The sequence below is a fragment of the Grampus griseus genome (assembly GCF_964374135.1).
Source record: "Grampus griseus genome assembly, chromosome: 4".
Lineage (NCBI taxonomy): Eukaryota > Metazoa > Chordata > Mammalia > Artiodactyla > Delphinidae > Grampus > Grampus griseus.
Window position 1 is genome coordinate 136,976,426 of NC_138997.1, and position 144,179 is coordinate 137,120,604.

Genomic DNA, 144,179 nt, shown 5'->3' on the forward strand with positions numbered 1-144,179 from the left:
AAAGCTGCCAATCTAGAATTCAATAACCAGATAAAATAACTTTCCAAAGTAAAAGTAAAATCATTTTCAGACAACAAAAACTAAGAAAAGTATGTCACCAGTAAACCAACACTGAAGGACATACAAGACTATTCTTCAAGCCAAAAGTAACTGTCCAGTTGGACACAGAGTTAGGAACAATAAAAAGCATAAATATATGGATTATTCTAAGTAAATATATGCTATATAACTCCATATTTAAAATGTATTGTGATTTAAAATATATATAATTAACATACAAGAAAAATATAAATTTTAAAGAGAGGTAAAATGTTTTAAATATCCATGCTGCTTCTGGGAAGAGGTAAAGTACTAATTTATATTAAGGTCTACAGATCCAGTATGACTTTGTAAATTCCAGGATAATTGCTAACTGAACAGCAGAAAAGTGAATATTTAACAAGCTAGTTAATAGGGGAAAATGAGTAAAAATGTTGTACTGTTTCAAAATAAGATGCATTAAAAGAAAAGCGAAATAGTAGAACAAAAAAGAAGCAAATAAGATGATAGACTTAAACCCAAATAATTATATGATTACTTCACAATATGAGCTAATGATTCATTTAGAAGATGATTATCAGTCTTCAAAAAACTGAATGAATGTATTTTAAAAATACAAGGATACAGGAACAGTGAAAGTAAAAAGACAGAAAAAGATATAACATAGAAACTTTTTCCCAAAAAAAGCTGCTAGTGCTGAGCTAATAACATACAAAATAGATTCTAAGGCAAAAAAGAAGAATTCTCTATAATGATCAAGGTTAAAATTACTGGGAACATATAATTTTAAATTTCTATGCACCTGATAATATAACCTAGTATAATATGCATATAGTGGTATCAAAATACATAAAGCAAAAATTAATTGCAACAAAAAAAAGAAGAAAAATCATCTTTATGGGAGGACTTTTTAACTTCTTTTTCTCAGTATCTGACTGGACAAGCTGACAAAAAGAAGGACAAGAAGATTTGACCAATACAATAAACAAAACTGACTTTATTGGCATAAGTGGACACCTTAACAGAAAACCACAGAATGCACACTCTTCAAATATTCACAGGATATTTACTAAACTTCAGTGTATGCTGGGACATGAATAGAGTAAATTTCAAAAATGATAAAGGGTTAAAGTTATACAGAGTGTATTCTCATAACATAATGTAAATACAAGATAATAAAAAAGAAACTCCCGTGTGTTTGGAAATTCAGCAACATATTTTTCAAAAACCAGTAGATCAAAGAAAACATTACAATTAAAAATAGGAAATACGTTTAACTGAATGATAATGAAAGTGCAATATATCAAAACTTGTGTAATACAGCTAAACCCTGCTAAAGGGAATTTATAGATTTGAATGTAATTATTAAACAAGAAGAAAGGCTGGAAATCAAGGATCTAAACATCCATCTCAAGAAGTTTGAAAAGGAGCAGCAAGTTATACCCTAAAAAGATTGTAAATTTTAAAAATTAAGAGCAGAAGCTTGGGGTTTTGAGCATAAGCCACCCCTTTCTCCCTGTACAGCAGTTTACAATAAACACTGCACTTTCCTTCACCACAAAAAAAATAAAAATAAAATAATTAAGAGCATAAAATTATAGATAATTAGAGTACAACAGAGATCATCAATAGTCAGAGTAGGTTCTTAATTAATAACTATTATAACTAAAGACCAGTAAAATGTATTAGTTCATGGGATGATTGATACAGAAATATTTACAAATGTTACTAATGGAAGAAGGGATATTTTACGGACTCTACCAACTTTAAAAATTCATAAGGTAGAAAAACAAACAAATGAAACAAACTTTATGCCAACATAAAAAAAAAACCTAGATTAAATGAACAGAAAAACAAGAAAAAACTTAACAAAGCAGACATAAGCATAGACAGAAAAGCTGAAATGGCCTGTGTCGAGAAAATTATTTGGATCTGTAATTTAAAATTAATTCATTTCTCTATATCAACAACAGTTAAGTAGAACATAGATTCATAAAAAAATAAAACTATACAGAGAATCAAAACATCTAGGAATAAATCAAACGACTAGGAGTAAATAAACCAAAAATTGTATTAGATCTCTATAAAACTGTAAAATGTGAAAATTTACAAAGGGCCTAAGTAAATGTAGGGATGTTCATATGTTTGTGTTGTAAGACTCAGTATTGTAATTTCTAGTTCTCCTCAATGTATTCTACAGATTCAGTGCAACTCCAAATGCAAAATCTTTTTATATTTTGGTAAAAATATGTATGCAATGCAAACGGTCAAAAAAATAACAAGAGCACTCTTGTAAAGCAGAAGGACTTACAGTAACATTATGAAGACATATTATAAAGCTACAATGATTAAAACAGTATGCTACCGATGCAAGGATATAGAAATAAGCAACTGGTATTGAATAGATGATCCAATAACAGACCCATACTTATGGACACACTGGATTTATCATAAAGCTGGCACCACAAGGTGGTGTGGAAAGGAAGATCTTTCCCAAAATGTGCTGAGTCAACTGGATATCCATACAGGAATAAAATAAAAATTAAGACATACTTTATGTCACACACAAAAGTTTTGATGGATTGTGAAATGTAAGTAAATAATGCTTCTAAAAATAATATGGAATGTTTTCATGATATGAAGAAAGAAAAAAGTTTCAGCAGAACAAAAAAGTACTAACTATGGAAGGTAAAACTTGATAAATTTGAATACATCATACATAGTAATTCCTTTTCAACAAAATATACCATTAAGAGTGTGAAAATGGAAGTTACAGCATGGGAGATATTTAACTTTTACAAATGAAAAAGGGTTGACTCCATAATACATAAAGGTTGACTCCCTGAAAAAAATGAAAACATAAAACTATTCAATGTAATTTTTTTGAAATGCAAATGAATTAGTCATCAAATGACCAATAAATGCATAAAAAACTACTCAATTTCATTAGTAAACAGGGAAATGAAAATTAAAACTGAAATAGCACTACACAGACCCCAATTTTAAGTGTTTAAAACATATGGAACAGTAAGTATTCTAATGCACTACTGGAGGAAATACACAGTCTCCAATTTACGATGGTTGAATTAAAATTTTTCTACTTTACAACAGTGCCAAAACGATATGCATTCAGTAGAAACTGTACATCGAATTTCAATTTTAATCTTTTCCTGGGTTGGCTATATGCAATACAATGCTCTCCTGATGCTGGGCAGCAACAACTCCCAGGCAGTCAAGCAATTATGAGGGTACACAACCGAAACACTTGTAACCATTCCGTACCCTACGACCATTCCTTTTTTAACTTTCAGTACAGCATTCAATAAATTACACGGGACACTAAACATTTTGTTTAAAATAGGCTTTGTGTTAGATAATTTGCCCAACTGTAGGCTAATATAAATGTTCTGAGCACATTTAAGGTAGGTGAGGCTAAGCACTGATGTTCGGTAGGTCAGGTGCATTAAACGCATTTTTGACTTACAATATTTTCTACTTATGATGGGTATATCAGAACGTCACCCTATCACAAGGCAAGGAAGAGCTGTACATTTGTACAAACACTCTGGAAGTAATGTGTGGCATTATATACTGTTTGGCATTATATAAATTTGAATATACACATAACCTATCTCACAGCAATTCAACTCCTTGGTATATACCCAAATAAAATATATGCACATTGGCACAAGGAAAAATTCCCAGAGCTCACACACAGACACAAAGTTTTGATGGTACAATGGATAAATTGCGGTATATTCATTTAATGGACATAATCCTGAAAAATCTTTACAACTACATCTACACCTAACAATCCGTAACGATGTCACAAGTATTATGTTTAGGAAAAGAAGTCAGACACAAAGAATACATACTGCTTGATTTTAACTTACATATATTTCAAACACAGGTACAGATAAATTATATTATTCGATATAATATAACAGAGTTATAACAATAGTTACCGATGGGGAGTAGGGACTGTAGTTTGGGGAAGAAATGCGAGGGGAGCTTGTGCTATTTCTTTCCCTGCATCATACTGAGATGTATGTTCATTTTGTAATAATTGCTGTACACTTATGCCTGTACATTTGGGGGTATGTGCTATATTTCAATTTCTTTAAAATTATAATAAAAATAAAAGGAGACAAACTGTGAGAAAATATGTGACACAAAGATTAGCTGTGCCAGTCCAATATGTGATGAATAGTATCAAGGGAAAGAGGGAACAAAAAGACGAGAATTAGTAACTATCCTCGCTCAGGAGCAGAAGATCCTAAGAAGATCATAGAGCTGATCTGAGATTTTAATATAGATAGGATGGCTCTAAAACTTGAGCTTTTAATTACTCTGTTTTTATGTCTTCTGAAAAAATAGTATTCAGGCATTCTTGTTTTTAAATTAACCAACACTAATTGAAAACAACTGAGATAAGTGATTAAGATGAATGCTAAATTTAACAGATGAAGCACGTTAATCATGATTATTCAGGGGAGGCCCCATTTTTTTCTCTTATTGGGCTGGCTTTTACCTCTCCCTCTCATCCTCACCCATATAATCCACCCTCACCTCTTGCTATATTAGTAACTTAATAACCTGTTCATAACCTGGTGTATAATTATACATATTCCCCCATGCTCTTACAATCATATGCCAATGCATTAGGACATATGTTTTAAGCCACAGATACAAATAAATGCCTGGAACCAGCTGTGTTTCCAGTCTCCCATTACTCCCTGGATTTTGGTGAGCAATCCTTTGGTCTGAATACTCAGGTCTATTTTAATGTATTTATTCATTGCTTGTATTCTATGTTCATTTTCTTCCTTAAAGTTAATCTAACACACCATATGCTTCTCCCTCGTTTTATATTGTTAAGGGACACTTAAAGAAATTTCTTCCAACTTGTTTGCCAGGTCACTAATTTAGGCCTCAAAAGACAATCCGATCCTCTAACTATATAAGGGAAGTGTTTCGTTGTTATTCAGAATTCAGATTTGTTTTCCCTGCTTAACTATATGCATGTGTAAGTGTGTGGATGTGTGGTGAAGCATCGAATTTCCTTAGTTGTTGTAATTAATTTTTTTCTGTTCAAATTATCAGCCTCCTCCAGCATCTTTACTATGACTGTCACGTGTTCTCAGTGCTGAATCTTACTCAGTCTCTGGCGGCCTCAGCTATGTTGGCCCATCCTGTTAGTCTCAGAAAATACTAGTCGCAATCCCTTGAGTGAAAAGGAACGGCGTCTTTCCATCAGTGCACCAGTGACACAGAATCAGGCAGGCCACAGTCCCAGCTCCTAGCTAAGATATTTAGAAGATCAAGGACATCCACGGGGCTGACTTTAAACCTTCCCACCACAGACCCCAGAGCTCTGAGGGGGCACATTTTTCTCAGGACCTGCACCCTTGTGATCTTCCAAAGATTCTCTGACAATGGACTCCAGACAGTCTGCCTCTCCCATAGCTGAGAAACGCCACATCGGTTTTCTGGGGCCAAAGGATTAATTCGGACCATTATTTTCCAACAGATTTCAAATCTGGACACGCAGATAGATTAGTGTTGGTAACAGTGGAGAATGAGCTGCAGTGTGAGGAGTCTAGCTCTGGAACTAAAGCCCGTGTGGGATTTTTCCCCACCCAACCGTGGGCAATGACAAAGGCTTCCCTGGCAGGCCTGGTGGGGGGGGAGGGGAAGGGGGGACGGGCGCCCTCCCCACACCAGACTTGGAGCACAGCCAAGGCACTGCAGTCTCGGAGGGGAGCAGCAATCGAGGACCCAGTCCCCCCCCATCTTCTCACCCCCCAGGAGCTTTGTTCCGGTTTCCCTCAGCAGTGAGACAATCCCCAGGTCTTCACTGAGCTTCCTGACCTTCCTGACCCTCGCACCTCCTTGTCCCAGTGAAAGATTTCGGGGACCGATGCTTTCTCCTGGTTAGCCTCGTACTTACGTCACTGCAGTATGGCATTAAGGGCTTGACTACTTTCATTTTGGCTTTGACCACTGGGCAGCACCCAGCAGCTCAGCTCGCGACGCAGCAGGCAGCAGATGCTGGGACTTGCCGCGCAGACACCCCTTCAGGACCCTGGCACTGCCCTGACCTTTCAACAGCCTTGGCTTCTCAGAGTTTGCAGGTGAGTGGCTGCCAGAAACTTCCCACAGCCTCAGGAAGCTGCCAAGGCCCGAGGTTACACCCCGTCCACAACCAGCCTGGGCGCAATGACCAGTACAAGCGGGGATGGAAAGCCCCGCCTCCCCCCGCCCACCAAGTTGAACATCACCCAGCTCGAGCTCCGTGCAAGCCCAGCTGAGGCCTGTGCTTTCGTTCTAAGTGCTTGGCTGTTCGACCCCCCGTTCTGCCCAATTCCCCGACCTTCACTCCTCCGTTAAGAGACCCTGGGCCACTTCCCCCAAGACGACAGGCACTCAAAGTGAACCTCGTAGTCTGTTTCCAACCTGGACCTAAGACAACAGTTGGCTACAGGTCTTCATTTGCCCCAGTCCACTGTTTCTTTACCGTAATCTTGCTTTAACTTTTCTAGACAAACTACAGACAAAGCAGAAAAACCTAATTATGAGTTTAAGTATAAAGAGTAGATGGTAGGAGAGAGGAAGTTGGGAAGGAGGGGGAAGAAAGAAGGTTTGTTAATCTTCTTACCTTATATAATGGGCATAAAGAGCTACTGAAGGCAGCGGCTGAGCCGGGTCAGAGAGGCGCACCGGGCGGCACACGAGCGGGAACCTGGCTGGGCGGAGGCAGCGAGCACAGCTGCCGGACATGCGCAGCCGGGCTGCTGACTAGGCATGCGCAGCCGGGCTGCTGACGGAGCTGTGGAAGCACCGCCTTCCAGGGCGTCCTGGCCAAGGCGGTGCTGTTCCTCAACGCCACGCCTTTCGGCTGGGAGGGCACCCAGGCTGGCCATATTTAAAAAAAAAAAAAAAAAAAAAGAGAGAAATCTAAAATTGAACAATTTAAATATGAACTAGGTATTATATACAAAATCATTCACTTAAATATGAAAATAGTATTATGATTATGTAAGAAAATGTCTTGTTTTAAGAAAGACATACATAAGTATACAAAGGTGATATATAATGCCAACAACTTAAAATAATTCAGCCTAAAATATATAAATATAGCAGGTATAGAAAAATATATTAGCTAAGCCTATATGATGAGGAGTATGAATATATGCATAGTAATTTTGCTCTGGTTCTTGCTTTTTTGTATATGTGAAAGTTTTTATGATAACAGTAAACAAAAGCATGAATTCATGAAATATTAACTTTGCAGAATATTATTTGATTATAAAAACGACCAAAATTATTATATATAACCTGAAATTAAAGTGAAAGAGGCAACTTGAAGTGAACTCTATGTGTTCTCAATTTTATCTATCATAGAAAGTAGTAACACAAAAATGTTAACTAACACTCATATTTCAAGAAATGCTAGTATAAAAAAATGACTTAGTATTGTGGAGAAAAACAGAGAACCCCAAATGTAGACATTTAGAACTCATTGTGTCTACAGAGGGATAGAAACCAAACTGTGATTCAGAAAGGGATATATGGGATATATATCTCTGGGAGATATATATATATATATATAAAAGCTGCTGCTTTTTTTTGCACGTTTTCTGCATCATTTGACTTTGACCATCTGTAATTTTTACTTTGATAACAAATAATAAAATTGAATTGAATAAAAATCTGTGTTGACTATCATGAATTACATATTCTGCCTTTCTTTTTATCTAATAATTTTCATGAAATATATAAAGTGATTCTCTTGCTATGATTGGTTTTGAATTTTATTGATAGGTGACAATATATGCTTCAAAGATATCTATTCTCCAAAACTCATATGAAGAGAAATAATTCACAAGTTAGATGCAGCCCTCCACAGAGTATGGCCGATCCTTACTGCCTTCCATTGCCACTTAGATCAAGAATGTTCCCTATAGCTCTATAAAGCAAATAATATGTTAACAGGAAATCATCCCAAATATCAAAAACCCTGTTTTGATGACATATTTTTTTTCACATCGGACTTCAAATTTACCCAGGGATTTAGAGTACTCTGATTTATTTTATGATTTGATTTTTCTGTCTAAAACACAACTTTTTTACATAACCTTGCAGTTTCCAATCATGTTACAAGTATAAACAACAGAATGAGGATGTTTGCATGTGATTATTATAGTTCCCAGTTATTTCAAACTGCATTGAGCTTCTCCTGGACATAGGACATGGCAGTTGTGGATGGTGACTCCAGCAGTGTATTTTTCATGTTGCTTATATGGGATTTAAATGAGGGAGAGATACAACTAGTTAAAATATCTCCCAGCACTTACATAACAGTTGTTCTCCAGTTTAGCTGCACTGGTTAATTACTAGCTCTAGGTAGCTCTTTTGCTTTATTCATATGCAGGAAAGACAATGTCTTCTGTTATGTGTTAGAACTGATATAAAGGAATGTGGGAAGCGCTGAATCTTAAAAATCACATGTCCTCTACAGGACCTCATTTGTATAAAATAAATTCTAATTTAAAGGGTTCATAAATAAATTATATAATAAATGTATCTATGTAAATTATATATAATAGATATACTTATTTATAAATGATTTGTATATCCACTAATTCATTTATGTTCTAGCTATCTAAATGTGTAATATATATATCAGCAGTTATAGAGATTCAGAATTACATTGGAGGAATCATGTAAATGATGTTCATAGTACAAGAAAACTGATTGGATGTTCTGTTTAAAAATTCAATAACACATTTTACATAGTGACATTTTTTTAATCAACAAACACCATATCTATTTTCGAAGGAAAGGTGTTAAGCTGAGAGTGCTTATATTTTTAAAAGTGATCAAGCTTATATTTTTCCAATAATAAAATATTTACTTACAATGAAGAGCTGCAGTGGAATAATAGAAATTGACTAGATGTAGAATCTGAACTTAGTCTGAATCCAAGTTACTACTATATGACCTTGGACGACTCAGGTACTATCTGAAATTCACTTTTCCCATCTGTAAAACGGAGGTGAGACTAGTAATAGCAACCTCACAGGGCTTCTGCAACTATCATAGGAGATAAAGTATATGAAAGTTCTTTGTAAATTTGCTCAAAAATGTTAGCTAATTTAATTAGCTAGAGGTCATATGCTAATGTACCTAACATCTACATTCTTTTTCATTCCCATTTAGAGTTAGGAAAAGTCATTCACTAATCATAAGGTTATTATTAAAATTTGTTTATAATTCAAAGGAGGTAAATGTTAATCAGACAAATTAAAAATGCCACAAATTAGAAATAGCAACACTTTCCTTCTGGGGTAAGTATGCATGGCATATGGGAATTTAGTGTTAGATAGGTGATTGTAGCAATAATGATAGATAATTAAATTCATGTGTTCGTGGCCCCATTTTTATCTGAGTGTGTGTGTGCACACATGAATACAGAAAAATAAGCATTTTAAGATAATATTATTTTCCTGTTTATGTTATAATTTAGTAACATAAATTATGTCTGTCAAAGTCCAATAAAAATACATCATAAACCCAAGCTGTATTTCATTATTATTACATAGATTCAGAAAAGTAAAGAGAAGTAATATATCATCTCCTTCCTACTATAAAATCAAAGTATACACATAAAGTCTCTTGTGAGATATCTTTATAAGGAAATATGTTGCCTTAAAAATACATTGTAAAATCGATTACTCCATATATTTTTATTTAAATAAATTATCATACATAGGCCAATTTAAATAGAAATTACTTAAAAGTGCATTCTCCCACTGGAGCTAAAAAAGAAAAGACCATTTTTCCAAAAGCTTTTTTTTTGCCACTGATAGTTTGTTTAAAATAACACATCGGGCCACAATGAGGTAAATTTATTCAACGTTGTTTACACTGCTCTTTAACTTCTCATAATTGTTAAGATTGTTCTATAAATAGTTGTGTAATGGTTTTGCTTAAGACTGTTTAATTCACTTCAAATTATGTGTTAATACACTACTCTTCAACGCAAAGAATTTAAAGTTGTCTTTAATACAAGTTAATTTATAAATTTCACATTTTTGATTTTTAGCTTTTTTTTGAAGATTTAATAAAAAGAATAAATTAGAAAGCTTTCAAAAGATAAGAGAAAGCTCCTTTTATGCTCTGTAAATTTTGTAAATGTTACATATTGTTAAAGTGTACTGTAAAGAGAGGCAATATCTACCAGCTGTATCTATTAAAAGAATGTTTTAATTTCTTTTAAAATAAAGAACTGGGGTAAAAAAAAAAAAAGAGCCCACTAATTAGTAGCACCTGAAAACTCTTTATATGGAGAAAACACATGTATTCCTAAATTGACTAAAAAGGATGTATAAGGACCATCAAAGGGTCCCTTAACAGAGATCAGCAAATTTTAATAGTGACAAATCATTACAATTTAAGATTACAAAGTATGCATTAATTCTTTTTAACCACAGTCTTTATTTTTATGAGACAATTATATAAAACGGATTTTTAAATATTCATTAAGTTAAATAGAAGCATATATGGGAGTGATTGAAACAATTCTCTTCTGGAAGAGAGCTGAGGGAATCAGGTAACTACAAAAAATATGCTCTCAGGATGTGTCCTGTGCATGGGCTCCAGCGCCCTACTGTCTGAGTCTACCCCCTGGCCTCAGCCACTGACTCTAACCTGGTTAAGGCTTCCAACCTCGAATCTTTTTCATGTGTAAAATGGGAGTCATAACAGTACCTACCTTATAGAATTTCTCTGAGAATTAAAGTTAGAGGCTTTAAACCAATACATATAATAACTGCTGAATACGTTTAACTATTATTATTGACAGTTACTTCCTGGTTATTAAATTTAAATGATCAGCCATGCATAAGATTCTTGTTCAGTTTACAGAAAGAAGTAACCAAAAGCAATAATGAGTGAATTAATCAAATGCATTGATGAAGGAAACCATGTAGAAATACAGAAAGACCCATGTAGAAGGGATAAATAGAATATTTCAGAAAAGAAAAAAAAAGTGATAATTGCATTTTTCTCCAACTGTTTCCCAAATAACATTTATTTGGGGAGTGACCTTTGTTTTGGTAAAGGTACCCCACAATCATTGTCCAGGACATAGCCTGGCTCTAAAGGGCTAAGATCAGGGGTGGTGGTGGTAGTGGTGGGTGGGGGTGAGGGGGATAGGGAGGTAGTGGGGGTGGTAGTGGTGTAGGAGTGGTGGGTGTGTGTGGGGGGTGGGGATGATGGGGAGGTAGGGGTGGGGGGTGAGGGTGGTGGTGGTGGGGGCTATGGGGGTGGGGATGATGGGGAGGTAGGGGTGGGGGGGTGAGGGTGGTGGGGGGGCTATGGGGGTGGGGATGATGGGGAGGTAGGGGTGGGGGGGTGGTGAGGGTAGTGGTGGTAGGTTAGGCCTGGATTGAAGACCAACAGACTAGTACCTTGAGTTCCCCTTTTGCTTAGTTGATCTGAAATATCTATATAATACTATTACTTGGATATTTAACAGTTTTCTTGGAAATATTTTTTTTATAGCGCCCAAAGTATCCCATCTATTGCCATTGCCTCTGTTTTCTTTTGATGTAATCTTCTTTTTTTTTTTTTTCCATAGCCTCCTTGTTTTTTGGCACAATGAGATGTTTCAGCCAGTTGTCTATATTTCCTCCTGCCGCTTTTACTGCTCTTTTTATCGGTGAAAGGTATTTAGAGAAATCACAATCTGGATGCCACTCGGTGGTGGCCACCTCTTGGTCTTTTCAAGAGACAGAGCTAGTAAAAATTACTTTAGAAACAAAACAAATGTATGTGTTCATAACGTAACTCCAACTTAAATTTCTACCGCAGGATATTTATCTAAACTGCTTTCTTTTAAATCTATGTTCATTTTCTCTTTTACTGAAAATTTTGGTTCCAAAATAAAGTTAATGCTATTACTTCTTGACTTTATCCAATTATAAATAAATTAGTTTCAATGTAATAACATCAGCATTGTTAATAAAATAAAGCTGAATGAGTTTCAAGAATTCTTTGCAGCTCAATTTTTCCTTCAAACATACTGCTCTAATTTTTACAGATAAAACAAACACATTATGGATTAAACTGCCCAGAAAATACATTTTAAATCAATCGTGATATATAATTAGTTTTATTAGTTTTGATTTTTAGGAACTTTTTACTTTCTGATTCTGCTTTATTTTTTTTCTGATTATGTAAGATTGTTAAACGGTTGCAAATTAGAACGTATGTAACAGGGTGTTTGGGTAAAGGCTTGCCTTCACTCCTGTCTCCTCCATTTTGACTCTTTTCTCCCATACAGATAATTGGAAAAAAATTATACGCAATATTCAATAGTGTGCCTTTTTCATGTATAAGTACAAGCATATCTCAGAGATATTGCAGGTTTGGTTCCAGACCACCGGAATAAAGCAAATTTTGAAATAACGCAAATCACAGGAATTTCTTGCTTTCCCAGTACATATAAAAGTTATCTTTATACTATACTGCAGTCTATTAAGTATGCTGTAGTATTATGTGTAAAAAAATCAATGTACATACCTCAATAAAAAATTACTTTATTGCTAAAATATGTTAACCATTATCTGAGCCTTTGGCGAGTCATGGTAGAAACATCAGAAGTCACTGATCACAGATCACCTTAACAAATATAATAGTAAAATATTGCAAGAATTACCAAAATGTGACACAGAGACACAAAGTGAGCAAGGGCTGTTGGGAAAAAAATGGCACCAATAGACTTGCTCGATGGAAGGTTGCCACAAATCTTTGGTTTGTAAAAAAACAAACACACGGAATCTCTAAAGTTCAGTAAAAGAAGGGATGCCAGTATATCATAGAAATCACATTTTATCACTCTCTATAGATAATATTCATTCTTTCTTATGGCTACAGTGTATCCTACTGCATTATATACAGGATATAATCATTCGATTCCCTATTGAAAGACACTAAGTTTTTTTCAGTCATTTCCCTTTAAGAGTATCATCATGAGTATGTCATTTCATATCTTTGCCAGTGTATCTCGGTGATAGATGCCTAGAAGTGGAATCAAAGGGTACATTCACTGTGTAATTTTGCTGATGTTGCCAACTATTCCTCCATACATGTAATGCCTTTTTTTCCCAACCTCATCAGCAGTGTATAAGGCTACACGTTTCTCCTCAGCTTCATTAAATAACAAAATATTTTGTCATGCTTTTGAAATTTTACCAATGTGATGAGATAAAAATGTTTATTCATTTTTTCCTTATTATAAGTGAGAACGAGCAATTTTTCTTATGTATAAGGAGGGTTTTTTTCAGTGAATGTCTAGTTTATATCATTTATTCATTACGCTACAGGTTGTTCTTCATTCCTCGACGTTTAAGAACTCTTGGTAGATCAGAATGTAAACTCTAGGTCTTATAAATTGGAAATATTACACTCCAGTTTGCTGTTTGGTTTTGACTTAGCTTACTGTGTTTTTCCTACATTATTCTCCCATTAAAAACGTCACACCAATTTTCTTCTAGTTTATATATGGTTCCATTTTTCACATTTTATTCTCTAATCAATTTGAAATTTATCCTGGAGCAGGAAGAAAAAAATGCTAAACTTTATCTTTTATTAAATCACTCTCCAGTTGTCATGAGATTTAAGATCTTTTCTTTAAATATCTAAAATATGGAGTTCTTTTATTTCTGGCATATATCACAGAAATACGTTTTCCAACTATAGTTACCTTAAAGTAAAATGAGAGAACTTTAGTATAGACAGTAGAGGAACAATCGCTTTGCAGAATTCTTTTAGATATTAGCATGTTTGGAATTTTAAAGTCTTTAAAAACCTAGAGAACAATATTTTAGTGACCTACTTTTATCAAATCTTTACAAATACCTTTTTATAAAAATAATGAGCTAATGTATTCTTCTCATTGCATCAGTTTACATAATTTCTATTAAATTATTATAAAAGTAAGTAATTTTGGCATAAAGCATTTTGGGAGTAATCAACTGGTTCATGGCATTAGATATTAGGCCGTTTGTCACAAGGCATGAGCATTCTATAAGCATGAGTCAGCATTTTTTTATAGAGTCAATAGAGAGTTATCAGTTAAACCACATAGTTGTTTAAGTGGAAATTATTTAAAGTAACTTCTACTGTTTAGAGATTCCAGGGATCTCAAAAGTGGCAAATTCACGTGTTTTTTTTTTTAAGAAGCATATATATATATTTTTTTTAATAAATTTACTTTATTTATTTATTTTGGCCGCGTTGGGTCTTCGTTGCTGCACACGGGCTTTCACTAGTTGTGGTGAGCGGGGGCTACTCTTTGTTGCGTTGCGTGGGCTTCTAATTGTGGTGGCTCATTGTTGCTGAGCATGGGCCCCAGGCCCACGGGCTTCAGTAGTTGTGGCACGCGGACTCAGTAGTTGTGGCTCGCGAGCTCTAGAGCACAGGCTCGGTAGTTGTGGAGCACAGGCTTAGTTGCTCCACGGCATGTGGGATCTTCCTGGACCAGGGCTCAAACCTGTGTCCCTTGAACTGGCAGGCGGACTCCCAATCACTGTGCCACCAGGAAAGCCCCGCAAATTTACTTTTGAAATAAATAAACTCCTATGATTTCCAATACTAGAAGTTTTGCTCAACAAGTATTCAAAGCATTTTCCTTTGATTAATCAATTAATTAATTAATACATCAGGTAGAAGTCCATTTTCCCAGCAATATATTTTAGAAACAGTTTTAGAACAGTTATAAAACAAAACTTGCAATAAAAACAGGAAAAAATGAAAAGTTATAAGAATTGAGAAAGATTTTCTATAGGTTTTTACTAATACGGTCTTTAAGCTTTTTAGGAATTGGAAATCATTTAGACCACGTTCCTAAAATAAATTTAGCATCTTAAAAAAGTCAGATCTTAGTTAATCTTTCATATTTAAGTAGGCTTTGATCTTTTTGCTTATGTTGATAAATTTAATATTCAAATGTATCACTGTTCCAATCTATTATTTCAGGCCAAATTTAACATGGCTACGTCTTCCTGATTCTGCTTCATCTCAGTTTACTGCCCGGCAATGATATCATTTTTTTTACCCTGGATGGTCTTATTTTCCCACCCACAGCACAATACTACATTGGTCACTTTATCTCTGACCTTCTTAGATTACCTGCTGATGGATGACACACTTGACTCCAATTTTTACCACATTTACAGATCATTTTATGAAGCTGTCTTAGTTTCCCAGAGAAATGGTGAAGTTTTTTAGAGGAGGAATTAAAACAAAACTTTCTATTATAATCACATACTAGTTGTAAATATCTTATTTCTTTAGTTTTGGTTTTATAAGAACAAGTTTTCAAAATCAAACACAAAATCTATGGATTTATAACAAGTGTTAGTGCTCCTATTGGTATACCGAGGAAAATAAATGAAGATCAATCTTAGTCTTATACTTGGATGTATAGTCAGTGTAACAACTGTCTTTTTTTTAAAAAAAGGTGTAAAATTTGTGCTGTATACACAATTTGAATGAAGTGGGCAGTACATACTTCGGTTTACTTATTATTTTATTAATATAATCTAGCTTGAACTGCATTCTAATATATTGAGTATAGAACTGACTTCCGTTTTCTTTACTAATTTTTTTTTTTTTTTTTTTTTTTGTGGTACGCGGGCCTCTCACTGTTGTGGCCTCTCCCGTTGCAGAGCACAGACTCCGGACGTGCAGGCTCAGCGGCCATGGCTCACGGGCCCAGCCGCTCCGCGGCATGTGGGATCTTCCCGGACTGGGGCACGAACCCGTGTCCCCTGCATCGGCAGGCGGACTCTCAACCACTGCGCCACCAGGGAAGCCCTGTACACAATATTTGACTTTCTTCAGTAACTTAAAATGTATTTTAGGTAGAATGGGCATATGATATGCAAAAAAATGTATACATATTCATAAGGTTCAGGAAATAATATAGCAAATGTGTGTGGGCAACAGTGGGTGTTATTATGATGATTTTGCATTTTCACACTGTTTAAAATAGCCCTCAGTAATTTTATACACCCATGGAAACAATGTTTATCTTTCTAAGACCCTGATATGATCAAATTCATTGAGAGGTAACTTCTTACCTGTTCATATTCCATTAATTCTGATAAATTAACATTGCTTCCAAAGATGCAACTTACAAGCATGGAACACTAGGGAAAACAAAACAGTTACACCTAGGGATTAAAGATCACAGAGCATGAGTTCACTATGCTCTCCACAGTCTCCCTATCACTCCCTCCCTCAATTCCAACCAATAGCCACCATATCAAACTTTTGTTTTTGGAAAATCAACCTGTTTCTTTTTTTTAAAGCCACTTGACATTGAGTAGCCCACTTAAAATTAGACAAAAATATATAAAAATATTCATCCCCTTTTTGAAAAATTAAAGCAATAATTAAGTCTTCTGTCAAATGCAACTGACATATTGAGGCTTCCTCAGCACTGTGGTGGCATGTAAGTTGCCAACATACAAATACATCCAGTACAGTATAAATATAGGTAGCCTTTCTATGAGTATATTATTTTAGATGAGATGATATATTAAGCATGTGAAATATAGATTTTGCAGGTGAGGAATCTAATCACCCATGGCAGCTGTCATATTTAGAGCACCATATGAGAGGTGGGAGAAAAGTACAAGTGCCAGGGAAAGGAAGGTCCTTTTAAGTATCAAGATTTCTCCAACAGATGGCTTGATAGCTTATTTTTTATATTCTATTGGTTCTAATTTTCACCATAGTAAATATATTTTAATAATGCACCGTATGTCAAATTAATTTGTTGCAGAAATCAAATGATGGAAAGTAGGTTTACAAAATTATAAATATACAACTGAACAGTATTCTTCTTGGTTCTATGTCATACTGAAAGTCAATGGTTTGAGTTGAATTTCTATCCTATAAGATAGTGTAGATATGAGATTTGGGGAAAAGGCAGAATGAAGATCAAGGGGAATATAAAAAATGATTATCAAAGAAACTGGCCTGCTGAAGGAGCGCCCAATGGCCAAAGCTAGAACAATTGAAGCTACAAAATTAATAAGATAAGTCTGGATTATAACCCAAACTATAAAAGAAATATATACAAGTCCATACTTATATTAATAAATGATTAAATAAATAAAACAGTGGACAAATCTCCTATGCAGAAGAATTACAAACAACGTATGTAGATATTCTACCTTACAGGCGGTGGAGTTTAATTCCAGTCACCAACCCCTACGCCCCTTTATCCACCCTACCCTCCACTCTTCCACACACCAGGGTGTTCTACACTTAGTGACTTGCTTCTAAAAACAGGACAAGGAAGGAAAAAATAGTAATGTTACAATGAAGGAGCCTGGCAAACATCTCCTTAACCAAATGATGACTGTTAAAACCTCAGCAGTGAGATCATGTGGATATTAAGACCCCTGTGACAGATGCAGTGAGAAAGGCTCTTCACCTCTGGTATCCTTTTCAAAAACCCGTTGCCCTAGCTAATTGAAAAAAATAAAGGGTAAACTCAAATTGGGGACATTCTACAGAATACTTCAGTACTCAGTACTCCTCAAAACTGTCAAGACAATGGAAAACAATGGAAGAGTCAGAAACTGACCCAGACCAGAGGAGACCTGAGGGACAAGACAAATAATTGCAAGGTGGCACCTGGATCAGACCCAGGAACGGAAAGAGGACCTTAACTGGAAAACTGATGAAACTCAGACAAGGCTGGATTTTAGAGTATAGTAATGCGTCCATGTTGCTTTTTCAGTTTTGAAAAACACATCATGTATGTAAGATGTTAAAAATAGGCGGGGAGGAGAAATGTAAGCAAATTCTCTGGATGTATTTGTAACTTTTCAGTAAATCTAAAATTATCCCAAAATAAAGTTGTTGTTGTTGTTGTTTTTAAAGAAATGTGGCCTAGGCCTGAAAAAAGTTTTACTGCCATGATTAACCAAAAAAAATTTTTTAAAGACTGAGAAAAAAACATTTTAGGTTAAGGAGTCTGAAAAGTTGTCATTATAATTGACAACTAATTATAATGCATAATTATGTTTATCTTAGATTAACAAAACAGTCTAAGAGTTACAAAGGGTATTATTGTGAAAATATGGAAAATTTGAATAAGGATCTTACATAACATTATTATATTATATAACATTATTTTATCAAAGTTAAACTTACTGAGTTTGATAATATTATATTGGTTATAAAGAGAATTACCAGGGTTTTTTTAAAAAATGCATGCTGAATTATTTAGGAGTGAAATGTCATGATGTCTATAACTTACTCTCACTTTGATTGGCAAATAATATAAGGAGAGAGAGAGATGGATAGATCCATAGATAAATCATATTTGGATACAGATAGAAGGGTAAAGCAAATAAAGTTGAATGTTAAAACTTATTAAGTCTTTGATTTAGGTTTTGTCTTTAAGTCAATTTAAAAAATATATTGGCAGTAAGAGTGACATTATATTCTTACATCTTTATATCTTTATTGTGGAGGCAACTGAGTTATCAGCCAGAAAAACAAGAATAGTAAAAAGCAAAATTCTGAGAGGAATGAAGCATGGTGATGGGAGACTTTAGTGAAGATGGAGAAATAAATCAGGTATTAGAATACTAGATTTATCTATATTTTGTCTTTAATTAACTTCGCTAGCCTGGAAAGTTAAATACAGTGACAGTAATGAAAACCAACTGTACCTACTTAGCTTAGTTTCACTTCCTCAGTATAAACCCAAAAGTCCTTTATAGAGGTCATAGTGGCCATGAAGGCTGACACTCCAGTCAATATCTATGCAGCATAACTGAAAAGTCTAAGCTAAATATTATTTTCAAATTAACCCTGGTGGTGAATTATTTGGGAATGGGCTTTGTAGCGGACACTATTGGTGTCCTGCCCTATTTGGCTCACCCAAAATATCATAGTTGGGGGCTAGAGAATTGTTTCTAAGGTAGTTACTTAAGAATACAAACAATTGTTTAGATTAAAGAATGGAAGGGAGCTTGACAGTGACTGTTAGAAACACTGTATGTGCTTTCTCCACTACCTCCTTGGCACTGTTAGTTCATTTACTCAGCAAACGTCTATCGTATTTATCAGTAAATATGCCCAACTTTGTGCTTAATTCTAGAATTAAGTACACTGCCTTCCTTTAATTAATACACAGATAATAAATGCAGATTGTCTAAATCTAGGAGAGTTGTAATACAGTTAGGCCCATGGTGGGAGCTCTGGAAGCCCAGAGAAAGTGTTCATTCCCTCAAACTTTACAGTGGGGTGGGTCTTACTAATGAACTAAGTCTTAACACATGGGTGAGTGAACCAGAAATAAAAGGAAAATTAAGAAAGACACAGAGAGGGAAGAGCATTCCAGGCAAAGGAGATACTATGTCAAAAAGCACCAAGGCAAGCTTAGCATGATTCATTTTATGAAAGGTACATGTTTCCAGATAACTGAAGCATAGTGTACATGTCAGAGAATAAGAGAAGTTGGAGCTGGCTGAGTGTCTTATTTGCTATTGAGACTGGGACCTGGAACCTGGGGCTCTCTGCTGCAGAGCTGGCACCTGGACAAACGTTTTCTCCAGCAGCAGATACAAAGAAACTAGAAGGGACAAAAATAACTGTGTGCATGTGTAACTGGTGCAAACTGTGGGCACGAAGATGCAGAGAGACCAAGACCCAACTGCCATTTCTGAGGTGTTGGGAGCAAAAGCAGGGTATGGCACATGATCCCTGCCCACAGAACCACCAAGGGGCTGGTGGACAGACCACCTAAGCCACGCATCTGCCCTGACCCTCACCCCATTTAAGGAACAAGCTCACCCCCTCTCAGGGAGCGAGCAAGGGAAACTGTTACTTGTTTTCGCTCCCTCGTGCGGCAGCGTGAGTCCCAGTAAAGCCTTGCCTGAAATTCTTGTCTGGCCTCTTACCAATTTCTATTCATTAAAGAGTCCCAAGAACCCAGGTCAGTAGCACTATGATAAAAAAAAAAAAGGAAGGACGGAAGGAAGGACGGGAGGGAGGAAGGGAGGGAGGATGGGGAAGAGGGAGGGAGAAAGGAAAAGAAAGAAAAGGAGTTGACTTTGTCCTGAGCAATACAATAGAGTATTACGATTAGCTTTATATTGGGGAAAGGTCAAACTGGCAGTAGTGTAGAGAATAAATTAGGGAAGTTACGTTGAAGGCAAGTAAGGAAGTTAAGAGTTTGTGTGCTAATCTAAGCAAGCTTCCCTAACAGTAGTGGTGAAAGAAAAGAACAGAATTTAAGAGACATTAGAGAAGCAGAATTAACTGGAATTTCTTAGTTACTGGATTAGGAGCCCATGTTTTCTACTTGAGTGAGTGGGTGAACAGTGAGGACAGTCACCATGGTATAGGATACAGGAAGAGAAAAAAGTGAGAGAGAGAGTATGAGCAAAGCTTGGCCTTGATAATTTTTAGATGCCTATAGAACACATGAATAACTGTATCTTATATAAAATTCTAAATTGTAAGTTTTAGGGAAATGATTTAGAGATATTGTTGTTGTTGTTATTAATAGTGAACATATAAGTGTGTATTTAAATCATGGGACTAGATGAGTGTTAAAATTCAAGAGTTTAAGAGTCATTCTTTTGACCAGTGTTCTAACCAAGAGTTAATTGAAGGACCCAAACTGGAATAAAGGTACCCATTTTATAAATGGACCAAGGAGCTGCTCCAAAACCCAAGAAGTAGGGCTACTTAGTAAGGGTAGAATTGGGAATAAAAATGGGCCTGAATGAGAGTAGAAACTTCAAAGGACTTTATCCACTGATTAGTGCTTACCTACCAAGTCCTAGGCTGAAAAGCTGGAGTACTGCAAAAGGAGAGCTTGTTGGGTTATCCAGAGGCATCTAATCACCTTCAGCATGGAGACCAGAATTGCAAGGCCAGCCATTCCACCTCAGCAAAAGTGGTCGAAAGAGTAACAGAGAACTTCTCAGGAATGGGCCGCATGGCCTCAATATTTTAGCTTTGCCTTGTGGCAAACATAACCTAGTGAATATCAGGCTCTCGCTAATCTCCCATTACACTCTGTTTGCAAGTAGGTGGGTACAGAGGAGAGTTAAGCACCCTCCTCGGAAACTGCCTGATTAGGGAAAGAAAGGAGAAATCTTGATATGGCTTTCCCTTAAGGGAGAAGGTAGCCCAATCTCCACATTTACTGAATCATGAATGTAAGAGGATAATTGGCCTCCCCTACTGGTGAGTTCACTCAGGAGAGGATACGAATGCAGGAGAAGAGGAAGAAGGAGAAATATCTAGAAAACAGAAAAAAAAGGAGGGGGGCTGTGGAGGGAGATAGGGGATAGATAGAGGGAAAGGGGCATATACGGGAAATGGAGAGGAAATAACAAAAAAGGGAAGAAACGATGAAAAAACAAGTAAAGGAGGCCACAACTAGCACCAAGATTTGGTTTCTAATATCATTTTCCAGTATCAGGAACCAGGGCCCCTTGAACAAGGGCTGGCCCTAGGCCTGGGACAGGAAGGATAGAAGATGAATTTGGAGTATCTTTGTAGTGCCACGAGGTAAAGACGTACTCAAAACGACAAAACAAAAAAATGAAGGAAGAAACCCCACAATGATGGGGATAGGCCAAAGGGACACAGGAGTCAACTGGAAGAACTCTGAAGGACCAAAGCTGGAATAATTTAAGTAACAAAATAAAGGAAATTGGATTGGAATATACTCAAAGTATGTAAGTCCATACTGAGATCAAGAAATTATTAAATAAATAAATAATAGGGTCAAATAGACAACTTTCCTGTGCAGAAGAATTACAAATAATCTATGCAGATACTCTGTTATCAAGAGGCAGAACACAACTCCCCACCCTAAGTGTGGGCTGTGCATAGTAACTTCTTCCCAAAGACTACGGTATGAAAGTGGGTGGCGGGAGAGTGACTTCACAATGATGTTAAACCTTGATCAGCATTAATATCAACAGTGATAAATTATGTCATATGCACCCTTGATATAACGTGATGAGATGAGAATGGCACTTTACCTCTGTGGTCTTCCTTCAAAAACCTATAACCTTAATCTAGTTCAAAGAAAAACATCAGACCAATCCCAACTGAGGGATATTTTACAAGATACCAAAGCAGTACTACTCCTCAAGACTGCTCAGGTCTCAAAAACAAGGGAAGTCTGAGAGACTGACACAACCAAGAGAAGCCTAAAGAGCTACAGCAGCTAAACATGATGTGGTATACTGGATGGGATCCTGGCACGGAATGGACTTTATTTACAATAATATGTCAATATTGTTTCACTAATTGTGACAAATATACCCTACTAATGTAAGATATTAATAACAGGGGAAATTGAATGTGGGGCATATGAGAACCCGCTGTACTAAACTTTCAACTTTTCTGTAAATCTAAAATAAAATGTCTTTTAAAAAAGGCAAATGAAAACAGGGTTTTGGTTATAAGAGAGGTCAAATGAAAAAATAATGACCAAAGAGTATTTACTGGATTTGGTCAATAGAATTTCTGGGGAGATGCTAGAATAGCCAGATGAATGCAAGAGAATAGAGAGAACAAAGGTATGAACTGGGGAGTAAATGACAATTTAGACAGTGAAACAGCATGTATGAAACATCTCCTTGGCCTCCCCTGGTGCCAATGCAGGGGACACAGGTTTGAGCCCTGGTCTGAGAAGATCCCACATGCTGTGGAGCAGCTAAGCCCGCGAGCCACAACTACTGAGCCTGCAAGCCACAACTACTAGAGCCCGCACGCCTAGAGCCCGTGTTCCACAACAAGAGAAGCCACCGTGGGCTTCCCTGGTGGCGCAGTGGTTGAGAGTCCGCCTGCCGATGCAGGGGACACTGGTTCGTGCCCTGGTCCGGGAAGATCCCACATGCCGCAGAGCGGCTGGGCCCGTGAGCCATGGCTGCTGAGCCTGCGCGTCCGGAGCCTGTGCTCCGCAACAGGAGAGGCCACAACAGTGAGAGGCCCACGTACCGCAAAACAAACAAACAAACAAAAAACAAAAATAAGAGAAGCCACCGCAATGAGAAGCCTGTGCACTGCAACGAAGAGTAGCCCCTGCTCGCCACAGCTAGAGAAAGCCCACGCCCAGCAATAAAGACCCAATGCAGCCAAAAGTAAATAAACAAATATTATTTTAAAAAATATAAAAATAAAATAAAACACCTCCTTAAACTGACTTCTTTGTGAAATGGGGAGAGAAAAATTGAGAGCATGAGAGAGAAAGAGGTAAGCGTTTATAAACAGGAAAAGAAAGTGTACTAAGTAGAAGTTGAAACAAGAAGGGGTGAATAAATAAGTGTGGATGGGAAACTCCCAAGACAATGTGGTGACTGATGCCTGGGGCACAGGGAGCATCGTTAGGCCCAAACAGGGAGAAAAAAACTTCTCTTTCTGAGACGGGAAGGAAGACCACAGTGCTGAGGGCTATGCAGATAGTCGACGTCATACTAAGGCAGCTGGGAAGGACGAGGCACAATTTTCGTGCTCTGTGGATAGCATGATATTGCACAAATGTCCATTAATAAGAGGTATTCTTTTACTTTGCTGTCCGAAGAAAAGAGTTGTGCGTTTCTCATTTTATAGTTGTGAAGTCCTTCTTCCTTTGAAGTCACGGTGGTTGTTCCAGGTCTCCTTCCTGATATTGGTCTTAATATTGAAATTTCTGAATTATAGTTTATGTTATACAATTTTCTGTACATACTCAATGTTAAGTTTTTAAGATCCACCCTCATTGACACATTAACATTTAATTTAATGAAGTAAAAAAAGTTTTCTTTCAGTCTTCTACAGATGGACACTTAGTCATTTTAATTTTTTCGTATCAAAAACAATGCTGAAATAAATGTGTTCTGGTATACGGTATAAAATTTCCCTGCGATAAAACCAAAAATCACAATCTCTGTGCCCTAAAGTAGGATTACGTTTCAGCAAATGTTCTTTCCTTTCCCTTGGGCTAAGGTTTCAAAGTTCTGTTTTATTTTTCAATTTGCCCTGTTTCAGAACATACTTTCAACCAACAACTTCCTAAAGGTAGGTACATTGCTAAGTATAATTGAAACTACAATGAGAAAAAGGGCACAGTGCACAAAGCTTCATGTTACAAGAGAGACTATGACAGGTGCTAGAATGAAATTACCACCTGACATAGATACCCAACAGATGGAGAGATTTTAAATTCCAACCAGAGGAATAGGGTGACTTTATGAGTATTGTGGTCCTTGAGCTTAACTTTAGAAGATCATAGTGATTTCAATAGAAAAATAAGGGAAGAAAAATGCTACAAGTCAAATGAGGGAAAAAATGCTGAAGTATGTTCAAGAACAGTGAATTAATGGATTATTCTGGATGGAGCATAAAAGTTGTGAAGAGTAGTTTTAGAAGATAAAGCTGTAAAGGTATGCTGTAACCAGTTCATACAGGTCCTTAAATACAATGCCAAGGGTATTATAATTTATTCTGGAGGGAATAGAGAACAATTAAAGCAATAGAGTAAAGTGACTTGAGTTGTAACAAATATGCTTTTGGCTCTAAGTGAGGCCCACGTAAACCAACTTAATATTTAAGAAGACTAAATGGAAGTGATTCATTTTATGTTACTAGACTGTATGATTTCAGTCACATGTGGAAAATAAAATAAATGCACAAAGCAAACGAACATGTAGATACGAAGGACAGAGTAGTGGTTACCAGAGAGGAGAGGGTGTGGGAGGAGGGTGAAATGGGTACAGGGCGTCAACTGTATGATGATGGACAGCAACCAGATGTTTGGTGGTGAGCACACGGCAGTATAGACAGAAGTCAAAGTATTATATTGTACATATGAAACTTACATAACGTTAGACAAATATTACCTTGATTTAGAGTAAATAAATAAATAAGCCTATTGATGTGCAATTTACAAGGTTAGAGCAGAATAAATGATACACATGGGGAAACAAGAGTGACTAGAGACAGCATAGATAGAGGGTTAGCAAATCCAGCTCAGTCATTTCATTAAAGACCAGAGGCTTTCTGCCTTGCAAACAGGTTCGTCTGTACCGTTGTTCTAGATTCCACATACATGTGTTAATATACGATATTTGCTTTTCTCTTTCTGGCTTACTTCACTCTGTATGACAGAAATAGAGACACAGGGTAGAGAACGAACATATGGACACCAAGGGGGGAAATGGGGGGTGGTGGTGGGATGAACTGGGAGATTGGGATTGACATAGACACACTACTATGTATAAAACAGATAACTAATGAGAACCTGTTGTAAGGCACAGGGGACTCTACTCAATACTCTGTGATGACCTAAATGGGAAGGAAATCCCAAAAAAGAGGGGATATATGTATACATATAGCTGATTCACTTTGCTGTACAGCGGAAACTAACACAACATTGTAAAGCAATTATACCCCAATTTAAAAAAAAAACAAAAAACAGAGGCTTTTTATCAGTCTGTCCTGTCATTCGCATGTGCTGATGACGTTTTCCTTCATGACTGAAAATTAGCTGCACCAGTTCTAAGCTTCACATGCAGAAAGCTGACGTCCCATTAAAAACGGGCATTTTCAACACTGAATCTCTTTTAATCCATAAGTAAAAACCTTTCCCAGAAGCCTACAGATTTCCCATCAGGTACAATTTGCTAAGAATGAGTCACAGGCCATGACAAAAACAATCATGTCAAGGAAAGAAAACAAACTTGACCGTCTTGGACCAATTATGAAGGATGCAAAGGGACTACAGAAAGTTATCATTCCTACGGACAAGAGACAGTAAACACCAAAACAGCACCAGCGCTTTCCCAGTAGGGAGGAAGGTGATGGTTGTGTGTACACAACAAGCATATCTGACATAGACGTGTATGAGACTTAGGGGAGGGAGGGATATTGGCGATAAGCTGGTTGATAAAGGGTCTATTTTAAGAGTTGTCATGAAAGCCTAAATTAGGAGAGTAACAGTGAAGAATGAAAAGATGAGATTGCTTCAAGGGACATTGGGAAAGTAAAATAAAGAGAAAGTGTCAAATGGATGAATAGTTGGTAATTAAAGGATTGGAGAAAAGAAACGTGTATTGTAGAGATAAATTCATAAGAGAGAGAGGTGGGCATTGAAGATGCTGAGCAGTGTTCGGGTATATTAATTTTAAGGGGCTGCAAATGTAAGGTACCCAATAAAAATTTCCTATAAATACCTAGAAATATAGCTCAGAAGAATATATGGACTGTAAATACAAATTTGATAATCAAACACATATATGTAATTATTAAAGCTAGCAAACTCGAGATCTTCAAAGAAGAGAAATGATAAGAAACAGTAAAGAAATTGAAAAAGTTCTGTATTTAGGGAAAATCAAAGGAGAAGAAGCTAGAAGAGCGTATTTAGAAACAGTAGGTGTACAGTGAGGTAAAAATCTAGAATAAGCAAATCCATGTGTTAAGAAGGCTGAGAAACTTGTGATTAGTCATTTGTAACCTATTCACTATTTCAGTAGGGTGCATGGAGGACACACCTAGTTATAGCGGGGTTGAGACATGGGCGGGAAGCAGACACCTGGGACCAATGAGTGTAGGATACTTTTCACTCTTCAAGAAGTTTGGTAGTGAGAGAAAAGGTAGACATTGGATTTAAGCTAAGTGATTTTTCCAGTCTGATAAACATGGTATTCTTATTTATTTTTATAATGATAAATGACCCCGACCATCGTTATTTATTGTCCAAAACACCTAGGAGAGGAGGAAATGTTAAAAATAAAAGATAATGCAAGACTTTAAAAGTCTAATTGTTCTCAGAAACAGAGAACAAAGATGAGGTCAAGTGTAAAAGTACAGGGCTTTCCTGGTGGCGCAGTGGTTGAGAGTCCGTCTGCCGATGCAGGGGACACGGGTTCGTGCCCCGCTCCGGGAAGATCCCACGTGCCGCGGAGCGGCTGGGCCCGTGAGCCATGGCCGCTGAGCCCGTGCGTCCGGAGCCTGTGCTCCGCAACGGGAGAGGCCACCACAGTGAGAGGCCCACATACCGAAAAAAAAAAAAAGATTAAAAGTACAGCGACAAGCTTCAGAAGAGAATGGGTTTACTGATTGGAAAGAGAAGGCAAATAATAGCTGATCATTTTCTAATATAAGTTAAAAGGGAAAACAGACTTCTTTTCCCTTTTAATTTATACCAGAGAATATTAGTAGAGGATAGAGAAATAATTAAAGAGAATATCCACCACCACCATCACCCTGTTTTAAAAAAAAAAAAAAAAAGAATGTATTGCAGTTCCTTCTTTCACTGCATGGAGTTTTATCGTAAACATTTATAGTCATACTGTTTACCATTTTGGTAAATATCCATGAATGTGTACATGTTCATATGTGGAAAGGAGATACATGAAGAAACCTCAATCCATCTAGGAAAACAGAACATCATGTGCTTGAAGAAAGGAAGAAATACACAGAGGGAAACATATGAAAATAACTAAAGATTACTACTGATGAAGAGAGGGATTCTACAATCTACACAGGATAGCAGCTTATTATTAGTTACAGTCTCTGTGCCAGTCAAAGCAGTCCATCAATCCCTAAGCAGCAGCCCGTTGGCAGCTGTCAGGATGGCTTGCGGTACTTCGAGAGATTCGTCTGAAATGGCGACAAGGAGCCCAAATGGAGTTGGCAAATTTATTCCTTTCACAGACAGGAAAACCATGGTCAGTGATATCAGCTCCCCACATCCCTAGTTCAACAGCCCACAGCAAACACAAGGAGCCAGATGATAGAAAACATAAGAGTGGAGGCTCTGTCTTTAGGGAGCCCACTCTAAACCCCCGTCAAGCAGTTTACAGTCTGCAGCTGTACCCAAATGAGGGCGACATAGAACTCAGTCCTGATGGAACTAGGGAGGCAGATGAGACACTGCTTCCTAACAGACTCCTACAATAGGAGCCTTGTGACAGCCTCTATCTCACCATGTTCCTGGGAGAATCACGGCACATTCGACCCACCCTTGGTTCAGCCCATCGTTGAGTGAGTCTTCCCTACGTGGTCCCTGTGGAGACAGCAAGATTGCCGGGTGCTACGGTGGAGCCATACTGTGTGCCAGAGACTACCCATTTCACCCATCACTTTCTTCAAAAATCTTTTCTTCTAAATATTTCTTATACTATTATCTCCAAGAAAACCTATTTCTTCACAAAGATAAAAATTACATGACTTGTTGCTTTTACTTAACAAAGACACTGACATACCTTCATTTTCTCCTGTACGATTATTTATTAAATCCCTGTGGTATGACATTTCTTATTAAAGGAATAAATGAATGTATTTTCGTACCTTTGTCACTGTAAAATGATCAAATCTCTGCATTAATGACTCACATCAAAGACATTAGTCTAAATCTCAAGTCATAAAATGAAATGCCATATTAAAATAAAAAGTAAAACTGTAACAGTTGAAAATAAGAAAAAGATGTGTATGTAGAAAGAGCTACTAATCAAAATTACCCACTCAGAATTTCTTGCAGAGGGAAATGCAGAACAGTTTAAAATGAATGAACAGCTCAATGATCAGGCAAATGAGAATGATTAGAAAACACATTCTCTTACATAAAAATGGAAATATGTAAAATAAAGTATATGTGCATTTTATACACATTTGGTTGCTTTTCTGCAATAGATTCTGCCTTTTTAGCTATTTTTTAAAGTTACTACTTTAAAATTAAAATTCTTAGGTTGACTTACTGATCCCTCAATTGCCTTTTCTCATTTTCCTTCCCAAAAGAAAACAAAAATACAAAGCTTTTTGCTCAACTTTAGAGCCATCACTGAAGGAAATTACAAGGGAAACTGAGAGAATGTGTACACCTGCTTATATGCAGGTGTATTAGGGTTCCCACAAGAAACAGAACCAATACACACACTGCCTCTCCATAGATAGATAGATGATAGATAGATACAGATATAGATCTATATATAGTGAGAGATATAGATGGATTGGCCAAAAAGTTCGTTCGGGGTTTTCATAACACCCTACTAAAAACCCGAACGAACTTTTTGGCCAAACCTAAATATCTGTGTGTGTGTGTGTGTGTATACACATAGACATTTATTATAGGAAATGGTTTACATGATTATTGAGGACAAGAAGTCCCACAATCTGCATTCCGCAAACTGAAGAACCAGGAGAGCTGGTGGTATAATTCATTCTGAGTCCAAACGCCCAAGAACCAGGACTTCTGATGTCCAAGGGCGAGAAAAGATAGGCATCCCAGCTCAAGAAGAGACAGAATTCATTCTTCTTTCGCCTTTCTTTTCTATCCGGGCCCTCAAAGAACTGGATGAGGCTCACTCACACTCAGGAGGGCCGATCTCCTTACTCAGTCTACTGAATCCAATGCTAATTTCTTCCAAAAACACCCTCAAAGACATACCCAGAAATAACGTTTTACCAGCTATCTGGGCATCCCGTAGCCCAGCCAAGTTTACATATAGGATTAACCATCGCAGCAGGGAACTAATCTAAGTACTTTACGTATATGATCTCTATTTTTTTTTTTTTTTTTTTGCGGTACGCGGGCCTCTCACTGCTGTGGCCTCTCCCGTTGTGGAGCACAGGCTCCGGACGCGCAGGCTCAGCGGCCATGGCCCACGGGCCCAGCCACTCCGCAGCATGTGGGATCTTCCCGGAGCGGGGCACGAACCCGTGTCCCCTGCATCAGCAGGCGGACTCTCAACCACTGCGCCACCAGGGAAGCCCATATATGATCTCTTTTAACCGTTAATACAGTATAAATGTGTCTTTATAAAGGTAAACAGTGTTGTTAGTAACGTTAAGTATTTACCCCTCCCCCACCCGTCTGAAAGGTTTAAAAGCAGATCTTCAGAAATTCCCCTTCCCATTGAATAGATTGAAAGTTGGGGTCTATTCTGAGCTCTCTCTAAGTCGTCCACTGGCAGCTGCCTGTGTGCAGCCCATGTTCCTCCCAGTTACACCCACACCTCCGAGGACTCACCTCTTCTCTGTGCCATCTTGGGGAACATGAAGCTGATTCTGGAGAGCCGTGGATTCTGAGTCTGAATTTAATCACACAATTCAGGAGTGCAATAAAGGTAATTTTATATTTTCTATAACTCAACGGGCTTTCTAGTATGAGCCTCCATTCTACAGGGTGAAGGAAAATTAATCTCAGATGATTTAAGTTTCCCCCATTCCTGTAGGACTAGTGTTCCCCTGAAGGGATTAGGGGTTGCCATCTGATCTAAGCCATTAACAATACACCCTGATATCTGATGAGATCTTTTGCTTCTAGTGGTAATCTGCAATCTGCTAAGGAAGCCGGCAGTCATTAATTTTGCACAACAGTCATCATTTTTGCCTCTCTGTTTGACTCTCATTGAGCCAAACTGTATTGTCCTCTCTAGTGCATGTGATCATTCTGTCGCCTCTCCATCATGATGGCGACGTGAGAAATTCCTGGCGACACCTATGGTACTTCACCACTTCCAGGCTGTTCTAGGTGCCATCAGAATTGTCCTACTGCCCTTGATCATGCAGGGCATGGGGTAGTTCTCCAAGGGTCCTACAACCTGTCATCGCATCTTGCAAAATTTTCTGTTTGGAATCTGTTCTGGGCTTCCTTGAAATTTAAAAAGAAAAGGAGTTAAAGGTCTCTCTGAATTCAGACTCCGCCGAATCCATGTGGGATTTTTGTATCCATTCTCTTTCCCATGATGATGCATTTGAAGTCAGGGTTCAGGGCTCCAGCCAGCATCTTAGCTCTTTCTTCTTCCTCTCTGAGCCTCTAATCCCCCACATAGGGAGGGGTTAGAAGTGAGAAACTCTGCTCACACCTCACTTGAATTCTCCTGAATCTTTGTTTTCTGTGGAGATGAAAACTTTGTTTCTCACAGAGGCTCTATACCATCAAAGTCCAAAAGCGAAGAAAATACTTCTCATTTTCCCCCCATTCTCCTGGAATGTTCTACACTTGACACAAAGAGCGTGGAAGTCTCTATCTACTGACTGAAATGTGTTAAGAAACAAGAGAGGAATGTGGGAGCAACATGACAACTATTGGGCAAAAGAAAATATGATAATGTGAATCTGTTTGCATGCCAAAATATTATCATGTGGCACAGGGGCAAGTTGAGGGAATGAATGAGGGACAATAACTCTTATGTTAACCCCATCTCTGTAATTTTCAAACCATACAGACATATATGAGTTTACCTGATTGTGTAAAAAGGTTGAAGGTAATTAAAGAATAAATAAAATTGTGTATCTAATATGACATTTCCTTCTTCTTAAGAAGAAGCATCTAAAAAGTTAAACACTTCGATGAAGGGTCTCTTCCAATGTGTCTTCACTTTGTTCCTTTTGTCTTACAAATCATTATGTACATTTCTGGGGTCCCTAAACCTACCTACATGGGTATTTCTGCCAGGGTCCATTTGTTAACTAAACAATCACTAATTTGGGTTCATTAGTTCAGACTAATGTCAGGTGCAGGAGGTTTTAAGGTGATCCACCATAAATCAGCCTGGGGTAGCTTTTGTCCCTCTTTTTCTGCAACACCATCTAGGCCTCAGAGTCTAGGAGAGTTTCATGTATACCTGTTAACTCTATTGATGAGTATTGCTCAGAAAACTACAGGGATACTGGAGCTAAGATTCAAAGTTATTATTTTGTGGGTCTATATATGTTACCAATCAAGATGCAGTTACGGAGGTAAGTTGGGTGGGAGGGTGGGAAAGGAGAGAGAAGCTGTTGTTAGAAGTTGTTTTCTCCAATATGGGGACTGAGATTAGTTTGTATAATATTAAAAGGAGTGAGAAAGACTACAGTTGGAACGTTGTCAGCACTTTTTTGCAAAAATAACTTAGAAACATGAAAACTTTAATAAAGCATAACTCAAGCAGGCCTGTACAGCTTAGAATTAACAGAGAAATTAGGTAGAATAATGGATACTGCTCTTTCTAATCATCTACCTCCATTTAGTAATTCAACAAATATGAGTCAGTCATAGCCAATGTTTAGGAAGTCTTCTGGAACTCAGGGTTCAATACTGATCAAAACAGGCATTCTTTTCTCTCATTTTCAATCTTTATGTCCACTAAATCTGCTTAATCTTGTAATTCTGCCATTTGTTCAATAAGTTCCAATAATATCAAATGATGGCCTCTTACTTTCTAGTTGCCGTTTACTTCTACCTCCACTTAAAATGCCCTCTCCTAACACTCAGACACACAAGTCATATCCAATGTTTAATAAACTTTTTAAATAAACGAGTTCTTCATGCATGACATGAAAGGAGATATTTCTAATTACACAAAAGATTGTTTTCCAAATTTAATTGTTTGATGACTTCCCAAGCTTACACTTAAATAGTAAAGAATCTTTTTTAAGTTGGTACATAGTAAAGATTCAATTAAATAACTGAGTGAAGTCTAACATTATTATATTTTAATTAAGACAAGACCTAGAGTCAAATTATGTGGGAGTTTAAGTTTTATATAGACACAGTTAAATATAAGTGGACACTTGATAAAGGCTTGTGTTTGATCTTCTGCTTTAGCACTTTGGGAACACTGAGTGCCACTTAATGAACATGGAGACAGATATAATGGAAAGAAGCAAGGTAAGATAACATCATAAAAACTTCCCGGAATTGGAAAATGTCTTACAGAATATAGCAGAACACGTTCACTGGATTTAATACATTTTATGTCTGGGCTTTTTCAAAGTCACATGAAAAACCAAATACTAGTTCCAGTATTTTGTATTCTATTCTGTTACTTTCAGAGAAAATGAGCAAGGATGCTTGAAGGACATTTTTTGCATACTTAATAATGTAATTATAGCCTATTTAAAGAAAAATATCTCTGTAAATATACTATTATTGTATTGCAAACAGTTATTGTTATTAGCTAAATTAAAATGCCAACACGATATTCTTTCTGAAGCTACTCTGAATGGAAGCAGTGAATTTTAGGAAATATCATATGTAATGTACAGAGTTTGTTTATTCTCATGAGAATTTTATCTCTAGTTTTCAGTCTCTCAAGGCTTGAATAATTAGTATAAATAGATAGCTTTCACATTGAGGAGCTTTGGAACCAAACAGTTTTTGAAGTTTTTTGTTACTGGTGATAAGAGGAAAAGTACATTTCTTCTGCTGCTTTTTAATGAGACATTTAAATTTCTTTTTTTGAAAAGGAGAGTATAGTAATGTGTGCTCATACAGACAAAGGCATATTATTTTAGGGAACACATGAAGAAAGAAGATATTTATTGTATTTGTATTTGTTTTAGTTCAAAAACTTTAAAAGAATATTTATAAAAATGAAAAATTTGGGCTTCCCTGGTGGCGCAGTGGTTGACAGTCCGCCTGCCAATGCAAGGGACACGGGTTCGTGCCCCGGTCCAGGAAGATCCCACATGCCGCGGAGCGGCTGGGCCCGTGAGTCATGGCCGCTGAGCCTGTGCGTCCGGAGCCTGTGCTCCGCGGCGGGAAAGGCCACAGCAGTGAGAGGCCCACATACCACAAAAAAAAAAGGAACAATTTGAAAGTTGAAGTTATGGAATTTTCTATGTTGACTATTTTTCCAATTAAGCAGTGCATTGCTCTCCAAATCTTATGGGGATTAAAACGGCATGGGAAAATATGCTAAAATATTCCTACCTTGCTTCTTTATTTTCTCTTCTTCATCTTTCTTCTCTAATCTCCATAGTCTCTTTCCTGTTCCATTCTATTGTTTTCTCCTCATCTTTCCTTTTGTGTTACATTTCAACTCCATATGAAAAAGGCGTTTTAAAAACAGAGTAGTCACACGGAGGTCAGCCCTACTTCTCAGTGTAGAGGGAAAAACTTACAAAACAATGAATCCAAATGTACCTATCAAGGAAATGTTATGGACACATCTTCACCCCATGACTCCACCTAATGGCAAGAAACAGGTAGGCATTCTTCCCAACAGAGAACCTCCTTGTGCTTTGCGGACTCTGGTGGTGACCCCTGTGGCCACAACTCTTCCATTGTATTATCCTGCTTTTCTCAGTGCTTGACTGGGACATCGGAAAAATCTTCATGCCAGGGTCTCTCTGCTATGGCCCCGTTTTCTGTCTCCACTATATTATATCTTATTTACTTCCACAATAGTCCTCTCTTCCACTCAACCACCTCACTTCTCTGTCGGTGGCATTAAATTGGTACCACTGGGGAAAAGAAATTAATTCTGGTTGGCCATGATGTCTAAGACCTCTCATGTGAGTATGGTACAGAGCCAAACTGCTAACGTTCATCGTTAATGCTTTGCTTTTCTGTTGTACATTAAACTCCTTTAAAAGAAAATCTGACAATGACTAAAGCTCACTTAAATAGGGTTAAGTATTTAAAAGTGAACCAAATTATAGGGGAAAATAGAATTCGAAAAAGAAATATGTATCACGTCATATTTTGGTATTTCAAGAAGCTCTTGGAATCTTATTTAAAGTCTATCCATTTTAATGTGTCAGAGGGAAATAAAAGCATAATGGAAATTTTGTTTTTCCTTTGGCCTATAAGAAGCAAGGAGACTGAAAGAACAAAGATAAGAACAAAAGAAAATAATCTAGGCATAGCCACAGAGCAATGACAAATTCCTCCTAAATTACAGAAGACAAGAAAATTTAAAAGATTGATAACTCTCAATGTAGTATGAATCATATTTTCCATCTATCAGTGCTGGACCTATCTATCTATATTGTTACTAGAGGAAGTATCATTTTTTTGTCAAGCTGTTGCTCTTAGAAACAAGTCATCCTGATATTTTCTTTGATTATAACTAAAGAGCAATATCCATTCTTGTTACATGGGGTAAAGTATAATTTAAAGCTCATTAGAAGTGTAGCAGGTGTTCACGTATAAAGTGCAAAAAAAAAAAAAAATTGAGGAAAGAATTTCTCTATGGCTGAGCTGTCAGTGCTCTAAAAGCCTAATTTATTTTGCATAACCTTTTAGCAAACAGACATGATTATAATAGAGAAAAGAGAAATAGAAACAATATATGCAAGAAACTAAAGGGACTTAGCCTTTTGATTTGACCTTGATTCCCAGCCTTTGAAAATATTACAGTCTTTTAACAATTGCAGCTTTGACATATAACACATTTTTCTTCCCAGGAGAAAGGAGTTCTTCAGACATTTTCTTAGCATAAAAGCTGCTCTAAAGTAGAAAATGAGTAGGTGCATAAACTGAAACAGAGTCAGTTTATATTCATTGCAAAGCAGGGAAGGGAATGATGTTCAATCATCCAGTCTTTTGATGGGTTTGTTTTTCATGTGGAAGGCTTCTATTCTGCAGAGAGGAAATTTGAACTCAAAATTCAACAGTGAGTAGAAGTCTTCTAGCAAGTGGAACTATTTCTCAATACCTTCCATTGTTGGCTCATATTAGCCAAAGGGTTAAGAAAAAGACCCAAGTACATCAGATCTAAACACAGAACTGAAACTAAAAGTTATAATTGTTAACACACTGATACTATTTGGGTTGTGGATTTGCATCGCCATTTCAACCAGTCACTCTAATGAAAGCTCACGATGGCTGGAGTTAACAGGATTTTTGAATAATTCAAATTATTAATGTTTTTCTCCTTTAAGGAAAAGGAAAGAACTGTATTATTTGAAAAGGCAGGGACATAGAAAGGGAAAGTTGTGGTATTCAGGAAAGAATGGTAAGAAATATGACACAACTTTTTAATTGTAACAGGTTTTGATATTGCTAAGATTTAATGCTGTCGTTAAAATTAATTTTTGAAATATAAAAAGCCAATATTCAGAGCAATGAAAATAAAAATCTGAAAGTAAAATTCCATACACTTTTAACAAAAGCCAAAGTGGATTGAGGAAGGATGAATGTCAAAATGTGCTAAAGACCTCAGGGTGCCCAATATGTGGAGGCGAAGGGGACGGTCAGGGATACTGACCGTCTTATATTTTTGTTTCCTAGACAAGGAATTTACATTTAAATACAATTGTTTAAATTAATAATAATAGGCATTTGCTTCCTTTTTCCACTAATGTCATTGGGGAAACTGGTGTATCAAAGAATATGAAGTAGCTATCACATATGTGTCTAAGAGTTTAGTGCAGAGGTTCTAAAAAAGTATTTTGTTTGGCTAGAATAGAAGGTTTCTTAAGGGAGCCAATAATTTATCTAAAAATAGGGATTTCAATACCATTGAACAATTAGATCTTGTCATGCTGGGGCTGCAGGCCAAACTTGGTTGTAGTCAACAGTTCAACAGAGTGGACAAACAATTGCCCCTCTCCCTCCAACCCATTAGAAATGATCAATGCCTTCCTAGGTTGCCACAATGCCCCTTCTAAACAATCCCACCTCTTATCTTCAGAGAGCTTTGTGGCTTTCTTTCACTGGCTTATGCTTAGTGTATGTTTGAAATTTTCACTTGTAACAGAGCACAAGTGGTTTTATTTATTATTAATAAAATCACAATCTGTGTCATTCATGCTTTCCCATTTTTTTTGCACACAGAAGTTACTAAGTAGATATTTGCAGAACTGAATTGAACTTTTTAGTTATGGCATGGTGAAAACAATATTTCAAATACTGCTCCATCCTGGGGCATCTAGGTTTGAAATTTTTAAAGATGATATATTTAGGATCATTTGATTTTAGTCAATTTGCACTGCTGTGGCAATTCTTACATTTAATTCTAAGGGAACTTAAACCTTTTTTCCTGTTGTGGAATAAATATAACCTGTACTTAAAAATTGCAAACCATGAAATTAACTCTCTGCAGCAGATATTTATAGTCTGCATTTATCAGAAGGTAATCTAACATGGAGATTTCCTCTTTTTTGAAAACCAATGCCAAGAACGCTCACTTGTGTCAAGTTAGCATTTGTGTTGGAAACCATGCTTTACTTTCCGTAACATAATATAATCACGGTGTTACCCTTCCATGGGTCCTCGATAGTAGTTCCCTAGAAGAGGCTGTTAGAAGTCTGCACTGTGAGTATTCCAGTTAAGTAAAATATGCCCTCTAAAAATAATCTGCAAAATAGCAATTTGGGTTTGGAGGTTAGAGACAAAGCTCTCACAGAGGATTCATAATTCCAATTGCTCGATAATGATGTTATAGAGAGTCAGGCCTTAAAAACTGTCAAAAGTTTATTGAAAACCTTTATCATAATTGAAGCAGGGATGATAATATTTTATTATGCTATATTTTGGGCCATAGGAATTATAGTGTACTTCTCTTGAGGGCCATCTCTTTTATTTGTTTTAAGATAGCATAAAAAAACTTTCATCATAAGAGTGCTAGTAAGTAGGCTAACTTATATAAAATACATCAATGTGTCCCCAAACTATCATTATAAGTAAAGGGTCTCCTTGGATTTTATACGGGAGGCATATTTAATTATTTACCAGTAGTAGTTTGCACTAGATCTACTCTGTTTCTGTTACCCAGTTTCTAAAAATACTTTTTTTTCCCCTTAGTCTATTAGTAGTACATGCTCATTAAATAAATTTTCTAAATACAAATGATAATGTCTATACCCCTGAATACATGGTTTAGGGGACCAAGAAATTATAGCAATATACAAATTCAAGGTTTTGTAGTAGGCAAAATGGCCCCAGAATAGAAAAGTAAAAGCTATCTTTATGGACTCTAGCACTTAAATATAGTATCACAGGGAAATCAAAAATAAAAAGAAGAAAATAAAAGGAGTACAAACCTCCCAGGTAAAAGGAAATATAATATGTTTTTACTGTTATCAAAACTCTTATAATACAATGAAATAATGGATCTAGGTAATGGCCTTCAACAGCTAGTAAAATCATTAAGCAAAATTTTGATGATGGGGCTTCCCTGGTGGCACAGTGGTTGAGAGTCCACCTGCCAATGCAGGGGACACGGGTTCATGCCCCGGTCCAGGAGGATCCCACATGCCACGGAGTGGCTGGGCCCGTGAGCCATGGCCGCTGAGCCTGCGCGTCTGGAGCCTGTGCTCCGCAACAGGAGAGGCCCCAACAGTGAGAGGCCCGCGTACCGCAAAAAAAAAAAAAAATTTTTGATGATGGACTTTCTAATAATGAATAGACTGACATCATGACTGACCCTAATATCACAATAAAATGAAATGTTACCAGAGGAAGGCAAGTACAGAACAACATGATAAAATGAGAACTTGGATGCCATTGTCATGCGTGAGGAGAGGATGTCCAACCTGTACCCCTAAAGTCAATATAAGAACAAATATTTGGGGGTGGGGTGGAGGCATGGGTGATAAAAGCAAAGGTAGAGTTGCCTTCTTGCCAGGTGGTAGCTCAGGGCTCTGCAAGCCTCATTGGGAAGCCCTTTGTCTCGTATGGAACATGAAGCATAGACCACTTCATCTATTTGTTTAAATTAATCATCAATTTCTCAAACAAATAAACTACAGTCTAGCTTTGGCTAATGTTTGCTTAACTCATTTAGATGAAAAAAAGTTTGTGCAAGGGAGGAAACTTTACTCAAAATTGTTAAGTAATTCTAAGGATCTTAAAGGAAAAAATATCCACAAGTATATTAACTGAAACAACAGTACATCAAAGAAGTCAGTTCACAGGCTTCTGGTATGTGGTACCTTTTCAGGTCTCTTTGCTTCTTAAATATTTATCATCACCCCTGGCACTTTAATTTTCAATTTATCTTCTAAACTACAATTCACTTCATCTCCTTTATCTCCAAATCTGAACTTTACAGTCCATAATTCTCTTCTGATTCAAGTTCTTCCTCTAAATTAGTTTCCTTGGTGTTTGCTACAGCCTAAAGCAGTCCTCCAAACCATTCACCCTCAAGATAGAGAAGCTGAAGTGCAATTTGGGATTTTCTTTTATTTTTTTTCCCCCTATGAGCAAGCTTTCACCCTAACAGAAGACTCAAGGTGTCAAGAAATGTCCTTCTTTTTCTGACTTCTCCCAGAGTTGTACTTAATTCTTCGCTCTGTACTCTAGTTTCCTACTCTCAGCTTTACTCTTTCAAAACAGAAAGTTCCTACTCTGGAGATGACCCAAACTTTTTTCCGAATCTGGTAAGTGTATGGAGTCATTGCTTAGCACTCATGTCTTGCCCCATGGAGTTTTGGCTGTAACATTGCTACTAATAATGGTAATGGCAATAATATATTGCGTGTGGAACACTGTGCAGAAAAGTCCACACCTAATTCACCCTCCCAGCAATCTCATGAGCCAGGCTCTATGATTAACTCAATTTTATAGATGAGGAACTGGAATTTAGGGTAGTTGAGTAAATTCCTCAAGACGGCACAGATAATAAGTAGGGCACTCAGGATTTGATCCCACACCAACCTGGCTCAATTTCACGTTTGCAGGTTCCTCTGCTTCCCCCCCCCCCAACTCCTTATACAGGCCACCGAAGACACTAATTGTTTATTCTAAACACTGCAAATAGCGTTTTGTGTGCTGAAGGCTAATTATCCTGAAAAAGGCATATGCAAACCTAGATCTGGAAACTTACACCTAGAGTCCAAATTCCACTTATCCCTGAGCGTGCCATCTGGGCTTGGCTTGCCCGACATGCTCTTACGCATTCTTAGTTTATAGCCTGCTATCATACTCTCCATGGGAAGCTATCATACTGATACCCAAAGCAAATGGATTAGGGGCCCAGTGTATCCGTTGGAATACCCAGATTAATCAAATTAAAGCAATCAGAGTAGGTTTCTTCTGCTTTCTCTACAGCCAGCTGAGAAAAGTGCACTTCAGCACTGATGATCGAAGTTAAGTATCCTATTCATCCTGTTCTCAGGCAATCCCATTCTAACATAAATAACATCACTGCTCTCTGCTGATGGCCTCGACCATCTTTACTAAATGACCTTAAATGGTACAACCTTGGAAATTAACTATTTGGATACCACATAAGACAGAAAAAGCACATACTACTAATTTCAGGTCAGTTCCTGAGCACAATGAAATGAATAACTGTGCATTCTGATGCTATTATCACACCAGCTCAGTTCCTCAGATCTTTTCCGACTTCCCACAAAAATACTTGAAAAGGAAAAAAAAAAAAAATCACAAGAGTAAAAAAAGAGAGAGCAAGAAAAATCACTAAACATAATTTTAACATTACCATATGAAAGAGTTTATATCCAAATTTTATTCTGAATGTATCTCCCTAAGTATTTCCCATGTTATTGCCTATTCTTAGGAAATATTTTAATGAATGCATGATTTTCCACCAAGAATAAATATTGCAGTTTACTCAACTCTTTCTTTATTGCTTAGTATTTAGGTTGTTATTAATTTTTGCTGGTATGGCTATATAGTTATGCAATAAATAGATTTCATTTATAAAACCACTTCTGTGTTTACAATCAGATTTCCAATTCAAAAATAACTAGGTCAGTGGATACCAACATTTTAAAGACATCACCTATTTAAAAGATTCTTGATGCTAACTAAGGATGTTATTTTTCCCTAGTTACAAAAATAGACATTTTTAATGACTCAGGCCGTTCAAAATGAGACAGAAGTACAAAGTTATTACCCAAAGTCCTTGGCAATAAAACAGTGATTAAAATGTTATGTGCACACGTCTGTGGGACAGCACTTCCCACGTTTCAGATTCTGAGAAAAAACTGAGTTTACATTCTTCATCCACATTTATTTTCATGCTTACTTAGACAAGTTACTTACTGTCTTTAATTCTTTCTAATATTTGAAATGTGAATAATAATGGTTCTGTCTCACAGTTGTGTTTTCAGTAGTAAATGGTGTAACGATTTAAAGGGCACAGCAAAACGTCTGGTACATCAAGAGGCCTCATTAAATGTAAGCTATGTCTACCTTAGCAGAGCCCTGTGGCGTAGTCTCGAGGGAATGTGCTCTGGAGGCAAGTTGCCTTGAGTTTGATTCCTGATCTACCCTGTACCAGCTGTGCGATCTTCAGCCAGTTACTTGAGCTCTCTGTAACTCTGTTTCTTCAGATGGAAAAACTGGAATAACCATAGCATTTCCATCTAAGAGTTCTTGTCTGTATTACATGAGATTATAAGTCTCTAGGAGGAAGTCTGGCTTATAGTAAACACTGAATAAATATTATTACTTATTAGAAATTACCAGTAGCATAACATAATTTTCTACTCTGTTTTTGATTGGTAGCTTCCTCATTAACATAAAATAGATTGGTAAGCAGTAGTCACAAAGAAAACAACTGTTAATTAATTTTTAAAAGATTATTTCCTTTTCACTACAACCTACCCAGGCAAAATGCTGCTGTAAGTCCATACTGTTGTATATGGATAAAACAAAGCCACTATTATGAAACAGAGTGGCCTGTATCTGCAGGCAAGTAAGAATTGCTGAATATGATTTTGGGACTCCACTATTAAAATACAATTTTAAATGACAACATTGATTTCAGAGCCTTAAGGAAGACATATTTTAATGTAATAGAATGATTTAAGATAAATTAACAAGTAGTTCTATTTTTTCATGTTAAATTCAGCTTTTCCCCCCCAACTCCTTTCCCCCAATTAACTGTGCTCTCGAGGTTAAATGGCTCTGTGATTTTCAGGATTTTGTGGATTAAGTTAAATATCCTTTATACACACACACAGACACACACACATATATTTGTATATATATATTTAATGTATCTGTGTTTAATGTATGTATAATTTTATTTTTTTGGATGTAAAATAAAATGACATTTCTATTTCATTAAAAGCATTTCAGGGGCTTCCCTGGTGGCACTGTGGTTGGGAGTCCGCCTGCCAATGCAGGGGACATGGGTTCGAGACCTGGTCCGGGAGGATCCCACATGCTGCGGAGCAACTGGGCCCATGCGCCACAACTACTGAGCCTGCATGCCACAACTACTGAAGCCCAGGCGCCTAGAGCCTGTGCTCCGCAACGAGAAGACACCGCAATGAGAAGCCCTCTCACTGCAACAAAGAGTAGCCCCCACTCACCGCAACTAGAGAAAAGCCCATGTGCAGCAACGAAGGCCCAACGCAGCCAAAAATAATAAATAAATAAAATAAATTTAAAAAAAAGCATTTCAGGCATTAGTAAAAATTATTTATTTATTTATCATTTATTTTGGAGACCTGGACCTTCTCCAGCAAAACTAAAAACACCATGTGTTTGATTATTGCAAACGTTCTGGTTACAGAAGTCCAGAAATATTACTGATTTTTATGTAGCTGGAGTTCTTGTTATTACTTAACTCAAAAGAAAATCTCAAGTGTACCTCTTTAAAAATAAATTTGTTGTAAGAAATGATTAATCTCTGGAATATGAAAGGTAAATTAAGGGCAGGAAACCATGCTAAAATAAATTCTTTTTCCATTTAAATAAATAATTTAGATAAGCCATTCTTTCTCAGAACTTTAAGTTTGGATTTCAAATGCATCTTAATTCCAAAAATGCCTATATTTTTTACTAATTACACCTTTTCCCACATGCCTTTTCTGCAAAGATAAACTTCATATTCGTTTTCCTAATTCAGGTTCTCAGTTTGGTCCAACTCAACTTGCTACTAGTGAAAATTCAATTTCCTTTATGTATTAGGGTCTCCTCCCCATCTCAGGATCAGATGAAAATTTGGAGAGTTTATGTATTGCCAAAGCATAGTAGTAGACCCAAGCCCTCTTGCATTGTGGTTCACATCCATGTTGCTCCTTCTTCTACACGGTGGAGTCCACCTAGTGGAGTCCTTTTCTATCTGGGGCCCGCAGGCGCCCTGGATGAGCTGAGAGGCCCTCACAACAGGGCTCTTGACAGAGGGGAGACTCCCGCCACAGACTCTCTCAGTTAATTTCTCTGGTTCTTATATGCACAGACATGCTTCAGGCACATAAGCACAACCAGGTGAGCTGGACATCCATTTGCTACTCTCAAACAAATAAGGACACAAACAGAGAAAACAGTCCTAAAACCCACTTACCTCTCGGTCTCCGTAAATTCTATCATTTCGGATTAGCCCTCTGCAACCTCCTGCTCTTAACCACCCTCTCTGCCCTTTCTCTCTAGTGTCTTTATCTTCTAACCCAAGAGAGGCCTCAGGGGGATAGAGTGTCTCTGAAGTGCCTTTTGACATCTCATTTTCTGCCCTGAAACATGACAGATGTTAAAGGCTGCCTGAAGAAAGTGGACCCCAAATCAGAATCGTAGAGATGGCAGAAGTAAAAATAACTCTCCATTTTGCAAGTCTCCTACAACAGTAAGGACACAGTAAAAATAGTTAATAACTGAATAACTTGTCTTGCCATCTACCTTTTATTTGTCTTAAATCATGTTGTCCTTTAAAAAGAATAGTATAGTAAATAGTACAGATAACGGTAGAACTGTTTCAATATAATGGAGAGAAATAAAGAAAATATAGTCTCTGGATTGACTTGTATGGACAATTTTCTTAATCAATGTTGCTTTCAACAGAAAGATAAAGACAATTCAGAGATGAAGGAAAAAGCTTTCAGCTCAAAAGTGTTTTCTTATCCAGTGTCTGCTGCTTGAAATTGTTTCAACTCTTGAAATTGTTTAAACCTGGGATATAACCATTAACATCCATAGCACAATGACTACAGGTGACATAAGTGGAGTTTTTTGTCTGTTTGGCTAGTAAATAATAGATACAATCATTTCTCATCCACCTTTTTTGGAAAGTGAGCTCCAATATCCAATAGTGGGTTAAGGGGAACCATGAGTGAAAAAAAAATGCAGATACAGTTTGCCTGAAAGAGGAGATGTAAAGAGAAGAATAAAATCAAACCAACACCGAATAATCTCACTAAGACAAGCTTCTCCTCCCTCTGGAACCAAAGGCGGCAATTCTTCTCATGAAAACAAATTCTTGACATAAGTAGACAGTCTTCTTTCCAACCATTCTAATTCCAGTATATTATTAGTTACATGCTCGGAAAGCTTTGGGGTAACTACACTTTTGTCATCTCAGAATTTTCTTTCTTGTCTTTTAGAAAATGGAGATTGTAACACTCAAAAATCCCTTTGGGATTTGCAGATGAAAGCATTATATAGCTATTAAGTATTAATAGTATCTATTAGCATAGGACCATTTACAAAAGCTTCTGTAAACATCCCCCAATTTTTTAAAATTCTCTACTACTTAAAATGAAAATGAAAAACTAGAAACGTTCGGTACAAATGGTAGTTTGTGTAGTTTTGTACTTGAATGCTGGACAGGCTATCAAAAAAAGGAACCTGACAAGAAGGTTTCTTTTAAGATTTATAAAAGAACATGAGCTGCCTTAGAATTTATGAAAACTGTGGCTTACTTTCTGGAGATATTATGTATGATATGTGAGTGTTTTTCTATCAAAAGGTCACCACTCAAATTGGATCCAACACGTCTTTGACTTCAATGAACTCTTATTTTATCTATACTCTTGATTCAGTTGTCATGTTTTTGTTCTGAAAATGGTATACTTATTTCAAAATTAAAATAGCACTTTTAACTGCTAAGATTATCTCTTGATCAAAGAAGCCCACTGTATAAGTTTCTGGTGAAGGCATTGATGGGAAAATTAAATGCAGATTATTTTATGTTTTAGTCATCAGATTTCTAGGTTTATAATTCCTTAATTTTTTCACTGAAATCTTCCTTCAATTTTAAGTGACCAAGCTGTCATTTTACAGCAAGATCAGCAATGAGAAGCCCCAGAGCATCCCAGACTCTGACATCAAGGGAAGATATGAGAAAAAAAAAGATTCCTAAGGTGTGGTAATAACTTTCAGGCAAATGCACTCAGTGCACTTAAACAATAAGAGTAAGGTCAATTCTAAGAGCGAGGATAAGATTAAGATGATCATATATGAAATTATAAGGCTTATAAAATAGTGATCTTATTTTTCGCTCATCAAAAAATGTATCAAGATGTCTCCAGAATAAAATGCTAACAATCAATAACTGCTCTGTAGTTCAAACAAAGATCTATATTCCATTTGCTCTTCTCAGTATGATCTTGCCTTTAAAATTAAGCATAGGGCAGTTATATTTCTTAGTGATGAATCCAAGACAACAATCCGTTTCCTTCCCCTAAATATCATCGTCTTTGAAAAATGACCAGACTAAAAACATGGGTTAAAGCCTCAAGGCCACAGGGCTCTGCTACCCAGGCCCAAGCACATTATTCTTGTTTTAGAGACTCCCCCTTAGCCATGGATACACAGCTACCATCCAGTCATCAAGGCTGTCTTAGGAACCGCTTCTCCACAGATACACTCCTTTAAATGCATGCAGCCTCCTGGCCCTTGTTCGTAAACAGTGCGTGTGGAAGTGTCACCGTGGACGAAGACCTGAACTGGCAAAGATGAGGTCAGCCATAATTCAGCTCTACAGCACCGAGAAAATAGCCTCCTGGTCCTCAGTTCCTCAGGTATAAAACGATCAGGCTGTACAAAGATCAGTGGTTCCTCAAATCAGCTGTGCTTCTGTATTACTCGAAAAGCTTCACAAAAATACAGATTCCGGGATGTATCCCATATCACCATTACGGACCACAAGACCCACAAATGTTTTCTATGCACCCACATTTGATAACCAGGAGGCTAGATGATACCCGAAGTATCTTTCATTTCAAAAATACTGAGTCCAAATATACTAAAGAAATAAGAGAACAGCTATGCTCTCCTAAAAGTATACCTCTTGATACGTCATCTCACGGGTTTTTGCCAGATGCCGTTCCAGCATAATATCGGTTGGTTTATGTATAGTATTTTATTTAATTAATTCTACCACCCTATAGGACAGTGTTTTTTTTCATTTGACAATTACGAAACCATGGCCTACCTACCCAGATTCATATGGCTAAGGGTAGCACTGACAGTATTTAATCCCAAGGCTGTCTGACTGTACTCTTTGTTGTTATTACTGTTATTATTACTATTATATTGCACTCTCTGTTTAGTTTGCTATAACACATGATAAGTGAAATTATTGGGGTACAAAATATTGCTGTGTAGGTTACTGAAATGTCACTCTCAAAATGCCTACAACAGAAAAATAAATAAATGTCATAGGGAAGTAAAGGAAATGATGATGAATACAAGAAGGAAGGAAGGAAGGGAGGAAGGACGGAAGGAAGAAAGGAAAAAAGGGTCGAGTTGTTTGTTAATACCTATAAAAATGATATGATTTGCCTTCCTGAAAATTCAGTTTGACCCAACTTTGTCAATTCTCCCCAAAACATTATTTCATTGTCAATTCATAAAATGTTCCAGAATGTTAAGACAAAATCAAAGAAGGACATTTTAATAAGAAGGACATTTAATAAGGAGTACAACAAAATTCTTCTGCATTCACCATTTGCTGTTTTAGCAAAAGATCAATTAGCCAATTGCAATAAGCGTTAAAAGTATACTTAATGTCCCCTATTTTTTTCAGTAAGGTCAGATGTGGAGAACTGTGATAGGTCCAGGGTTTAAAATGGTGAACAAGGCAGAGCGCTTTCTATCAAGGGACCTAGAATATATAGAGAGTTCGGGGCAAATAAACAAGTAGGTAGTAACAGTATTGCATGGCAGATGCACTGTTAAAGAATAACGTAGAAACAGCCACAGGAAGGATGTAATAAGGAGTCTCACTTAATATTTTGATTCTTGCTGACAGCTTTGAAGGGACGTCCCTCTATCTTTGCTTTCTGCCTCACGTCTGGACAAGCTGAAAGAAAACTCAGGTGCTTCCTACCTTGGTGCCAATGGAAGATTCAAAGTATATAAGACCCTGCATGCACGCGCCCTTAAATTCATGAAGTTTGAGAGCTCTCATACCAGTTCCACACCTTATCCACAATAAAAACCCCAAGCCAGTCTCCCTTTCCTACTCTTTCAAGCCAATTTTAGCCCAGTTTAGAGGGCTTTCCTACCTGTCCCAGAGAAGGCCCTTTGTGTAAGTGATAACTTTTTTATGCCTTCTTAGCATGTGTGCTGTCATCAGTCTCAATATTCAAACAAATTTTGAATAGAGGTCCATTCGATCTTTGTAAGATATCCCTCACAAAGATATGGGAAGGGCTACTTGCCCAAAGCAGGGTATTTAATTTACCACAGGAAAAAAATAAGTGAAAATAATTTAGGGAAGACTAATATTCCAATATTTTCTTTTGTCTGGAAGTTTGTTTCAACAAAAAATAACTTAAGAACAGATATTTGAACACTCCATTTTTTACTAAATACATATACTTATATATTATATACCATATATAATATATGTGATATATAGTATATTATATATATAATTATATATATATTAGGAAAAAAGTCTGTAATAGCATTGGACACTAGAGAATGAGCCCAACCCACACATTTGGTACAGTGAAGACTTTTGGCTGTAAAGGTTGCAGGTACAAGTACAGTGAGACTACGCACGGGTCCATTGTGCAGTATTTGCATAGGGCAGCTTGAAAGAGAAAAAAAAAAAGTTTTCTCTCATGTACTCCCCTCCAATCAATTGCCCTGCAATCCTGTGAATGGAGAGAAATACAGTTTGTTCAACATTTTAATCTGACGGATCTGGGACGAGCATGAAGGAAAAGTAGTTACAGAGGATATGAAAATGCTCTAATATTCAGTCCAAAGCAAGTATCTGGTTTATCAAGATTCCAGGCAAATGAAACAAACATTTAAATAACCCATTTTGGAAAACTAAGTCAAAGAATTTTTGCCAAGCAAAGCAGACATTTAAAAGGGATAAATACTTATGAAAGGAAAGTTATGGAGATCAGAACACTTCCAGTGATTTGGTATATGTCATATGTTAAGAACTCCAGAAAGTGACAACAAAGTGGATGAAGGAGAAGCAATAATCCAAGAAGTAACACTAGAAATTTTCACTGAATTAAGGAAGGGACTAGAATATGCATATTAAATGGGACCACTGATTTTCAAAAAGAATTTATGAATGAAAACTCACAACGAAACAAAGTCAGTCAGAATGGCCATCATCAAAAATCTACAAACAATAAATGCTGGAGAGGGTGTGGAGAAAAGGGAACACTCTTACACTGTTGGTGGGAATGTAAATTGGTACAGCCACTATGGAGAACAGTATGGAGGTTCCTTAAAAAACTAAAAACAGAGCTACCATATGATCCAGCAATCCTACTCCTGGGCATATACCTGGAGAAAACCATAATTTGAAAAGATACATGCACCCCAGTGTTCACTGCAGCACTATTTACAATAGCCAGGACATGGAAGCAACCTTAATGTCCATCAACAGAGCAATGGATAAAGAAGATGTGGTACATATATAAAATGGAATATTACTCAGCCATAAAAAAGAACAAAATAATGCCAATTGCAGCAACATGGATGGACCTGGAGATTATCATACTAAGTGAGGTAAGTCAGACAGAGAAAGACAAATATCATATGATATGCAGAATCTTAAAAAATTATACAAATGAACTTATTTACAAGACAGAAACAGACTCACAGACTTAGAGAATGAACTTATGGTTACCAGGGAGAAGGGAGGGAGGGACAGTTAGGGAGTCTGGGACGGACATGTGCACTCTGCTATATTTAAAATATATAATCAGCAAGGATCTACTGTATAGCACAGGGAACTGGGTTCAAAATTCTGTAATAACCTAAATGGGAAAAGCATTTCAAAAAGAATAGATATAAGTATATGTATAACTGAACACTTTGCTGTACACCTGAAACTAACACAACATTGTTAATCAACTATACTCCAATATGAAATAAAAATTAAAAAAATAAAGACAGTAGAATAAAAAAAGAATTTATGAATCAAAATTCACAATGAAACAAATTCAGATGAAGAGTTTTATTTCAAAGTTAAATTTTAAATTCTGCAGGTTTCTGGACAGAATTTTTTTAACCACCAGAAAATGGAATAAAAATCACACTGATCGAAACTAAGTGCTGTTACCAAATGTAAAATAGATAGTTAGTGGGAAATAGCTGCATAGCACAGGGAGATCAGCTCGGTGCTTTGTGTCCACCTTGAGGGGTGGGATAGGGAGGGTAGGAGGGAGATGCAAGAGGGAGGAGATATGGGGATGTATGTATATGTATAGCTGATTCACTTTGTTATACAGCAGAAACTAGCACACCATTGTAAAGCAATTATACTCCAATAAAGATGTTAAAAAAAAAACAACTAAGTGCTAAAAGATGTATATGTTTGAAATAGAAAAGGACCATGGTTCTAGAAATCTCCATCAGCCAAACTACCATTCAATTACATGGTTATCTTCAGACTCAAAACTCTAAAAATATATGCTGAGCATATAACCCTCTGAAAACAATTACTTGTAGAAGTAGCTAAGACAGACAGGGAAAAATGATCGGAAGTAAAGATTTTAAGATTGGGGACCTCAAGGTACCAAAGAAATATTTAGAAGCTAGGAAGGTGCAAATTAATAGTAGGTCTAAATAATCATTAAAGTAATATTTTGCACAAAGATAAAGCCATAGCTATAATTTTACTCTACATGGTGTGTGTGTGTAACTAGTGATATATTAGAAATAGGATATAAGCTTTCCAAATCACAAGAGGAAGAAAGGAATCAACAGAAGTGTACTTTTTAATAAATATTTATAAACAAATGAAGCACTTTCTTTTTCAAAAAGCCAGAAAAAATAAAATAATCTCCAAAGCATTTGTTGAATTAATAAGGAAATATATAATAAATTCAACTGAATATTTGATAAAGTAGATGTCTAAAAATGTATGAGTTAACAAAGTAACTAAGGAAGAGTAGAAATTATGATTAGGACAATAGCCTTGGAGAAAATCCTGAAAGTGTTTTCAACTATATCTAAAGAATAATGGATACAAAGTCTTAAGGGCAAAAATCTATGAAATCTTTAAGGAATAGATTAAAATGTTACTAAGATCTATAAGAGTTCTCATTTCTTAAAAGCTAGAATAGCCTTAGCAGTTATAGGAATGAATTAGAGCTGCATGAATGAGGTGATAGTTTTTGTGTATGTGTATAGATTTGTTTTTGTTTTCCAGGTTTTTTTTAGAATAGGAAATGATATGCTAATGTTAACTGATCCAGTGTATTTGTCCCCAATGCCACACCCATTACCTGCCTTTTATATTAGCTCCCCAGAACCTGTACTTGTCAAGGCCACTAAAATTAACAAATATTTTATAGTTACTAATCTAAGGAAACAAAGCAGGCACCACTTTAAGAGGAGAAAATAATACTGGGAAATGCCAGCAGCTTCCAAAAGCAGAACATGAACAAGGTAGAAAGATCAAAAGAGGGCTTCCCTGGTGGCACAGTGGTTAAGAATTCGCCTGCCAATGCAGGGGACACAGGTTTGAGCCCTGGTCCAGGAAGAGCCCACATGCTACTGGGCCCGTGCACTACAACTACTGAGCCTGTGCTCTATAGCCCACGTGCTACAACTGCTGAAGCCCGCGTGCTACAACAGCTGAGCCTACGTGTGCTTAGAGCCCATACTCCGCAACAAGAGAGACCACCGTAATGAGAAGCGCGTGCACCGCAACAAGAGTAGCCCCTGCTCACCACAACTAGAGAAAGCCCACACGCAGCAACGAAGACCCAATGCAGCCAAAATTAAATAAATAAAACAAATAAATTTATTAAAAAGAAAAATCAAAAGAAACTACCACAAAGTTAACGAACAGAGTTACTTTGAAAAGTTGATAGTGAATGGTAGGTATGGAATTGCAGACACGGATGCTGAATTCCACACCCCAGTCCCCTCCACCTACCTGCTCCATCTTGCAAAACTTCCTAAACGTTTCTAGTTTTTGAAACTTTTCTGTTTCCTAAAGCTGTCAGGGAGCTATTTTTATTTGAATATTATTTTTAATCATATCAATATAATATTTTGGAAGGAGGAGATGTATACAAATGGATTCAGTTTGAGCAGAAAGCCAAAAAACAACTTTATGTGTGTCTATAACTTGAATAGCAGAAGAGAAAGTTTTAATAGTCTTTAAGAGACAGATATCTTAAATTTTAAGACAGAACCCATTTTTAAAAAACTGGAATTTTAATTTTAATAGATTTCTTAAGGTTTCCCCTTACTCATTATATGTCATTTTATTAATTTAATTAAAAAATTATTAACATTATGGGAATATTGCCACAATCTGTATGTTCAAGGAAATCCATACTATCTTCTTCCAGTTTTATCATGAACATTAACCTGAAAACAGCTGAACATAAAGCTTAGTATATTTCTTAAAATGTGTCTTTCATTTATGGGGATATCTTCAGAAGTTATTCCTATTAAAGCTATTAGTAAGTTTGCAGGTCTATAAAGAAGTCTATTGAGCTGATTTCACAGGTATCATTGAGTAAGAATAAGACACATTTATATACATAGTCACAAAAATAACAGCAAAACAAAACTTGGACTAATCTACTTCTTTTAAGTAAACTGATAACTTCGTAAGAGATTAGTCAGTCCTTATACTGATTTATTTATTACTGATAAGAGGAAACTGCCCAGGAGATAACTTTTGTTTGTACAATTTGCATTTTGCCACTTTTTGGAAAAAGAACAAGCATTTGCCAATACAGGCATACCTTGAAGATACTGCAGGTTTGGTTCCAGAGCAACACAATAAAGTCAAAATAAAGTGAGTCACACAAGTTTTTCAGTTTCTTAGTGAATATAAAAGTTATGTTCACACTATAATGTAGTTTATTAGCAGTAGCATTATGTCTAAAAAAATAATGTACATACGTTAATTTAAAAATACTTCATTGCTAAAAAATGCCAAAACAATTTCGATAGTAACATCAAGGATCACTGATTACAGATCACCATGACAAATACAATAATAATGAAAAAGCCTGAAATATTGTGAGAATTATCAAAATTTGACATAGTGTGAGCAAACGCTGTTAGAAAAAATGGTGCGGTAGACTTGCTTGATGAAGGGTTGTCACAAACCTTTAATTTGTAAAAAAACGCAATATTTGTGAAGCACCATAAAGCCAAGAGCAATAAAACAAAATATACCTGTATATTAAAATCTTCATTTTTCTCTCTTACGGGAATGAAGTGAAAGTGTCCTAAGAAGAGTAAAAAATGAAGATTTTAATACTGAAGCAAGCTCTTCTATGTCTGCATACCAAATAAGTAATTTTATAGGTTACAAAGTTCCCCAAATATAAAACTATAAAAGTACACAACTAAGAAGTAATAGTTCACAGAGAGGGTTTCAATATTTTTTTTCTTAAATCAGCTATTACTACCCTGAAGAGAACCAGTCTAAATCTATGAGAGGGTTTCTAATTGCTGTATTTTAGATATGTGAGTATATTCATTCATCATTAACCCTAGATAATACCATAATTGAATTTTTTCTCCCTTTACTATTTAAAATATTCGATAATGGTAACTAAAAATACCTTTGAACTTCTAACATTAGGGTACACAGTATTTCATTTGAATGTTATCAGATACCTTTTATTTCATACACCACTCATTCCTATGAAAGGCAGAGTGCCCACCTGTCACACAGAAGAAGAATTTTACATCTAGGTTTCTAGCTATATTTGATGTAGTGAAGTATGTAATTTTTAAGAGAACCACAGTACAAATGAGATTTTTAATAGTGTTGGACTATTTTGATTCTTCATATTTACATAAACAGTACCATCAGTTCATGTATTTCTCTTAAACTTTACACTTATTCACAAATACATGTGCTTCATAGATAGTTTATACTTAAAAGTCCAAAATTGATGTATTTATTATGTGAAACCTACTTATCATATTGCATTGCATTTCTGATCTCCATTATTCTTCCTGAGTACCCAAGTTAGAATCTCCTAATGCTTGACTCTTCTCCCCTTTCAGTCCCACACCCAATCTGTTATCAAATCCTTTCTCTCTCTCTCTCTATATATATATATAAACTATACATATATAAACTATATATATAGAGTTTTCAGATATTTTATCTCATTATAATTGGCAATATTTTTTATAACTGGATTATTACAATAGTATCTCAATGATCTCACCTTCCATCTCCTCATGCTAGTTCACCATTCTGTGTCTTTATTACTTGCCTGCTTAAAACAAATGTAACTCAGTTGCAAAATCCATCAGTATTTCCAAATTTTCACTAAAAGTTCGAATTAATAGTACTGGAGAATTTAAGGTAATGTAGCATAGCACACTGTGTCTGACCACTATACCTCTGCAAATTCCGTGTTTAGATTATTCTGTCTTCTCTCTTGTACCATCCCAGCGATGGACTACTCGAGTTTGTATTGCTTGAAAATGCAGGTCAGATGTTACATGCTCCAGAAAAATTTGCTTTTTTTGTTGTTGTTGTTTATTTGTTTGGCAGTGACTTGCAGTCATTTCCCTCTTTCATAGAAGTGCAATCTTTTTTTCTTTTTTAAAGCCAGGCACATGCCAGCCTGATACAGACCCTATATTTCCTACCAGATATATTCGAAGCTAGTAGTTTGTAGATAAAGTTTGGGGAATGAGCTATAAGCTAAAGTCATTTGGAAGCTTAGGGAGACTTTCTTAAAAGATGATTGATGTACTCTCATTGACCCTTCTGCCTTCTTGATAGCTAGAACATCAGTATGATGTTGGCAACAAGAATGGGATTACTGGTAACCCTAGCAAAGACCTGGGATGAAAGACAGTGTTGTGCCTTGCAATGAAGAGATGGAATGAGCCCAGGGCTCTGAGAGAGACAGAGCCAACATGCTAGCCCCAGGCTATCTACCTCCAGACCTTTATGAATGTGAGACCAAAAAAATATATCTGTCTCATGAAACACACTAATAATTTGGGGCTTCTGTTACTTGCAACTGAATTTAATGTTAGGATTCACTTCTCAATTGTTGCATTGATCTAATCAACATCCCTCCTTCCAGTTATGCATTGACTTATTACCTCCCTGGATGGCAGTTATTTGTTTATATGACTCTCTTCTAGTCTATATGCCAAAAATATGATGAGAAATTAGAGTACATTTTAATAATTAACATTTTATTTATTGTTTCATTTATTAAATTGTATTTTTTCATTTATGCATTTATTGAATGTTAGAGACTACAACAAATATGAGGAATAAAGAGATGACTATTATGCAGCCACCATTTTATCATTGTCTAGCACAATCCCTTATAAATAAGAGTTACTAAGGAATCTTCATTGCACGAATAAATCATATGCATTCCTCAAAGAATTGTGATATTGGGTAGTGTAACTTATTTATACTGTGTTTGAGGTTTTTTAACTTAGCTGGTAGAGCACCGTGAAAGGGCATCTTAGCCAAATTAAAATACTCTTGGTTTCCCACCAGTAAACCAGTCAAAACCAGAGAATGAAAACAATTCAGCCGTTTTTACTACTGTCCAAATCTGGTTTTAAAATATTGTGCAAATACTAGGCAAATTTAATTATAACTGCTATAATATGTTTGTAAAACAAACAATACCAAATGAAAAATAAGCATTTATATGAAGTTTAAGTTGATATATCACCATTCTACTTTCAATTTCAAGGAAAGCAGTAAAAAGACTCAAATGATAGTCTGATAAAAATGTTTAAGGTTCTTACCAAAATGTCAGTTAGTTAAGATAATTTAAAAAAATATTTTCCATGGAAGAGTTTTCACACAATTCTTACCTTAGAATATATCCTTTATAAACCACTTTGTTACACTTTTTCTTTCAAAATGATTATATATCCATTTAACAAAATTACATTTGTTCTCTATCAAAGATTGGACACTTGTGAGAAAGTCAGGTTTGATTAAAATGATGCCAAGCTGATGATTTTATGTATCTAGGCAAGGTGCTTTCTGAATGCATCTGACTTAAAGATTAGCTAACAAAATTCTCCTATAATCAAAATGTAAATTTTAAAAGATCACTATATAAAATCATGATTAGGTTTTTAGTTAGTGGAATGTAAATGATACAAAGTTACAATCTTGCAGTTAGGTTCAACTACCTTTCATTTATATGTTAAGTCCAGGTAAATTGCAAGAAAGCTGTAACTAGGTACTGAAGCAGGAATCATCTGTGCAGCTAGTAAGTAGCAAAATCATACTGGAGAATTGAACAAGAGTGTTCCTTGAGTCCATGACTGGAAAAGGAAGTCCTCAGAAGTTAAAAAAAAAAGGCTACTCAGAATAAACAAGCAAATTCACAGCTATGCTGAGACTGGTATTGGCTTTCTTCTTTGCATTCTTTACTATCTAGAGAGCTATTTTTCATTTAGAAAACCTGATTAAATACTTTAGATTATTATTAATACCATACATACAAAATTATACAAATAACCTTTATCTACATTATCTCATTTGATTCTCTTCACAACCTAAGCAAGTCCATTTACAATCCTGAAGTCAACACCAAGGTTAATGACTTAACCTGCATTTTACATAAGCAAATTACAAGACTCTAATAAACACTGATCACACTTTTTATAATTATTGACTCACTAAACATTGGTATTAAGACCATACTATCATATCCAATTTTAAAAAGAAGTTTAATATTAAGTGCAATTGAGGGTCACTCTGATACATCCTAATGTTTGGGACTAGTCCAAAACGTCATAATAATTCAGATATTTGAGGAGAGGTTTATGGAAAAAAGTAGTTACCAGGGCAGACATGTAAATGAAGTGTTCGTGAAGATAAGTTAATGAAGTGAGAATGCTCACTTTTTTTTTTTTTTGAATGCTCACTTTTAATCGTGGGAAAACACAGTGAAAAGAAATATACTTTCATAAAGCAGAGGGGGTGAGATAAGGAGTGGGCTGACATGTGAGAAGAGCTGTGGGAGGGAAAAAGTAGAGGATATTTTAAAAATAAAACTTGTTTGAACTTGATGTAAAGGCAGAGAGATGTATAATATGAGATGTGAAATTTTAGATGCTGAAAATCTCAGCTTTTTTAACAACCAGGTACCACTCTTCTACCAGTAGAACTGGAATTAGCTTTCTTTTCAGAAATTATTGTTTTTTCTTTTAATAATTGTGAATTAGAGCTGAGTGAGAACATTTATAACCTAATAGAATTGTTTCAGCCATTTCCCCATACTTTGTTTTGGATGAAACTGACTTTTCATGAACAACTTCCATAAATGTATTAATTCTTTTAAAACTAAGTGACTTTGTCATGGGAATAGAAACTCTGGTCATATCACATACATTGCTAATTTTGGAGCAGTTAACTGTCATTGAAATAGATATGCTCCAAAAATCATGACTTTAAACTTTGAGAAACAATTACTATCTAATGTAAAGGCCATTAAAAGAGCATAATTGCAGAGAGGGGTTCAAGATGGCAGCAAAGGGAGACCCTGAACTCACCTCCTCCCACGGACACAACAAAGTTACAGCTATATGTGGAATACTTTTCTTCTGAAAAGGACCTGAGAACTAGATGAACAGGACCTCTACACCAAAAAAACAGAAGAGATGCATTGAGAAAGGTGGGAGAGGCAGAGATATGGCCTCACCCAGGACCCCACCGAGACAAGGATGACCCCCACAACTGGGAGGGAGTCCAAAAATACAGAGCTCCCACTTGAGGAGTGAGTGGGTTGAGCCTCACATCAGGTACCACACCACTGGGAGCTGGAACCAGAAAGACAAGATCCCAAACCTTCTGATGTTGAAAATCAATGGGGATTAAGACCAGGAGAATCACAGAAACGGAGGAAATAGAGAAGCTGCTATTAAAGAGCTTGTAGGCAAAACTACCTGCCCTGAGATCTAGCACAAAAGCAACAGATTGAAAAATGCCACGACAATAAGTGACCTTTTAATTTTAAAGCAGCTGCTGGGGAGGCAGGAATCTTCAGGGACTTTATCTGGAGACGGAAGTGATGGCGATGATATTTTTGCAGTCTCTTCTTAAGCTGCTGGTGACAGAGCTGAGGGGGGTGCCATTTTTGGTGTCCTTTCTCTAGTTTGCTAGCACTGGCAGTCAGCCTCTGCCCACCCAATACTATTACTGGGCCACACCCACCCCAAGCATCACTGGAGCTGCAACTGGTCCAGGCAGTGCTCCAAGCCCTACCCTCCCTGCATCATGGACAAGCTGCAACTGAAATAGGCCAGTACCCTGAGTCTCGGCCTCCCTGTGCAGCAGCTGCAGCCCTATTACATCTGGCAGGTGCCCGCATCCCACATAAAGGACACCCATAGAGTGCCTGGCTCTGGTGGTCAGGGGAAATTGCACTTCTGGGCCACAAGGAACAGCACCTACACAAGAATGCTTATTCAAGAATGGGGGAAAGAGCCATTACCTAATACATGTAGACAGACACGCGGAGAGATAGATAAAATGAAGACGAGGGGCTTCCCTGGTGGTGCAGTGGTTGAGAGTTCGCCTGCCGATGCAGGGGACACGGGTTCGTGCCCCAGTCCGGGAAGATCCCACATGCCGCGGAGCGGCTGGGCCTGTGAGCCATGGCCGCTGAGCCTGCGCGTTCGGAGCCTGTGCTCCGCAAAGGGAGAGGCCACAACAGTGAGAGGTCCAGGCCAATGTACCGCAAAAAAAAAAAAAAAAAGAAGACAAATACATTCCAAACCAAAGAATGTGGCAAACCTTCAGAAAAAGACCTTAATGAAATGGAGATAAGTAACGTATCCAATAAAAAGTTCAAAGTAATGGTCATAAAGACGCTCACCAATCTGGGGAGGAGAACGGATGAACACACCAAGAACTTCAGCAAAGAGGTAGAAAATATAAGTAGCAAACAGAAGTTATAACTAAACTGAAAAATATACTAGAGGGGTTCAACAACAGAGTGAATGAAATGGAAGCATGAATCAGAGAGCAGGAAGACAAAGCGATGGAGAACGCCCAGGGAGAGAAGCTAAATAAAAAAGAATTAAAAGAAATGAAGATACCTTGAGGGACCTTTGTGACAACATCAAGTGCAATACCATTAGGATTGTAGGCGTCCCAGAAGGAGAAGAGAGAGAGAAAAGGGCCAGGAAAATTATTTGAAAAAATAATGGCTGAAATCTTCAATACTCTGGGGAAGAAATAGACACACAAGACCAGGAAGCCCAGAAAGTTCCAAATAAGATGAACCCAAAGAGAAAAACACTAAGACACATTATAATTAAAATGGTAAGCAATAAGGATAAAGAAAGAGTCTAAAAAGCAGCATTATTGATCCAAAGAAAACAAAAACACTAATTTTAAAAGATATATGGACTCCTATGTTCATTGCAGCAACATTATTAACTATAGGCAAGATATGGAAGCAACCTAAGGGTCCATTGATAGATGAATAGATAAAGAAATGACATATATATATATATGAATATGAAAAAGAATAAAATCTTGCCATTTGTGACAACATGGATGGATCTAGAGGATATTATGCTAAGTGAAATAACTCAGACAGAGAAAGATAAATACCATGTGTTTTCACTTATATGTGGAATCTGAAAGACAAAACAAATGAACAGATAAAACAGAAATAGACATATAGATACAGACAACAAACTAGCGGTTGCCAGAGTTGAGAGAAGTGTCGGGATGGACGGAATAGGTGAAGGAGATTAAGAGGCACAAACGTCCAGTTATAAAATAAATAAGTGGGGAGACCTTCAAGATGGCAGAGGAGCAAGACATGGAGATCAACCTCCTCCCCACAAATACATCAGAAATACATCTACATGTGGAACAACTCCTACAGAACACCTACTGAACACTGGCAGAAGACCGCAGACTTCCCAAAGCCACGTGGCTGACAGGGTCTTGGTGCTCTGGATGGTTGTCAGGCTTGTGCCTCTGAGGTGGGAGAGCCGAGTTCAGGACATTGGTCCACCAGAGAACTTCCCAGCTCCATGTAATATCAAACAGCAAAAGCTCTCCCAGAGATCTCTATCTCAAGGCTAAGACCCAGCTCCACTCAATGACCAGCAAGCTACAGTGCAGCACACCATATGCCAAACAGCTAGCAAGACAGGAACACAACCCCACGCATTAGCAGAGAGGCTGCCTAAAATCATAATAAGTCCACAGACACCCCCAAAACACACCACCAGATGCAGTCCTGCCCACCAGAAAGACAAGATCCAGCCTCATCCAACAGAAGAGATGCACCAGTCCCCTCCACCAGGAAGCCTACAAAACCCACTGAATCAACCTTAGCCACTGAGGCAGACACCAACAACAACAGGAACTATGAAACTGCAGCCCGCGAAAAGCAGCCCCCAACACAGTCAGTTAAGCAAAATGAGAAGAAAGAGAAAAATACAGCAGATGAAGGAGCAAGGTAAAAACTCACCAGACCAAACAAATGAAGAGGAAATAGGCAGTCTACCTGAAAAACAATTCAGAGTAATGATAGTAAACATGATGCAAAATCTTGGAACTAGAATGGAGAAAATACAAGAAACGTTTAACAACGACCTAGAAGAACTAAAGAGCAAACAAACAATGATGAACAACACAATAAATGAAATTTAAAAGTCTCTAGAAGGAATCAATAGCAGAATAACTGAGGCAGAAGAACGGATAAGTGAACTCGAAGATAAAACAGGGGAAATAACTACCACAGAGCAGAATAAAGAAAAAGGAATGAAAAGAACTGACGATGGTTTCAGAGACGAATGGGACATTAAACGCACCAACATTCGAATTATAGGGGTTGCAGAAGAAGAAGAGAAAAAGGGAATGAGAAAATATTTGAAGAGGTTATAGTTGAAAACTTCCCTAATATGGGAAAGGAAATAGTCAAGTCCAGGAAACACAGAGTCCCATAAAGGAGAAATCCAAGGAGAAACATGACAAAATACATATTAATAGAACTATCAAAAATTAAACACAAAGAAAAAAACTAAAAGCAGCAAGGGAGAAACAACAAATAACATACAAGGGAATGCCCATAAGGTAAACAGCTGAACTTTCAGCAGAAAATCTGCAAACCAGAAGGGAGTGGCAGGACATATTTAAAGTGATGAAATGGAAAAACCTACAACCAAGATTACTCTACTCAGCAAGGATCTTATTCAGCTTTGAGGGAGAAATTAAAACCTTTACAGACAAACAAAATCTAAGAGAATTCAGCGCCACCAAACCAGCTTTACAACAAATGTTAAAGGAACTTCTCTAGGGAGGAAACACAGGAGAAGGAAAAGACCTACCATAACAAACCAAAAACAATTAAGAAAATGGTAATAGGAACATACATACTGACAACTACCTTAAATGTAAATGGATTATATGCTCCAACCAAAAGACACAGACTGGCTGAATGGATAAAAAAACAACAGCCATATATATGCTGTCTAAAAGAGACCCACTTCAGACCTAGGGACACATACAGACTGAAAGTGAGGGGATGGAAAAAGATATTACATACAAATGGAAATCAAAAGAAAGCCGGAGGAGCAATTCTCATATCAGACAAAATAGAATTTAAAATAAAGACTATTACAAGTATCAAAAAAAGAAACTACATAATGATCAGGGGATCAATCCAAGAAGAATATATAACAACTGTAAATATATATGCACCCAACATAAGAGCAGCTCAATTCATAAGGCAAATGCTAACAGCCATAAAAGTGGAAGTTGACAGTAACAATCATAGTAGGGGATTTTAACACCCCACTTTCACCAATGGACAGATCATCCAAAATGAAAATAAATAAGGAAACACAAGCTTTAAATGATACATTAAGCAAGATGGACTTAATTAATATTTATAGGACATTCCATCCCAAAACAACAGAATACACTTTCTTCTCAAGTGCTCACGGAACATTCTCCAGGAAAGATCATATCTTGGATCACAAATCAAGCCTTGGTAAATTTAAGAAAACTGACATTGTATCAAGTATCTTTTCCAACCACAACACTATGAGACTAGATATAAATTACAGGAAAAAAATCTGTGAAAAATAAAAACACATGGAGGCTAAACAATACACTACTAAATAATCAAGAGATCACTGAAGAAATCAAAAAGGAAATCAAGAAATATCTAGAAACAAATGACAATGAAAACACAACCCAAAACCTATGGGATGCAGCAAAAGCAGGTTTAAGAGGGAAGTTTATAGCAATACAATCCTACCTCAAAAAACAAGAAACATCTCAAATAAACAACTTAAACTTACACCTAAAGCAACTAGAGAAAGAAGAAAAAAAAAACCCAAAGTTACAGAAGGAAAGAAATTAAAGGTCAGATCAGAAATAAATGAAAAAGAAATGAAGGAAACAATAGCAAAGATGAATAAAACTAAAAGCTGGTTCTTTGAGAACATACACAAAATTGATAACCATTAGCCAGACTCAGCAAGAAAAAAAGAGAGAAAACTAAAATCAATACAATTAGAAATGGAAAAGGAGAAGTCAAAACTGACACTGCAGAAATACAATGGATGATGAGACATTACTACAAGCAACTATATGCCAATAAAATGGACAACCTGGAAGAAATGGAAAAATTCTTAGAAAAGCACAACCTTCTGAGATTGAACAAGGAAGAAATAGAAAATATAAACAGACCAATCACAAGCACTGAAATTGAGACTGTGATTAAGAATTTTCCAACCAACAAAGCTCAGGACCAGATGGCTTCACAGGCGAATTCTATCAAACATTTAGAGAACAGCTAACACCTATCCTTCTCAAAATCTTCCAAAATATAGCAGAGGGAGGAACACTCCCAAACTCATTCTACAAGGCCACTATCACACTGATACCAAAACCAGACAAAGATGTCACAAAGAAAGAAAACTAGAGGCCAATATCACTGATGAACATAGGTGCAAAATCCACAGCAAAATACTAGCAAACAGAATCCAACAGCACATTAAAAGGATCATACACCATAATCAAGTGGGGTTTATCCCAGGAATGTAAGGATTATTCAATATATGCAAATCAATCCATGTGATAAACCATATTAACAAAATGAAGGAGAAAAACTATATGATCATCTCAATGGATGCAGAAAAAGCTTTCTACCAAATTCAACACCTATTTAAGATAAAAACTCTCCAGAATATAGGCATAGAGGGAACTTACCTCAACGTAATAAAGGCCATATATGACAAACCTACAGCCAACATCGTCCTCAATTGTGAAAAACTGAAACAATTTCCACTAAGTTCAGGAACAAGACAAGGTTGTCCACTCTCACCATGATTATTCAACATAGTTTTGGAATTTTAGCCACAGCAATCAGAGAAGAAAAAGAAATAAAAGGAATCCAAATCAGAAAAGAAGTAAAGCTGTCTTTGCAGATGACATGATACTATACGTAGAGAATCCTAAAGATGCTACCAGAAAACTACTAGAGCTAATCAATGAATTTGGTAAAGTAGTAGGATTTAAAATTAATGCCCAGAAATCTCTTGCATTCCTATACACTAATGATGAAAAATCTGAAAGAGAAATTAATGAAACACTCCCATTTACCACTGCAACAAAAAGAATAAAATACGTAGGAATAAACCTACCTAAGGAGACAAGAAACCTGTATCAGAAACTATAAGACACTGATAAAAGAAATTTAAGATGATACAGATGGAGAGATATATCATCTTCTTGGATTGGAAGAATCAACAATGTGAAAATGACTATACTACCCAAAGCAATCTACAGACTCAATGCAATTCCTATCAAACTACCAATGGCGTTTTTCACAGAACTACAACAAAAAATTTCACAATTTGTATGGAAACACGGAAGATCCCAAATAGCCAAAGTAATCTTGGGAAAGAAAAATGGAGCTGGAGGAATCTGGTTCCTGGACTTCAGACTATACTCCAAAGCTACAGTAATCAAGACAGTATGGTACTGGCACAAAAACAGAAATATAGATCAATGGAACAGGATAAAAAGTCCAGAGATAAACCCACGCACATATGGTCACGTTATATTTGATAAAGGGGGCAAGAATAGACAATGGAGAAAAGACAGCCTCTTCAATAAGTGGTGCTGGGAAAACTGGACAGCTACATGTAAAAGAAGGAAATTAGAACACTCCCTAACACCACACACAAAAATAAACTCAAAATGGATTACAGACCTAAATGTAAAGCCAGACACTATAAAACTCTTAGAGGAAAACATAGGCAGAACACACTATGACATAAATCACAGCAAGATCCTTTTTGACCCACCTCCTAGAGAAATGGAAATAAAAACAAAAATAAACAAATGGAACCTAATGAAGCTTAAAAGCTTTTTCACAGCAAAGGAAACCATAAACAAGACGAAAAGACAGCTCTCAGAATGGGAGAAAATATTTGCAAATTAAGCAACTGACAAAGGATTAACCTCCAAATTTTACAAGCAGCTCATGCAGCTCAATATCAAAAACACAAACAACCCAATCCAAAAATAGGCAGAAGACCTAAACAGACATTTCTCCAAATAAGATATACAGATTGCCAACAAACACATGAAAAGATGCTCGACATCATTATCATTAGAGAAATGCAAATCAAAACTACAATGAAGTATCACCTCACACCGGTCAGAACGGCCATCATTAAAAAATCTACAAACAATAAATGTTGGAGAGGGTGTGGAGAAAAGGAAACCCTCTTGCACTGTTGGTTGGAATGTAAAATGATTCAGCCACTATGGAGAACAGTATGGAGGTTTCTTAAAAAACTAAAAATGGAACTACCAGATGACCCAGCATCCCACTACTGGGCATATACCCTGAGAAAACCATAATTCAAAAATAGTCATGTACCACACTATTCATTGCAGCTGTATCTACAATAGCCAGGATATGGAAGCAACCTAAGTGTCCATCGACAGATGACTGGATAAAGAAGATGTGGTACATATATAAAATGGAATATTACTCAGCCATAAAAAGAAACGAAATTGAGTTACTTGTAGTGAGGTGGATGGACCTAGAGACTGTCATACAGAGTGAAGTAAGTCAGAAAGAGAAAAACAAACATAGTCTGCTAACTCATATATATGGAATCTGAAAAAAAAAAAAAAGGTTCTGAAGAACCTACAGGCAAGAGAGGAATAAAGATGCAGACGTAGAGAATGGACTTGAGGACACAGGGAGGGGGAAGGGTAAGCTGGGACGAAGTGAGAGTTTCATGGATTTATATATACTACCAAATGTATAATAGATAGCTAGTGGGAAGCAGCTGCATAGCACAGGGAAATCAGCTTGGTGCTTTGTGACCACCTAGAGGGATGGGATAGGGAGGGTAGGAGGGAGATGCAAGAGGGAGTAGATATGGGGATATGTGTATATGTATAGGTGATTCACTTTGTTATAAAGCAGAAACTAACACACCATTGTAAAGCAATTATACTCTAATAAAGATGTTAAAAAAATTTTTTTAAGTGAATAAGTCATGGGGGTGTAATGCATAGCATAGGGAATACAATCAATAATATTGTAATAACTTTGTGCAATGACAGATGGTAACTAGAATACCATGGTGATTATTTTATAATGCATATAAATATTGAATCATTATGTTATACACCTGAAACTAAAATTAAAATAAAAGCATAATCGGAATTTTCCCAGAGAAGAGTGTGGAATATTTTCTCCAATTCAGTTTTAGCATGACATAACATTAATGCCTAGTCATAATTAATCAATTATCCAATCAGAAATTATTTATGAGGCAAGATGCTATTGTAACAAATGAAAGGTAAGGTGTTGGAGTCTGGAAGATTTGGTTTTAAGATCCATCTTTGGCACTTTTCAATTATGCAAATTTCAGCAATCGGTTTAAACTCTTTATGCTTAAATTTTAATCAGCCATCAGATGATTTCAATCCAAAACAAATGATTTCATCTGAAACAAATTCTGGCCTGTGGAAGACAATTGTCAGCAATAGAGTCTAGATAGGAATAAAATGCTTTCTCTCATCATATTGTTCTTAGGGTCTTACTTTTTCCAAGAGGAAGAAGAAAAGAGAAAAGTGAAAATCACCAATATTAAGTGAATTAGATGGTCATCTAGGATCATGTCCACTTTTGTTAGCTAGGATTGGTCCAGTCATGAATGTTATCCTTGCTTTCCCCTTTTCCCGTTTACTGCTTGACACCCTTGAACTAACTGAGATGGTTTTCTCATAATATGAGTAGGAGGTCTCTTCTGGAAACTTCAAATCAAATGAAAATATCATTATCACACTAGGTAAAAAGATCTTGCATTTACTACTGAATTCCTACTGGATCACTTGAAACAAGCAATAACCATAAAATTTTGCAGCAGAATCATATTTAATATCATGTAGGTATGAAGGAAGTAAATTCCTACCATCTAAATCCCAGAATCACTGCACCTTCCTAGGCTGGATATATGATTAACCTGTTCACATTTATTTTAGAATGTCCAATGACTCACTGTATTTTCCTCTACAATGATGCTGGGTTTGTTTGTTTGTTGGGAATACCTGTATTAGAAATTGCAGCTGTGGAATAAAAGAGAGTTTTCTGATCCTCACTCTAAACACACACACACACACACACACACACACACACACACACACACACACACACACAACCATGGAATTCGAAAGCATACACCATCAAATACATCACAGACGTTTTTATTACAGAAAAAAAAATACAACAAAACACAGGAACTCTGCCATTTGAAAATGTTCCAGAATTGCATAAAAACTCCCTGCTAATATCACCTTCTAAAGTTTCTGACACCTTTCTGATTGTTGGGTCAAGCTACCAATCTCTTATCTGCTCTTCATATTATTAGGCTCCCCATTTTAATGAAGTCTTTTCTTTCTCCACAAACATTTCAAGACAGGCCTGGCCTCCACAATCATTCCCCCAATAGTCTTAATATAACCCGTGGACATGGAAAGGAGTATACGTTAATAAACAGCACAGTAGCATAGCAAGAAACATCCTGTAAACATGCCTAAATGTGTGTCAGTACATGTATACTAGTAGATCCTTGTTTCTTTTACATTTACTTTGCAGAGAAATACTGAAATTTTTGTAGATAACTAGAAAATATTGACTTGGTAAGTTCAAGGGCCCTAATTTTAGACCACTTGTTCAGGATAGGAATTATATCCAGGAAAATTACATACTTGGCAGAATTCCATTCATTAAGACCTATTAAAAATAAAGCATAGGGGGCTTCCCTGGTGGCGCAGTGGTTGAGAGTCCGCCTGCCAATGCAGGGGACACGGGTTCGTGCCCCGGTCTGGGAGGATCCCACGTGCCGCGCAGCGGCTGGGCCTGTGAGCCATGGCCACTGAGCCTGCGCGCCATGGCCACTGAGCCTGCGTGTCTGGAGCCTGTTGCTCCGCAATGGGAGAGGCCACAACAGTGAGAGGCCCGTGTACCGCAAAAAAAAAAAATAAATAAAGCATAAAGGACACAAGCTCCAACCCCCAAAATCTATACCATTGTAAAAAGTTCAAGGAAACTTGCTGTCAAAAGAGAACCCAAAACACAGTGGCTTTAATATGATGGCAATGTATTATTCTCTTAGGTAACAGGCTCAATGAGTGGTCCAGGTTGGCAGAGTGGCATGGCTGTCCTCTATATATAACTTCTGAGTATATCCCATCCATCACTGTTTCCAGGTAATAGAAGGGGCAAAGAAAGTAAATGAAGAATAAGCAATTTCCTTTCAAGTATGTGGCATGTTAACAACATACATCACTTCTGCTCATATTCCTTTTTCGACAAATTAGCCACATGGCTGCATCCAGCTGCATGGGAGGAAGGGAAATGTAAACCATATTTGTATGGCTGTGTGCTATGCTAACACATAGGGGTTCTGCTTCCAAAAGAAGGAAGGCATGAAATGATACAGAGGATATTTAGCTTTCTCTGAAATACTCACCATACTGAGACACACTACTTGCTCTCAGAGTTTAGAAAAAGTATATATATGTTTGTTTATGCATGTGTGGTACACATGTGCATCTCTATGTATGTGAGAGTTTCTATTATCTTTATTATAGACTTGACCCTAAATGTAATAAATTGAAAAAAATCATATCTTCATTTCTCTCTCTACATAATATGAGATGACTTAGTCTGTGTTCCCTGGAAACAAATTCTGAAAAAGGTGTTTGGGTAGAGGAGGTTATTGGGAAGTGCCCTCAGAAACAACCACTGTACAGGAGAGAGGAAGGATTGGGCAGAAATAAAATTGACCTGTGTCACCTTATCTTTGAAAAAGGAGGCAAGACTATACAATGGAGAAAAGCCAGCCTCTTCAATAAGTGGTGCTGGGGGGCCTCCCTGGTGACGTAGTGGTTGAGAGTCCGCCTGCCGATGCAGGGGACACGGGTTCGTGCCCCGGTCTGGGAAGATCCCACATGCTGTGGAGCGGCTGGGCCCGTGAGCCATGGCCGCTGAGCTTGCGCGTCCGGAGCCTGTGCTCTGCAATGGGAGAGGCCACAATGGTGAGAGGCCCGCGTACCGCAAAAACAATAAATAAATAAATAAATAAGTGGTGCTGGGAAAACTGGACAGCTACATGTAAAAGAATGAAATGAGAACACTCCCTAACACCATACACAAAAATAAACTCAAAATGGATTACAGACCTAAATGTAAGGCCAGACACTATAAAACTCTTAGAGGAAAATATAGGCAGAACACTCTATGACATAAATCACAGCAATATTCTTTTTGACCCACCTCCTAGAGAAATGGAAATAAAAACAAAAATAAACAAATGGGACCTAATGAAAATTAAAAGCTTTTGCACAGCAAAGGAAACCATAAACAAGACGAAAAGACAATGCTCAGAATGGGAGAAAATATTTGCAAATTAAGCAACTGACAAAGGATTAATCTCCAAAATATACAAGCAGCTCATGCAGCTCAATATCAAAAAAACAAACAACCCAATCCAAAAATGGGCAGAAGACCTAAATAGACATTTCTCCAAAGAAGATACACAGATTGCCAACAAACATATGAAAAGATGCTCAACATCACTATCATTAGAGAAATGCAAATCAAAACTACAATGAGGTATCATCTCACACTGGTCAGAATGGCCATCATTAAAAAATCTACAAACAATAAATGTTGGAGAGGGTGTGGAGAAAAGGGAACCCTCCTGCACTGTTGGTAGGATTATAAGTTGATATAGTCACTATGGAGAACAGTATGGAGGTTCCTTAAAAAACTAAAAATAGAACTACCATATGACTTAGCAATCCCACTACTGGGCATATACCCTGAGAAAACCATAATTCAGAAAGAGTCATGTACCACAGTGTTCATTGCAGCACTATTTACAATAGCCAGGACATGGAAGCAACCTAAGTGTCCGTCGACAGATGAATGGATAAAGAAGATGTGGCACATATATACAGTGGAATATTACTCAGCCATAAAAAGAAACGAAATTGAGTTATTTGTAGTGAGGTGGATGGACCTAGAGACTGTCATACAGAGTAAAATAAGTCAGAAAGAGAAAAACAAATACTGTATGCTAACACATATATATGGATCTAAAAAATAATAATAATAAGGTTCTGAAGAACCTAGCGGCAGGACAGGAATAAAGACACAGACGTAGAGAATGGATTTAAGCGCGTGGGGAGGGGGAAGGGTAAACTGGGACGAAGAGACAGAGTAACATTGACATACTACCAAATGTAAAAGAGATAGCTAGTGGGAAGCAGCTGCATAGCACAGGGAGATTTAGCTCGGTGCTTTGCGACCACCTAGAGGGGTGGGATAAGGAGGGTGGGAGGGAGATGCAAGAGGGAGGGGATATATGTATGCATATATCTGATTCACTTTGTTATACAGCAGAAACTAACATAACATTGTAAAGCAATTATACTCCAATAAAGATGCTAAAAAAAAAAAAAATTGACCTGTGATGTGGTGCCATAGGAAGCCAAGCCCATTGGAAGCTCTGAAACTAAGATGGTCCTACAGAGTTTTCTTACCTGAGACAGGGGGCTGCACTTTTGAACCCCATATCAACCAAACATTGCATGTGGGTAATCCCCCAGGGAGATGCATACCATGGCCAAGTCAGCTCCCTGTGGGGAAAATTAATTTCTATAAAGTGTGTCTTAGTCACTATGGGCAAATCTAACAAAGTACCATAGACTGGGTAGCTTATGAAGAGCAGAAATTTATTTCTTACAGTTCTAGAGGTTGGAAATATGACATCAGGGTGAGGGTCCTATTTGTGGTTGAGAGTGCCACCATCCTCCCATGGTGGACAGCAGAGAGGGAAAGCAAGCTCTCTCACGACTCTTAAAAGGGCACTAATCTCATGAGAGCCATCCTCATCTAATCCTAATTGCCTCTCAAAGGCCCCACCTCATAATACCATCACACTGGGGAGTTGGGTTTCAACGTGGGAATTTTGGAATGGGACACAAACATTCAGTCTATTGACTTTGAACCATCAGCCACCAACCTTCCTAAGAGCTGAAAAAATAAAAGTGGTTGTGGTGGAGGGGGTTGGTGAGTGCTAAATAGCCAGATGGCGAGAATTAGAGCAATATAAGAAAATGTTCCTAATTCTAATTATATCTGAACAATTTGGATATACTGTAATGTTCCTCTTAAGCACATTTCACTGCACCTCAGATAGGAAGAAGCAAGTATGATCTTTTTTTTTTTTTTTTTTTTTTTGTGGTACACGGGCCTCTCACTGTTGTGGCCTCTCCCGTTGTGGAGCACAGGCTCCACAGGGTCAACGGCCATGGCTCACGGGCCCAGTCGCTCCGTGGCATGTGGGATCTTCCCGGACCGGGGCACGAACCCGTGTTCCCTGCATCGGCAGGCGGACTCTCAACCACTCCACCACCAGGGAAGCCCAGCAAGTATGATCTTAACCCAAATAGGACAACTAACAAATCTTCAGACAGTTTTCAACACTTTCATCTTTCTTCCCCAGAAAGGATGCCATTTAAATAATGCTTTGTAGAAGATTGATGTTCATATTCTTTCCCTTCCCCATGCATCCCTTTCAGGAACTTGGAGGATGACATTAGCTTATACAAAGAGCAAAGGATAATGTGTTCATTGGAGTTATAGCTGAGCTTTCCTTTAAGAAATTTACATTTACTCAGGGAGAACAAAGGCAAATACTTTCCTTAAAACATTCTTTGTTTCACAAGGGAGCAATGACAACCAATTACACTTTAATTCCTATACATTCCTTTTGTAATGTTTTTTTATTATATATTTTAGTACCCACTTTGACTGTACCTAGTATATCTCAGAACTTGTAAATTCTGCTTTTTCTTGTATTTTCATGTGGAATTAATTTTAAAATGGAAAGAATCTGTGAATCTCTGTTTTATCTTTAAGACTATCTGTAGGAATAACAATAACTTTCCCATTTCTTCAGTTACTGGCATAACCCCTAGAAATACCTTTAATAACAGCTGGTGTGTTATTCTTTATACTCCCTCTTCCCATCTCTATTTAATTTTTGAGCAAAAGTCATGTGTAAATATCAAAAAAAAAAATATCAGAAGATGCATGTTCAAAGCAGATATATTAGGGAAACTTACAGGCAGAAGTTTGGTAAGGGCAAGTTGTCCCTAGTCTCCCATCTGTCATTATCCTATGGAGAGGTAGCTTGTCTTTATCTTCAGGAAGAGGAACTTAATTTTCTGCCACTTTGTAAATTTATAGGGGAAATGAATGTCAGCAGGGATCACCCGATCATGTTGGAAGCCCCAGAACTGGGCAGTAGAGGCTACAGCCTGTTTTCCGGCATCACTTACTGAGGGGACAGGTGCATTCATGTCATCATTGGTTTCATCTTAAGGCCTTTCAACACTCCCTGCCAAGTCAGCTCTTTTTTCCCCAGCCTATTGAAATACACTTGACATGTAATATTGTGTAAGTTTAAGGTATACTGTTAATATGATACACACACACACACACACACACACAAAGATAGAGAGCAATATGGTTACCACCAGAGCTGGCTGACACCTCTATCATGTCACATAATTACTATCTCTTTTTTATGGTAAGAACATGTATGATCTGCTCTCTCGGCAGCTTTCAAGTATATGATACATCAGGTCAGCTCTTTAAGAAAGTACTATCAGGGCCATCCATCAGAAACACAGGCTTGCTCTCCTCATAAACAGAAAGAAAACTGGTTGGACACGACTTTCCATGGTACACATCAAGATGCAATTGCACTAAAATCTCCATTCTGAAATTTGGATATAGGTGGAATATTAGATAATATGGAGAATCATTATTAATTTTGCTACTGTGCAAATGGCCTTGTTGTTATACCAGAAAATGTCCTTAATTTTAGTGATGCATACTGAAGTATTTAGGAATAAATTATCATGATGTCTGTAATTATGTTAAAATACTTCACCGAAAAATACCTAAAGCAAGTTGGCAAATGCAAACAGTTGTGTAGCTAGGTGGAAGGTATATGCATATTCACTATATGATTCTCTATGTTCTCTATGTTCAAAATAATTCACAACATAAATTTGAAATTAATCCCCATTCTAGTGCAATCACTGAGCGTCTCTGTAAAATTCAGTCACTGGAGAGAAAAATGTGTGTGTTGGCAAGAATATTCCTTATACCAGGAGCCTTTTTACCATTTGGTAGATCTGTTCCTTATTGGTAGCTACTTTCTAACCTTTAATTATAGCAAGATCAATTTTCCAGTCCAGATATTTGAACTGTATCCTCTAAATTGTCATTATACTCTTTCTTTTCTCTGTCACAATCATCTACTATTTATATACAGTTGTGAGAATAGTTGTCTAAGTGTTACTGCATTTTTGTGGTGGGTGTATTGAACTGTTCCTTGCCCTCTTATATAATGTGACACATTAGTATAGGAAATATTTAAATTTTTATTGCCGCAAGCACAGTGGAAGGAACAAAAAGAATTAAACTTTGACTTAAATCTTAAGAATCTTATAATCAATTTGGAAAAATAAAGAAACATGCACATAAAAACTTAGCTAATGATTCAGTGCAATGTGTAAATATATCAAATGGATAATGTTCCAATAACCTCTTAACTCTCACAAAACAGGTAGCATAGTGATTACAAAGAGACTTCATATTTGGCATATATTATTTGAATCATTTGCATTAGTATTCCCCAATTACATGGAGGAAGAAAAATTGGGGGAATTATTCAAGGAGTTTCCAAGTCATTCGATTTAGTCTAACATAAAAAAAAAATACCATCACTATAAGAAAAGGCATGCACAAAAATTCATAGATTACAGCTAACTCTTCCTTTGAAGACAAATAACAATGTCTTTTTATTAGCAAAAGTCATTTTCCTTTTAAAAAACTTTTACTTTCATTATAAGCCAAATTGAGGTAATTCATGCTCAGTAGCCAGAATCAAGAGGCAGGAAAAAACCCTCATTTAAAACATCAATTAGTATCCTGAACTCTTCACAAACAAATTCAACAAAATATATACTAATCCACTATAAAATAGAGATCCTACTTGGTCAACATCCTCTGATAATGACTCTAAATATATAGGTATCTTCACATCAATTTTTCTCTCTTTCAGCTCTTTTTGTTCTCAATACAAAGTGACTTCTTCTTTTTAAGGTTTAGTATGTCAACCACAGCCTGCTCCATTACACAAAGATGCCTGGTTACTTGAAAGACGTTGATACATCTGTGCTGTTCCCTGTGTGCTGACATATGTCTACTTGCAACAGAGAAAAGAAACTTCAAGGATGAGCTCCACTCATTTCGGTAATTGGTATTCCAGACTGCTAGTTCAGATGGATTATTGTTAGTGAGATAGGCAGCTAACATTAATGTCAAATTAACATAAACTGTAAGGATGATAGTATGCTGGAATTTGCATAATATTCATCAGAATCTAAAAGCTTTTGAAATTGATTCTCAAGGACTAATAAAGACATATTAGTTTACTTACTATAACACTTTTGGGACGTTATTTAAAATGTCACATTCTAATTTTAAGTCAGTGATCTGCAACTTAGGATAATGGACAATATATGAATTTTAGACAGAAATTAAATAATTTATGTGAAAATATGAACCCCAAAGTTATTAATCAGCCTGTGGACAAACGAGCACAATCTCTTTGATTTTTTAAAAATATATAATGCTACTTAAATTCAATCCTTTGTTAATATCATTCTAGAAATTTATTGTGTACATTCTCAGGTGCCTTTATGCAGTCTACTGATTCAAAGTCAAAATGTTAATAGCTCTATTCCAGAGTCTTCAAAAAAAATCTGCCATATGTGTGATTTCATTCCAAGAGGAAAACTTTTGAGAAAGTTAAAAGTGTTTATATTTAAATTTTTTTCCTATGTCAAAACATAGAAACGCATAGAGGAGACATATGGCACATAAGCATAGAATGTGCCCATCCCTGGCCTGTTTGGCTTTGGAGTTGTTCCTCCAAACAGATTATCACTTATCAACTGTGGAGATATGAGCTTCTCAAAGCAGAAACTTGTCTCTCTATAGGTGTTCTGCCTGCCTGAATTCTGCATTCCCCAAATGTCTTCCATGTGAGATCTGTTTTGCTAACCCCATCAGAAGGTTATCAGAACACCTGCACCACTATACCTAAGCACCAAACTATGCCACATTTTTGAGCATGCCTCTTTCATTTTTGGACCATCTTTTTCAGCAAAACCCTGGAAGATAATCATGGCTGCTCAAAATGGGGAAGAGGATTTCACATTCCATGTACAATGTGGTGTACAATTAACACATTATTATAAATAGGTGTTTAAGAGATCATCAATTGAATATATGTGCAACGTAACTAAGCAGAGCTTTGGTTTTCCCTAAACTAATGAAAAACAGGAAAAAATTATGGATGTACCCAAGTTTTAGACAAGTTAACTCAATCAAGAAAATCTTAGTATTAGAGAGTTACATCATAGACATGGTTAGACGTCATATTATTGGTAATTGTTTGTTGTTACAAATACTTATTTTGTTATGAATAAAAAAGAACATAAGCTTGTACAGGCACAGCTGCGAGATAATCTTATTTAATTGAAGCACCTTCCATAACAACTTCTTAGGAAAAAGAGAAAAAGCACTGGTTCCAGTTCTAGCTCTCTAGTGTGGTGGCCCTGAAAACCTGGCCAGCATATATTTTTATCTGATCCTTCACTGTAATAATAAGATAAAAAAACTTGACCTGTGTGCTTTCAAGAATTATTGGGGAATTCCGGCAAGAATCACTTTCCATTCCTCATTCTGAAATCACACAGGTATACTCCATTTTGCATGAGAGAAAGAAACATTTAATTCACTAAATGAAGAGAGGCAGGCAGTGCAGAGCCTGAGATGCCAGAAAAAAACAGGAAAGGATCAATGAAAACAGATCATATAGGAGAGAGTAAAGCATGTTAACAGAAAAATAACAAAATTAGGACAAAACTTCATAACAAAATGTAATATCAATAAAGGCTAATAGAGTTAACCCATCTTTAAAAAAATAGCTTGACTTGAGATCTAAGCAAACACAAACCTATGCTTTATAGAAAAGACATATGTATAAAGTGATTCATAAAGATGAAAAATGGGAATCATGTTAGTGCAAGCTAAAAAGAAGTAGGATTTTAACCTTAATATCAAGCCTATGTTTTATAGAAGAGACATGTGTAAAAAGTGATTCATAAAGCTGAAACACGGGCATAAGTGCAAGCAAAAACGAAGTAGGACTATAACCTTAATATCAAATAAGGTAGGAATCAGGCCAATGGCATGAGGTAAAAGAGTGCCTCATGGTGCTGAAGTCCGAAGTTCACACAGAAGACAAACAGTTATGCATATCTTTATACAAAACACTGACCCATCTATTGTTTGTTATTCAAATAAATTTTATTTAAAAAATCTTTTTTAACATCTTAGAGTACAATTGCTTTAAAATGGTGTGTTACTTTCTGCTTTATAACAAGTGAATCAGCTATACATATATATATATATATATATCCCCATATATCTTCCCTCTTGCGTCTCCCTCTCACCTTCCCTATCCCACCCTGCTTGGTGGTCACAAAGCACCAAGCTGATCTCCCTGTGCTATGTGGCTGATTCCCACTAGCTATCTATTTTACAAATGGTAGCATATGTAAGTCCACGCCACTCTCTCACTTCGTCCCAGCTTACCCTTCCCCCTCCCCGCATCCTCAAGACCATTCTCTACGTCTGTCTTTATTCCTGTCCTGCCACTAGGTTCTTCATAACCATTTTTTTTCTTTTTTTAGATTCCATATATATGTATTAGCATACAGTATTTGTTTTTCTTTCTGACTTACTTCACACTGTCCATACACTGCACTACAAATAACTCAATTCCGTTTCTTTTTATGGCTGAGTAATATTCCATTGTATATATGTGCCACATCTTCTTTATCCATTCATCTGTCGATGGACACTTAGGTTGCTTCCATGTCCTGGCTACTGTAAATAGAGCTGCAGTGAACATTGTGGTAAATGACTCCTTTTGAATTATGGTTTTCTCACAGTATATGACCAGTAGTAGGATTGCTGGGTTGTATGGTAGTTCTGTTTTTAGTTTTTTAAGGAACCTCCATACTGTTCTCCATAATGGCTGTATCAATTAACATTCCCACCAACAGTGCAGGAGGGTTCCCTTTTCTCCACACCCTCTCCAACATTTATTGTTTGTAGATTTTTTGATGATGGCCATTCTGACAGGTGCGAGCTGATACCTCATTGCAGTTTTGATTCGCATGTCTCTAATGATTAGTGATGTTGAACATCCTTTCATGTGTTTGTTGGCAGTCTGTATATATTCTTTGGAGAAATGTCTATTTAGGTCTTCTGCCCATTTTTGGATTGGGTTGTGTGTTTTTCTGATATTGAGCTGCATGAGCTGCTTGTAAAATTTGGAGATTAATCCTTTGTCAGTTACTTCATTTACAAATATTTTCTCCCATTCTGAGCATTGTCTTTTTGTCTTGTTTATGTTTTCCTTTGTTGTGCAAAAGCTTTTAAGTTTCTTTAGGTCCCATTTGTTTATTTTGTTTTTACTTCCATTTCACTAGGAGGTGGGTCAAAAAAGATCTTGCTGTGATTTATGTCATAGAGTGTTCTGCTTATATTGTCCTCTAAGAGTTTTATAGTGTCTGCTCTTACATTTAGGCCTTTAATCCATTTTGAGTTCATTTTTGTGTATGTATTAAGGAGTGTCCTAATTCATTCTTTTACATGTAGCTGTCCAGTTTTCCCAGCACCATTTATTGAATAGTCTGTCTTATCTCCAATGCATATTCTTGCTTCTTTATAAAAAATAAGGTGACCATATATGCGTGGGTTTATGTCTAGACTTTCTATCCTGTTCCATTGATCTATATTTCTGTTTTTGTACCAGTACCACACTGTCTTGATTACTGTAGCTTTGGAGTATAGTCTGAAGTCCAGGAGGCAGATTCTTCCAGCTCCATTTTTCTTTCTCAAGATTGCTTTGGCTATTCGGGGTCTTCTGTATTTCCATACAAATTGTGAAATTTTTTGTTGTAGTTCTGTGAAAAATGCCATTGTTACTTTGATAGGGATGACATTGAATCTGGAGATTGCTTTGGATAGGACAGTCATTTTCACAGTGTTGATGCTTCCAATCCAAGAAGATGGTATATTTCTCCATCTGTTCGTATCATCTTCAATTTCTTTCATCAGTGTCCCATAGTTTTCTGCATACAGATCTTTTGTCTCCTTAGGTAGGTTTATTCCTAGGTATTTTATTCTTTATGTTGCAATGGTAAACGGGAGTGTTTCATTAATTTCTCTTTCAGATTTTTCATCATTAGTGTATAGGAATGCAAGAGATTTCTGTGCCTTAATTTTGTATCCTACTACTTTACCAAATCCATTGATTAGCTCTAGTAGTTTTCTGGTAGCATCTTTAGGATACTCTATGTATAATATCATGTCATCGGCAAAGAGTGACAGCTTTACTTCTTTTCTGATTTGGATTCCTTTTATTTCTATTTCTTCTCTGACTGCTGTGGGTAAAACTTCCAAAACTATTTTGAATTATAGTGATGGGAGTGGGAAACCTTGTCTTGTTCCTGATCTTAGACAAAAAGGTTTCAGTTTTTCACCATTGAGAACGATGTTGGCTGTGGGTTTGTCATATATGGCCTTTATTATGTTGAGATAAGTTCCCTCTGTGCCTACTTTCTCGAGAGTTTTTATCATAAATGGGTGTTGAATTTTGTCAAAAGCTTTTCTGCATCTATTGAGAAGACCATATGGTTTTTCTCCTTCAATTTGTTAATATGGTGTATCACATGGATTGATTTGCATATATTGAAGAATCCTTGCATTCCTGGGATAAACCCCACTTGATCATGGTGTGTGATCCTTTTAACGTGCTGTTGGATTCTGTTTGCTAGTATTTTGTTGGGGATTTTTGCATCTATGTTCATCAGTGATATTGGCCTGTAGTTTTCTTTCTTTGTGACATCTTTGCCTGGTTTTGGTATCAGGGTGATGGTGGCCTTGCAGAATGAGTTTGGGAGTGTTCCTCCCTCTGCTAGGTTTTGGAAGAGTTTGAGAAGGATAGGTGTTAGCTCTTCTCTAAATGTTTGATAGAATTTGCCTGTGAAGTCATCTGGTCCTGGGCTTGTGTTTGTTGGAATATTTTTAATCAAAGTCTCATTTCAGTGCTTATGATTGGTCTGTTTATATTTTCTCTTTCCTCCTGATTCAGTCTCGGAAAGTTGTGCTTTCCAAGAATTTTTCCATTTCTTCCAGGTTGTCCATTTTATTGGCATATAGTTGCTTGTAGAAATATCTCATGATCCATTGTATTTCTGCAGGGACAGTGTGACTTCTCCTTTTTCATTTCTAATTGTATTGATTTGAGTCTTCTCTCTTTTTTTCTTCATGAGTCTGGCTAATGGTTTATCAATTTTGTGTATTTTCTCAAAGAACAAGCTTTTAGTTTTATTGATCTTTGCTCTTGTTTCCTTCATTTCTTTTTCATTTAGTTCTGATCTGATCTTTATGATTTCTTTCCTTCTGCTAACTTTGGGTTTTTTTTGTTTTGCTTTACTTAATTGCTTTAGGTGTAAGTTTAAGTTGTTTATTTGAGATGTTTCTTGTTTCTTGAGGTAGGATTCTATTGCTATAAAATTCCCTCTTAGAACTTCTTTACCTGCATCCCATAGGTTTTGGGTCATTGTGTTTTCATTGTCATTTGTTTCTAGGTATTTTTAAATTTCTTCTTTGATTTCTTCAGTGATCTCTTGGTTATTATGTAGCGTATTGTTTAGCCTCCATGTATTGTATTTTTTACAGATTTTTTCCTGTAATTGATATCTCGTCTCATAGCGTTGTGGTCAGAATAGATACTTGATATGATTTCAATTTTCTTAAATTTACCAAGGCTTGATTCGAGACACAAGATATGATCTATCCTGGAAATGTTCCATGAGCACTTGAGAAGAAACTGTATTCTGTTGTTTTTGGATGGAATGTCCTATAAATATTAAGTCCATCTTGTTTAATCATTTAAAACTTGTGCTTCCTTCTTTATTTTCACTTTGGATGAGCTGTCCATTGGTGAAAGTGGGGTGTTAAAGTCCCCTACTATGATTGTGTTACTGTCAATTTCCCCTCTTATGGCTGTTAGCATTTGCCTTATGTATTGAGATGCTCCTATGTTGGGTGCATAAATATTTACAATTGTTATATATTCTTCCTGGATTGATCCCCTGATCATTATGTAGTATCCTTCTTTGTCTCTTGTAATAGTCTTTATTTTAAAGTCTATTTTGTCTGATATGAGAATTGCTACTCCAGCTTTCTTTTGATTTCCATTTGCATGGAATATCTTTTTCCATCCCCTCACTTTCAGTCTGTATGTGTCCCTCGGTCTGAAGTCGGTCTCCTGTAGACAGCATATATACTGGTTTTGTTTTTGTATCCATTCAGCCAGTCTATGTCCTTTGGTTGGAGCATTTTATCCATTTATATTTAAGGTAATTATCGATATGTATGTCCCTTTTACCATTTTCTTAATTGTTTTGGGTTCGTTCTTGTAGGTCTTTCCTTTCTCTTGTGTTTCCTGCCTAGAGAAGTTCCTTTAGCATTTGTTGTAAAGCTGGTTTGGTGGTGCTGAATTCTCTTAGCTTTTGTTTGTCTGTAAAGGTTTTAATTTCTCCATCAAATCTGAATGAGATCCTTGCTGGGTAGAGTAGTCTTGGTTGTAGGTTCTTCAGTTTCATCACTTTAAATATGTCCTGCCACTCCCTTTTGGCTTGCAGAGTTTCTGCTGAAAGATCAGCTGTTAACCTTATGGGGATTCCCTTATATGTTATTTGTTGTTTTTCCCTTGCTGCTTTTAATGTTTTTCCTTTGAATTTAATTTTTGATAGTTGAATTAATATGTGTCTTGGCATATTTCTCCTTGGATTTATCCTGTATGGGATTCTGTACTTCCTGGACTTGATTGACTATTTCCTTTCCCATATTAGGGAAGTTTTCAATTATAATCTCTTCAAATATTTTCTCAGTCCCTTTCTTTTCTTCTTCTTCTTCTGGGACCCCTATAATTCGAATGTTGGTGCATTCAATGTGGTCCCAGAGGTCTCTGAGGCGGTCCTCAATTCTTTTCATACTTTTTTCTTTATTCTGCACTGTGGTATTTATTTCCACTATTTTATCTTCCAGGTCACTTATCCGTTCTCTGCCTCAGTTATTCTGCTATTGATTACTTCTAGAGAATTTTTCATTTCATTTATTGTGTTTTTCATCATTGTTTGTTTACTCTTTATTTCTTCTAGGTCCTTGTTAAACGTTTATTGTTTTTTCTCCATTCTATTTCCAAGATTTTGGATCATCTTTACTATGATTATTCTGAATTCTTTTTCAGGTAGGCTGCCTATTTCCTCTTCATTTGATTGGTCTAGTGGGTTTTTATCTTGCTCCTTCATCTGCTGTGTATTTCTCTGCCTTCTCATTTTGCTTAACTTACTGTGTTTGGGGTCTCCTTTTCGCAGGCTGCAGGTTCGTAGTTCCCATTGTTTTTGGTGTCTGCCCCCAGTGGCTAAGGTTGGTTCAGTGGGTTGTGTAGGCTGCCTGGTGGAGGGGACTGGTGGATGAGGCTGGATCTTGTCTTTCTGGTGGGCAGGACCATGTCCAGTGCTGTGTTTTGGGGGTGTCTGTGACCTTATTATGATTTTAGGCAGCCTCTCTTCTAATGCGTGGGATTGTGTTCCTGTCTTTCTAGTTGTTTGGCATGTGGTGTGCTGCACTGTAGCTTGCTGGTCATTGAGTGGAGCTGGGTCTTAGCATTGATGCGGAGATCTCTGTGAGAGCTTTTGCTGTTTGATATTACATGGAGCTGAGAGGTCTCCGGTGGACCAATGTCCTCAACTAGGCTCTCCCACCTCAGAGGCACAGGCCTGACACCCAGCTGGAGAATCAAGATCCTGTCAGCCACACGGCTCAGAAGAAAAGGGAGAAACAAAGAGAAAAAAAGAAATAAAATGAAGTAAAGTTGTTAAAATGAAAAAGAATAATTATTAAAAATTAAAAAGTAATAAAAAAAGAAATAAGAGAGCAACCAAAAATCAAATCCACCAATGATAACAAGCACTAAAAACTATACAAAAAAAAAGGACAGACAGAACCCTACTACAAATGGTAAAAGCAAAGCTATACAGACAAAATCACACACAGAAGCATACACATACACACTCACAAAAAGACAAAAAGTAAAAAATATATATATCTTTGCTCCCAAGCCCACTGCCTCAATTTTGGGATGATTCTTTGTCTATTCAGGTATTCCACAGATGCAGGGTACATCAAGTTGACTGTGGAGGTTTAATCTGCTGCTCCTGAGGCTGCTGGGAGAGATTTCCCTTTCTCTTCTTTGTTCACACAGCTCCTGGGGTTCAGCTTTGGATTTGGCCCCGCCACTGTGTGTAGGTCACCTGAGGGCGTCTGTTCTTCGCTCAGACAGGACGGGGTTAAAGGAGCAGCTGATTCGGGGGCTCTGGCTCTCTCAGGCCAGGGGGAGGGAGGGTTACGGATGTGGGGTGAGCCTGCAGCAGCAGAGGCCAACATGAGACTGCACCAGCCTGAGGTGCGCCGTATGTTCTCCCAGGGAAGTTATCCCTGGATCATGGGACCCTGGCAGTATTGGGCTGCACAGGCTACCAGGAGGGGAGGTGTGGATAGTGACCGGTGCTTGCACACAGGCTTCTTGTGGCTGCAGTAGCAGTCTTAGCATTTCATGCCCGTCTCTGGTGTCCACACCGATAGCCGCAGCTCGCGCCTGTCTCTAGAGCTCCTTTAAGCGGCACTGAATCCCCTCTCCTCGCGCACCACTTGCCTCTTCAGCAGCTCCAGACTTTTCCTGGACTCCCTTCCGGCTAGCTGTGGTGCACTAGCCCCCTTCAGGCTGTGTTCACGCAGCCAACCCCAGTCCTCTCCCTGGGATCCGACAGAAGCCGGAGCCTCAGCTCCCAGCCCCCACCCGCCCCAGCGGGTAAGCAGACAAGCCTCTCAGGCTGGTGAGTGCTGGTCGGCACCGATCCTCTCTCTGTGTGGGAATGTCTCCACTTTGCCCTCCGCACCCCTGTTGCTGTGCTCTCCTCTGTGGCTCCGAAGCTTCGTGCCCGCCCACCCCCACCCCGCCCCGTCTCCACCAGTGAAGGGGCTTCCTAGTGTGTGGAAACATTTCCTCCTTCACAGCTCCCTCCCACTGGTGCAGGTCCCGCCCCTATTCTTTTGTCTCTGTCTTTTCTTTTTTCTTTTGCTCTATCCAGGTACGTGGGGAGTTTCTTGCTTTTGGGAGGTCTGAGGCCTTCTGCCAGTGTTCAGTAGGTGTTCTGCAGGAGTTGTTCCACATGTAGATGTATTTCTGATGTATTTATGGGGAGGAAGATGATCTCCATGTCTTACTCTTCCGCCTTCTTGAAGGTCTCCATGCATATCTTTATACAGTGTAACACAGCAGCAATATTAGTAAAGCAGAAATCACAGATGAACATAGAAACATCCTAAACATACAGCAATGAGTTGAAACATGTAATATTTTAATTAATATATCAATGTCAAAAATTGTTCTTTGACAAACATCAATCAGCCAGAAAAACTCCTAACTCACCTAATCAAGAAAAAAGAAAAAATGGGAACTAAATATGAAATAATAGGGAAATGGTCACAGAAACAAGAAATTATAAGAATCAAATAAAACATTTGCCTTAAAATGTGCAAATAAAGTTGAAAACCTGTTTAAGATAGATAAATTCTAAGAAAATAAATTTTCTAAAACTCACCCAAGAAGAAAATAAAGTGTATACATAATGATTCCTATAGAGAATATTGACCCCAAACAATGAAATAATGCAAAAACTAAATGAAACAAACTGAATCAAACCTCAGGGGATCAGACAGTTTTCTGGGGTAATTTTAGTAAACCTCTAAAAAGCAGATAACTGAAATGTTATGAAAATATTTCCAGGGTACATAAAAAGAAGAGAGCTTCCAAATTCATATTATGAATTAAGTACATATTAATACTAATGTATGACAATAATTTTACATAAAATAAAATCACAAAGAATACCACTTATGAATATTGACCTAAAAATCAGAAATAAACAGATTTTAACAACACAAAGAAATAAATGCAACATGACCTAATGGGGTTTATTCCAGGAATTCAAGGATGTTTCAATATTGTTAAATTGATAGATATTTATTAAATCAATACTCCTAGAAAAATATCAGATAAATTTTTCATATGTAACAAAAATTATTTGACTAAATTAAACAGTCAGTTTTTGAAAATAAGAATTCAAGAAAATAAGAAATAATGAATATTTTCTTGGCATGGTAACAGAGATCTATCGCAACCTCAATTCCCCTCTTAAAAGGGTAAGATTTGTACTTGTGTTTCAATTGAAACAATTTAAAAAGGTAAATAAATTGCATGAAGTATAAAAAGTAGAAAAAACAAGGAAAATAGAATTATGTGTTTGTAAATATAACTGCATGTGTGTAAAATGTAACAGAATCAACTGAAATGAATCCCCAACACTAAGATAAATCAGTAATATTTTAAGCAATCAAATGTATGAACAGAAATAACCAGTGGTCCTTATACAGTCAATTACAATTTAGAATTTCTAACTATGTAAGGGAAGCCATTTAAAATAGCACGAAAATCAAATATACCTACGAGTTACATTAAATAGGAAATACCTAAAATCCATAGGAAGAAAAATTTAATAAGCTACTGAAGGAAACAAATTGATGCTCTTACAAATGAAAATTACATCACATTCTTGGATATTACAATGACTTTAATTTTCTGCCAGGTGAACTTATTATTATAATACCATTTTCAAAAAGTTTGCATGAAAAATGAGCAAACAAGTATAAAGAAGAAAACTCCAATTCAGAATAGACACTAGCACTGCTAGACACTAAACATATCATAAAGTGTCAACAATAAAGCAGTTTACTATATTAACTGCATAAAAAGACAGATGAATAGAATATAAGAGAAAGTCAGAAATAGACCGGGTATGAGTTTTTAGGTGTAAAGGAGCCACCTCAAATCAGGGAGAAAAAATGGACTATCCAGGAAATGCTGTTCTGACTACTGCAGTCATCTGGGAAAAAAAAGATAACTAAAAAATTGCCAAATTGATCAAATATTTTAATGCAGATAATAAGACCTTACCAATACTAGAAGAAGACATAGAAGCATTTCCTAATAAGCCAAGAGTGGGAAAGACCTATGTCAACATGATATAATTCAGAGGCAAAAAGAGAAATAATTGTTAAATTAGACCTTAAGTTATGAGATTTTTTCAGGCAGAATGATGAAAGTTTCAGCAGTTCTTATTTATTTTTGAATGAGTTACTACAAGAAAGATATGAGCTGAAAAAATACTTGGCCCAATGCTGATAAGCAGAATTGAAAGGAAATTTTAAAAGGGCCAAAAATATATGTTGACTGTTGTTTGCCACTAAGGTTTTGTGGTTGTTACCAGCATTATTATGTAACAAATAATTAATGCAAGATGTTTCTATTGAGGGTGTTCAGTGTGACAAAAACAGCTATTTCGGACCATGGTCACACAAAAGGTGTTTGAAGCTGTATTCTCCCAAATACTTCTTAAAATGTTGGACAAGTTACCAAACTTGTTTAAGCCCAAGACTTCTTGTCATGAGAATGAGGACAGTGGCTAGCAATAGTATCTATCTCATAAAGGTTGTTTTAAGACTTAAATGTGAAAATATATCAAACTGCAGAGCAGCAGTAGTTAGCACATGGTAAGTGCTAAATATATTCTAGTTATTATTCTTATTTTCCTATTCTTTTGAAACAATTTATAAAGTGTTTCTGTATAATTATAAAATAATTTTTTAATGAATTGAAATTTAACATTAAACTTGACATATGACATAAACAACATGACTGGTGTTATAATTGAATATTTTAAAAAATACTTAAGTAAATGAAAAAACAGCCTCCATAAAATACTGTAATTTCTGTAAGAGCAAAGATAAAGTTACATTCAATTATTTTATTTCCATCACTTAGCACATTTACAGCCAGATTGTGGGTGCTTAGTATTTGTTGGATCGAACCTGTACATAATAACCTGGCACAAAGACTTCCTTTTTTGCTGCCATCATATTGAAAATAAATGAATGTAAGCTAAAAATTAATTTTAATTAAATAACCACATTACCTTACATATAGTGGCCTCTCACAAAGAATTTGCTGAATTGACTATGAAATCGAATAGAAAAATACACAAAGGTCATGGAAATTAGGTAATTAGCTTTTGAGAGGTGAATAGGGCAAAATGAATCATTCAACACCATTCCTGTATTTCTGAATAATTGTTAATAAATGATTTATCAAATGTCAGCAAGACAACACCACTCAAATATGTAAGTAAACACTACTAACAGTGATCTCAGCCAATAATTTAAAGATTATGTAACAAACATAAAAATATATACTTATTTTCTTAATATGATTTTTTTCAGGGAAAAAACACAAAATTTTGTTGAGTGCCAGGCATTTTACTACACGATATAGAAAGAAAACAAGTTGAAAAGCAAAAATTTTATTTGGAGAAGTCACAACCTAATGAGAGAGACAAATCCTTAATCAAATAATTATAATTCTGAGAAAGAGATGCAACATGATATGCCCAAAGGAAATGGAAGCACACGGATTGCAATGACTGTGTCAAAGGGATGGGGGTGATAAACAAAGGACTTTCTTCACTTAACAGGCAATGCTTACCATGTAGAAGAGACAGGAGAAGAATACATACCAAAAAATACTATTATGAGTTAGTAAACGCACTTGGTGTTATTTAATTGCAATTTCATCTAGACTATAATAAGACTGAAAGATGTTATTATCTTTATGTGACTAAAATATTTAAAAGAAATTAAAATTTATATATGTTAAAGGATAGGGAATTAAATCCAGGGTCTTCAGGCTTTAAGGGCAATCCACATTCCACCACCCCAGGCAAGAGAATATATAGGAAGGCATAAAAGTGTGGAACAGCATGACTGAAGGCGGCTGGAATACAGATTGTGTATTGCAGGCAGGAGCTACGCAGAGATGGCAACCAGTGAGACTGTAAATAAAGGTAAGCACATATTTGGACACAAAGAACACCTATGCCATTCTAGCAGGATTGGACTTTCTTTCTAGATGTGACAGAGAATACTGAAGAAATGCAGAAAGGAATATATATAATCAACCTGTATGTCAGAAAGAGCTTCTGATGAGAGTTTGAAACATTTGAGGAAGGAAACTCAAAAAGACATGACTGAAAGTATCAGTTAGTTTCAAGCAACTGACAAAGGATTAATCTCTAAAACATACAAGCAGCTCATACAGCTCAATATCAAAAAAACAAACAACCCAATCCAAAAAATGGGAAGAAGACCTAAATAGACATTTCTCCAAGGAAGATACACAGATTGCCAACAAACATATGAAAGGTTGCTCAACATCACTAATCATTAGAGATATGCAAATCAAAACCACAATGAGGTATCACCTCACACAGGTCAGAATGGCCATCATCAAAAAAAATCTACAAACAATAAATGCTGGAGAGGGTGTGGAGAAAAGGGAACCCTCTTGTACTGTTGGTGGGAATTTCAACTGATACAGCCACTATGGAGAACAGTATGGAGGTTCCTTAAAAAACTAAAAATAGAACTACCATATGACACAGCAATCCCACTACTGGGCATATATCCTAAGAAAACCATAATTCAAAAAGAGACATGTACCACAGTGTTCATAGCAGCACTCTTCACAATGACCAGGACATGGATATGACCTAAGTGTCCATCAACAGATGAATGGATAAAGAATATTCGTACATATACACAATGGAATATTACTCAGCCATTACAAAGAATTAAATAATGCCATTTGCAGCAATACGGATGGACTTGGAGATGATCACACTAAGTGAAGCAAATCAGACAGAGAAAGACAAATATCATATGGTATCACTTACATGTGGAATCTAAAAAAAAAAATGATACAACTGAACTTATTTACAAAACAGAAACAGACTCACAGACTTAGAGAACAAACTTATGGTTACCAGGGGAAAGGGCTGGGGGGAGGGATAGACTGGGAGTTTGGGATTGACATGTACACATGGCTATATTTAAAATAAAATGCCTTTCCATGAAAAAAATTTAAAAATTTCAAAAGTGGGGAAAAAAAGTCCTTTATATTTTGATTGTGGATTTCTCCAACTCTAAATACTCATTGCTGATTTTGTACTAGATAGAGCATAAAAGAAACAGTTCACTGAAATGCTCTACCCAGATACTTAAGATACCTTATCAACTTCACAGTATATGGGAGGAAGCTACTTGAAAAACACAGAAATACATATGAAATACTATCTAGAATTGCAGAATTGTTTCCAGCATCAGACTGACCAAATTGGAATCCTGTATAGCTGTGTATGCACCCTTTATCTGCCTCTGAGGCGTTTCTTCACTTCACCTACAAATAATGGAGAGTACTATTGCCTATCTCATAGAGTTTGTGAGAATTAAAGAAGTTGAGGCATTGAAGTATTGTAGGAAGAAAGCAACATCATGGAAGAGAATACCAAAATAAGTTAGACCAACTCAGTTCGTTGGTAAGAGTGCTATTTTAGGGAGAAGTGTAACTTTTAAACAATTCCATGTAAACAAGAAAATATTCTTTATAAAGTCAAGACATTTATATTACATAGTGAAAAAATTACAACAGCAGCAGCAACCACATAAGAAGAAAAGATAAATAACCTAGAAATTACCTTTAGAAATACATGCAATCTACTTAGAGAAAATGTTAAATACCGTTGAGGAAGACACACACACACACACACACACACTCCAGATAACCTGAACCAATGGAAAGACCTCTAAACTCCGTAAAGTTATCATTGCTTCCTAGATTAATATATGTATTTCACAACATTTATATGAACCTAATAAAATAATCGCTATAACTTGTTCTTATTGTTACTGCTTGGAAGTAGACAAGGTGATTCTATAACTCATATGTTAAATAAGCAATGACATTAACCCAGACCCTTTGGAAAAGAAATGATAAGGGACTCCTCATATCACACATTCAATTATTAAATATCTTTGACAATTAAAACACTGTGGTTCTCCACATACACTGCTGGTGGGAATGTAAATTGGTACAACCATTATGGAGAACAGTATGGAGGTTCCTTAAAAAACTAAAAAGAGAGCTACCATATGATCCAGCAATCCCACTCCTGGGCATATATCTGGAGGAAACCATAATACGAAAAGATACATGCACCCCAATGATCATTGCAGCACTATTTACAATAGCCAGGACATGGAAGTAACCTAAATGTTCATAGACAGACGAATGAGCTGTGACAGGGCGAGAGAGAGTCATGGACATATACACACTAACAAACGTAAGGTAGATAGCTAGTGGGAAGCAGCCACATGGCACAGGGATATCGGCTTGGTGCTTTGTGATCGCCTGGATGGGTGGGATAGGGAGGGTGGGAGGGAGGGAGACACAAGAGGGAAGAGATATGGGAACATAGGTATATGTATAACTGATTCACTTTGTTATAAAGCAGAAACTAACACACCATTGTAAAGCAATTATACCCCAATAAAGATGTTAAAAAAAAAAAGATGTGGTACATATATACAATGGAATATTACTCAGCCATTAAAAAGAATTAAATAATACATTTGCAGCAACATGGATGGACCTGAGATTATCATACTACATGAACTAAGTCAAAAGAGAAAGACAAATATGATATGATATCACTTATATGTGGAATCTTAAAAAAATTGTACAAATGAACTTATTTACAAAACAGAGTCACAGATGTAGAAAACAAACTTATGGTTACCACAGGGAAAAGGGGGAGAGTGATAAATTGGGAGATTGGGATTGACACAGACTCATTACTATATATAAAATATATATATAAAATAGATAACTAGTAAGACCCTACTGTATAGCACTGGGAACTCTACTCAATCCTCTGTAATGATCTATATAGGAAAAGAATCTTAAAAAGAGTGGATATATGTATATGTGTAACTGATTCACTTTTCGGTACAGCAGAAACTAACACAACATTGTAAATCAATTACAGTTCAATACAAATTAATTTAAAAATAAAGCCAGATGGCACCTTTAAAAAACAAAAAAACACTGTGGTTGTAACAGGTTCTGGGGGTAGAGAAATACAGGCAGAGGAAACTAATTCAGACGTTCTATGATAGGAATAATCTTGATAGTTTCGGAGAGAATGAAGCCAGGGTAGCTGGGACATACACAGTGAGAGAGGGGGGGCACAGTAGTAGGGATGTGGCCAGAGGAGAAGGCAGGTGCCAGGTCTTTGAGGAACTTGTAGGCAATGGAAGGATTTTAACACTTTATAAGTGTTAATAAGGATAATAAGGATAATCTGTGTAAATACAGTGTATTTACACTGTGTAAATACAGAAAAGATACAATTAATTGTAGAAATAGAAGGAACTGGGCCCAGAACAGAAATTTGAATTGTATCTGCAGTGGAGACAGGCAAAAAAGACAGACAATAGTATAGAAAATGTAGTCTAAGTAAAATAAGGATAATTAGGAGATGCAATTGTCATTTAAGACAAATACAAAGAAAAAAGTATTGGAATAATAAAGGTATCATGAACATTTTAAATACTGCAGTGGGTTTAAGATATATTAGAAAAGAGTCCATTGGATTTGTAAATTATGATGTGCTTAGAAAGCTTTAATGGAAAAAGGAAACAGAGTTCCTAACAGATATGTATAATATCACAGAAGAATTTTGAAAGTTTTGTCTGATGTTAGTCCTTGAATGCTGAAAATCAGTAAGGTATGTTTACTTCCATAGATTCCCAAGACCTCTGGAATTTTTTATACTCTGTACTCTTGTAATAGACTACATGGATATTTGAATATGACATTATTTTGACTCATCACAAGAAGGTAAAATACTTCAGGTGACTTTTCTTGCAATAGTTACTCATTAACATCTATTAAGCTTAATTCTTTCTAGATCTACTTTGAATCAAATAAAACAATTTGTACACCTAGAACAGAGCAATATTACTTAGTGCATATTTGAATCTAGAGCTCTATAGTCTAGGTGGAGATTATGGCCCACAATCTTTTAAAATTGTAAAATAGGGTTTTAAAAAGTAGAAATTTGTAATGTTTATACTTAGTAATAACAATTTATACAATTTTATTGTTATTTTTATTTAGACAATTATAACAATGATTTAAATTTCATAAGACCATTCATGAATGAGAAATCTAGGAGAGACAGTCCTTCCTCAACTTGTCATACACCTTATACCCACCTTAACATCCTATAGCCCCCACAATAATGTTCTGATTAAATGAAATTTCTACTTCTGGTTCATTTTTATATTTTCTTTTTTTACTATACAAATGTTGAGGACATTGCACATTACACAGTACACACATATTTAACTAAGAATATGTTTATTTTAAAATGTAGTTTTGGGGACTTCCCTGGTGGCACACTCGTTGGAAATCTGCCTGCCAATGCAGGGGACACAGGTTCGTGCCCTGGTCCAGGAAGATCCCACATGCCGCGGAGCAACTAAGCCCATGCGCCACAACTACTGAGCCTGCATGCCACAACTACTGAAGCCCGTGTGCCTAGAGCCCGTGCTCTTCAACAAGAGAAGCCACTGCAATGAGAAGCCCGTGCACCACAGCGAAGAGTAGCCCCTGCTCACCGCAACTAAAGCCCGCACACAGCAACGAAGACCCAAAACAGCCAAATATAAACAAATAAATTTATAAAAAATAAAAATAAAAAAAATGTAGTTTTGAGAAAAGCTTCTTCTTCCCCACAGAGAATAGATATGTCTCCTTACTTCAGAAACTTTGAAATAGGGAAGAGATTATTAGTCTCTAAAGGCTTGCTGTTCATTTGAGAGCAATTTAAACCTCAAATATATCATGAGAGCCTTTCTCAGGAACATAAATGAGATTCACTTTTCTCTGGTCTTGATTTTCTATTCCTATTTTATCTCATATTTTCTTTTTAATAGTTAACATTTCCATTAATGAAACAAGAAAAGCATGAGTAAATAAAATTTTATTGTCAGGATATCTGATGGTGATCAAAATCTAATGAGAAAAAGGATAATTCATTACTTATACTTCTCCAATTTACTGAAGAATTAATTTAGTATAAACATTATTTCTCAGTTATTTCATTTTGTTGGAGTAATTTAGCCATTTCATCAATTTCAAATGTTGTGCTTTTTCACTAGTGAAATGGTACACTACTTAAGTTTATTAAAAATTTGTTTTTGTCAAAATTTTAAGTTAATATCAAAATACTGTGGATTGTCAGAGGAGCAATTGCCACCTTGACTTCCACCTTGATAAACTGACTTTAGAAGTAATGCTGTGGTTTTCTTTACCCAGTTATAAGGAAACACTTATTGATAAATTTTGCTTTTTAGTCAAATAGTAGTTGTCATAAGCCTCAACAATATTTTTTACATATAACTCAGTAATTTTCCAAGCTGGCCTGTGACTCACAATTGCATCATTTCTCTCATAAGGGAGACCTCAATTTACTTATAAAATCACGTCTCCCTTCAAATTCTAGTATTTTATGAAATCTAACTTATTTTTCTCCTAAACCAGATTCTTTCATCTTATAGGTCCATCCATCATACCTGGACTTTGCCTTTTGGCCTGACCCATTTGGATGGATACTTTTTGAAACTGTCTCTTGATTCTTGGTGGACTTTCAGCCCTAGATGTTGCCTTTTTGATTTCCCTTTGTTCAACTGTACAAAATCTGGAAACAACTCCTTCTCGATACTGAACTCACTCAAGACTCTGGGAATCCTAAAAAGGTTTCAATTCTAGTACCTTAATTGTCTTTAAGGGACGATCAACAGAAGGTGATTATGTAAGACAATTTCTTAGAACAGCCTGTGAGAGATAAAACAGCATAGTTTATCAAAGGCAATTTTATTATAATCTAAGCTAAAAATCTAATTTGGTAAAAACAGCTTAAGAGTAACAAAAACTGATGCATTATACAGTCTTCATATGTGTGAAAATACCACTTTATTAGTCAGTTTTGCAAATATTGAAGATATTAGTCTGGGTCTATTATGGGACCCAGACTTCAATACTCTGTGCTGCTCTGTTGTTTATTGTAAAAATCACAAGAAATCTAATCCCCCCAAGTCCATGATTAAACTAGGAAAGGAGCTGTTTCTATGAACACAACACTGATGCAGTTGATATTATTTATGTAATCCTCTCATTTATGTGTTTGATTATTTACTTTAAAAGATTTTTTTTTTTTTTAATGAGTAGACCATTCAAGATTGAGACGGCAGATACTGTGATTCCAACAATTAACTGTTGCTCTTGGTCACCATCAGAGCCACCACCTCAGATACTTCATGATTATTTGATACCCATGTCAAGCAATGCTTCTTCTCCAAGGACTCCTTGGGCACATGCCTGTCTTCTCAATCTATTCTCCCATTCTGTGTCAGGTTACCCCATGGGAGTAGAAGTGATCTATATCACACCTTAGTTAGCTTATTTTAGCTAGCTGTGGCTCCTCTATACTCTCTCTTTTTCTTTCTTTCTCTTTTTCTTTTTTCTTTTTCTGGCTAAATTCAGAGCACTCCAAGGCACTAGGTGATAAACGAGCTACAGAAATGGAAGGAACTTGAATCCCAAAATGACTGCAAAAGGGAACTTCTAGCAGGACATAACTTTGAACAATTATGTGTCATTTAGCCAAAATTTTGAAGTAAATTAATCCAGAAACAAAGAGAGGCCTTACCTTAAAAAAACAAAACTCAACTGAGTAAATTTAAAGACCTAATTGGCTTTATTCAATGATTCATGAATCAGGCAGTATTCCATCTAGCAAACAGAAAGGAGCTCCAAGGAGCCAAACAAAATGAAAGACTCTTTTAGGCAAAAGGAGGCAGATCAAGGAAGTTATTCTAGCAAAGAATGGATGGTTTCAGACTAGGTCACCTTCCTTTGGGGGACGGTGGGGGTCTATCAAGCAGATTTCCTTGCTAGTCTTGACCAGGAAATTCCAGACTGACTGGGCAAGATTACTTTCTTGAGAGAGGCTAAATGTAATTAGTTTAAGTATTAAGGCTTGGTTTCATGACATGGGCCTTAGGACAAGTGACTCTATTTGGGGCCTGTTGTCGCTTTTAAAAAATCTCCTATGTAGTACTCTACTTTCTTGGCCACATAGGAGATGACATGAGAAATATAGCAAAGGAAACAGAAAGATTATTGGCAAATATGTATCTGCTGTTTATGTAGAAAGAAATTTGTTTTCTTTCATCAATAAAATGTGCCCACAACCCCCAGGAGAGTAATGCTTACTCAAAAATAATGTGATATCAAAGCGGAAGATCCTTGAAGAGATTTTTGAAAACTTAGAGGTGCCTAATATAACTTTTGCTAATGATTCCAAAGACATAATTTACATTTTAACCATAGAGAGTGGCATGGGCATATATACACTAACAAATGTAAAATAGATAGCCAGTGGGAAGCAGCCGCATAGCACAGGGAGATCAGCTCGATGCTTTGTGTCCACCTAGAGGGGTTGGATAGGGAGGGTGAGAGGGAGATGCAAGAGGGAGGAGATATGGGGATACATGTATATGTAGAGCTGATTCACTTTGTTATAAAGCAGAAAATAACACACCATTGTAAAGCAATTATACTCCAATAAAGATGTTAAAAAATATTGGTTATGAATATGCAGTTTGGTTTTCATGTTTTTTATTTTAACTTTTGTTTTCATGGTTGTTCTAAGGAATGGTTACATAGTTTTGAGGCTGGCCTGTGTTAATTTCTTCTATTGGCACAGAAGGATGAACATTCACAAAATTGGAAAATTTGGATTCCCATTGTCAAAGTGTTAAAAAAAAGTTGAAGCATCTCCATGTCAGATATTACTCATTTAATTTTAGCACTGGCTTTATCATTTAATTTGAGTTTTGAGCATAATTTTCAGCAATAGATTTTTTTTTCTTCTTCAGTTTTTAAAATTATGTTTTGTTTCCTTTGTATTTTTGGTCTTTAATTTTAGACATATGTAAATTCCTTTATTGTATTAAATTAAAATGTTTTTTAGTCTGATGATAATGAAAATTTTAGGGAAGGTCTGCTTCTTGTGAGAGGCTGGTGGAAATTATATTGTGACGACTGTATATAGTTATTTTTACTTTCTGTAAAGAGTCATTCCATGATGAAAACCTACAAATATAGAGATTTACATTCTTTTTTTAATGTTGGTGTTTTGGTTTAAAAAAAAATCCAGGGTGAACATATTTACAGAAGTTTTATGTAAATTATGAGCCTATTTAATCTTAGAATAACTGAAACAAACAAAATGTATTGATTCTTGGCAGGGAGACATTTAAAGCACTTTAAGCAAAGTTATACATTTAAAAGAGCCAAATTACTAAAAAATGCTCCACTGTGGGCATTTTTGTCCTTCCTTCTTAGCAGAAACTAGATGCTGTTTCTGATGTCAATGTGCTCATTTAAGAAATTGTATTTCCCTGATTCTACTGCAGTTAGGAGTGGTCATCTGAACAAGTTTGGGCCGAGCAGATATAAACAGAATTTACCCATAAAGCTCTATAAACAAAGAAACTTGGATCTTCTTTACCTTATGTCTTCTTACCTAAAATTCGGATTTGATACCATAAGTGAAACAACCAACCAGTTACCATGAAGTGTTGAGCATGAGGTCAAAGCCATATGCTTCAATGGCTAAGTGGAAAGATAGGGACAGTCTGCATTCTCAATGATAATTTGGTGCTGTTATTCCAGACCCAGTCTGAATATCTTTAGCCTTCTTACAATGTGTAAATAATAAAATTAGTTATTGGTTTAAAACTATCATTTCTATTTACTCACAGCCAAATTTAGTCTTATGAAATAGAACCAGTTGCCATAGCAACAACAAAATAAGAAATTCTTTGCTTCTAATACTAGAAAGACTGGGTAGATGAAAACAGGAAAAAAAAAAGTGAAGGAGAAAAAAGGCTCAGACTGAAGGAAAATGGGACAGATGTTACCTGATGTGATACAAGGAAATTGAGATGATGGAAGAAAATAAAAAATCTTCACTTTGATATAGAAGTATAATATTTTTTTCTTTTTAACAACAGTATGAGCCACTTTACATGAGCCTCCCAAATGCCTACAAAAAAAAAATACAAAGGGAGGAAGAAAACTAATGCATAATCAAAAATAAAAATATAAAGAAGAACTACAATTCTGCAGCCTGTGGAAGGAAAACCACATTCACCAAAAGATAGACAGAATGAAAAAAGCAGAGGACTTTGTACCAGATGAAGGAACAAGATAAAACTCCACAAAAACAAGTAAATGAAGTGGAGATAGGCAACCTTCCAGAAAAAGAATTCAGAATTATGATAGTGAAGATGATCCAGGACCTTGGAAAAAGAATGGAGGCAAAGATTGAAAAGATGCAAGAAATGCTTAACAAAGACCTAGAAGAATTAAAGAACAAACAAACAGAGATGAACAATACAAAAACTGAAATGTAAACTACACTACAAGGAATCAATAGCAGAATAACTGAAGCAGAAGAACGGATAAGTAACCTGGAAGACAAAATGGTGAATTCACTGCCACAGAACAGAATAAAGAAAAAATAATGAAAGGAAATGAAAACAGCCTAAGAGACCTCTGGGACAACATTAAATGCAACAACATTCGCATTATAGGGGTCCCAGAAGGAGAAGAGAGAGAGAAAGGACCAGAGAAAATATTTGAAGAGATTATAGTTGAAAACTTCCCTAACATGGGAAAGGAAATAGTCACCCAAGTCCAGGAAGTGCAGAGAGTCCCATACAGGATAAACCCAAGGAGAAATATGTCAAGACACATAGTAATCAAATTGACAAAAATTAAAGACAAAGAAAAATTATTGAAAGCAACAAGGGAAAAACGACAAATAACATACAAGGGAACTCCCATGAGGTTAACAGCTGATTTCTCAGCAGAAACTCTACAAGCCAGAAGGGAGTGGCAGGACATATTTAAAGTGATGAAAGGGAAGAATATACAACCAAGATTACTTGAACTGGCAAGGATATCATTCAGATTTGACAGAGAAATCAAAAGCTTTACAGACAATCAAAAGCTAAGAGAATTCAGCACTAACAAACCAGCTCTACAACAAATGCTAAAGGAACTTCTGAAAGTGGGAAACACAAGAGAAAAAAAGGACCTACAGAAACAAACCGATAACAATTAAGAAAATGGTAATAGGAACATATATATCAATAATTACCTTAAACGTGAATTGATTAAAGGCTCCAACCAAAAGACACAGGCTCGCTGAATGGATCCAAAAACAAGACCCATATATATGCTGTCTACAAGAGACCAACTTCAGACCTAGGGACACATACAGACTGAAAGCAAGGGGATGGAAAAAGATACTCCATGAAAATGGAAACCAAAAGAAAGCTGGAGTAGCAATACTCATATCAGATAAAATAGACTTTAAAATAAAGAATGTTACAAGAGACAAGGAAGGACACTACATAATGATCAAGGGATCAATCCTAGAAGAAGATATAATAATTATAAATATATATGCACCCAACATAGGAGCACCTCAATACATAAGGCAACTCCTAACAGCTATAAAAGAGGAAACCAACAGTAACACAATAATAGTGGGGGACTTTAACACCTCACTTACACCAATGGACAGATCATCCAAACAGAAAATTAATAAGGAAATACAAGCTTTAAATGACACAATGGACCAGAGAGATTTAATTGATATTTATAGGACATTCCACCCCAAAACAGCAGGTTGCACTTTCTTCTCAAGTGCACATGGAACATTCTCCAGGATAGATCACATCTTGGGTCACAAATCAGGCCTCAGTGAATTTAAGGAAATTGAAATCATATCAAGCATCTTTCCTGACCACAACACTATTAGATTAGAAATGAATTACAGGGAAAATAAAGTAAAGAGCAAAAACATATGGAGGGAAAACAATACGTTACTAAATAACCAACAGATCAGTGAAGAAATCAAAAGGAAATCAAAAAATACATACAGAAAAATTACAATGAAAACACAATGATCCAAAACCTATGGGATGCAGCAAAAGCAGTTCTAAGAGGGAAGTTTAGAGCTATACAAGCCTACGTCAAGGAACAAGAAAAAACTCAAGTAAACAACCTAACCTTACACTTGAAGGAACTAGAGAAAGAAGAACAAACAAAAGCCAAAGTTAGGAAAAGGAAAGAAATCATAAAGATCAGAGCAGAAATAAATGAAATAGAAACAAAGAAAACAACAGCAAAGATCAATAAAACTAAAATCTGGTTCTTTGAAAAGATAAACAAAATTGATAAACCACTAGCCAGACTCATCAAGAAAAAGAGGGAGAGGACTCAACTCAATAAAATTAGAAATGAAAAAGGAGAAGTTACAAGACACCACAGAAATACAAAGCATCCTAAGAGAGTACTACAAGCAACTCTATGCCAATAAAATGGACAACCTGGAAGAAATGGACAAATTCTCTGAAAGGTATAATGTTCCAAGACTGGACCAGGAAGAAATAGAAAATATGAACAGACCAATCATAAGTAATGAAATTGAAACCGTGATTAAAAATCTTCCAACAAACAACTCCAGGACCAGATGGCTTCACAGGTGAATTCTATCAAACATTTAGAGAAGAGCTAACACCCATCCTTCTCAAACTCTTCCAAAAAATTGCAGAGGAAGGAACACTCCCAAACTCATTCTATGAGGCCACCATCACCCTGATACCAAAACCAGACAAAGATACTACAAAAAAAAAAATTACAGACCAATATCACTGATGAATAAAGATGCAAAAATCCTCAACATAATACTAGCAAACAGAATCCAACAACACATTAAAAGGATCATACACTATGATCAAGTGGGATTTATCCCACAGATGCAAGGATTCTTCAATATATGCAAATCAATCAATGTGACACCATATTGACAAATTAAAGAACAAAAACCATACGATCATCTCAATAGAGGCAAAAAAGCTTTTGACAAAATTCAACACCGAATTATGATAAAAATTCTCCAGAAAGTGGGTATAGAGGCAACCTACCTCAAAACAATAAAGACCATATACAAAAAACCCACAGCAAACATCATTCTCAATGGTGAAAAACTGAAAGCATTTCCTCTAAGATCAGGAACAAGACAAGGATGTTCACTCTCACGATTATTCAACATAGTTTTGGAAGTCCTAGCCACAATAATCAGAGAAGAAAAAGAAATAAAAGGAATGCAAACTGGAAACGAAGAAGTAAAACTGTCACTGTTTGCAGATGACATGATACTATACATAGAGAATCCTAAAGATGCCACCAGAAAACTAATAGAGCTTATCAGTGAATTTGGTAAAGTTGCAGGATACAAAATTAATGCACAGAAATCTCTTGCATTCCTATACACTAATGATGAAAAATCTGAAAGAGAAATTAAGGAAACACTCTCATTTACCATTGCAACAAAAAGAATAAAATACCTAGGAATAAACCGACCTAGGGAGACAAAAGACCTGTATGCAGAAAACTATAAGACACTGATGAAATAAATTAAAGATGATACACACAGATGGAGAGATGTACCATGTTCCTGGATTGGAAGAATCAATACTGTGAAAAAGACTATACCACCCAAAGCAATCTACACATTCAATGCAATCCCTATCAAATTACCAATGGCATTTTTTACAGAATTAGAACAAAATATCTTAAAATTTATTTGGATACACAAAAGACCCTGAATAGCCAAAGAAGTTTTGAGGGAAAAAAACGGAGCTGGAGTAATCAGACTCCCTGACTTCAGGCTCCACTACAAAGCTACAGTAATCAAGACAGTATGGTACTGGCACTAAAAAAAAATATAAATCAATGGAAGAGGATCGAAAGCCCAGAGATAAACCCACGCACCTATGGTCAACTAATCTATGACAAAGGAGGCAAGGATATACAATGGAGAAAAGACAGCCTCTTCAGTAAGTGGTGCTGGGAAAACTGGACAGTTACATGTAAAAGAATGAAATTAGAACACTCCCTAACACCATACACAAAAGTAAACTCAAAATGGATTAGAAACCTAAATGTAAAACTGGACACTATAAAACTCTTAGAGAAAAACATAGGAAGAACACCGTTTGACATAAATCACAGCAAGATCTTTTTTGATCCACCTCCTAGAGTAATGGAAATAAAAACAAAAATAAACAAATGGGACCTAATGAAAGTTAAAGCCTTTTGCAGAGCAAAGGAAACTACAAACAAGATGAAAAGACAACCCTCAGAATGGGAGAAAATATTTGCAAACCAATCAATGGACAAAGGATTAATCTCCAAAATATGTAAACAGTTCATGCAGTTCAATATTAAAAAAAACAGCCCAATCCAAAAATGGGCAGAAGACCTAAATAGACATTTTTCCAAAGAAGAGATACAGATGGCCGAGAAGCACATGAAAAGCTGCTCAACATCACTAATTAGTAGAGAAATGCAAATCAAAACCACAATGAGGTATCACCTCACATCAGTTACAATGGACATCATCAGAAAATCTACAAACAACAAATGCTGGAGAGGGTGTGGAGAAAAGGGAACCCTCTTGCACTGTTGGTGGCATGTACATTGATACAGCTACTATTGAGAACAGTATCAAAAAACTAAAAATAGAATTACCATATGACCCATTAATCCCACTACTGGGCATATACCCTGAGAAAACCATAATTCAAAAAGACACATGCACCCCAATGTTCATTGCAGCACTGTTTACAATAGCCAGGTCACAGAAGCAACCTAAGTGCCCATTGACAGACAAATGGATAAACAAGATGTGGTACATATATACAATGGAATATTACTCAGCCATAAAAAGGAACGAAATTGAGTCATTTGTAGAGACATGGATGGATCTAGAGACTGTCATACAGAGTGAAGTAAGTCAGAAAGAGAAAAACAAATATCGTATATTAATGTGCATATGTGGAACCGAGAAAAATGGTACAGATGAACCAGTTTGCAAGGCAGAAATAGAGACAAAGATGTAGGGAACAAACGTATGGACACCAAGTGTGGAAAGTGGTGGTGGGGTGGGTAGTGTGATGAATAGGGAGATTGGGATTGACATATATACACTAATATGTATAAAATAGATAACTAATAACAATGTGCTGTATAAAAAAATAAATAAAATATAATTCAAAAAATATATATATAAATGAAAATTAAAATTAAATTTTGTATGTATTACACAAAAAAGGCAAAAATAAAGTTTCATATTTATCTTTTTTTTTTTTTTTTTTTTGCGGTACGCAGGCCTCTCACTGCTGTGGCCTCTACCGTTGTGGAGCACAGGCTCCGGATGCGCAGGCTCAGCGGCCATGGCTCACAGGCCCAGCCACTCCACGGCATGTGGGATCTTCCCGGACCGGGGCACGAACCCGCGTCCCCTGCATCGGCAGGTGGACTCTCAACCACTGCGCCACCAGGGAAGCCCATATTTATCTTTTTAAATTGAAGTATAGATGACTTACAATAATATATTAGCAGCAAGTATACAACAGTGATTTGATATTTTTATAGATTATACTCCATATAAAGTTATTTTAAAATATTGGCTATATTCCCTGTGTTGTACATTATATCCTTGTAACATCTTTATTTTATACTCAGTCGTTTTTACCTCTTAATCCCTTTCCCCTATCTTGTTCCTCTCTCCATCCCTTTCCTCTCTAGTGGTCACTAGTTTGTTCTATGTATCTCTAAGTCTGTTTTGCTATATTTGTTCTTTGGGGGTTTTTTGGTTTTTTTTTTTTAAGATGTTGGGGGTAGGAGTTTATTAATTCATTTATTTTTGCTGTGTTGGGTCTTCATTTCTGTGTGAGGGCTTTCTCTAGTTGTGGCAAGTGTTTGACCCTCTTCATCATGGTGCGCGGGCCTCTCACTATCGCGGCCTCTCTTATTGAGGAACACAGGCTCCAGACGCGCAGGCTTAGTAGTTGTGGCTCATGGGCCTAGTTGCTCCGCAGCATGTGGGATCCTCCCAGACCAGGGCTCGAACCCGTGTCCCCCGCATTAGTAGGCAGATTCTCAACCACTCTGCCACCAGGGAAGCCCTGTTCTTTGGTTTTATTTTTTAGATTTCACATATAAGTGAACACATGCAGAATTTGTCTTTCTCTATCCAGATTATTTCACTAAGCATAATGGACTTCTAGGTCCATTTCAATGGCAAAATTTCGTTCTTTTTATGACTAATATTCCATTGTATTATGTATACCAATTCTTCTGAACCAATTTACCTGTTGATAGACAGTTAGGTTGCTTCCATATCTTGGCTATTATAAATAATGTTGCTATGAACAATAGGGTGCATATATTTTTTGAATTAATGTTTTCATTTATTTTGGATATATACCCAGGAGTGGAATTGCAGGATCATAGGAACCTCCATACTCTTTTCCATAACCTCTGTACCAATTTACATTCCCACCAACAGTGTATAAGGTTCCCTTTTCTCCACATCCTCACCAACATTTGTTATTTGTGTTTCTTTCGATGGTAGCCATTCTGATAGGTGTGAGGTGATATCTCATTGTGGTTTTGCTTTGCATTTCCCTGAGGATTAGTAATGTTGAGCATCTTTTCATGTGTGTGTTTTTTTTAATTTTTTCATTGACCCATTGGTCTTTTAGTAGTAAGTTGTTTAGTCTACACGTATTTGTGTCTTTTCCAGTTTTCTCCCAGTAATTGATTTCTAGTTTCATACTGTTGTGGTCTGAAAAGATGTTTTATGTAATTTCAATCTTCTTAATTTACTGAGACTTGTTTTATGGCCTAGCATGTGATTTCTTCTGGAGAAAGTTCCATGTGCACTTGAAAAGAACATATATTCTGCTGTTTTGGGAAGGAATATCCTGTGGCTATCTATTAAGTTCATCTGGTCTAATGTGACATTTAAGGCCACTGTTTCCTTACTGATTTTCTGTCTGGATGATCTATTCATTGAAGGAAATGGGGTGTTAAAGTCCTATACTATTATTGTATTACCGTCAATTTCTCACTTTATATCTGTTAGTACTTGCTTTGTATATTTAGGTGCTCTTACATTAGCTGCATGTTTTCAGTTTGTGTCTTTAGCTTTGAAGTAAGTCTCTTGTAGTCAGCATATATATGGGCCTTTGTATTTTAAATTTTTTTATCCAACAACAGAAAAAGACCCATATGTATGCTGACTACAAAAGACTTACTTTTGATTGGAGCAGTTAGTCCACTGACATTGTATGTAATTGTTACTTGTCTTCTGGCTGTTTTTGTAGTTCTTCTCTGTTGTTTTCTTCTTTTAGTCTCTTCCCTTGTGGTTTGATGATTTTTTTAGTGTTGTGTTTGGGTTCCTTTCCTTTTTTAAAAAAAATATATTGTAGGTTTTTGATTTGTGTTTACCATGAAGTTCATATATACTGACAAATAACTTATCAACTTGTTTTAAACTGATAGTCATTTAAGTTCAAACTCATCCTAAAAGATCTACACTTTTCACTCCCCCCATGTTCTGTTTTTATATCATATTTTACATCTTTATATCTATCCTTTTACTCTTTATTGTAATTACAGTTGATTTTACATTTTTTTGTCTTTAACCTTTGTACTAGCTTATTTAAGTGGCTGATTCACTGCCTTCACTAAATATTTGCCTTTATAAGAGTGATTTTTCTCCCTCCATATATTTTCTTGTTTCTTGAAATAGCTTTTCTTTTTCACTTAAAGAAGGCCCTTTAACATTTTTTGTAAGGTCAGTTCAGTGGTAAAGAACATCTAGTTCTTGCTTGTCTGGGAAATTCTCTCCTTCAATTCTGAATGATAACCTTGCTGGGTAGAGTATACTAGGTTGTAGGTTTTTTTTTTTTCTTTTAGCACTTTAAATACATTGTGCCACTCCCTTCTGGCCTGCAAAGTTTCTGCTGAAAAATCAGCTGATAGCCTTATGCAGTTTCCTTGTATGTGACTCATTGTTTTTCTCTTGCTGCCTTTCAAATTCTCTCTTTAAATTTTGCCATTTTAATTATATATCTTGGTGCGGCTATTTTGGGTTTATCTTGTTTGGAAATCTCTGTGCTTCCTGGACTTGGATATGTTTCCTTCTTCAGGTTAGGGAAGTTTTCAGCCACAACTTCATCTAATACATTTTTTGTCCCTTTCTCTCTCTCGTCTTCTTCTGTGACCCCTATGATGTGAATGTTAGTACACTTGATGTTGTACCAGAGGTCTCTTAAACTATCTTCATTTTAAAAAACTTGTTTTTCTTTTTGCTGTTCTGATTGGGTGATTTCCACTATTCTATCTTCCATGTCACTTATACATTTTTCTGTATCAATCTGCTGTTAATTCCTTCCAGTGTATTTTCCATTGCAGTTATTGTGTTCTTCAGCTCCAGTTGGTTCTTTTTTATATTTTCTAGTTCTTTTTTAAAGTTCTCACTTTGTTCCTCTATTCTTTTCCTGAGTTCTGTAAGCATTTTTATTACTGTTTCTTTGAACTTTTTATCAGGTAAATTATTTATCTTCATTTCATCAGTTGTTTCTTTTTTTTTTCTGGGGTTTTATCTTGCTCTTTCATTTGAAACATATTCCTCTGTCTTCACATTTTCTTTTACTTTCTCTGTCTCTGTGAAAGTAGGCAAAACGGTTACCTATCCCACTCTTGAAGGCATGTCATTGTGTGGGAGCATGCCTATGCAGTCTGTATGTGCCTGATGGCTTTTGTGGGAGAGCTGGATCCGATGTGAGCCCTGGCCAGCTGCCCCTTGGTGGAAGGTAGTGCTGGTGTCATAGGGATGAGACCCAGAGCCAGTGCAAGCTGGGGCTTCTCCCAGACTCTGGAAATCTCCACCTTGGTTTGGGCATAGCCAGGGTTCAAGGAGCTGGAGCAGCACTTCTGAGCTGGCTTTACTTTTCCCCAGTGCAGCACATGTGTAATGGCAATGTTGGTCTTTGCCTTGGTCAGAGGTGATGTTGTGGCCTGGGGGGTTGGATTCGCATTACTGAGCTGGCTCCACTTTTTCCCTGTTGCAACTATGTACATGCAACCGTGGCAGTCGTCTCCACATTGGTCAGAGGTAGGGTTGGTGTCCTGAGGGTTTGGAGCTGCACTTCTGAGCTGGCTCTGCTTTTCCCCAGTGCATGTACATGATGGCGATGGTGATCTCAGATTTGGTTGGAGGCAGGGCCAAGGCCCAAGGGCTTTGAACTGAACTTTTGAATTGGTCCCACTTTTCCCAGTGTGAGAGTGCACATGATTGCAATGGCAGTCCTTAGCAAAAAGCAATCCTGGAACAGAATGGGCTGGAACAGGAGCTTGGTAAGGGCTGGGAACTGTGCTAGGGCAGTCTTGGCAGGCTGACCAAAGCAGCAGGCAGTTTTCAATCTGCTGCCTCTATTCTAGAATTGGGATCAAGCAAGTCTGTGTGCATGCTCTTCAAGAGCAGAGTCTCAGTTTCTTACAGCCCTCTGGGAGCCTCCACTGGTTTTCAAACCATCAAAGGGGACTGATCTTCCTGGTGCTGGACCCCAGGACTGGGGTGCCTGATATAACGCTTGAACCCCTTGCTCCTTAGGGAGATCCCCAAGCCAGTGATATCCCACTCTTCTTCTGGGTCACCTGCTAAGGGTGCAGGTCTGGACTAGATCACTTTTCCTCCCCTCCTCCCAGACTCTGCGTGGTTCTTTTCTTTTTAAATTTTTTTACAGCTTTGGTTGTAGAAGAGCCATGCTGTCAGTTGTCAGGTCATTCTCAGCAAGAATTGCTTTATATGTAGCTGTAGTTTTGATGTGTTCATGGGAGGAGGTGAGCTCAGGGTCTTCCTATTCCACCATGTTGATCCCGCTTCTGTTACTCTAAAGTTTCTTTTTTTAAAGAGAACAATAATCAGCTGCTCTATTTATGTGTCTCAAAATTTCTAAAAGAATTGCAGCTGAAAAGTTTTGTCATTCAAATTGAAATAATTTTGTTGACTAGTTCTATGGTCAGGATCTGCCTAAATAAAGATAATGAGATCATATTACTTGTAAATTAATGACGTTCAACACAATAAACATGAGCCTTCTAGCCCAAAGCAAATGAGAAAGGTAAATGATTTTATGAACAAATAAAGCTTAATGAGCATTGTGTCTCACTGAATGGTGTCTTTCTCATTTCAAATTTTGATATGGAATTACATGTGAAGAAAAAACAATTATTTAATCAAGTTGCATTCTCAAATGTGGGTACTACTAAAGTCTGAATTACTAAGTATGAACAATGCTGTGAGTGATTTGGAAATGCTAATGAGTCTGATCTGTTTTGCCATGTTTACAAAATTGAAAGTAAGCTAAATTAATCTTACTTTTTAGTCAACTATAAACTCACATATCAAAAAAACAATGTTATCCATTAATTCAAAACATCACTGTAATACAGGATTTTCCGAGTGTTATTTATCTATCTCCTACAAAGCTAGGATAATTCAAGAATGAACAAAGACATCTTTTGGTTGATTCCATCTTGGTTTTACACTTGGTGTAAAAAGATCCCAAAGATTCCATAAGGATCCAAAATATACAAAAGTTTCAAAGTTGCTCACATGTTGGGCAATTATAGTGCTCAACCTCAATAAGCAGAATTGTGCCTAGAAATGCTTTTTCTACTTTTTGTACCTCATACTCATTTCATTTAATCAGTTGAAGGGAGCATATTAAGTTTAAGAAATATACTTAGAATAAAAATAGCTCAAGAAAGTTAATTCATCATGATAGTACTAGAGGTATACTATAAGTGCTTAAAAGAAGATATTTTAATATCATTTATAGCTGGAATTCAGTTAATGAAAATGGAAAACTATGTTCTCACATTGTAGTTACAGAACAATGTTTTCCAAAAGAAAAAATAATTTGAAAGCTTTAATTCTAAAGTTTCAAAAATGTGTTAGCATGTATCCCTGAAAAGTTGCCATATATAGTAGGTTGTAAATGACAAGAGAGTTGATGTGATGAATAGTGCTACAGATGCAGAAATAATTGTTTTGAATTGTTTTGAATGTTGAGAAGTAAAAAGACAAAGAGGATAATATATTAAAATAATTTTTTAAAAATCTAATGAAGAATGACAAATACTTTTGGAAAGCAGTTAGCGGAGAGTATCTATGTCACTTGACTATTAGAAATTCTGTTCAATATCTGAGATTAAGCACTAAGATACAAGAGCTGGATTTGACTGTGACATCTAAAATCTTGAATTCCACTTCATGTAAGAAACCTGATCATGATTCATTGAAGAATGTGCATCATTTATGGAGCAGATTACTTGATATTCAGATATTATTGTTCTCATATCTCAGCATCTGGAGGAAAACCAACTGGATATCATCTTTATATGAAAAATCCAAATACTAGTTTACAATTACAAATATAATTGTATGCAAAATATCTGTAAGTTTCTTAAGAATTGTTTGGCAAAGGGGAAAAAAAGATTCAAATTAATAAAGTAAAGCAGTGCTATTTAGAATATGTTAATTAACAATGCATGTGACCTGTACAAGCAAATGATCTGTTGAATGTTGTAAAAGATACTTTCCCAAGCTACATTAATATGGCTTAATGCCTTTTCCAGAGAATCACATTTTAGGTAATATGAATATGTCTTGAAGTAAAAGACATTAAGATATAGCCTCTATTTTAATGGGGATAAGAAACATATGTTGAAACAAACTCATATTGGGACTAAATGATCTAAAAATAATTTATATTAATTTGCTCAGTCTATACTTATAGTATCCATACTTTTACTTTGAGAATTGGCACACTGAGATAGACACCAGTGAACCCATGCCAGCCCCATTTTCCATGAGAAACCAAGTTAAACTCACACACAATATTATCTACTATCCTAACAATTATGTTGCCCAAAGGTAAGAGCTGGACATTAACTTCTAAAATTATAGGTTGGAGACTTTCCTCAATATTTTATTCCACAGCTTTCCAGCAAAGAAATTTGAGACCAAGTAGAAAGCACAGTCAGTTAATGTAGGATACTGTTAAAATCTGTCAGTGGAATATGGCTCTCAATGAACACCAGTTGGAATCAGTGAACAATCTAAGTGGACAAGTATTACAAGAATAAAGGAACCAGCCATTAGGTAGCATTTTGGCTGTTTTAGGCTATTTTAACAGAAATTCAGAGTTTCAGACCTTGTTTAAAGGACAAGACTCTCCCTTGACAAAGTGAGGAAACAGTTACAGGAGTCACAGAAAAAAAAATCAGAAGGTTAATGAAAGAATGAAACCATCCATGATAGTCTATTTGGCCCAGAAATGATGGAAACGGAGATCAACATCAGTTGATTAATGCAGGATAGATTTTGGGTTTTAAGGGGTCATACAGAAACAAACAGTGGTTGCTGCCCTTCTGGAAACATGACTAAGTGTTATTCATATCCTAGTTCTTTTATTAGTGGAGTAGGGAAATTAGAAATTAGAAAACATGCTTCAAGTGGATTAATCTACACACCATTCAAAAGTTATTGTTATGACTATAGAAGAGAAAACCTTAAATGGTACAGGATAGGTAACATTCTTGAGAGAACAGTTCTAATGTGAATCAAGTTTTGCTTTATTTCCAAGACAGTGACCTTAACTACTGTACTACACTGCCTTGCTAAAATGAGGCTTTCAAGATGGGAAGTTTGAGAATAGATGCTCATCCCCTGGAAGAGATAGGACCAACCAAATGGACAGGGGAAAAGGGAGCAATCAATCTCCCTTGTCTTGGGGCAGAGACAGGCTCTGCTCACTTCTCTCCCCACATGTTTTAGTGCTCTCTGCTTGTTTTATTAAGATAAACTAAAATAAAGATAAGAAAGAGAAAAGAAGATGATAAAAAATATAAAACTACAATGAAAAATAGATAACATAAAAAGGAAATAATTAAAACAAAGCCTAAAGGTGATAAGAAGAAACTAGGTAAATAAGTAGTATAAGAACAAAGTAAACATGAGATAAAAGTCTTAACAAAAGAGTGAGAAAAGATGAATCAACTAAGAACAATTAATTGTGAGATTATAAAAACAAAAGGACTAAAAGATTAAAAGGAAAAGATAAATATGCAAAAAAAATTTTAATGAATTCAAATAATAAGAGGAGAATAAACTAGGGCATAAAATGCTAACTGGAATAAAAGAAAGAAAATAGTACTACAAGTTCTAAAGTGCAATACATTTGTGTGGTTAGAGCTAAAATTACTGAACATGCTAAGCGGACACCATTCAAAACTGTGCTCTTGACACTGAGGGGCCTGGCAGTGTCCTCTTGGCTTGAAATCCTCTGTGAGATCTGCAAAGAGATCCTAACCATTCGTTTCTTCTCTGACCTTACTCTCCAGCCCAATATGTGTGCAGAGATGCTGACCATCCCTCAAACTGCTTCTGCAGAACTTCCTGCTGGGTACCCACAGGCACACAAACCCTTGTTTCCCTTGGGATCTTCTTTTTCGGCCGAGAGCTAGTCTTTTGCCACGAAAAGTTAGCAGAATGTCATTGAAAAGTTTATCAGAGAAACTGAAATGCTGCTCCCAATAGCTACAAAACGTTCAAAATGGGCTGGTCTTTTGGTAAGTTCTATTAATAATTCTAGTTGTTGCATCAATCATTTTCAGAAAACATGGCCTGTGAATTCATGCCCTTCCACATGTTGTATCTTACACAGAAGAAAAATAAATATAGTATGGTAGGATAATATGGTGATGTGTTAACTGAAGCATTCTTTACTCCAACACCACCCATCTGTCTATCACTTTTCATTTTTGTCAGGAAGCATGAGCCAATGGAAGCTGTTGGAGAGGGACCTGAGGACATAGGTGAGAAATAGTTAACTTTTGGGTAGAAAAAGCCGTGGATCTAGATTTAAGTCTGATATATTTAAGAAATAAACCAAATAGTGAAAATTCTTACTATAATTGCTGCTCTCTCTTTTCCTAAATGCATTAAGACCCACAGAACTACGAATAACAAAGACTTGGGAAATCAAAGAAAAAGGACCATTTCATATTACAGGGGACACTTCACCCTTCTCCCACTTCCTGGAAATAGGTTCTGGGGAGAAAGTTTATGCCACTTTTATTTTTAAGGAACTACAGTAGTCAGAGCCCATGCCTCAGACACTAGGTGAAGTTCAGGAAACAAGCAAGATGAATAAAGAAGACTCTTGCTGTCATTAGGTGGTAGTTGTAGAGTAGAACAGTGGTGTTTATGTGTAGACACAAGAGGACTGGAGACATTTTCCTACCTCTCAGGAATTGTGACCTGGTATGGCATCAGAATGGCCCAAAGAGCAGGTCAGCAAGCGTCCTCATGTCAAATTCCACATATTTTGTTTGAACAATACCTGTAGGATGTGAATAAAAACAGAGTTACATTTCAGAAAGGCACACCAGGGACCAGATTAAGAAACAAGTCAATGCCACAGATTGACTGTTGAGCCGTTCACTGCATCACCTAACGTCACTGGGCACAGGAGCAGATAGGCTGACTTTAGTGTGGAGTGAAGACAAGCCTCTGGCATGGGAAACATCTCCTCCTTCCCCCAAGTACCATGCTTTAAATTAAGTTCTACAAGATATTCCAGAGTTCTGTGGAACATCAAAGATAATTAGATTGTAATAGTACTGAATACTCCAGCTAAAGATACTCCTGGTGTTTTTTGCCTGCCTAGAAACAGAATGGATTTATCACATCCCTGTTTGGACTTGCTATCTTGCAACATGAATTTTGTTCTTCTGTCTTATCTATACGTCTGCTATCTTCTTCTTCATTTCTTTGCCTTTACTTCCCTTGGATAAGTATGTAGATTCTGAAGCAGGAAAGGAAGATAAGGAAGATGAGATATGGGAGAAAAATCATTAAAACACCATTTAGGGAAATCTGAATGAAAAATATCAACTATTACCTAACCAGACTAGTCTAAAAGACATGAAGTTGTATTTGTAATAATTCCATCTACAGTCCTACTACATAATTCCCCACTGAAACATCCACAATAGCATTGGATAATGAAAGCACTCTATTTCAAGCACAAAATGTACATTATGTGTCATGTCTTATAAATTCTGCATTCTGCTCCATAATAATATTTATATTCTATAAAATATATAAATATTTAAGTGCATAAAAGAAAAAAATCAAAGAAGATATTTCTACTTGTGATAAATGGCTGCTACGTTTTTATTTTATCTTCTAATTTTCAAAAATCCGATTAAAGAAGAGTGATTTCAGTAATTTATTTCTGGTTCTTGTGACAAATGTGGCATTCCATTAGGAAGTTGAATTGAGAAAGTGGGTCCCAGAAGGAACAAAAAGACACCATTTTATGGCTCACAACCATGTAGCAATGCTACAAGCAACAAAAACTTGGTCTTTGCTTTAAGAAATCACCTCAAGAGATGATATCTGAATTTATACTCTCTTGCTAGGGTTATTGCTTGAGAAACACAAGGGCATGATTCATAAACCAATTGTTGATAGAATGTTCTCATTAATCCTCTAGATTGTGAATAAGAAGAGGTGAGTATAAAAGAAGATCCCCCCCAAGGCTATTGTCATGAAATGGAGGAACCACATAATCAATGGTCATTCCAACATAATATATAACACAGAAGTGCCTCAAATCATTGAAAATATCCTACTGTGAGGTCATGGGGCTCCAACTTGCTTGCTCTGTGGTTCAAGGTACTACTGAACTCGCTTCACCTCCCAACAACAACTGATAACAAAATAATGGATTAACTACTTAGGCCAAAGAATTTGGGCTTTACTTACAGGATATAGCCGTACCCTGGGTACTGTTAGGCTCAAGAACATGCACATCCTTACCCAAGTGACTAATGGGACTTAATCCACATTACTGATTTCCTTTTTAACACCTGATGTAAGCAACATTGGGATAATCAATCATATACTCAATCCTTGTTTCAATACCATTTTTCACTTCGATGGTCTTTTTTTCTTTCACTTGTAAAATTTCTCTCACTGTAAAATCTGAAACCTTATTCCATGATTAAGAACCTAACCTGTATTCTCAAATATTTCTTCAAATATTCCCTCTTTCTCTCTAAAGTGGGGCATTTCCCACGAGGATATTTGCTCTCCCTTGCAGTTATATTAAAAGAAGTTTTCTTCTTTCAGAACCCAAGTATCTCAGGATCAGGAGAAGTAAATGACTAATGCTGTTGACCATGTTTTCATGTACCTACTAGCCTTTTGTACAGCTACACTGATGCTTAAGTGAATGTCTTATGATCCAAAATGTATCGTGTTATTTTAAGAGCAAAAACCACATATTATTTTCTTTTTTGTATTTCTCAGTAGCTTGTAAAATGCTTTGCTCTAATAAACAAAAAATCCACTATCAAGTTCTTTTAGATTTTCAATATTTCTTAAATCTGTCCACAACCCTCCTTCTCTACTTCCATTAGCTCTGTCAATACTACCTTCATCTTTGGCCTTGTCTACTGTATCAGCCTGCTAATTGTCTCCCTCTGTCAATGTAGCTGTCTTATAAATCATTCTTTAACATACAGCTAGTTGAATCTTGTCAATATTTAGTCTAATAATGGCATACTCTTCAAGAACTTCTCATTGCTTGTGGGATAAAACCTTTCACATGACCTGCAAGGCCTACTGGCCTGAAAAATGTCTTCTCCAGCCTCATAGGGAAGCTGGACCACTTGTCTCTGTATTTCATCACTCTCACTTTCCTTCCCTTCCTCTGGCTCACTACACTCTCTCCTTTTATATGTGTTCCCTCCGTCTCAAATGGTCTCTTTCTACAAACTTTTCTTAACAAATATACTGTACAGCTAACCTTTAGACCTCAAATTAATCACCACTTACTCAAGAATGTCTTCTAAAATCTTGATCAGATTCCTCTTTGTTATGCCCTTGAACAGCATCCTCTATCTCCACTTAGAGTACTTCTTCAATTTATCTCACCCTATTAGAACATAAGTCACCTGAGGGCAGGGGTTGCATCACTTTATCTCACTCTCCATTATACTCTAGCATATAGCATAGAAAGTTCAAAATGGAACTATGCAATATACATATTTGAAGAAATTAGTGAAGGAAAGGATAAATCTAAAATGTAGATATACAATAATTATTTTTAAGTGATAATATTATATGGTTTATCCTGAGCAGCTGATTCTTTAATAATATTTAAAGAGGTATTAATCAATGTTCCAAAATATTTACTCAAAAATAAATAACTTAGCTATAGTCATTGGTATATGTTTAGAAGTTAATACTTTTAAAGACTAGCAATCAAGACATTTCTATAAAAAAAAGACATTTCTATAACACTCTATTAATGAAATACGCTTGGTTAACAGAATTTTCTGCTAATGAGATAAAGCAACAGTAATTTGAGCAATACTACTAAACTAATAATAATTGTATGCATTTTCTCATCATTTTTAACAGAGAGATAAGCAATCCAATTATCAATAGCATCAAAAAGTTTGAAGTCTTGGTAATTATCATTTCTCAGACATGCTTTAATTTTTATCCTTCATTTAAATAACATCCATTTTATTTATTTGATTTTAATATCTATAGTATTTAAATAAAAATCAAAACCAGTGAATTATATTATGCATCAAATATTTCCTTGCAGGCTCTACTAGATGTCTAACAAACATACACATTAAGAAAATATGCTTGCAAAATTGGCACGGTTAGAAAAATGTAGACTGAAATTTACTTAACTTTCTTATCAAAGAGGCAAACTCATGCACTTTGCAATTAAAGAAATATTGGTTTGAGTTTTGAACATATTACTTATTAGTTGAGAGCTCTATAGTGAACAGTTTTAACTCTCCAAGCTCAGTGCGCTCACCCATTAAATACATGCATAGTGCCTAACTCACAGTTACTAGGAAGTTTAAAGGAAATAATCTTATGAAGTTTCTCTAATACTATGTGGCGTAAGAGCAAAACATAAAAAATATTTTTTTTCCAAACCACCACTTATTCTCTACTGTAGTTTATAACACTCTATATTTAGTTTGAAGCTTGATCCTGTACTGCTTATATTATCTATTTAGGGGTATAGCTGAGAATGGAGTAGACTGCTTCTAAACTGACAAGAAGCAAAATGCAAAATGTCTATGGAAAATTGTTCCTGCATCAATCATGCATCTGTTCTTAAATTATGTACCAAATTTTACATGAACTTCATAGTTAGAGAAAAGACAACAAACAATCCAATCTGTCAGTAAGATATTTTTTATTTGCCTGGAGTGTCAGAGCAATATAGCACTCAAAACAGGTCGAAAGAGAAGTGCTAAGGAAAGTATTTCTGAAACAATACAGAGCTTTAACAAGGACTGTCTAGTACTTCTAAAATTTATCTGAAAAACCTAACAGAGATAAACACCTAAATTCAAAGATCCCATAACTTGGTGTTGGCAGATATAGTTCTTATACAAGGATCTATGTTCTTTCAAGGAAAAAATAAAGGAAAAATAAAACTATAAGACCAATTATAAAGATCTGAAAATCTTGAACCCCAAACTACTAGATAAATATGCTATGAACATGCAAGTTTTGTGGTTTTGATTTTAAGAAAAAGGCAAAACAGAAATCTGTGTTCATTAGTTATGGCTTTGTTGTCCACAAATTCATTCTTTCTCTTTTTGAGAAACTTCCTCTCTTATATGCTCCCCCAAATGCTACAATCTTGAGTAAAGACTGTAATTGAGCAAAATTAATATCACTTGTTCTGAAGTCAATATCTCTTTGTGATCATCTTCCTCAAGTTGGTTCTCCAAAGTCCACAGGCTGAACTGAAGAACGGTCTCTCTCAAAGATGATTCAAAATTGGGAGTCCTTTTTCCTGTGGTCACCTAGGGGTCTTTCTTAAAATCTGTCCCCTACGCTATTATCCCCAAGCATGAATGGATTTCATTCTGACAATCTTATATAATCCAGTTCTCAAAGTCAACCATTATTCTATCATTTGTATACATTTGTTAATTAAAATTTCACATGATCTTAATCATTATTTCTAAAAATATATTTATTTAGCTCATATTGTATACAGGGTATGCTACTAGCTGCTGAGAATACACAAGTTAACCCAAAGATTTGGGTCTTTCCCTTGTCATGACTCATGGAGCATGTATATTGTAAATAAATATTGGTTAAAGTTATATTTGTTTTAAAGTAATCGGATTTTCAAATACATTTTCAAATACATTTTTGAACATTTAGGCCTACATTCCAAAATTAGGTACCATCTCCTTCCACGTTGGACTTAACAAGAAATGGAAGGAGAGGGCAAACTATGTGATTATTAAATCACTCATCCCCCTTGATTTCATAAAAAGCATGAGAAATTGGACGAAGATTTTGGAGGGGGATTTTTACAGAGGAAGCTATGTTTTGCATCAGACCTCCTCCCCCCAGCCACATACAACAAAGATGGGGTCTAGGACTATATGCCTGTTCCTTATACCAAGCTAAGCACAAGGAATTCGAAAGGAACTTAACAGAATATCATATGTTTCCAACATTTGGAGGACAGAGTGGACCAGCTCAGAAAGTTTAAAGAGGTAGGTATTGGATGATTGCCTGAGTTGACAGTGAAGCTACGGGCAGGTGACTTCTTTGGAATCAGTTTACACATTTGTCTAGGCAAAAGATGTCTGTATGTTTCCTATGAACAATACGTGAATAACATACAGAAGAAAGCTGCCTTGGACTCGTCCTAGGTCATGTTCAAAAGAGCTGCCTGGAAACAAATTTAGAAATCAGAAGAAGGAATATGAGGTATCACCACACATCTAGAGATGAATAAAGGATTGAGTGGCTTTATTATGGGAACTACTGATGAAAGATTCAAAGAGAGGAAAATCTCTAAATTACTCATAAGAGTTCATAGGACAGGCATCTTTAGGTATCTGCCAGTTCCAATTAGTATCACAGTTAGCCATGCTGGATTCATAAAAGTAACGTTTCTGCTCACAATTCTCTCCTTCCTTCCGGAATAGTCACAACTGTGGTTAACAGAAGGAGGAGGAAAAAAGATTTCAGGTGAAGAAAGAGAAAAGGTCCACTATAGTCCTCATTCCACTCCTCAACTGTGGGTTTCTGCCTAAAGCAAGACTCAGCTGTTGGAGAAGAAAGCCTCACATTCACGGTAACTGTGGATGTTTTACTGTTGTATGGGACTGGGTATTTTAATTAACCTAACTGAAAAGGAATTTTGTTACTTAAAGTAGTCATACGACTTTTTATTATCTATGAGTAACTGGAAGAGTGATGACAGTTGCTCTAGATTTCATCCAAATGCAGGGTAAAGACAAAGCTCCAAGAGCTGATTTAAAAGAACAGTGGATGCAAAACTATCTGTGTATTATAAAAAGTAATCCAGGATTTGATTTACTCAACATAATGGTTACTTAAGAAACAAAAAATCTTGAACACCTATGTAAACAGTGGAATTTGTTATAAGGGTAAAGTAGGTCTCACAGAACCCAAAAGCAATGAGGCAGCTGAGTCAGAAGAGAGATGAGAAACAGATAACAACATCATTCAAGTCCTTTCCTCACCCCTCTCTGTTTCTCTTTGTCTCTTTCCAGAGTTTTCAACCCACCTAACTTGGTTCATTAGGAAGAGAAAAACAGCCACCAAGGTCCCCACAGATTCAACTTCCCTAAGAAACTATATATTTCTGCTACTAAACCAATGTTTTCAGAAAAGTCTCTTCAGTCATGACCAGGAGACTGGTGTTACTGCATGAATAAAGCTGCTATTGAAACCACTTCTATAATCATAGGGATGAGAGGAAACATACTACAGATCGTCACTACAAAAGAGAATGAAATGCTGTTTATAATAAAGGCAACAGAAGACACCATGTAAAACTAAAGATGTTAAATATAAATCTAAATCAGACTTTGGTGGAAGTGGTAAGAAGGAACATGAAAGTTTTTCAGAGGAAGTGATTTTGCTGCGTGTAACAGGGTAAAGAGTTTTCCCATAGGGTTTATTTGCCAATTAAAATTGTCCAGATATGATAGGGATGGAGTAGGCAACTTGCAGGTCAGTTTTTAGTTGATTCACCACATCTATACTTCAAATTATTTTGTTTTACTTTTAAGTGTGTTACAAATTAATTTGCATTTGTTTATTTAGGATTTTAACACAATCTGGGAATCTGTACCTTTCAGTAAAGAAGTTAAAACATTTATATTCACTGTCATAACTGATATTTTTGGTTTTACGTTCATCATATTGTTTTATAATTTTTGCAACGCATCTTCCCTTTTTATGTATTAGTGCAATGTGATCTTGGCAAACAAGACCAGTTGCTGGGCATAAGTCTAGAGTCAAGAACTTTGTCGTTCAAAAGTCACACAGTTTTGTTTTTTTCTTCTCTCTATCGAGGTCAGGCTACTAAAATTGCATTGAAGAAGAAAGATGATAGTGGTTTTTTATTCCTTCCTATGTTATCTCTTCTTCCTGCCTAGATTTACATAGGTATTATTTTATTCCTTATCCTTAACATTAAAAGAAAAAAAATTACCCAATTGTTTCTGGATACAAGTCTATTTTCATTAATTTTTCCTAATATGATAAGTTCATTGGATTGTTGGTTTTTTTATTTAAGCTTAGTAGAGGTCTCTTTAGGCATGTATTTTATTATTGCTGCTGTTCTAATTATTTTTTCTTTCTCAGGAATATATAACATTCTTTAGGTAGACCTCTATCACCATTTTTCATGGTCTTCATTATCTTTATCTTTTTAAAAAATTATGTCCTTTCATCACAGTATATCACTCCTCCACGTCACTGAGGCTAATTCTACTCTTTGCTGTCTATAGTTAGTCTGATTGCCAAGGAATTGGGATGTACTAGGACAACTGCTCTTTCCTTTCAGTCAACATCTTTTAAGATTATTTGTCAGTGCCTCTAGCTTCTGGCAATCCACAGGGTCACATTCACCTCAGCCATAACTGATTGAATCAGAGAGACCATATGCCAAAAGGGAGATAAAATCATAAACCTGAAGGTGTCCATATAATTATTGATTCAGGATGTGATCTAAGGAACTAGAGATTTGAGTGGCTGAATCATATTTCTAGAACAGACCTAACCACAAGGTCCCAACTCCTGATGTTGTGATTTGTTCCTTTCTTGGGAATGTTTTTGTTTGTTTGTTCACTTACAGCTTCTCCTTGGACCCTTCAATTTCTGCAGCCTACTAGTTCTTTTCTTTTAGCTAGTTTCTGTACTTACAAGGTCTGTGGTCTTTTTATTTTTTATTGCACATTGTTCTTTCCTATTTCTCTGTGGTACTATTTCACAGAGCCTTCTTGAATCTTATTAAAATACCAAACAGATTTCTAAAGTATTACTACAATAAATCACTTTAAAAAGGTACACTTTTCCTTTCATTTTCAAGATAGGGTTTCCTCTTTATCAGACTGTAGTATACTTCCATGGGTCCAACTTTATTTTCTTCCTCATTAGTCATCCTCTAAGGAGCACATATATACCTAAAATTGAACTCTGCCAACTAATCTCTGTGTGTGCAGGTTCTGTTTTTTTTTTAATTTCTCTACTTTCATCCACTTCCCCTTCCCCCCACCTCCCACCTCTGGTAACCACAAACCTCGTCTCTTTTTCTGAGTTTGTTTGTTTTTGAAGGATGATGGACCTACAACACTATGTTAGATTGGATTACATACTGATATGCAAATGTCATTCTTGCAAGGCTGTCCTTCCCTAATTCAATAGATCTCTCTAGCTGGTTAGCACCACACTGTATGTTCCATGCCAACAGGCATCTTGCCATTGACTAGAATTTTCAGTTCAACTCCACAGGGCTTACAGGAACTAGAAATCCCTTCTTACATGGGACTGGACATCAATCTTAATTTTCTCTCATGTTTCCAATTGTCAACTTTTCCTGTCTTTCCCCTGGAGTTTTAAAGGAGAATTGGAAAGACTGCATCCATCCTGATAATCAGATTCTCTGTTTATATTGGTATTTCAAACTTAAATTTCTAAGCCTGAATTTGAGCTGTTTCTTTTTATTAAGTTTCAGTACATTAACATATCATTTAGTTTGCAGCAATTGTTTTCCAAAGGTGGTTATTTTCTTATTTCAACATAAATGAAAAAAGAAACTATTCGGATATTCAATGGAATAATAATACCACCGTTAGAAGCAATACGGAGAAGTTTATAAAGTAAATATTCAACAATTTCACATAAAATTTATATAAAGAAACCAGTGATAGAACTGTTTTAGATTTTTAGTTAGTTTGGAATTTTCCAAGACAAAACTCAAGTGGAATAATTTGAACTTAGAATCACAATTTGTTCATACATATTTCAAATAACTGCTAGTTCTATGACTAAAACAAGAAGATTTTTTTTTAATGCCCTGTATTCATTCTTTCAACAGAAAAATTATTGGGCATCTCTCATGTGTCTTAGAGTCTACTTGGTCCTTGTGAAATAGTTTTAATAAACAACAAATTATTCTGACTTCTAGAAGCTCATGGTTCAGTACACTAGTATAAATTTTAGAAGTTAATTATTGTGTACAAGTCTGCAAGATATTTTTCTAGACAAAGCAATATGGAAAAAATTCAGGTAAAACTTGATACCAGAACAAGAGCTAATTTAACACACTCTCTAATAAAGCATATATCTATGAACTTTTGTATCAGTTTTTTAAACATAAATATTGGCTTCTTCCCTAATGTGATTTAAAGTTACACTTGGAGGGAATTTGCTCATCTTTTATCTTGTATACCTCATGCCCAGGTAGAGTGTTGAGTGAGAAATCATTCACTGAGAATGTGAGTATGGAAGTAAAAACCCATGAGATACTAGTGTGCTTTGCAACATTTCAAAATGAATTCCAAACCTTCTGAATGCATAAGATGCAAAATAAACTCTTTAATGATTCAGGTCTCACATTCTAAAGAACCCCTCATAGTTTTCAAGGCAATCAGACACATAGAGAATCTCAAAAGTAGTTTTGCATTTTTAGATCAAGAAAAGGCTTTAGGCAGTTGGAAATGAATAGTATATAAGGCCTGAATGGCAATAATAATGAAAGCTGTTCATATGCATATCCAATTCAGAATAGCAAATAATTTATTTTTTAACCACGTAAGAGCCTTTTTACTTCTCAAAAATTAATATCTCTTTTTCTGTTACCCAGTTCACTTTATGCAAACATATGGGTTACAGTTACCAATAACACATCCATATACAGTACTAGAGATACAAGGGTTTAACCGTCGAATATGTTTCACCACCATCAGTGCAAAATTTTTATCACTGTAGCCTATGACAGAGTAAAAGTTAATCATATGTCTACTTCAATTGCCCATTTAAAAAGGCAATTTAATAAAATATGTCTTCTAAGTATAATAGGATAGTTTTAAAATAGTCTAATAAAATATACATAATAATAAAATGGTACTACTCATTCAAACTGGTATATTCTGAATAAGTTGTATTTCAGTAAATCTTGAGTGCAGGATATCATTCAGGAGCACTTTACTAGACTATTGTCTGGTATAATCAGATAACAAAACTAGTTTTTTTTTTATGACCTCTCCATTTCCTGCTCATTGAAAACAGAAAATAGATTTTTTAAAAATAATAAAATTAGAGAAACCTGTGGAAAAGATTATTAAAAGATTATCAATGAGTGAGAAATCCAAAGTAATTTTCTGAGTCTTGAGGAATAAGGATTCAGAAAAGTTTCACTCTGCCAAAAATATTCTTACCGTGGAAATGCTATTCACAACCACCAGAAGCTACTTGATAAAAGGCAATACAAATCTTGTGGATAGTCATTATCAAGTAAAATAAGACCTGATTAGTCCCTATTATGCAAATAGTGATGCTTATCTTGTCTGCTCAAAACTCTGGGCATCAAGCTTTTGACTTCTCAAATTGGTTAATTACACTGGGCTTAGATATTCATCTAAACCGCTACAATTAACTCAGATTTTTTAACATGACAATGGAATTACTCTCTGAAAAGACAACTTTATTTAAATATGTCTATATTTTTACATGTAGATCTATAGAATGACAGATATGTAAATAAACATATCCTGTATAAAAATCCATTAATGTGTATATATGCATATAAATGTTCAAATCTGAAAATTATATATAGAGAAAATTACAGTGTAGTCCCAACTTTTAGTGCCAAATGCCTCCCATTTTATTACTGGTGAGTCTCTTAGCCAAGAATAGCCAGATTCATATATTGTCTCTCTCTGTTTTTTGTTTTTTTTTTTTTTTGCAGTACGCGGGCCTCTCACTGTTGTGGTCTCTCCCGTTGCGGAGCACAGGCTCCGGACGCGCAGGCTCAGAGGCCATGGCTCACGGGCTCAGCCGCTCCGCGGCATGTGGGATCTTCCCGGACCGGGGCACGAACCCATGTTCCCTGCATCAGCAGGCGGACTCTCAACCACTGTGCCACCAGGGAAGCCCTTTCTCTGTTTTTTTTTCTTGTCTTAATCTTGCTTCTACACCATCTGCTGATTGGCTTCTCTTTTCACTGCAGGTTCATTTCCTACTTAGGTCCTCACCATACTTGCCCATTCTTCTTAAAAGTGCATAATTTGCTGAATGCCTTTCTCTGTGAATGACTCCAACACAATGCATGATGAATGTTCCTGGCAGTTGTGTTTTACTACACTCCTCCTAATCTAAGTGAATAGATACTTTTCTGAACTAAGGCTGATCATAGCTTCTCTCCTAATAATTTGCAATTAGGACCGAGAAGGGGCCAATCTTTGTAAGTGATGAAACTATGAAATAACAGAACACTATTGTTCCATGAAGGAGAAAGAGAAGAAAAAGCTGTCTACGGGGAGAAAAAGAGAAGAATGAAGTAAGTGCACTAAGAGAAGCTCTAGTGCCTCTTGGGATACAGCTCCCATCTTTCTCTGGCTTCATGAATCACTATGAATCTTCTTTATAAACTAGATGGTCTCTTCAGCTAGTCTGAGTTGGATTTTTTTTACACTTAAAAATGTCGGAGGCCTTACTAATATGGTTAAATAATTATAGTGTTGTATTCTCATATTCTGTATCTGCAGCTGTTCAAATCTTATCCTTTAAAATACTTATTTCTAGAACTCTAGCTATTTCAGCTTCAAGGCACGTCTCTGCAGAGTCATAATATTTTAGAAAACAAATTTTCTGAAAAACTAACTGGTAAAATATGCCTTTTCTATGCATCCGTTCTATGGAAGACATTTTATAGATTCTCTTGACTTTTAGCAAAGTTTTCTTGGCTGAATCCTGCCCATAAGAGTGGCATTTCTTTAATAAAAGACCTTTACACTCTGCTTACTTTGTTGCAGTGAATAAACATTTTTATTCCTTTAAGCAATCTCTGGATATGTCAAAAACGCTCCATTTATTAACTTAGTGAAATATTTAGAGTTTGGTTCTCCAGTCTTACACACCAGCTTGGCATTTATTTAACTACAGAATAAATGTTTTATAAAGATATATATACATACATAGGTGTATACATTTATACTTACACACATATTCTAATAGGTCTTTCAAAATAACAGGACAATAACCAAACTCCTTGTATTTTCACCAAAATGAGTTTCTCTTAAAATCCCCCATCCCAATAAATAAGTCTATTTTTGCTATCCTTCAATTCAAAACCACAGAATCCTTCATTGATTTCACGATTTTTTTATATCATATACCCAATTTATGATCAAATACCAAAGGCTGTATCTTCAAAATATATCCGGAATCTGAACTGTTCTCCCCACCTTTATTGCCAGCCCCAGGTCCAAACTACAATCTTCACTCACAAAGATTTTCTGAAATCACCTCTTACCCTAATGGTCTTCCTGCTTTTGTTCTTGGCTCCTTTGATCAATTTGCCCCCCAGAAGCCAGTCTTGTTATGGCATTCCTCTGCTTAAAATCCTCTAAGGGCTTCCCATCTCAACCAGAGTAAAAGTCAAACACCTAACAATGACCTACAAGGCGCTACATCATATGTAAAGTTCTTACTACACTGTGCCCACCACAAAATAAGCACATGATCAACACTGGTTGATGCTATTTTTAATCATTATTTTAAATTATATATAAGGAAATAAAGGTCCAGAAAGAATACTGAAGGAAAGAGCCCTAATTCAAATTCCTGCCTTTCCTTCTTCAAAGTTAATGGAGTCTCTTTTTATGTACAGAATAAAAAAAATAAATAAATTGACAAAATAAAAATCTAGTGAAATAAACAAGGTGCAAGAAAATTTGGTAAGGTATCAATGTAAATTCCACAAAGAGTAAAGCATTTTTGTAATGTCTCAATTGAAAATTGGGGGAAAAAAAGCATGTGTAGGTGTTACCAAGCCAGGGCTGGCTGCCTGATGTGCATAGAAGCCAATACTATAGCACTGGCTTTTGAGGAAAGAAAAAGATTTATTATGAGGTAGACTGGCTAGGAGACTAGAGGCAAGGCTCAGATTTGTCTCCAACCTGCAGTTGAGTCAAACTCTTATGAGTTAGGGGAGGAGGGATTGTATGCAGAAGAAGTGCTGGCGGGGCAGGTTTCAATTTCACTGAAGGGGCTGTGGAACTTGGCCTTTTATGGTAAAGTATGGTAAAGGGGGCTTCAGCACCTGGTATTCCTGGACAGTGGACCCTTCACTTCTGAAAGGGTTTCCAGTGTTCAGGTTGCAGTCATGCCCTGGTCCTTTGGTCATGCAGGGGTAGGAACTTTTGTTCCAGGTGTTATCTGAGGTCAAAATTTTCTCCTTTGGGCATGTTTCAGATGCATAACTTGGGGGTTTTGTTCTGTTGTTTCTGAAAAACCACTCAGTATCTCGTTATTGATACCAGTTGGAGCAGATCCTGAAATGGAGCAGGACCCTGTGGTCTTTGCCTCTCCATGTCCTCAGCTTGCTTTTTGTCTGTGGAAAAACTTTAGCCAAAAAATAAGTTTAACCAGAGAAGTAAGAAGACGCAGAAGCAAAGAAAAGCAGTCAAGCAGGACAAAACAATAATAGTTTAGTCAGTAAGCAAAGTCAAGGACCTTTAGTTCCTTTTCAAGGGCTATAGACATTCTGAGCCATGTCCTGTGAGCCGTCTTATAGATACTGAAATGCGCAACAGTTGGAAGAAGTTAACTACGTGATGACCAGACTGTAGCCATGGCATAAGCTGCCACGATTCCGACAACTGGCCTCAAGGAAATGGGAAAAAACTGACCCTGGAAGCGAAGGTTAACTGTACTTAAAACAATCAAGATGACGTTGATCAGACCACCGCATGACCAATTTCAAGATGACTCAGAGCTGATTGTGCTGTTTTTGCATGTAGCCCTAGCCCCTTCCCTTTACCTATAAAAGCTCTTGCTCACTGATTGTCAGTGGGGAGGAATCAGCCTTTGGACAGAAGTCTGCCTCTCTGGGTTTGGTAGTATATTATTCCCCAGATTATAATAATAACAGAAAAGAATATTAAAATTCATCAGTGAAGGCAGGTTATTGTTTGTGACCAGATTTTTCCTGTCTGTTGATCTGAATATGGTCAAACACAGAAACTTGAATCAGAGAAGTTTTAATACTGAAAACAGAAATTTGTAAGAGCTAGTTATTTTCTGGGGAAGAAGGTGAGGTAGGAGAGACTCTGCTATTTTTTGAACTGTTTACTGATCAATTAACATATATTTCTTTGTCTTCTCTAGGTTCATATTCGTGGTTTAGGAATTTCCAAATTGTGGGTAGTAGACAGTCCCAGAAATGAAGAATAATAGAGGTCGCTTTTGAGTTATTAGGTGCCAGGTATTTTGACGTGTGTGCGTGTGTGTGTGTGTGTGCGTGTGTTTCATCATAATACATAAAATACATTTTTGGTTTAGACATATAAACCAAGGTTCAGTAATACTGACAAATTTTTATAGCTAGGAGGTAGACTCAGGTCTATCTGAATCCAACATAAAAGCCTCCCTTTTGAGACATATGGATTAATGAGTAGGAGAATATCAGTGTTCAATGTCTTAGCAGTATTTTTAATTACAGACATTGGAACATTATACACCTAAAACTTTAATATACATCTTCAAAAAAATCGTTTTCATAGATAGCCAAAATACCATTACTACATCTAAAATAATTAGAATTTCATGTATCATGTATTATTTTCTCACCTTATCTTAGCTTTTTTACTAGTTCATGTTTCATCTTTTGGGCCTCTAATTATAGGTATGCTAATCTGTTCTTTACCTGTCCTCTATATTCCTTTCTAATACTTTTCATTTCTTTCTCTATATCTGTTAAATTCTCATTTCTTTTTTACTTTTATCCTCTATGTCTCTTACTTTCTTTGTTTCCTCTAGTCTCTTTTCTCCCTTTTGCTATTTGTAAGTTAGTCTAAGTTTCTGAAATGATTTTTTCTTCCATTTATTTCCTGATTTCTGTCAGTTTGTACTTCATATCCTTTTCTCCTGCCCTTTGGTTTCTTGTGTTTGTGCTAGTGTGTGCTTCAATTATAATCTCATTTTATTGGCATGGCCATTTTCCTTTCTTATTATTTATATTGAATGGATGGAATTTTCCTGGTCCAACTAATAGTAGAATGATCTGATGGAGAAAGTGGGGAAGTGTAAGGATAGTTTTTCTGGTTTCTCCACTCAGTCTCTCTCTTCTCTTGCTACGAAGTTGAGTAGTTTCTTTAAAATACAGTGCTGCCACCTCAGTTTCCTTGCACTCCCCATGCTTTATTTCCTTTACCCCCAACACAGTGCCCTGCACTATTTATTACCAGAAATCACAACAGTTTCCACATGAGGTACAGCCTCCTGCCTTCTGGGGTAAATACCTGTTAGTACTTTATTGTTGTTATTTTCCCTGGGATCAACTACAGGCCTGACTCCTTGGCCTTCCCTATTCTTTTTCAGCAACTGGCATGATTCTGCAAACATTTTGTTTCTATTCTGTGCATTTTTCCCCTATTATGTACAAGTCATTTTGAGCTTGGCAGTTTTTGTCTGTCTTCAGGTTTTTCTAAAGATGTAAAATATGGCAGGTTTTGATTATCCTTCTAATTGCTCTGTATGGTTATTATAAGAAAAACTGAAAAGATTTTTTTTTCTATGTTACTGCCATACTCCTATTGTTGGTAATTTACTTTTTGTAGGCAAAATGGGTGAAATGTGAAAAAATGTCCAGACTTTATAAACTGATAATACAGGAAAGGTCTTTGAGAATTTTATTTTGTTTAATCCATGTATTGTTTTATTCATAATGTTGTCTGACATTTATTGAGGGCTTGTTTTATGGGATATCATTTTTTTCTATTATCTTTACTTGTACTACTCATCTGATCCTCAAAACAATTCATGATGTAAATACTACTATTTATTCCCACTTTACAGATGGGAAAACTTGGTCACAACCAGATCAATTAAGTTGCCCATATCACCTAGCTTTTAGATAGAAGAATCTGTACCTAAGTGACTGACTACAGACTGGGTAGTATGTAGACAGCCAAGATAATATAAGAAAAAAAATATGGGTTTTCTGGTAAATAACATTTATTTTTATATAAACTAGATAATAAATTCTAAAATCTTCATGATTAGTAGGCTTTTTAAAGTGTAATGTTCAATAGACTTGGAATAATCTCTAGGGACCTTATATAAAAATCTCCTTAGATCATGTATTTTTTTCCCTCAAAAAAGAAAAACAATTCCCTTTTATAGAATTTTGTAATCATACTAAGAAGTAATACCAGTTTATGAGTTAAAGGAGAAGATTTTCTAATATTGAATTCAATGTTCTGGATTTCTTAGTAACAATTCCTGTTTCTCCCATTATATGGGAAATCATCAGTGCTATTTACACATATAACTTAAAGTAAGGTGTAGAAAAATGTTGTCTTACATCATTCCAATAGAAAAGAATATCTACTGCGAATTTCAACATGTCAGAGTATACTGAATCTTTGAGCTATCCAAGTCTAGATAACAGTTTCTATTTTTTATAGGCTTATTTATTTATTTATTTATTTTTATTATTATTATTTTTTTGCGTTACCCGGGCCTCTCATTGTTGTGGCCTCTCCCGTTGCGGAGCACAGGCTCCGGGCGCGCAGGCTCAGTGGCCATGGCTCATGGGCCCAGCCGCTCCGCGGCATGTGGGATCTTCCCGGACCGGGGCACGAACCCGTATGTCCCCTGCATCGGCAGGCGGACTCTCAACTACTGCGCCACCAGGGAAGCCCGGCTTACATATTTATTATTCCTGTAGTTTTTCTGGGAAACTTTCATATTTGAAATGGATATTTTTATGGGAAATAAAACTATACTTACTGTATAGACACATTTGATTTTAGTTCCAATGTAACAAAAATGAGAAATTTTTTGAAATGAATATACTCTCATGCAGGTTTTACTCTTTTCATTGCATTAGAGATTTTGCACCAAGAAAGTAGCTGAGTGTGAGAAAGTTCTTCTAAATATAATTAGTAAGCCATCATTAATTAATAGCAATATCATTTGCAAATATTTCAAATTATGAAAATAATTTTATTTAGTGTTACATTAAATGTATTTTCATACTCTTACTATTTTTTATTAGTCTGTTTCGTCTTAGAGCATTGTATTGATATTTTAGCACAGAAACTTTTTCAAGTATATAAATCTATATATTCTTCTGCCACCGAAACTCAGTTTTGCTAAAAATTTTAATATGATAGTCAATAATTCAAAACTAATTGTTTAACATGTATTATTACAGGAGTAGAATTAAATAGAAGTTGAATGCTGCTCTAAATATTAAACGATGTTATATTTTACACCATTTCTTTTATTAAGAAAAGGTGGTGAACAATGGTAGCATTAACATTATATCACAGTAAAACAGTTTTGTTGAACTATATCATTCTGCTTATAATAATCTCCTTACATGGAAAACCAAATGTCACCTTAAAACAACATTTATAATTGGCACTTTTTCTTCTGTCATTTGGTTTAACGACCCCCAAGTATTTGATAATAAAGATAGGATTGGAGCTGATTTCTTTGATTTGCTTTGGTGTTTTCAAGGCCGGAAATGCTTTCAGATCATTTTCTGTGTGTAATCTGAATGCAGGTAAAGAATTCCTCAACTTGTCAGAATGCTAATTAAATGTAATAATAATTTGTGTAACCTGCTGTGATACTAAAGTGGCTAATGACAATCACTTGGGTTTCCAACCAGGAAGGGTTTGTTTTAATGCACATGTCTAATTTAAGAAGTTCACTACTTTATTATCACGTAATATTGTCGTTTGCTTGAAATAGTGCAAAGCTAATAGTTGACTGATCACTCCTTAAGGATTTATGGTTTCTTGTAAAATCAACAGAGGATCTATTTCCAAAGAAAGAAATATCAAAATTAAGTAATAATTTAAAAATTTATGGGGAAAGTATCTCAGGTGACTCATAACAACTCCTAGATGTTTTTTATTAGTCCATGATGTTTTCACAGTAAGAAAGGCTCTAAATTTATAGATAAATGCTGGGCCTGCTACCTTAATATGTGAGTGTGGTTGCCCTGGATGCACTGCAGAGGATACACAGAGGTGACAATTTCGTGCTCCAAGAGAATTAATGGTGGAAAGTTACATGATGCTCAAATAGCTCCTTCCTTAGGAAAAAGGAAACTATCCTGAAAGTCACATGCCTAGCAGAATCTATTGGAACCTTGGGACTTAGATATTTTTATAATCCTATTTCTTTTTTTATAGAGCTTCAAAAAATCATCTTTGTTCAAAAAGAGGAAGTATTTTCTTTACTATAAACAGAATTTTTCTCATATTTTCACAAATATCAGTGTTCTTCTATTTCAGGAATTAATTTAAAATGTTGTCATCAAATAAAAAATTCCCATATTACTTTAAAATATTTCTTTTGGGCTTCCCTGGTGGCGCAGTGGTTGAGAATCTGCCTGCCGATGTAGGGGACGCGGGTTCGTGCCCCGGTCCGGGAAGATCCCACATGCCGCGGAGCGGCTGGGCCCGTGAGCCATGGCCTCTGAGCCTGCACGTCCGGAGCCTGTGCTCCGCAACAGGAGAGGTCACAACAGTGAGAGGCCCACGTACCGCAAAAAAAATAATAAATAAAATAAAAAAAAACATTTCTTTTATTATTATCAAGTGTCAAAGGTAATCAAGGCTATTACTCTTGAGGCACAAAGCAGATGTTGACATAAGAATGCTCTTTGTCACTACCCCTTATTGTGGTGTGTGGTGCCAGGCAGAACCGCTGAAATCCACCCCCCCACCCCTGTGATGTCTCACCCTAATCCCTGGAAACTATGACTATAATGAGATGTCACTTCTTTAATTATGTTATATTATATGACACAATTGACAGTAAGATAGGGAGATTAACTACATGAGCCTGATCTAATCATACGAGCCCTTCAAAGCAAAGACTTTTCTCTGGTAACAGAAGGGGAAGAGATTCAAAGTTCGAGAAGGGTTTGATACGCCATACTGATAGCCTGAATATGGAAAGAACCATGTGTCAAGGAAAGGGGACACCTCCACCTGAATGATGGCAAGAAAATAAGCACCTACAATGACAAGGAAATGAATTCAGCCAACAACGAATGAGGCTGGTAGTAGATTATTCCCCGGAGTCCAACCTAGGAAACACCCAGGCCTGTGAGCCAACTGACTGCCTCCAACTTCTCACTTACAGAATTGTGATATAATAAATGAATCTGGTTTTAAGCCGCTAAGTTTGTGATTGTCATGTAACAATAAAACACTGCTCAACGCAGGGTAAAGAAACAAGGGTAAAAAAAAGTTAGCTTCACCCAGGGTTAAATGTGCATTGTAAATGCTAAATTTGTGTTAATTTGTTATAGGAGCAATAGAAAACTAAAAGTAGAATGTGTGTTCTTTGTTATGCTGGAGGGAGTCTCTTTATCTAGCCTGGTAAGCAACCTGAGAAAAAGAATGCCTCTTTCTTATCTTTTCCCAAATATTAGGTAAGTAACTTAAATACAACTGTTACGAATTAAAATTTGTTTTCCATTTAGAACCCATGACGTATTTTGGACACGAATGCATGGGCATGTTTTGCCAGTCATTTCCCTGTTTGCTCTCAGATCCACCCCTACTCCTCGGGGGGTCGACACCTGCAAATGATATTCCTCATGCTCTGTACCCACTGGTTTGTTAGGTGCAGTCAGTGGGGGCGACTAGTGAACAGGTAGAAGAGAAAAGCCAGGGCAACTCCTCTCCCGCCTCTAGTGATCACCTCCAGCACAGACTCATAGTTCAACTTTTATCTTGCGCACCCCCTGCCTCCACGACCCAGCTCCTACAGGCCGGCCTGGGAGAGTCTCCGCCTTGTGGGTTCATATCCTGCCTGGTGTTCATGGCTCCTGGACCCTGGTAACATCATCATTTTCTCCAGTCTCTCCTGCACTAAGGGGCTTTCTAGTTGCCTCATATTCCCCTTTTCTAAGCTCTTTGTTTGGCTCTGTAACTAGTTCCCTATACTACACTCACTATATTGAACTATCTAGTACAGATTCTATTTTCCTAACATGAACCTGGCTAAATACAGTTCTTATCAGTAGAGGTGGTCTCAAGAAACAGACCTTACATTGGGATTCTGGAATTGTATTACACACCTATTTGAGATAAAACATAGTGATGATTTCACTGCCAGTGGGAAAAGGGATACTAAATACCCATGGCATAAACTTACATCATTATTACTTAAACTATCACCAGTGGTGGTTATTTGTAATCAAGGCTTTTGGAGATAAAATTGCCCTTGATCATCCTGGTAGAAATGATGACTCCGAAGTTCATAGTATGAAATGGCCACTTCTGGATATACCGGAAAAGAAAATGATACAACCTTGCACGAAAACTTTTAGTTCAAGACAGAGTACCAGAGAGAAATCTTCTATTGCAGCTCTGAAATAATATCTTATTTCTTACAGCTACAGGGTCCACACGGCTAAGAACCAAACTCTAATCATACCAGTTGGGAAATAATCATGCAAACTGAATGAAAGGCCTTACTGAGTTTTTAAAAAATAAAGGCTAGAACACTGAAGAGTGAGTTCCTAAGATTTGGAATGGAGAGTTTTAATTGGAGTCAGAAGAATGTGAGAAACTTGAGCCATTATGTTCCCCGGAGCCTCCCTCAGCTACCAGTGGAAGAAGCGTCTTCCTTTTTCCTGAGGAGACATCTCTCCCTTCTTCAAGCCCCTGTAATAATCTCACTTTGCGAGGGGATATCTATTCTTCTCAAGACCCACCCTCATCACTCCTCTTTGCCCCCAGGCCCGGAACAGGACACACCTCAGCATGCCTCTGGGAAATAAGGCCAAGTCTGATCCCAGATCATACGTCATATACACAAAAAGAATTGCAAGATTTGATCATTTATTGTGGCAGGAACCTGAAGGACATAAGTAGAAATAGATCTTAAGTGTGTCAGGCACTCTGTAACACGGATTGAGTCGAATTTATCCATATGTGTGTATTTTCTTAAGATTTACTTCAATGTGCTAGTTTTCAGAAGTTGGAAGTGGCTCTGACACTGTTTGATTAATTCACTAAAAGCTATACACAGAAGTGGACCGCATTCAACCACATTCAATTTTCTGGTACAGACTGAGGTGCCAGAAGGTCCTGGGCAGGAGGAGGAAGAAGAAATCCAAAGATTTAAGAGATATAAATGTTAGAGTAGATTTATGATGATAACACTAGCTACACTGGGAAGACCCAAATTACAGTTCCTTTACCAAAGCATCATTAACTATCTTAAAGAGGGGGACACCAGCATCCGTGAAATCTCTGGGGTGGTTAATGTTGGAAAATGCCTCCACTGAAATGAACTCATTGATTTCCATGGGACTGATCGGATCCTGAGGTGACCCAGCCCAGGTACTAAAATTTAATCATCAAAATAAAAGTGCTTGTCAATTCAGCAGCTGGGGTGGATTGACAAATAGGATGTTTTGACATTCAAGCATCTTTAATGGTGGTTAATTGATTACTGGATATTTAGATATAAAATAATCTTTAGGCTAGTAAAATATTATTTGATCTATATAACTGGGAAAACTCTACAGCTATTGAGAAGAAATTTAGCTTAAATCTCCATAATGTGAAAGTGCAAACTCAATTCCAAGACACACTTGACAGTCAGAGCCTCTTGCCCAAGGAGATTGGATTCCCTTGAATAAATACCCTTCAACAATGCCACAAGTATATATTATAAGGCACCTTATAAGCCTTCTTCTCAAGTGGAACTTGAGGCCACTTACCAGGGTGACTGTGCTCTAGGGAAAGGAAAATATTATGATATTCCAGTGACTATTAGATAGTATTAATGTTTTGAAGATAATCTCTGGAGATCCAATTCAGCACTGTGGCCCTTGGGTAGGGAATGAGGATTATGTCAGGTGCTAAATAAAGATTATTCCGAAGTCTGTCATATACTGAGATCAGTGTATCTGTGGTTTCACCTTGAGTATATTTCCCCAATTTCAAAATACATAATTGTAATACATATTTGGCAACTGGCAGAATTCCTGAATTGGCTCCTGAGCTCTATAGTAAAGGCTGTTATGATGAGAATGGCCAAATGAAAGCTTTATGACTGTTCTGACATCCAAATTTTACAAAGCAGAAGCATATATATACAAAAATAATTAATTAATTAAAAAAAAAAGCAGAAGCAATACCCAATCTCTGATCCCTGTGGGAATTAGAGAGATTACTATCACTCTCAAATACTTAAATAAGGTAGGCAGTGGTGATTCCTATCACATGGTTATTTACCTGGAATGTTTTCTTTGTGCAAAAACCAGAAGCTCTTGAAGAATGATTGTGAATTTTCATAATTGCCATGAGATGATAAGTGAACAGCATTTCCCAAACCAGACATTCTGGAGCAAACCTCTGTACACTGTGTTGTCTGCTATGTAGCTATTGATCTGGATACTGCTAAACCTTTCTACTAATGAGTAAGAAAAATAAGAAGGAATTTACCTTTACCTGGCAGTGTAGCAGTACAGATCACTGTCTTAACTAAGCTCTATGGCAACTTTCAGTTGTCTATTATAATACAGTGCCCAGGGACATGGATAGCCTTGAATTCCACAGAGCATCATTCTGGTTCATCTTGATGATATCAAGCTTAATAACTTAGAGAGGAAAAAAGTAGCAGGTACTTTAGACGGCTCAATAAGTACATATATATACATGACAGAACGTTGGTGAAAAACTCTGAAAAAATCAGGGCCTGCTACAGTGAAAGTGTCCAGCGGTCTGGGGCAGGCAAAAGTAAATGACTAGCCCTTGCACAGCCTACCAATCAGAATGAAGCCCAAAGTGTGATGCGTCTCTTTGTATTGGTGATAAGAGTTGCCTCTAAAATCCACTGACTGAGAAAATGTGAGGCTGCTAGCTTTTATCAGGATTCACAAATAAAAGGCTATGTTGCAGATCTGGCTGAAGTTTAAGCCACTCTGACACTTAGGTCTTGGGTATCAACTGAAGATGGACATGTGTGTTGCAGGTAAAGGTGCCTTACGGAGCCTCTGGCAAAATAGGGAAATTACAATGCCTTGCTCCAGGGTTCTGGAGCGAAAGTGTGAAAATCCTCACCCTGGGCTGAGCTTCTACTTGTCTATCTGATATTGACTTTTCCTGCAAGAGATGATGGCCTGTGGTACAGATGTACTCTGATTTATGGCATCAAATAAGAGTTTAGAAAGAGAATATTCAAATACTGATGACAACAATGCTGAGGGAGACCCACACGGACAGACTTCTTAATATGTGCATGGATCATGAGAATTTTTCTGTTCCATATAAATACTCACGAAAGTTCTCCCACTTGAGAGGGGTCTCGATAATCATATGGGTAAGATGGCCCATCTGTGGATATCCATGGAATACACCACTCTCCTATATATGAATTTGTTTTCCTTGCTTATAGAACTCCTACCAGCCTTACCATTCTTAGGTTCTTATCCACCTAAGAATGGTTACTTTGCACCAAGAAGCTTGTTTCACTGCAAAAGAATGCAAAAAAGTGGCTTTGTACCTACGGGTTTTCATGATTTTGCTGTATACTCCATTATCCAGAAGCAGTTCCCCAGTAAAACAGTGGAATGATTTACCAATGACTCACTTATGGAGACAGTTGGGAGAAAATACCAAGTAGCATTAGTTTATTCTGCTCTAGTTGGGTAGGCAGAGATCTCTGGTAGAAATCAGAAGCAGCCTCAGTTGATACAGTAAACATGCTCAAATTGGAAAACATGCTCAAGCTGAGGTTGTTTGCATAAAGTCCTGGAGAAATCTGAGAGTACCAGAGTGAAGCCAGAGGCTAAGATTCAGAAAGTCAGAGATCTGATATCCCCAGGGACAAAAGAGGGCTGGTACAAAGCTGAGAGCATTCTAATGCTGTTACTTCCACATATTAAAAAATAAGCTCAACTCCAATACTAGTACAAAGAAGTCCAACCAAGTTCTTTTCTGGAGTAAATACTTCCCGCTTAATTTTTAAATTATGTTTTTCTTCAAAATTAAGATTTTTGCTTGGTGTGCATGTGTTTTGGTCCCTGTAATGAGCTCAATGAAGCACTGGTAAGACCCTGTGTTGCAAGATAACCAGAGCTATCAAAGTTTCTCCCCTTCATGAATAATCCCAGAATTTGCCATATTAAGTTCACAGAGGTAGTCTGTTTCATACAGCAATGAATTTACTGCCCAATTCTAGTGAACAGAGATCCCACAGAACCTCTCCCATAATTTCTGCACAAACTGTGAGATTCTGCCACTAGGTCCTATGTCTTCACGCTGAAGACTCTACTGTGCTATATATAAAAGGGATTTTAAATAATATCTTTATGATCTAAAAGTTTAACATTTTCCTTCCATCAAGAAATCTACTTATTTCCTCCTGAAATGCTCTTAAAAAGATCAAAGAGAATGGACTTTATTTTTCTTTTCAGAGTGAAGCATATGCTCATTGGAATGTCCTTCTGCTTCCATTTAACAAAAAGTGTGGAATGTCAATGGTCTCACACTGAGTAACATGTTCCTCAGTTCTTCGAAGAGGATGAGAAAATATCCCTAGAGGTAAGATACCATTAACAGTCAGGGCTGCCCTAACTGTTTTCAATTTACTGCTAAAGTTCTTGGAAATATGATATACAGATTAATAGAAACATTTAAAAAAAAGAGTTACTTAATAGTACTCTAATGCTAATGTTTGCCAGGCAAAAAGCTAAGCACTTCTTTCATTTAATACGGAGAACAAATGTAAGTGGTTGATATTAAAGAATCCTTTTGTAGGGGAGGAAATAAAGAATAAGAAAAGTAAATTAAATTACCTGTGGTTACAAAACTAGGAACTGGTGGATACAGGATTCTCTCTGATGTCTATTTCTAGGTTACAGTATTATGAATTAAATTTTATATTATTTCATTTTTGTTGATACATCTTTTTCTAAATTTTTTTATGAGAAAGAAACAGTTTTTATGAAAACTCTTTGGGTATTTTTCTTTATGATGTCAAAAACCTAAACCAAAAAAATTTCAATTAAGCTATTAAAATATATCTCTCTCTGGCATTAAGTGTGCACAGAGCCAGACCATTAACACTGCTGTGTAAAGTAGGTGGTTTCTTGTTGTTATGAGACAACAGCTAGTGGAGGGACCATGACAAACTGGCAAGTGCATGCCTCATTTAACTGAACTAGTGACAGTTTGACTCTAGCTAATTTTTGTCATGTTAAAATCTAGTCACTGTTGCCATATATTCTGATTTTTTTCATTAAAAAAATTGCCCATTTCTGGATTTTATTTGTCAGCTAATTAAAAAAACATATGAGTCCCCCTGGGACTCTCCCCAGCTTGCAACCACTCCAGCCTCCAGCTGACATGCCAAGGTTGTCTCGGGCACAGCCTGCTCCAGGACTCCACCTTGCCTGAGTCAGCTCCAGCTCCAGCCATCTGACCAAGGCAGCCCTGGTGAGTAGCACCATAGAGATCCCCCTGGTCATGCCTGTTCCTGCTCCAGCTGGCCTGCCAAAGCCACCCACCCAGTGCACGAAGTCTATACAGGGAACGTTTACACACAACATCACTCCTTCAAGACCAGGAGAGAGAGCTGTTTTGCCTAATTTATAGAAACAAACACAAAGTCAAACAAAATGAAGAAACAGAGGAATATGTTCTAAATGAAGAACAAGATAAAACACCAGGAAAAAATCCTAATGAAATGGAGATAAGTAATTTACCTGATAAAGAATTCAAAACAATGGTAATAAACGTGCTCACTGAACTTGGGAGAAGAATGGATGAACTCAGTAAGAACTTCAACAGACAGAAAATGTAAGAAAGAGCCAATTAGAGCTGAAGAATACAATAAATGAAATGAAAATTACACTAAAGGAAATCAACAGCAGATTAAATTATGCAGAAAAACAGATAAGTGATCTGGAAACTACAATAGTGAAAAATCACACAATCAGAACAACAAAAAGAAAAAGAGAATTTAAAAAAATGAGGATAGTTTCAGGGATTTCTGATGCAACATCAAACAAACCAACATTCTCATTACAGGGGTCCCAGAAGGAGAAGAGAGAGAAAAAGACAGAAAACTTATGTGAAGAAATAATTGTTGAAAATTTCCCTAGCCTGGGAAAGGAAACAGACATCTAGGTCCAGGAAGCACAGAGAAAACCAAACAAGATGAATCCAAAGAGATGTATACCACAACATATTATAATTCAAATGACATGAATTAAAGATAAAGAGAGAATCTCAAAGCCAGCAAGAAAAAAACAACTAATCACATGCAATAAAAACCCTATAAGTCTATCAGCTGACTCTTCAGAGGACACTTGACAGGCCAGAAGGGAGTGGAAGAATATACTTAAAGTGCTGAAAGAAAGAAATGACAACATAGAATACTCTGTCTGGCAAGGTTATTATTCAGAATTGAAGGAAAGATAGTTTCCCAGACAAGCAAAAGCAAAGGAATTCATCACCACTAAACAGCCTTACAAGAAATGTTAAAGGGTCTTCTTTTGGCAAAAAAGAAAAGGCCACAGATAAAAATAAGAATATATATGAATGAGAAATTCTCCCTGATAAAGGCAAATATAGAGTAAAAGCAGTGGATCAGCCATATATGACTAACCCCCAGCTAACATCATACTCAGCAGTGAAAAGTTGAAAGCTGTCCCTCCAAGATCAGGAATAAAACAAGAATACCCACTCTCACTATGTTTATTCAGCATAGTATTAAAATTTCTAGCCACAGCAAATAGGCATGAAAAAATTAAATAATTGAAAGGGATCCAACTTGGAATGGAAGAAGTAAAGCTGTCACCATTTGCAGATGACATAATACTATTTAGACTCCACCCCAAAGACTCTACAATAAAACTATTTAGAACTAAAACATGAATTCAGTAAAGTTACAGGATACAAAATATATATACAGAAATCTGTTCCGTTTCTATACAATAATAACGAACTATCAGGAAGATAAATTAAGAAAACAACTCCATTTACAGTTGCATCAAAAATAACAAAATGTACAGAATAAATTTAACCAAGGAGGTGAGAGACTTATCCTTGAAAAACTAAAAGGCATTGAGGAAAGAAATGGAAGATGACACAATAAATGAAAACATATATGGTGCTCATATATGTTTAGCAGAATCAATATCATTAAAATTTACATTCTACCCAAAGCAATCTACAGATTCAATGTAATCCCTCTCAGAATACCCATAGCATTTTCCTCAGAACTAGAACAAATAATACTAAAATTTGTATGGACACATAAAAGACCCCAAATAGCCACAGCAACCTTGAGAAATAATAACAAAGATGGAGAAATCATGCTCCCAAGCTGAAACAATACTACAAAGGTACAGTAATCAAAATAGCAGGGTACTGGCACAAAAACAGACACATAGATCAATGGAACAGAATAGAAAGCCCAGAAATAAACCCATGCTCATATGGTCAATTAATCTACAACAAAGGAGGCAAGAATATACAATGGGAAAAAAGTCTCTTCAATAAATAATGTTGGGAAAATGGGACAACTATATGAAAAAGAATTAAACTGGACCATTTTCTTACACCATATACAAAAATAAACTCAAATGGAATAAAGACTTAAAGGTAAATCCTGAAACAATAAAACTAGAAGAACACATAGGCAGTACCCTCTTTGATGTCAGTCTTAGCAGTATTCTTTTGGACATGTCTCTTCAGGCAAAGGCAACAAAAGCAAAAATAAATAAATGGGACTACGTCAAACTTAAAAGCTTTTGCACAGTGAAGGAAACAACTAACAAAATGAAAAGGCAACCTACAGAATGGGAGAAGATATTTGCAAGTGATATATCCAATAAGGGATTGATATCCAAAATATATAAAGAACTCATGCAACTCAATATCAAAAAAAGAAACTATTTGATTAATGGGCAGAGGAAATGAATAGACATTTTTCCAAAGAAGACATACAGATGGCCAACAGCACATGAAGAGATGTTCATCATCACTAAATCATTAGGGAAATGCAAATCAAAATTTCAATGAGATACCACCTCACAACTGTCAGAATGGCTACTATCAAAAAGACAAGAAACACAAGTGTTGGGAGAAAAGGGAACCCTAGTGCACTGTTGTTGGGAATGTAAATTGGTGCAGCTACTACAGAAAACAGCATGGAGGTTCCTCAAAAACCAAAACTAGAACTACCATATAATCCAGAAATTGCACTTCTGGGTATTTATCTGAGGATAACAAAAACACTAATCTGAAGAAGATATATGCACCCCAATATTCATAGCAGCATTATTTACAATTGCCAAGGTATGGAAGTTACCTATCCATCAATAGATGAATAGATAAAGAAGATGTGGTATTTATGCACAACTGATTATTACTCAGCCATAAAAAAAAAGGAATCAAATCTTGCCATCTGTGGCAACACAGATGGACCTGGAGGGTATTATGCTATGTGAAGTAAGTCAGACAGAGAAAAAGAAATACTGAATGATTTCACTTCATGTGGAATCTAAAAAACAAATGAACAAATAGAACAGGAGCAGACTCATAAACAGAGAACAAACTGGTGGTTGACAGAAGTGAGGGGGTGGGGAGACAGACAAAGTAAGTGAAGGAGAGTAAGAAGTACAAACTTCCAGCTAAAAAATAAATAAGTTATGGGGATATAATATACACCATAGGGAATATAGTCAATAATATTGTAACAACTTGGGTGACAGATGTTGAGTAGACTTACAGCTAAGGTTATTTCATAATGTATAAAAATATCTAGCCACTATGTTAGACAGCTGAAACTAATATAATATTAATGCTAATTATAATTCAATTAAAAAGAAATAAAATTAACCTATCTGTAATTTTTCCTCTCTCACCATGAAAGCCTTCTTAGAAGTTAAATGGCATTTATTTCACTTTATTTTGTAATCATGGGTCTCACATTACTGGAGGTCAGGGCCTAAGGTTTAATTATTTCAATATATACCATAAGTTCCTAATATAAAGTTTTGCCTTACTGGGAGCTTAATAATTTGTAACTAGAAAAATAAATTATTTCATTTATTTATTCACTACATTTTTCTTAAGCACTTTAAATGCAGTCATAAAGGTAAAATTTCCCTGTATTTTAAAGTCAAAGATGTATGATTGGTAAATGCTTTTTTATAAGGACCATTTTTCTAACTTCTGCATAAATATAAAGTTAGAGAAAGCAAAATAGTTGCATGATTTTTCCTTTTTTACTTAAACCAAAATAATTATGTAATTTTGTTTCTTGAAGATATTTTTCTTCAATAGATGTTTCATTGTTTTTCTAAGTGAACTTGAGCTATATCATTTAATAGAACGTTTTAGAATGGATCTTTCCCACAGCAAACCCTCCAATGAAGTAATAAGTTCTGATTTCCCCCCTCTATGCCTTAAAAGATATCTACATCAAGTTTTTGAACCTAGACATTTTTGCACACTTCCTGAAGTAATACTTTTCATAAAGTTGCTTTCCTCCTCATTAAAGCACATCTCCTCCCTTCTAGATATTGATAGAAAGTATTCTTATGTGATTTCTAACTTGTGGTATTATTGTAACAAAAGTGGGCACAATTCGCCCATCCTGATTATTATTTCAGCATTTTAAAGTAAATCCTTATACTTTACATATTATTTACATTATTTCTCTGTATTTTAATCCCTTTTGTGCTCCTCTTTTTCTAAATTTCTAACTTCATTATCATTTATTCATGTTTTAAAAGTCATGTCTAATTTACCGCTCTCTTTCTTCTTGACTTTACTTTTTTATTTAATGGCCAGAATATCATGTTTCTGTTCTCATTGTGTCTATCTCTGTTGCATCCAGCTCATTTCATTGTCCCACTAAAACTTGACAACCTTTCCTTATAGTGTAACACTCAATATTCATGTCCCAAATTTTTATTCTGTTGTCTTCCAGAACCTGTACTCCTTTAGAATGATGTTGAAAGATTCATGCCATCGGTGACAGCTGGTAAAATTAAATTAGAAAGTAGATGTCTCCATAATTATACTCTACAATGCTTTATAAAATGACTGTTTGTAAAAGAAATGTTACTGTCTCTTTGTTATGTGAAAAATTTATCTGACTTTAAAGGTCACTGTTATTTGACATCTGAATATTCTGTTGTGCCACAAATATTTTTAAAAGTCAAGCTTATAGTATTTAATTCTATCCTGAATATAATTTATTGAATAATTCAGGTGAAGTTAATTAAGTAGTATATCAGGAGGATGTTTGCATTTTTAATGTTCATTCAATTATGAAGGTATCCTCATCTGCTTTGTCTGAAAAGGACTCTTTTGTCTGTTTTTGCCTAAGTGAGATGCCTCTGTAACTTCAATCAGAGTTTTTGCCACCATATTCAAAACAGAAGTGAATTTGGGTCACCCAGTCTTAAAAGCAATTCCACAGGCTTCACTTTATTAAGCGTCAGAGTTTGCACTGTTAGGTAGCTTTATTCCTTCTTCCCTAATGTGTAATATGCAAACAACACATTAATGCAGATTTCCTATCTATCCAATTCTAGAATCTAATTTCGGATGACCCCAAAAGATTGGAGATTAACATAGAAAGATGGATGGATAGATAGTTTTAAGATAGATATAGATCTCTAAAAATCATATGTGGCTTCAGTATGTTTTGAATGTTCAAGAATCAATTCAGGTCTCTGGTTTTGACTAGGTAGCAAATTTGAGTAAGACAAGCATAAATATTTCTGACATGAAAAGACATAATTGAGAAATTGTATTTACTAATGTGCAACTGGAAATCACAAGCACTTCATTTGCTTAGTTCAACTGTGGTCAATAAATATTTGCATTTTGTTTATTATGCGCCTGGCACTGTGCGAAGCTCTGGACCCTATCCAAGGGTTACTGAGTTAAGGTGTAGATGACACCAAAATATAGATAGCATACCATAGTATGGTTGGTGAATGCTATAATTACAGAACAGAATTCCTCCAATGGGCATTTAGCACACAATGCGAAAACACACAATTTTTTCTCAACAAATATTATACTTTCATTGAAGACAAATACATTAGAAAACATAACACTTGAAAATTATTATGTACAATTAATAATTTCCTTGAAGCTATATGATAATTGGGGCAAATGGGATGACTTTTCTAAATTATCTCTATAAGTACCTCATCTTCCACCTAATGTGTTTTAGTGTAGATTACTGTACAGATTTTTTTAATCCTGTTTTTGAACATTCTTCTTATATTCAGCAAAGTTAAAAATATATTTAAACTGTTAGTAAATAGATATAAGGGTCTTAACGCTATGGCTTTTAGGGAGATTCTCCCCAAAGTTATGATGAACAATCCATACTTAAATTTCTACTGTCAGTTCCAAATTTATATTAACTTACGTTTACTTTTAATGAAATTTTTATGAAAGAGAAAGCCTAATAGGGTATACAAAGAGCCCATCTATTCTTGTGTCCCTTTCTCTAGACCATTGCTATCCGACAGAACATTCTACCATGGTGGAAATATTATAAATCATCAGTTTCCAATACAGTTATCCACTAGCCACATGTAGCTGCTCAGCATTTGATATATGGCTACTGCAACTACAGAACTGCATTTTTAATCATATTTAATTCTAATTAATTTAACTTACCACATGTCACTAGTGTCTAATGCATTGGACAGTGAAACTGGAGGTATTTACCTGTATAATAATAAAATACATATTTAGCTCCTCAACTCTTCTGTTCCTCTTTGCCCTCAAAACAGACTTTGGCAGGAAAAATGTAATACTGAGATCTGCTGCTTTGAGGATCTGAAGAGAAAAACTGACCAACAGTCTGAGGTACAGCTGCTGCAGGGAGCATAACTGACGATGGCACCTGGTGCTGCGTCTGAATCCACCACCAAGTTGTGCTGAGCCCACTCTTCTCAAACGCTACTGTCAGTGAATGTGCATAATAGGGATACTGAGGTGAGTCCATTTATGCAAGATGCAAGCTGCCTCTGAAGGATGACTTTGACGTGAGGAGACACCCTTGGCCTGGCAGAGACCTTCTGAGGCCTATACTACTGTTTGAGAATCTGCCTATCAACTTTCCTTTATTTCTTCTCCCTTTCACAGTAGTCAGATCTGTATCCTAGTCTTATGTTTCTCTTCAAAAATTCCAACTCCCTCCTCTTTTTTCTTCACAGGCTTTTCACCCTACAAAGCTCTTGCACATCTAAACCCATCTTGGCAAATGCTACTCAGAGGATCTGAGCCAACACACAGGCATTTTCCTTTTTTTTTTTTTTTTTTGTGGTACGCGGGCCTCTCACTGTTGGGGCCTCTCCCGTTGCGGAGCACAGGCTCGGACACGCAGGCTCAGCGGCCATGGCTCACGGACCCAGCCGCTCCGCGGCATGTGGGATCTTCCTGGACCAGGGCATGAACCCGCGTCCCCTGCATCGGCAGGAGGACTCTCAACCACTGCGCCACCAGGGAAGCCTCTTCATTTTTTAATAAAATAGTTTATACAGTTTTTCAAGGTTAAAGGGTAGTCGACAAGTCTCCATAGAGAAATAGATAGTGGGTAACATGTAATGAATCACCAAGAGTTAAAATAATTTAAATGTTTTTAGAACAACAGAGTGCTATTCCCTTCTGGAATGAGAAATCTAATCTCCATGGATATTTTTTGCCATTTTCCCCCTGAGAAGCTCTCTCTTTCTGTAGCTTATGACTGTGTATTAGGTATGATAAAGGCACGATGATAGATTCGAGCGAAAATAAGTTCCTACTTTGGCTCACTTGAAAAATTTGCGTAAATACTTCTTGACCAGTGACTCTTCACCGGGCTGATTTTATCCTCTAAGGGATATTTACCAAAATTTGTAAACATTTTAGGTTGTCATAATTGAAGCAGTGCCACTGGTATCTATTGGGTAGAGTTTAGGGATACTACAAAACATCCTATAATGAACAGGACAGCTTCCCCACTAAGAATTACAAACACAAAATGTCAACAGTGCCAAAGTGGAGAAACTATGATCTAGAACAAGTTTACTATGCTAATGCATGTCTGAACAATCTTCTCAGACTGTGTCCATGCATTTGACAGCTGTTTCTGGCATAAAATATAGTTAGTACTATACACGCTAAAAAAAATGTAGTCTTCTTCTTAACGACACAGTTTCCCTAATTTTGTGCCACGTTGATTAGCATATTGCAACACAATTCAATCAAATCTTTTGGCTTCTGAAAAATGTTTATTTGTTAAGTCAATGCCTGGCACATTATCTTTAATTATTATAGTTTCTGTCTTTTATTCAAGAAACATGTGCTAAGCAACTACAACAAGTTAGGTGCAAGGCCAAACATGACTAGGTCTCTAATTCTATGGCTGTAAACATATAGGGAAGAACACAAGTAAATAATAAGATCATAATATTGCAAACTATAGGAATTCATAGAAAAGACATCTAACTCAGAAAGGAAGAGAGATGGAATAAAAGTGTTTGGAGTGAGGTATCAACAATAGATTTCCAAAAGAAGGCATGCTAGGGAAAGGTGCAGAATTTAGCCTCTTGTTGATAGTGGAAGAACAATATAGATAAAGGGCACACCACGTGAGAAGAAATATAAGCCAATTTAATCATCATATTCAGAGAACTGTAAATTATGAATGAAATTAATGAAGAAAATACAGTTGAGGGATAAAATATGAGGTTACTACTAATGTAAGGGAGTGATTATGAAAGGTCTAGCAGGCCAATACTCCTGGTATAGAAGATGGTATTAAAGAACTGGACTGATTGACAGCAATCATGATAATAGAAATTGAGAAAAATAAAGGTCTTTGAGAGTCAAGGGAAGACAAATATTATAACGTATAGTAAGATCAGAGAGGCAGCCAGGAGAAATCTGACCTGCAAATAGGTATGAGAAGGTTAGCATAACATGATGACATTAGGGACAGAATAGATAGGCAGCCAGCAAAAGCATTTATTCTGCACAAAGGAAATTAAGAACAGATCCTCAGGAAGTTGAAAGAAGTTGTCAAAACATAAGTCATGATTTCTTGCCAAGTTTCCAGATAAGATCCAGTTTGGAACCTGGAACCTTCTGCCTAAAAGTGAGGTCAGTTCACTAGGACCTTGGCCTGTGAGGTAAGACAAATCATAGGGTGGAAGGCCGAATGGAAGCCTCTGAAAGTGATCTTCCCTGGTTGAGGTCATAAATAAAAAACAATATTGCATACTGGGATGAATGGTAAAAATTAGGGATATCCCTATAAATCTAAAGGATGTAGCGTAGCGATCCCCAGCCATTAATTTCACTGGTCTGACTCATGAAAAAAACAGCAGAGAAAGCAAGTTGTCTGGTGTCTTTTCTTGTAAGAGCCTTAATCCTACCATCAAAACCTCATGACCTCAACTAAACCTAATTATCTCCCAAAGGCCCCATCTCTAAACACTGGGTGTTATGGCTTCAACATAGGAATTTGGAGGAACACACAATTCTTTCTATAGCAGTGTGTGTGTGTGTGTGTGTGTGTGTGTGTGTATGTGTATGTGTGTGTGTGTGTGTGTGTGTATACAGAAAAAATTTTCTTCCTACTAAGAATTCTTTTTTGGCTCTCTATTTGAGATGAGCAAATAAAAATCAATGGAGGATGTGGCCAAGATTGTGGAGAAGAAAGAGCCTGAGCTCACCGCCTCCCATGGGCACACTGAAA